Source organism: Diceros bicornis, chromosome 5 (genome assembly GCF_020826845.1).
Source record: "Diceros bicornis minor isolate mBicDic1 chromosome 5, mDicBic1.mat.cur, whole genome shotgun sequence".
Taxonomy (NCBI): Eukaryota; Metazoa; Chordata; class Mammalia; order Perissodactyla; family Rhinocerotidae; genus Diceros; species Diceros bicornis.
Window position 1 is genome coordinate 2,476,994 of NC_080744.1, and position 144,179 is coordinate 2,621,172.

Here is a 144,179-nt window from a genome sequence, read left to right on the forward strand (position 1 = left end):
GCGATGGCCTTGCTGAACTCAGAACTGCACTGCAGCCGCAGAACTTCGCTCCAGTCTTCTCTCCTTCATATGGTCCTCTGCCTGCTCTCCACTCTCCTCTGGACCCCTCCCCATTTTCCCTCATACATTTTGTGCATGCTCATCCTGTTCTGGCTTCTGCTTCCTAGAGAACACACCTTGTGATGCCCCACGTCCCACCCGGTCATCTCCCACCTGCTGTCTTCTGCCCCCTTCCCTTTCCACGGCTCCCTTCAAACCCACTCTCTGGGAAGATGGTCTGATATCAGCTATTTGGGGTTACTTCTGCCAGTCATATTTGCGTATGGAGAAATCTCTACTTGTGGAATACAAGTCTTTGTCCCTGATAAAGAAACTTTAGACTCTCAAAAGCCTTCCGGGCGCCCCGCAGACAAGGTCCTGCAAGTGACCGCCAAATCGGCTATAGGTGAGGCTGGCCCTGGAGGTGGCGCCTCTCAGAGGGCTGGGTGTGGTTTTACAAGCTTACTCCTTGCAAGATATTTATGGGAAAGAGTGTTATTGTTCTCTGTGCTGAACCCCAGGCTGCTTTATAACCCGAGTTGAGGGGGTGCCCTCATTTCCACCCAGGGGTCTGGCAGCTGCAATGGTACTAGTGAAACTGGCAAACAGCCGTTCATGATTAAGCAGCTGGTAACTACGGGGGAGTGGAATTTGCCAACTCAAAATATGCCTCTGCCTGAATGACATTTTGACCCCCACCCCCACACTGACCAAAGGAGTTTGGGACGGGAGGCCTGTCCCCAGAAAACGCCCTCACCATAGACATCTCTGGGTACCTAGGTGGGTCGTGCTAAGCCCATTCTTAGTTCTGGTTACACTTTATAGGAGACATTTACATTGTAAAGAAAATCTCCATTTGTAAAGGTATCTTCTTCCCTGCACCAGGGAGAAGGGGGGATGGCCTTACCTAGAAACTTATCAGAATGGAAGGCAAGGACTTAAATCTGCATGACAAATTTACTCATTGTTAACTGTGCTGTTTGGGCAATATGCTACCTGACTCCCACTAGGTTCCTATAGATGACATCTCCCTGGAGCCTGGGTTATCATGATAATGGGTGTTTGAGCTATTTTTTTGAGGAACTGAACTCCTTGTCCACTTCAGGCCAGAATGAGACCACCAACCCATCAACTGGGCCCTTTTGACGGCAAGGACATGCTAATGCCGTCATTCTGTGAACATTTGTCCTACGAAGACGCATGAAGGCTGACTACGCTTGCGCAGATCATCAATTACCTCATCTCTCCTCAGCTCCAATCATTTCAGACCACCTTGCCCCCTTCCCCATAAATACCCCTGAGTCCCTATCTTCAGGGAGGCGGATTTGAGACTTGTTCTCCCGTTTTCCTCACTTGGCTGCCTTGTGATTAAACCTTCTCCCTCTGCAATCTCGTCTTCACGGTGATTGGCTTTCTGGGCTGCGGGCAAAAATGGACCTGGTGCGGTAACACTAGCTGTAGGTCTTCCATGCCCAGAGCTCTCCTCTAACTGTGGTCTGCCTTAACCCAGACCCCATTTGACTCCGGGGTGGTGTTCAGCAAAGTGGCGTGATTGCCTCCAAAGATGCTGATAGGGTTATGTGAAGCAGAGGACCAGGGGGGTCTGGACCCGCACTCCCAGACGGGTGGTTGTTCCCCACCAGAGGGCTAACTGAGACACACAGCTCCTGCAGGCCACCCAGTCACGCACTTACGATAAAAATATGAACAGCTAACAGCTCTTGAGCTCAGGCGCTAGGCAGGTATTGTTTAGTGTTTTATCCATAGAGCCTCACTGAAATCTCCTTATGGCGTGGAGAGATGGGGTCTAGCCTATCATCCCATTTTATAGCTGAGAACCTGAAGCGTGCAGAGAGTATGTCACTTGCTGAGGGTCACAATCCTGAGAAATGGCTAAGCCAGGGTTCAAAGCCGGGCTGTCTAGGCTGAACTATACTGCCTCTACTTCTGGCCAAATGTATGGAGCATTGATGTGTGTCACCCTCTGAGTGGTATTTGCTTGGAGCTAAACAAGAGTAGCACACACAGCAGAGGGGCTTTTGATCTCTTTGATATCTATTTCCCTCCCTCCTCCCCCTTCCCTTGCACTCTCCTCCCTCCCTCATTCTCTCCCACCTTTCCTCGCCTCTTCCTTCCCTCCTTTCTTTATTTTCTTCATTTTGTTTTTAAAGTCTGAAGTGCCAATGTCCACGCACAGGAAACACTGAGGGGGCTGCCTCCTCAGGAGCTGGTACCTAGGCTGGAGCGCAAGCCCTCAGGACCTTGACCTGTGGCCGCCCTGACGGGTGATCTGGAGAGAGGCCCTGGCTGGTCTGGGGTGGCCAGTCCCCTGGAGATGAGGGACACTGGCCTGAGTCCTTCCAAGAACAATGTGTAGGAGAGGAAACATTCGTTGAGCTGCAGGCAGACTCTCAGGCCCTCTTAAGAGTGAAACAGCCGTAAAGCGTAAATCAGAGGAAAGAGCCTGTTCTGTTCCTGGCCAAGAGGCAGTTCCTGAGATGAGCCTTCCTAAACAATTGCTGCTCCTCTGTGCCGTCTGCCGGTGCTGTCATTCTGGTGGCGTCGGTGCTCCTTCCTTATTCGTGAGTCTAGGGGTTGATCTGTGCTGTTCATGACGAGACAGAACACACAGAACAGGCAGGCCTCAGGAATATTTATGTGTGTCCTGTTAGCTAAAATCTCAGTTTTGTGCTGCCAATAAAATCCGGTGACAACTTTCTTCCAAGAATTTGTTTTCTTCGCCTGTTATTTGAAAATGTTGCTGTGTCTCAGCTGCACTTGGAAGGCAACAAATAGGACAAAACATAAATATGGCATGGTGTCATATTCTGAAGACACCATGATAACAGCATGACTTGTGTTTGAATGACAAACAAAATCCTTTCCAGAGTGAAGAGGAGAGTGGGTGGGGAAGCCTGTTTCCCTAAACGAGTTGAGTCGACAGACTGAATGTACCCTCCTGTTTCAAAACTTCCCCCAAGATCCAGGCATGTCATTGAAGAAAAAGCATGACCTCTTCAGAGTGGGTGCTGTACACACATATGCATGCCACACGTGTATATCACACGCAGGGTAGGTGCCCAATAAATTTTCATTGATAATGGTGACTATTAGTTATCTATTGTTGTATAACAAATTACACCAAAACTTTGTGGTTTAAAAGAATAAACATTTATTATCTCACACAGTTTCTGTGGTTCAGGAATCCAGGATGGGGTTTGCTAGGTGGTTCTGGCTCAGGGTCTCTCCTGAGGTAATAGTCAAGATGATGGCCAGGGCTGCAGGGCTCTGAAGGCTTGACTGGAGCTCAGGACCTACTTCTAAGGTGGCTTGCTCACGTGCCTGGAACATTAATGCAGGTCGTTGGAAGGATGCTCCAGCTCCTTGCCATGTGGACCTCTCCGCAGGGCTGGTTGAGCATCCTCACAACATGGCAGCTGGCTTCCCCAGAGCCGAGTGAGCCGAGAAGAGAGCAAGATGGAAGCTGCGGTGTATTTCTTGACTAACTTTTGAAGGTCACGTCCCACCATTTCTGCCAGGTTTTATTTGTTAAAAGAGAGTCACTAAGTACATAACATATGAGGAAAAGGAATTATGTTCCACTGAAGGGAGGAGTATCGAAGAATTTGCAGACATATTTGAAAACAACCACAGTGACTTTAAGATTTTTCCAAAACGAGAGACAAAATAAATTTCTCATAAGAGCAACTGCTTTCATCTGAAGATGAAAATGTCTCTGACATCAATCTGGAAAGACTGTCAGTGTCATAGAACAAGTGGACAAGAATGATGGTGGATAGTAAATCATCTTTTCATGAAACAGATAAGAAGAGAAGCCCACTTTCTGATGTTCAATGTGAGAAGGATTCACTCTTCAAGTTTTGGATGGTGATGAATTTTACGTTGAGTTGAGAAGAGACAAGTTTGAGGTATTTCATTCATAAAGGATGTTTGTGTGTGGGGTTTAGGCCTCTTTATTTGTTCCTCTTTATTTGCTTCAATATCAGGATCCTAATTTAAATGCTTTTTTCCCCTTGACTTACCTTAAACCTTGTTCTTTAAAAAAAACAGCCTCTGCTTTACTGTCGATTGTGAGGCCTCCTCTTCTCCAGAACTGAGGTGGGGATAGAAACGTGATTAGAAATATGAGACAAGGGGCCGGCCCGGTGGCGCAAGTGGTTAAGTGCACGTGTTCTGCTGCGGTGGCCTGGGGTTCGCCGGTTGGGATCCTGGGCGTGCACCGATGCACCACTTGGCAAGCCATGCTGTGGTGGCATCTCATATAAAGTGGAGGAAGATGAGGCATGGATGTTAGCCCAGGGCCAGTCTTCCTCAGCAAAAAAAAAAAAAAAAAAGAGGAGGATTGGCAGATGTTAGCACAGGGCTGATCTTCCTCGCAAAAAAAAAAAAAAGAAATATGAGACGAGGTTGGGTGAGAGAAAGACCCTAATTTGTTTACTCTGTGATGTGGATCTTCTTTGACTTTAAAATGTCTTTTTTTCCACTAATATGTCAAATCTGATTTGATCAAAGACTAATTCTGCACTTTGGGATCATGAGAGCTTTGCTCAAGCTATTTAGGACTCTGTTTCCTGAGCTCTAAAGAGAGATCTGATAGCACTTAGGACACATTAACATCCTTGGCAAAAATAACTAGCACAGCTTACAACCAAGCAGAAGATGGTAATTGTTCTAGAGAGTATTTTATGGGTGGTGAATTAGTCATGGTAGCAGACTTTTGGATGGAGAATTTCTAGGTGGTAGGATGAGATGAAATGGATCAACATGTATGAAAGCATCCTGTAAACGTACAGGGCCCTCACTCACCACTCCAAAATGCCTCAAAGTCTAGAAAAGATTTTCCAATAAAATAGCTCTCATTGATACAACTTGTTGGAAGAGAGACTTTTCTCCAAATGGGAAGGGGAGATGCTGATCCTTTTCTAATCCAGGTTTCATCTAACCTGGATCCCATTTGGGGCCTGTTTTCATTCCAGGGAAACCAGACTTGGCTGTGTCAGGGTAGCACACACCTGGCTGTTGCACACGTCTCTGTGGAGCTGTAGGGCTGGTGACGGCCCTGCAGTTAACCCAAGCTGGTGGTAACATTTTCTTCATACTGGTGTTTCGAATGGATCCTGGAGAGTTCCTGCCGAGGCCCCGTTCCTGGCCTGTCGTTGACTTCCCCAGTGTGGAGAAGATGCTCTTTTGCTGTTGACTGTGGAGCTCCATGTTGTCCTCATCAGCTGATGTCCCCAGACAGTGATGCTGTAGGTGCATAATCATAGTAAAAAGTCCGAGTTTTAACATCTCAGGGAAGCATCTGGGGAGAGCAAGCACAAACTTCATCCTCATGGAGAAGTCCTACGCCAATAGGAATCTACTCATGGGTTTTCGTCTGCTGTATGTTACCCGGGCATCTGAGTAATTATTCTACATATCACACATGCCCTTAGACTGATTTACCCTCAGACATGTTCCCCAGGTGCTTCTAGGACAAGATCCATGGAAAAGAATGAATGAGGATGTTGCTGTGGGTGCTGATGAACTCAATTCCAGGTAGACCATTAGATTTTTCATAGATGCCCCCACTGCATGATTAAGCTAATCAAGACTGAGATTTAGGGGGCTTAGCCAGAACCTGAAAGAACAGCTGTTCAATGATAAAACAAATTTGGGCAGTTTTTTGATGTAAAGGAATCTATGGTTTGCTTTTTTTTTTTTTTTTTAAAGCAAAGCACCTGTGAACTGGAATGGAAGGAGAACTTCAGTTTTTATGTTTATGATAATGCTTGCCACTCTGATCCACAAACTAAGCTGAAGTCTTTTTCTTTTTGCTGTCTTCTGCCTCCCTCTCTCTTTTAATCTTGGCTGTCTGTGCTTGTTGATTTGCGTGTATGAATAGTAACACCTCCTGACCGGCAGGGCGCAGGAGACGCAACTGGGTTGCCAGCTTTTCCTGCGCGGAGCCCTGTCAGCATCTTGCATTGATTTGGAGTGTGATCAATGTTTCTCGTTACCGCTGTGCCTGCCCCTCCCCGGCTGTGATCTTCCTCCTCCAGCTCCCTTCTCTGGCGTCAGGCGTTGCAGCCGAGTGCTTGGAAAAGCTCGATTTCACCCTACGTGGATACTGGAGGGATCATTCGGAGGGCTATTAACATGTTCTAGAGGGAAATAGCTCACACTGTCTTTTTTAATTGAATAATTTCTTGCCTGTTTTGTCATTTATCCTATCTTTTGTTTGCAATATGACCATGCGCCAGCTGGGAATTACAGGCCTCTGGAACAGTGCCCTTTGAACACTGGCCTGGTATTAGGAGAGCAATGATATGAGCTTCTAATCAAAATTCACTGCGTGAGGTTCTGTCTTTTCAATAGGGGACATTTAAAAACTCTGGGAGGGGGGAAAGCAATAAACATCACCATAACGGGAAGTCCATGATAACGATGTGGATGTCCACGGAGGAACGTTTTCTTTTCCTCGAGAAAGCAGCCAGTTTTTCCAATGCAAGGCCCCTTGTGGCCTTTCATGACTGAGGAGACGGCCAGTCTCTATTAGCTTTCCAAGGGGGACATGCATTTAAGCAGTTCCCAGTGACTGGTCACTAGGCTAACAGCGGCATCTCTCTGAGGAGGCTGAACCCCTGAAAATCTCCATCCCAGAGTTCCTTGCTCCACACTTCCCTTCCACACCATGGCTGCCAGCCAGAACTGCATCTAGCGTGACATGTCAGGGGGGGTCTGTGCCGTCTAGGGCAAGCTTCCTATGAACTTATAATACTTTTCCACCTTCACACACAGGGGAGAATGGGTTGGGTCATGAGAGCTCCCTGTGAGCTCTGGGGAAAGGGTATGAACATCGCCTCTTCCCATTAGCACGGTTTTTCATCTTTTTCTCACTTATTTTGCTTCTCACATAATGTTTTCAAAATAGCTATAGGAGCATTGTTTGACGTTGCAACAGCCACAGGATAATTCACGCAAAGCACCTTTTTTTTTCTTCCTAGATGTTCAAGGCTGTGTTTGCGTGTTTTCAAGACTATCCATAGTTATTTCAGGTGAATGGCTGTGTCTGTTTAGCCGCTCCCCCCCCCCCCCCCGCTCCCCCTTATTTTCTCTCTAAATAAGAGAAATACTATTATTTCTCTTGTTTGGCTGGTTCTGTGTATATGAGAACCTCTTTAAAGACACAATAGTGTCCTGTGAATGCTTTCTGCTGTGAAACCTTTTGTGCAGGCTTCAGGTCCCTTTGTTGTATGAACACCACAAGCTTAATATTCCTATGAAATAGGTCTTGGACTTAAAAAAGGCTAGTTTGTCAATCTATTGATTGCCCCAGGCTAAGCAAGCTAATTCCTCAGCACCACCACTGTACGTATTGAACAGGCTGATCCTTCTGGGTCAAATAACCCACATCGCTAAAATAATATTAAGGTTTATTGTGACACAAGCCAAATAGCTGAGAAAATCTATCATTATCACCTGACGCCTCTGCCCTTCAATTGTTATTACTATACAACGATGGCGGGAGGAGCAAAGAAAAGAACCAGGAAATGTGTTCCAAGTGATCCACGGTGGCGTAATGAAACGCCCTCCTCTGTGAGTGCCTGCCTGGGCTAGAAATACCCCGGAAATGGGGGTTTCCACCCCGGCTTTACAGTTGCTGCTTTTCAAGGCTCGGACTTCCTGACCCAGGGAACTCCCACCTGAGTCTGGGCTTCCCTCTTGTCTTAAGGACCCTTGTTCTGTTTTGGTGTCAGTCCTTTACCAGTTTAAGTTGGTCTCCCTTCATACTCTTCCAAAAGTGAATTTTTGTCTAAAAATGACTATTGTGAACATTTCTTAAAACTTCTGAGAATTACTCAGAAAATGAAAGCAGCAGATTGGACGTTATCTTACGGAGGGAAGTGCAGGGACGGTCCCTCACGTGCTGCTGTCAGGCGGCCGTGAGCCTGAGCTGCACGCGGGGCCTCACTGGCTGTGCTGGGTCATCCTCACACTCGCTCCTTTTACACAACTGAGAGTTCAACCAGGCGGCATGTCCACCACATTCACAGCGTCGATCAGTAAACGGCGCTGGGGGCTGTGAATCTGAAACGGGGCACGGTGGCAGAGGATCACAGTGTGACATTTCTCCTCTCAGGCTCCAACTGACTGAGTAAAGGGAGGAGACAAACGAGAAACCTCCAGGGAAAGAAAATGTCTAGGGAATTTGGAGATTTACCTTGTAACAGAGCCCAGTACTAAGCACTTTATAAAGGTGTCCAAGAAATAGTTATGAAAAGAAGCTATACACGTAGAAAGGAATGAAAAAATAAGAGGCGAGAGGAAAGAGACACGGCCGTGCGAGACAGAGGCAAGCAGTTGGGGAGAATTTCCAGAGGAGTTGCTGTCTCCTCTCCTTCCCAATCTACCAGAGACCTCAGCCTGAGAAACTGAGCGGTGTCCATCCCCAGATTTCTTTGTTCTGTCTGAGCAGGTAATTGGGCGACCCCGCCACCACTCAGCCTACTCTCTGGCTTCAGAACCTACCCCAGACTGAGATGTCACAACGGCAGATCCATCTTTTAACATGTTAGAAAGGTATTTCACATCAAAAAAGAGTGGAGTAAATCCTGCAGGCACCAGGAACATTTCCCATTCCGAGTGGTGTGGTGCTCAGAACGTGTAGGCTTCTGCATCTAGACTTTCCTTCTAGCTTAGTGCTTCTCAAAGTTAAATCTGCATAAGAATTGTGACCACAGAATTGAATACACAAAATCATAAACCCTGTACTTCAGGGGTGATTTTAGGGTAATTTTATTTATATATTATTTATTTATATATATATAATTCATATATTTTTCATTTATATATAACTTATATGTTATAGTTACTTACATATATTATATGTTTTTTAAGGGTGATTTTATTTATTGTATTTTGCATCTTCATAGTGATCTGTGACAGGAGGGATCTAGGACGTGGTAGGGGAGGCATCTCTGTGAGAGGATTTCCCAGGTTAGAGGCAATTTACCAAAGTAGTTAAGAATTCTGATTCCAGAGACTGACAGACTGTGTTTACAGCCCAGCTCTGCCATTTAATAATTCTGAGTTCTTGGGTAAGATCGCTACTGATCTGCTATAAGTCTCAGCTTCCTGTATGTAAAGTGGATAATAAGTTTACCTGCCTTGCAAGGTAGTGGGAAAGATTAGAGATAATGTACTTAAAGCACCTGCCACACACGGTAGTTATTACTATTATTTCTCTGGTTTGGGGCACCTTTCATAAGGAGACACGAATTATGATTTTGAAGTGTTCATCTATCCACCCATAATTTATTGCCTACGTACTGTGAGTTGAGCACCAGGCCAGGCTCTGGGCATGTAAGAAGGCAGTGAGCTGGAAAGTAGGTACGGCTGTAGACAAGCTACTTCATGGAGGATGTGGACTCAGGATACTTGAATTAGATTGGGTTGTGACTGTGATTTGGGATAAAAAATTGCCACTATAAAATTGGACCTCAGTGTTTAAGTGAATAATACATTTGAGCAAGATTCAGCGACATTAAACCTTCTGTCATAAAGACAGAGGTAATGCCTTTTTGTGGGCAGAGCAGTAGAAATGCTTCAAATGTTAAGTATTTATATAACCCTTTATATTTGCAATGTATGCACTTTATCATTTCTCAGAAGTTAATGCCTAGAAATACTTCCTAGTGGGAAGACAATGTTCCCTACAGGCTCTGGGCTCTGCCTAGCACTTCCTGAGTTCTTGGCCAACATTAAAGGACACTCCAGAAGACTCGATTAAAGAAAGGAGGCAAAGCCAGCTGTAAAGTAAAGTGAGGGAGCTGACAGTCTCTCCCTGCTTCTCTGAATTACCTTCCTCCAGCCCCCACTCTGAGGGTGTCCCGGAGAGTAACACAGTCCCCTGCAGGTGCATTCAACTCCTCTTGGTGCACTGGCCATGACTTGTTCCTGAGGTGTGCGGGGCTCAGCCCCATTCCTCCTCTTCCCTAGGTGATGCCTCTTCCAAGTCTTGCTTCACTGCTGGGCCCGGGGTGTGGGGCTATGGAGGGCCAATAGGGCTTGTAATGTTACATGAACAGGGACGGGAGATTAGGACTCATGGTATTCTACAAGGAGGCAGAGGTTAAGAATAATGAGACTGCTTATTTTCCCATGTGAAATGACTATTGAATGAAAACCATGGCTATATTTTTCAACTAAGAGTAGGGTTGATTATATTCCATCAGTCCTCCATTTGAATCATAATTTCTACCCAGGAATATGGTTTGCTGTCTAGGTATTACTTCTCCCTACTTCTCTACTGTATGTGAAGAGTAATTGTTACTCTGGTGTCTCTACTTTCCAGTTTGAGGTACTCAAACGTGCCCACTTTAGCCCTCCCGATAGAGTAAAAGTGTGGTAGTGCCTCTAGGTTTCTAATGGTGAGATAAAAGAATAAAGAAAGTCGCCTGCCAAAGAACATGCAGGACCATGTAATGTGTGACTGATGATAAAGATAAAAAGGAAAAAGAGTTACCGTTTATCGACTAGTTATCACACTGCAGGCACGGAGCTAAACATTTTACATATATTATCCTTGTTTCAATCTCAAGACAATACCATGAGAAGATTTTCACTTTTTATGTTGCAGATTATGGTGAGAGACTGAGGCATGGAGAGAGGAAATAAGTTGCTCCAGGTCACATGGCTGGGAAATGTTGGAGACAGGATTTGAACCCACAAGTGACTCCCAGATAAGTGTTTTCACCACTCGGTGATGTGACATCCCATAACATAACAAGATTTTAAAACAAATGTGCCAGAGTGTATACCTCCAAATAAGAGTTGTGTCCTTCTCAATCATCATCTCGGAAAGTCACACCATTATTTCAGTGAAGCAGCTACTGCTCAAAACATTTTTGAAACTTCTTTTAGGGAGTCCTTTTGAATGTTGACAAATCTTGATCCTTCAAAGGTGGATTTGATCTTGGGAAATGTCTACAAGTCACTTGGAGTTGAGTCTGATGAATAAGGTGGGTCATCAAGTGGGTAGGCTGTGTGGTTCTAGTTTTTCATCTAAATAAGGTGTGATTATAATGGTGTGTATCTACCTAATTTTCCTGTGTGACTTACACACTGCTCTGAAGCCAGGTCTTGGGACTTCTTGGATGATGGGAGCATGATTGAACTTGTCCATTCTTCTGAGGTGACCACTTTGAAGGATGTTTTCGAGAAGTCCATGTAGGGTTTTATTGCTGGATAGTCACACCTTGCACATACACATTTACATGTGTAGGGACTGAGTTGATGAGCATGTTAAATCATCTTTAAACATTTTTGTGGTTGAAAAAAATCATCTTTTCAAGAGCAATATGTTGACTCAACAGCTACTTGAGCAGATTCTCTGCAAGATGTCCCATCTATCAAGATGTCCTGAATTGCTATGTATTGAATCCCCTTTTGACTCCTTTGTTTGCATTACTTGGAACTTTTTCATTATGTAAATATAGAAAAGTGATCTTGTACATGCTTCCTGCTCTCTTCCCATTTCATATTTATGAGATAGAGAAAAAGTTAGAAAGGAAGTGCTGAATGAGTGAACATTAATAGACTCACACATCAACCTGTGTAAAAAATATATTTTTATGAAGATTGAGGTTACATGCTTTGAAGCACAGCACATTGAGGATAATGAAGCTTAAAGAAAAGCTTGAGTTCAGACATGTATGAAATAAGAACACAGCGATCCACGGTAGTACAAAAGTCGGAGGTGAAGTGTATTGAAGCCCAGAAAATGTGAGTTCTTTTCTTCAGATAAAGATTCTATGCTCTAACACATTCAGAAAGCTCTGTAGTCGCCGTGCAGTGGTGTGCTGGAGCCCAGGCATTCTGAAAATTGTTAGATTTTCAGGAATTCTGTGAGCCGGTTGATGTCATGTAGGTGGTTTGAGCTCAGCAGTGGTAGGAGCATTTACACTACAGGTATCAGTAAATGCTACAAAGAGTGCTTTTTCCCTCCCTGAGAGTCGGTTGTTAAACATTACCAGTTGTATGTCTAAGTTTTACTTATCTTCCCCTTCTATTTGGCGGAATTTTAGTTAATTATAATGTAATTAGCATATGCATCATTCTCAGAAATATGATTCATCTTTCTACCAAGGACCCTTGGAAACATAACGGAACCTAAGGGTTTGTTAGGTCAACAGAAAAGCACACTGATTACCTCCCAGGTGACACACCGTGTTGTGTGGCATTGTGAGTGAGTGCTGTTGTGAGTGTGTCCCTGAGATTCTCTGCAGTTTTCACGTCCAGCAGAGATGAAATACCACTTGCTATCTCCAACCCGGGGAAGTTGTGAGGACTCATAAGGATAAAAGAGTAAAAACTGGCTGTAAAGTAGTGATGCTGATTTGCATAAGCCAAACCCCAGGAAGCCCCCTTGCTTGATCTTCACACCTCACGTGCAGTGTGACTGTGATGCAGTAGGAGTTGTTGACTCTGTAGACCAGGTTTTCCGCCTCTGACTGAGCACCATCTCCTTCAGCAGAATCCTGTTGGGAGGCAGTGCGCTGATCTGAATGATGCTACTGTTGCCCCAAATATGTTTGGTCTCCTTTTGGAGCTAACTTCAGAATCACTTTACAAACCAAACAAGAAAACTCATTTAATTCTTTTCGAGTCACAGCTCATCCTGTGCTCAGAATAGTGTTACCTAACAAGAGCAGCTTATTTATCAGGGTTGGCCTCAGATGACTCTCGGGCAGTTTTCAGAAGTTAAACCTATTCTCCAAAGATGGTTAAAAAAAAAAGGCGGGGGGTGGGGAGAGGGGAGAAGAGAGGGACCAGACACTCTCATGCATTGTTTAAGAATGCATAAATTTACACAGTCTCTTTGGAGGGCAATTTGGAAGTACTCATCAATTATAAATGAACTTAACTTTTGACCCAGCAATTACACTTCTTGGAATTTATCCGACAGGTACACCCATTAAAGTACAGAAAGAATCTTGTACAGAATATTTATGGCAACAGGAAAAGATTGGAGGAGGCATAAATATCCAACAATGGGAGACAGGTTAAGTAATTATGGAGTGTCCATAAATTAGAACAGTATTCCATCATTGGGAAGAATGAGGCAGAGCTATACGTACTGATAAGAAACAATCTCCAAGATATTAAGTGAAAAAAAGTGGGTACAGAACAGTGTACTACCGCCTTTGTTAAAAAAGGATATACATATTAATTTATAAGCATATGAAGCATATAATTTATAAGCGTATGTATCTATATATCTCTCTCTCTCTGTTTCTGTATTATCTCATCTCCAGAAGGACTTGAGGAAACAGGTAACACATTAATTCTACGAGGGGGTCTAGGAAACCCAGGGGAAAAGTTGAGAAGGAGATAATCTTTCATTTTGTAATATTTGAATTTTTAAACACATATTTTCAAAAAACAAATGAAAAAGAATAAAAGTCGGGCACAGGGTGATTCTCAAGCAATTCCTAAAAGTTTTAAACTGTGGCAGTACCACTGTTTAGACAAATAAATAATAAGGGCACTGTGAGCAAAGACTTGCCTCTTGGAGGGGCCTAAGATGTGCAGGTTGCTTGGATATAGGTGTTCTGACATATTTGTTAAAGAAACGTTTCATTACTTTGATCTCATCTTGCAGAGAGATTGATTCCACATTGGGAGGAAGGTGCTGAGGAAAATCCCGGTGATCTCGACCCAGAGACTCCCCAAGGGCTGGAACCACGCATGTTTAGTCACACGAAATCCTTGACGGGTGTCTGAGCCTCAGTCAGAGTTCTCAGTCGCAAGCAGTGTAAACCAACTCTAGCTAATTTAAGCAGAAAAGAGCTTATAAGAAGGATGTCAGAGAGCTCACAGAATTCTGGGAGGGATAGAGAACCAGGCTCAGCCCTGTGTATTCAGGACAACGCCCCAATCACTGTAGGGTGAAAACAACACTACGGATGTTACCGAATTCAAGATGCCCGAGTTGGGACCACTGACAGACTCACACTGGACCCTGGATGAGGCTGTAGGCACACATCACTTTGCCTCCATCCTACTGATCAGAAGTTAGTGACATGACCAACAGGGAAATTAATTACTTATGCTGGATGGCCAGGTCCCCAGCTGAAACTTTGGTGCTCTATTACAAGAAGAATGGAGGGGAGGATGGAGACTGTGGGACAACTAGCAGTCTGTCCCACAGACAATGACTCCATGCTGACCTCAAATATGAGTTGGAAAAAGGTAGGTAAGAGTCATCTCCATTTGGATCTTGATGGGAAGTCAGTAGACTTGAGTCTGCTTGGATCTATGTTCCTAAAAAGTATTTTTATGCTGAAAATATACAAATATACATTGAAAATAAGAAAACCATTATTATTTACAAATTTTTGTTGTTGGTTATCTTCTGTGGTTTATGCCAAAGCACTGAGCATGGATCCACACTTAGGCATCTATGAGTCTGCTGGCAGCTGGAATAAGGGAAGTACCATTTTAGTTCTGTCCTTCTAGAATGAGTATTTTTAGGTCTGAGAGTTGATCAGGTTAGAATTTTACCAGATTTGAGCAAGTGAGGTTTCTTTTTTGGAGAACATTGGAACCCACCAGAGAGAGTCTCCCACACTGCAAGACTATTAGTGGAGGAGAGAGGCATCAACTGTCAAACTCCTTGATCAGGGAAGGTTAATGTTCTTCATTAGCAGGAATCTGCCAACTTTCAGAATATGATAAACAGCCAGGTGAGGTTCTGGTTCATGGGAGACTCAGAGTAGCTGTGTGAGTGTGTTTTCTCTTCTGAGTATTTGCATTTTCCCCTTTTCTTTTTCCTTGAAGAAAATGACTGCTGGATAATCTCCAGGTTGTCCAAGAATTTAATAATATTTTTATTGTTTGAGTGTGAGAATATTTTTATGTGTGAAAGCCTGTGTAAATTGAGAAATGGGGAGTGGTAATCCAGGAAGATACTGGAACCCCAACAAAGAGAGACTCTAGCCTCTCTGATGCTGAGCAGTTTAGTTGTAGAGTGGGCTGTGCCTGGAGGATGGAGAGGGATATATCAAGGACCAAATTGGAAGGTGCCTTTAAATCAGATAGTTCACCTCCAGGAGGAATGAAATGTAAAAGTTGTAGCTTCTCTCAAATTCAATGGCACACCTGTTTTGTTTGGTTTCAAGAAGCTATTAAACATTTATGCAAATCTAAAAGCGGGGGTCTCAAAAATTCCCATAATAAAAGAATTAAGAAATTAAGCCAATACTTTTAATATTTTAATATGCTAGCCTTTTAAGAGACGCTCTCCAAGTATTTACAATGAGAGCTAAGCTATAAATCATGTTCTTTAGCTGCAAAAATACACTAAATAGGTTAAACAAAATGGTCTGCAGTTGGGAAAAGTGCTTTTGATCATTTCTAGCAGAGGCTGAGATTTGCAAGTGTTCATGTTCTATTTTAAATGTTCACATCCCAAAGGGTCTTGTCTGACTCATGCTTGTTTTATTTCTTAATTTTTCCCAAAGTGCTCACAAAAATTCTGGTTTTCAATAGATACTGTTCAAGGAACAGCTATAGCCACTGGGTCTTCCTTATTTACCACTTTGTCTTAACTCTTTGCTCCCCTTGGTTTGTTTATTGGGAATGCTGTCTTTTGTATCTTTTCTCTGAAAAGGCTCATTTCTTGCCTTTTCTGCTACTTATTCCCTGAGACTGTGGGGGCTTAAGGGATTTGCTTCTGTATCCGGTTGTCCAGTCTCCCCTTCCAAGGGTGTCCCTATGATAATTGTGTTACCTGGTTTGGGTAAATGGATTTTTCTTTGTTTTGGGGGAAGGCATTGCACTTACTCTGTCAATCTCCGTGTCTGTGTATACCTTTGTGTAGTACAGAAGTGTGATGAAAACAATGGCATGTGTGCTGCAGTTAGACTTCTCTCTTTGTAAGAGTGACCTTGTACAGTATCTACAATTAACTGTAGCAAGGAGGCAATTGAGGCTGTAAACGACCAGGCTGAAGGTTAATTTAAATATACGAGCAGCTAAAAATTGTTTGTCTTTTAGCCAACCTAAGTCATTTCATGATTCGTAAATGGTTCTGAAAATAAAGATGTGCCGTAGGTAGAAACCAACTGTAAGACCAGCCCCTCACTGCACATCACCTGAAGCTCGGCATCATCCAGACAAGCCTATCATCTGTCCATATGCACATGTTCCTTCTCCCAACTTGTTTGTTTCTGTAAATAACCCCACTCATACCCAGCTTACCCGGCCTGGAGATCTCTGAGTCACTTTGGATCCTCTGTTGTGTGTGGTGTAATTCTGGTCACTTCTAGGTCTTGTCCATTCTTCAGTTCAAAATCCATCTCGTCTTGGCAGAGGACTTGTGCCTTCCTTCCAGGTTCCCTCCACACCCTGGGTCAGGCCCCATGATTATTGCCGTAAGCTTCTGCCTCGTCTCCTTGCTTCAATCCATCCTGTGTTCAACATTATTAATAGGCTCAGTCCTCCAGATACTGTATTGTTTTCATCCAAGTCTATGATTCTAGCTGGAAACAAAACAAAACAGAACACAACAAAACAAAAAAAACCTTTATTGCTTCCTCATAAGAAAATTTCCAAATTCTTGATCTAGCTTTTAAGGTCTTTTTAAATCTGACCCCAATTTATCTCTTTTTACTCCCTGCACAGATGCACTCTCTAGGAAGGTGACTTCTTGACTTTCCTCTTCTTTCCCTGCTGCCTACACTGTCCCCTCCCTGCCCTCCACGCTCTTATTCAAGTCCTACCTGTTCCTCAGGCACAAGTCAAGTCTCGTCCCTCGATGGAGTCCTCCTTGTGCATTTCAGCCGTATAGACGGGGCCCTTCTCTGCGCTCAGAGGCTCTGCAGGATGTTGGACCTGCCGGAGGCCTGAGCGGGTGCTGAGCCCATCTGCTCTTCTGTAGCGCATGTGCTTCATACTCCTGTTATGGTCTCCTCCACGAGACTTGGGGCCAGCTGCTATTTCCCATAGCAGCACAGTGCCTGGTACATGGTGCGTGGTGCAATGATGAGACGAGGAGAAATCGAGGCTCAGATCTTTGGCAGCAGACGTGGGCTAGGTCTTCAGGATGTTCCCAGCCCATGGTTTCTCAGTGTAGCTCTTGTCTACAGGTCTGACTAAATTTCCCTTGTATGGTTATTTAATAATTCTCAAGTTATCTCCTCAGTGACCTTGAACTGTCTCTTAAATGCCCCTTCCTTTCCATTTCCACTTTTCAAGGATAAGGATCTTTTTTCTTTTCATTTGTATCCCCTCAACTCTAAGTCTTGGCAGACCACCTGTGGTGAGCCAAGCTGGCGCAGGGTTTTTGGAAGGCGTCTGGCTTAGGTGGTATCTCCGGGTGAGAGCGCAGCTTCGAGGACGGGCCAGCCTCTGCCGAGTGCCCACCGTGGCTGAGCGCGGGCTCTGAAAATGGCTTTTTCTCCAGTTCCCATTTCTGGTGCACTTTTTTCTCAAATTTCCAGTTAAAATTGATTTTTGAGTGTTGTTCTACTGAGAGGACTAGCACCCTCCCTCCTCCTCCTCCAAAGTGGTACAATTTCGTCTTTGTCTGCCTTCTCGTCTGGATAAATATCCCAGGTGGTGATCAGACTGGGATCCCATACGTCCTCTGACATTTGGACTTTACGAATTAAAAGTCACCTAAGATTTTGGAAATGTGTCATGTTTCAGCTGTCATGTCTATGGAGTACACATTTTATATATTTTCCTGTAGAAAACTCATTTTTTTTTTCTTGTTGAGCCAGGAGGCAAATGTGTGGGACTCAAATTTAAAACTTTTAATAGGCAATCACTACCATTGCATATTCAATGTACAAGCACAGGGTGCCTGGCTACCAGCACTGCTGTCAATAATGGACCCTTTACAATTGTACCTAGAACGTACTTAGCTAATTTACTGGAGTGACAACTCCCGTCTGTGTGGTATGAGAGCACTTTGAAGTGGCCAAAGTTCTAATTTGTTTGACTTGGTAAAATGCACAGAATAGTTTTTACCCTGAGAAGGTGAAGGGGGCAGGATTTGAGTCACTCACAGGTTATTTCAAGAATCCATTTTGGAAGGGAAGTCAGTCTGGATCTCATACCCTGAATTAACTCCCTGAGACCTGTGCATTTCCGCCATCCTTGGAAACGTCTCTTTCATGCCCCTTCCTCTCTGTTCCTGCTGCTTTCCCACTTCTAAGCCTCCTTACCAAAAGTGCTGCAAAATCCCTCCGGTTGCCTTTTCTGACGCTAGCCCTGCACTCTCCATTCTGTGTCGTGTCTCCCTGTCACATTTGTCTTTCTTAAACCCCTCATTCATCATGTCAGTGACAGTGGTTTCTTACGGAGACTCAGAATTTTTGGGCTGTGAAAACAGGGACAAGTCTGGCTGCTTTCTGCACTCTCAGAGGCAGGTCTGCGAGTGGGCGGGTCTCCCTTCCTTCCCAGTGGCTCTTGCAGCCTGGGGCTGGGACACCTAGGAACTGTGAAGGGACCATAAAACAAGAGGTTGAGTCAATGACCTTTCCCTAAAATCCATCTGACCTCTCTGCACGGTCTCCATAAGGGAGTTTGGAAATCTTCTCTTGCCCATGCCTTCCCGTTTCGTGCATGAGTGAGTTCAACTCCAGAGCCCAGAGACGCTTGCCCAAGTTCACCTAGCTATTCTGGCCTGATGTCTCAGCCCCAAACCCTCATTTGTCCTCTTATCACTCTTCTGGGCTGTCAAGGTCCTTCATGACCTGATCGCTCCTGCTGATCTTTAGTTCTTACAACTCGCCAACTCAGCATGCCACTCTGATCAGGGCAGATTTTTACATTTGTGAGAAAATGAAAATCTCTGTGATTTTCTCCGCCTCTGTGGCTCTGTTCTTAGCTTTTCTTTTGCCTATGATGTTATCCCCTCCTCCTTTCAGCTGTCTTAAGTTTTACTCACGTGTGCCATGTATTGGAAAGAATGTGGATTTTAGAACCAGGGAATTAATCATCTGTGATTTGAATGATCATGGGCAGGGTTGTGAGTTTGATTCCTTGTAGGGTGGTTGGATTAACTGAGGTGACATGAGAAGCAGAGTGTTCAGTTCCTGGCACAAAGTAGGCTGTCACATGAGGTCATTTCCTGTCTTTTTTCCCATCGCAATGTCCACATGGTGCCTTTCCTGACCATCCCATCTCTCACCTTCTCAGTGTTCCCACAGCCTCTCAATTCAGCCCATAGTTTTGTTACATTTCCTGATATTTGCTCCTTGGGGTAATTATTTGTATTGTCTATCATTCGTTCCCCTTCCCCATAGGAGGGATATCCATCTCCACCTCACTGATGTTGGGCTTGCGCATGTGACTTGCTTTGGCCAATGGAATGTGAATAAATGTGGCATGTATTGCGTTCTTCTCAGAGACATTGTGAGTTTCTGCCAGCCTCTCACCCTTTCTGCCACAGGAATGGCTTGTTGCACATAGGAGCTGCTCCTTCAGTTTGAGTCCTAGAATGAGAAAACGTGGTGTTCAGATAGTTGACCTAAAACATGAATGTGAAATAAATGTGGGTTTTTGCAAGTCTGAGATTGTGGGGATTGTCACCTCTGAAGACTCACGAATCAACTCCTGTTTTCTCTGGTTGAGTCTTGTTTCCCAAAGTAGTAAACTTCTTTAGTTCGTAAACTCAGGTGTTCAAGAAATTTGACAGGCTTTATTTCTACAACTCTGCCTCCAAGCCTCTATTTTGCTGGAAAAGGTAAAAAAACACACACACACAACAACTTCAGCCTTTCTTGGAATCCCTTCCCTATAAATACCTCTCTAGGTATTGCTGCAGTTATTTTGGGGGCCCAATGCCCTTGGGTGGTGGGTTTTGTTCAGACGGCCGTCATCCCTGTGGAGGTGACCTCTTCAGGTCTGGCTGCTCTCTATGGCCGTGCTTGGGGCTTGAGAATCTTCAGCAGGGCTGCCTATGGTCCACACGCAGGCCACAGCCACTCCTCTCTGCCCAGCTCCCCGAGAGTGTCACTAGTAAGTGAGGCCTGGGCTCGCTCTGTACCGAGACACACAGCCCGTCTTCTCTGTTCTCTCCCCCCCTCATCCAGAGGCACCTCTTTCCAGTCTTGGGGAAATCCTTCCTCTTTCAAGTTTCTACAAGGAACTCTGTTTTTGCTCTCAAATCCTCTTCCTACAAAAGTTGGAAATCTTTGTAAGCTTCTGTTTTCCTGCCATGCACCTGTTTGCCCCTAGGCAAGGAGCATAGAGCTGACTGTACCTATTTGGCTGTGGCAGAAGGGAAAGGGAAAAGTCAGGGAACAAAAATAAGTTAGTATTTCAAATGATTATCTAACCACATTTCTAATTCAGGGCAGGGTTTCTCAACCTTGGTCCTATTGGTATATGGAGTGCGATAAATCTTTGTTGTGGGGGACGGTCCTGGGCACTGTAGGGTGTTGAGCAGCATCCCTGGCCTCCACTCACTAGATGCCAGGGGCAACCCCCCTTCCAGTTCGTGACATCCCAAATATCTCCAGACATTGCCAAATGCCCTGGGGGCGCAAATCATACTCAGTTGAGAACCACTGATTCAGTGCATGGACTGGGTTGTCTGACCTTTGCTTTCCCCAAGACTTAGCAGGGTATTTAACTCTTAGGAGGTACTTGATAGATATGTTCTGAATGAGGGAATTAAAGTGGTGAATTTTCTGTGTATTTGGCTGGGGGCTGCAGTTCATCTTAAATGGGAATTGAAGGGAAATGAATGAGTTTGTCTCAAAAACATTTCTCCTTCTCTGCCCTTTTGCAGGTATATCCATCTATATGGGTGAATGCTCAAATTAGTTATTGTTACTGAGGGATTATAATGAAATTCTGGATTCAGTCTCTTACCAGTGTGGTGATTAACAAAAAGTTGGTTGGGGAAAAACACTTATGAAAAGGAACAACAAAATAAATAATTTACATGCCAAAGACTATAATTCCTGGGAGGGCATAAATCAGCCGTAGAGTTCTGCCAGCGTCACAGTCCCGGAGTTTGCTGCTTGAGGGATCTGCGAGAGCGAAGGATGAAAAGGTGGACTGCAGTCCCACATGCTCACAAAGGTGCCTGTGCTGTCCTGGTTCCCGCACTTCTGGAGGCCTTTCCACAGTGAGCAGAGCGTTCCTCTTGACAGGCGAGGGCCTTGATGTGAAGTCTCCTTAGTGGGGAGGGTTCCACAAGGGGCGAGAGAGGAGATGGTCTATTCTCTGAGCAGGAGCGCTGAGCCTTATGTGTGTGTCTGTGAGAGCTGAGGAAGGCCTTATGGAAAAATGGTGATCCGTGTTTTCTTGGACACAACAGCAACCCATCATGGAGGCAAAGAGCCTAGCTGGAGATTAGCCTCAGTCATGTTGCATGCTGCTCATCTGCTTACAGCGAACGTAGGTGCTTTTATCTTCTGATGCACAACAGATAGGCTGTCATCTCGGGCTTTTAGAAATTTATATATGCAAACACTTGGCAGAGCAGGTATCTTTGCAACCTTTCTTAGTAATAACAGGCTGCTGTTCAGCGCCTGGGGTACAATTTAGTGGGTACATCTGATTTTGGCATATGTGTGAAAAGGAAAACCTTGTGTGGTAGGATTACTTTACCAACATGATATTTCAGAAAGAGCTGAGATTTAAATTACCGTGGGGCTGTTTTACTGAAGTGAGAGATTTATTCAGTTTACACTGCAGATCCCTGGAGAGATAAATGTGCTTATATTATAGGTAAAATCAGCAAGGTAAATAGCACGTCTGGACACCATCTTCTTTTAAGTAGTGTTTTAGCTGTGTGATGATTTTTGAAGGACGAGAGCACAGAGAGGAGTGTTGAATCAGAATGTGAAAAATTAGGATCAGAGGGAGCCAAGAATTTAAAAGGAAGTTTATTTTTTAGACAATATGCTGTGGCTGCTGACCTTAGCATGGCCTATTTTTTACCTAAAACGTTTTTTTTAAAGACTCTACCGGGTGTGGTATGCTGCTCATTTGGTGACTCACTGGTTCCTCTCCTTCCTGATCATTCTCAAGGTTGGGGGGATCCCACCCCTGAGAGTCTTCACCTTACAAAATTCCTTTTAGATACAACCCATCCCCTAATAGTCTCCTCCTTTCCAGCTTCAACTCCGAAGCTTCCAGACTCACACTTCCTGCATCCCACCGCCCTGGAAGATCCCCTTGCTTTCTCTTTCCCAGTTGTACCCATCACTTTCTCTAGATCAAGCCCCAGACTCCACTTGTTCCCAGTCTTCCTTAACTTACACTCATCAGTATATTGATGGCTTTCTTGCCTGTGTGGCCTCCACACTGAATTTCAGAATTTGCTCCCAGAATGGCGTTCTATCAGTGTATTCCAAAATATGTTGGAGGATAAAGCTCCGTGGGACATTGATAGGCATCACATGACTCACATGACAAAAGGGGCCTGGTTGAAATAAGTTTGGAATCCTGTGTAGACAAAGTTTTGCCCCCTGACTCCCCCGACTCCCCTCGCCAGAACTTCTCAATGATGTGAATCTCCAAGATGGGAAAATAATACATGGTGTTTCTACATGTTGCTGACAGATTTTTTTTCTTATAACATCTGTTAACATCCCACAGAAGTAGCATTCCACAGAACAGAGCAGACGTTGGGAATGCTAAGTTAGGCTATACGACTGGATGATGCTGGCTGTGCACGTGCTGGGAGTGAAGGGGGTGACTGAGCTCAGAGGTGGAGAATAGATGCGTTCATAGGAGGTTAGTAAGGGAGCATTACCAGGAAGGTACCAGCCGCTGGAGATCCAGACCAAGTGGGCAGTAAATCTAATGCAGTTCCAGATAGGCATTAAGAGTCTAGTGGACAGAGTCTAGTGACGGATCCAGGAGCTCGTGGAACAGAGAAATGGCTTTGAAAGTGCTGTGCTAAAATTGTCAGAAAACCAGGATGGGAAAGAGAGGGAAATGGGCATAATTATTCATAAATTCAACAGATATTTATGGAGCATTTCCTATGAATTAGAGATTGGGTTTGCAGGAATGAAGTCACGAAGGAGGACCCACCAGCTAGCTGAAGTTCGGAGTTTGGAGTGGAGAGGAAGGGGAATGGAGAAAACCTGCTACTCAAGACACCTGTGCAGGTGTTGAAGAGCATGGGTAGGGGGTGGCCTGTCAGAGTGGTGCTGCTCAGTAGCAGCGTGCGCGTCTGTCCTGGGGCTAGGGGCATTCTCTGTGATATCCACACCCCGTCGCTTAGCCGGATGTGGGCTGTTGACATACAGCTTACTGACTTAGTAAGAGCACAAACAGCTGGCAGGCGGAGTTGGCCAGGGAACTGTATCGCTGTCCGGGCCATGATGGAAACCAAGGGCAAACTCCTTGATGCTAAATGGCTTCTTGAGTTTCCAGAGCAGAGAGCCCCATCGTAGTCAATGAACTCCCCATCCAATTTCTTCTCATTTGAGAAGGACTCATCACATTTCTACAGCCATTTGTCTTCTTTATCTCCTTCTTGAATTAACTCCCACTCACATTCTTTTATTTCCAATCAGTGTTCAAAGACAGGCATATTGAAGTATTTAAAAATAAGGCAATTTGAGCCCTCTGGAACAGTTCCTTATTCTTCCTGCCAAGAATGTCCTCTGTCCACAGCAGGGAGTTCAATGAGCAAATCTATGAATCAGGATTTTAATTATACATTTATCCGGAAGGAAAATGCTAGCTTCACTTCTATCCTGCACCTTACTTGTGGGAATCACAGCGCAACATTGACTGAACCTGGGCCCCTGTGGAGCAATGTGAGATGGTGGAATGCAAACACGTTGGTGGAAATTCATTCACATTTGTTCGTGGGTGTTTCTGTATTTAGCAAGTAGCTAGAATTCTTACTTGTATGAAAAAAATTAGAATTGACTCTAGAAGGTTAAGAAATATCCTAATTAAGAAATTTACTAATTATCATTCCCTGCTGTATCTATAGATTGTATTTAGTTTTAAGTCATGGCTAAATCTGAATGGTATCTTTTACTTGAACATGTTCTCTGTTGTTATCCTGTCTTTCCAGCTAGATGATGTGCTTTTTGTGGCTGGGACATCCCTCCTCCTTCTCCTCCTCCTCCTTTTCTTTCCCCTCTCCCTCTCTCTCCCCATGCCCCTTCCCCCTCCCCACTTCTTCTTCTTTCCACTGCAGCTCTTGAACCTAGAGGCCCCAAAAGGCTCATTGAATGTCTTCCCTCCATTAACATCTTTAAAAGAAAATTGCTTTCAGTGCCTCTGTGGTTAGCTGTACTGTAACCTGAGTGGGAGGGATGGTAAAAGGACTAGGTATTGGGGTAACCAGACCCATCCTCTCTGTAGGCTGTGACCCACACGGTCCGGGGTGAGACAAGAGAAACAACGTTTGTCAGACAGAATCTTAGGAGATTTTGTTGACCACATGAGCTCAACCAACTCTCAAAGGGTGGAGGAGGTTTAGAGAGAGAGGAACCGAGACAGAGCTCAGATTTGAGGAGATCTAAGCTCCGGACTCACAGTAATTCCCCCAATCCTCTCCAAAAGCCAACAGGTCCATCTTTCTCATGAAATTGCTGGAATATAGTCATCGTCCACACCTTTGTGATGGTATATATGGCAACTTTGACCCTTGGTCCTTTGAGGTCTAATCTTGTTTTTAAAGAGTCCAAAACCATGACCAGACTCCTTGGCTCCCAGTAGCCTAAGAAGTATTAAATCCTTGATTTTATATATCAGATTTGGGAAATCAACATTCTTTTCCTCTCCCCCTTATCCCTGTTTACAGAGGGATTTAACTGGGCTCAAGGTTTGCAGGCATATTTGTTTGACCCAGGGAAGAAAAGGGACAAAGGAAAGCCATTAAGGGATGTCTGGTCACTCCAAGTCCTCCTGCCTTCCTTGTCCCTAGAGAGTGAGGAGAGGACCAAAGAGTGAACGTTTTGTGCTTCCTCTGGGTTCACACTAGTTTTATCTTAATATGACACATAACCTCACACTTCCGCACTGGTTAAGCACACCTGTGGTAGAAAACAAATTTGTGGGCCAGTGAGGCATTAGAACTCTCTCTTAAAAGGTGTGAGTCTGAGATGTTCAAACAGGAAGTGAAAAAAGCTGTAGGATTCACAAAGTAATTCTCCTGCATGCAGCACTGGGCTGAGATTTAATCAAAACATCGTCAATTTTTGGAAGATTTCTCCTAAAGACCGTTCAATCTAGGCTGTAGGAGTAAATACCAAGAAGGATCAAAAGGGCTTTGGAGTGGGTTCAGAGACCTTATCTTCAAATGGTTTCCTTTTGTGCCTCTAAAGAATTTTGGAAAACAAAATATTCCTTCTCACACTTTTAAGTTAATTAAAAGAAATTAGCATAAGTTAACGTAAATTTATGTAAGGTAAACTTAACGTAAGGTAAGTTTAATGTAAGTTTAAGTAAATGCAAAAGATGTAACTTACCACAGGTAGCTACATACATTTCAAAATAAAACTGCTGTATTCCTCTTATTTTGTCTTATTGCATTCCTCTTAAATGTATCCAGTATATTTAAGAGTCTAAAGACCACAGCAAGTTACATTGAAGCAGGATTTATCTTAATCTGTTTCTCTCGCCATGAGTTTCAAAGTGTTACATATTTTTCTGTATAGAGTTATTATTATAGCAGGTTTAAGTAATAAATTTACTTATTACAGATTTGGGTAATAAGTAAATTTAAAAAGTAAAATTAATTGGAAAAGCATCATGTAATGAGACAGAAGTTTTAAAAATTAGTTCTTATGTTTGTAGATGAATTTTGCTAGGATGAAACAGAGTTAGCATCAATATTAAATGTTTTTCATTTTTTATATTTGTAAGCATTTGAAACTTTGTTCATAAGTGAATAAATGGACAGTTTTATGATTTCAACTCTCTGGACTCCTTTCAAGTTAAATGCCAAAAAAATCACCTAGTGATCTTTCATTAGAATAGGGGAAAATGTTTTTATCGGTGAATTGTTTGACTCAGTCTTTATTTAACTAGGTTAACGGCAGTAAATTGGAAACCATCTGACTTATAAAAGGATGCACAGCCTGGTTAGAGAGCCACGGATTTTCTCAGCAGCATGGTTTTGACTTGTCCTCTTGTTGCCTGAGGTTTCTGTGTTGCAGGGCAGGGCATGGGCTGTGAGAGTTGGCACGGGCGTGGGTGAGGTTGGCCTTTCTTTCATAAAATCGGGAAAGGACTCTTGTGAAGGGGGGGAGGGAACAGAGAATCAGCGTGAGAGCCCTGAGTGCATTTGTTCTCAGGAAGATCACTTTTAGGAAAGAGAGTCTAGGGCATTGCCTCCTTGAGGACGGCCCGGGAGCCTGGGAAAGCTGCTGCACACACCTACCCAGGTGAGAAGCCCGCTCATCTAGGAACGGTGCGTGGATGTGCTTACACCATTGGAAATGGGCCCTTTGATAAACTCCAAGGGTTTGGAGCTATTTAACCTGTGAGAAAAGCAGAAGAGAAAGGAATACAGAAGGACATAGTCTGCTGGGTGGTGAGCAGGTCCTCTCTATCTTATTGAAAACAACATAAGAATCAATATAGTGAGGGGCTGGCCCCTGGCGTAGTGGTTAAGTGCGGGGGCACTGCTGCTGGTGACCTGGGTTCGGATCCCAGGTGCGCACCGACAAACCAGGCCATGCTGTGGCGGCGGCCCATATAAAGTGGAGGAAGGTGGGCATGGATGTTAGCCCAGGGCCAGTCTTCCTCAGCAAAAAGAGGAGGATTGGCAGATGTCAGCTCAGGGCCGATCTTCCTCACACACACAAAAAAGAATCAATATGTGAGGAAGACTGGCCCTGGGCTAACATCCATGCCCATCTGCCTCTACTTTACGTGGGACGCCACCACAGCATGGCTTGACAAGCAGTGCAACGGTGCGCGCCCGGGATCCGAACCGGCGAACCCTGGGCTGCCGCAGCAGAGTGCAAGCACTTAATTGCTTGCACCACCGGGCTGGCCCTCAATATAATGAATTGAGACCAGAATCCAAAAGGGTTCTACCCTTGGGATGTAGCATCTGTCCTTTTTTTGAGGGATTTTGAGGAAAGTTGTAACCTGGTTTGAAAATAACCTTTTCAAGTTTTGGGAGTTTTCTTTGTTCCATCAAGGCCAGGCCAGGCCAGGATAAAAACACAAATAGGGTGAAAATTATTTTTGGTACATTTTACTTGACTTGATTGTATGGGAGAGGAGTTACTAACTGGTTGTAGTGGCATAGCGGGCTCTCTTTTCAAATAAAGTTCTGCTTCGGTCACTTACTGGCTGTGTAACTCGAGGAGATTTACTAACAGTCTCCAGCCTCAGTTTCCTTATCTGTATAGTAAGACCTACTTCATAGAAGAGTCAGGAGTAAATGAGATGAAATGAAATGATTAAATGTAAACTGTTTTGCATGCTGCTGGCACATACTAATTGCTCAAATAAATAATAACTATTAGCCAAAAACTGGAGGGAATTTTAGTAAAAGAGCTTCACTCATTAGAGCTTATATGAAGAAGTCTTTGACTCTCGACAGCCTCTAAATTGTCCAGTTTTTATTCAGCTGTCAATCATCTGGCACCACTTTGAGTACGGGAGTGGGTGTCAGGGTCCCTGATGTGAGAAGCAGGGCTGAAATGCACCGTAACGACTCAGTGCATCTTTTGGTCCCTTCAATGTGGCTAAGGATGTAGCAGAGTGGAGAGGACAGTGGATTGGTGGCCGAGGCTCCCTGCTCGTATCCCCTGATACTGCCACTAACCAGCGACGGATCAGGGTAGATTATTGGACTTCAGTGCCATTTGCTAAGAAATGAGGTTGTTGGTCAAACCCCCCTGCGTGCAGGGCCGTGTGGCTAGTGTAAATGGGTGAGCCTGCAGGAGTGTAATACAGTAGTGCAAAATTGCCTGGATTGTGGTCAAGGACGACGCCTGCCCTGTTACACAGCCTTCCAAAAGCCTGTGCTGGCGTTGCAAGGAGCCCATCCAAAGTCCCTGTGGGGATGCGTAGTGAGCGGGGCTTCCATGTGCTCTCAGGTGTGGAAGGAACTTAACGCTCTTCTTCAGCTCTGTAAATCTTGTTCCTTGGATGCATTTCATCCCTTAAAAAAAAAAAATAAAACAAAGTGAATTTGATGTCCTCCTGAATTTTCTATCATCAGTTCTTGAAAGGAGATCCTTTCATATAATGGACCAAACAATGCAAAAAAGAAAATTGCAAATATAAAAACATAAAAAGATGTGTCAGAAAAGACTTAAAATTACGTGGACAGCTTTCTTTTTCCTTTTAGGAACAGATGAAACTTTTCTAAAAGATGAAAACATTTAATAAAACAAATATAGGCAGAAGGCACTTGCAGTACTGTCAGCTTCTGATGAAAATATATTTAGGAATAGATGTGATTTTTCAGCTAGCAAATTTACATTTGTCGGAGAAGCACTTCTCTAAGGATTCCGGCGGTACTCTGGTCCTCTCGGCCTCCTTTGTCTTTTTATAGCGGAAGCCTCAAACTGAAGTGGAACCGCTAATTAGCGGAGGCACAAACCTTCACCTTGTAACTCTGCTGAAACCTTCAGAAGAATAAACTCAAGTTTGTGAAGCTGCAGAGCAAAGGTAATTGCCCATTTTTCTTAAAGAAAAAAAGTGAAAAGTGACTGAAGGTTAACTTTCTGTTTCTTGGGAAAGCCCACAGGAGGAGCCTCGAGGCAGCCACATTCCCTTTGAACGGAGAGTTGGATCAGATCGATGGTCCAGTCCTTTTCAAGATGTTCCAGATTATAATTTGGAACACCAAAAAAGCATCTTAGTCATCTAAACACCACTTTAGAAATTTCCAGTATCCCTCATGAGGGCAAGTGAGGCAAAGATGTGCTCATTATCACTACACACGGCTTCTGACAATTAGCCGTATTCCAGAAGCATCACAGAAGTCAGGGTAAGCCTTTCCGCAGGGCAAGTGGGGGTTCCACACACCCAATTAGCCAGGATTAAATTATTCAGCATTAAATGGGAAACCAGTCAGGACTTCCAATTATAATTCAAAAATGTGTTCTATTTTACATTGCAATAAAAATAACACTCTGGAGTGGAGTCAGATAAGGCACAGTTACAGGAAATGCTGGGGGAACAATTACCAAGGAGTGAAATTAGAAAGCTTGAAATAGATGGGCGAAACCTGACTGGAATAAATATAGCTTTCCTTTCAATAAATTGCCGGGGAAATGGTCCTCATGAAGACAGTGACATCTTCAGCCTTGTAGGTCGTGAGCATTCCAGGAATGGCCCAGTTTTTGTAAGACTGGTGTAATCATGACTGGGGTGGGGTCAGGCGTTAATTTTCAGTTGATATTACAGTTTGAAGCTCCAGTGAGACTGAGCCAGGGGTGCAGGTGGAAGGGCGTTCCTGGCAAAGCGTATCATATTTTAATGAATGGCAGTGATGAGTTTGTTAAACGGAAAAGATTTCAGTTTAAACCAACTAATGATTGTGGTTGATAATGAAAGTGTATCCTTCCTTAATTAGTGGAAATATTTACCATTCTCTTCGCATTGGCTCAGGTTATTCATTAATGACAGAGATGCTTAACAATGAATATAAAACCCTCCTTCCTAGGTGATGGGAAAGAGGAGGTGAGGAATCCCACTTCAGTTCGGAGTTTCAGAACTGGCATCTGGAATTATCAGACTCTGTCTGCAGAGTCAATTCAATTGTGTTCTATCCAGATAGAGCAACTTGGTGAGAGAGAAATGATGTTAGGACTTTGAAAATGCTTAAGAATGTTGTCCGTATCTCAAGCCACAATGTCTAAAATTGTGTATTGAAGGCTTCTATTTACATAACTGTGTTTGAATATATTTATCATAATTTATGTAACTGTGTAATGAAGTATGCTATCCCGAGTGGACTGTGCAGCCAGGGACACTGAACTGGTCAGGCCTCCTTCTCACACAGGATGATGGGTGACGCTTATAGGAGCCTGGTCTGAGTCAAGAACATTCTCATGCATACTGGCGCATTTAATCCTCATAGTACCTCTAAAGGGTAATAGTGCTTTAGCTTTGTATTTCTGCTGTAACAGATTACTACAAATTTAGTGGCTTAAAACAACACACACATATTGCCTTACAGTTCTGGAAGCCAGAAGTTCAAAATGGGTCTCCCTGGGTTAAAAATCAAGGTGTCACCAGGGCTGTGATCTTCTGGAGGCTCTGGAGGAGAACCCACTTCCTTGCCTTTCTCGGCTTCTAGAGGCTGCCTGCGTTCATTGGCTCATGGCCTCCTTCATCTTCAAAGCCAGCAGTTCGTAGTCTTTTCATGCTGTATCCCTTGGAGAATGACTCTTCTACTTCTCTTGTCCAAATTTAAGGACTCTTGTTACCTAGGGCCCACCCAGAGAATCCTGGATTATCTCCCTGTTTTAATGTCAGTTGATTAGCAACCTTAATTCCATCTGCAACTTTAATTCCCCCTTGCCATGTAAAATAACATATTTACAGGTTCCAGCAGTCAGGATGTTTTCGGGGGGCATTGTTCTGCCTACCACGGTAAGCATAATTACCCATTTTACAGGTGATAAAACACAGAGATGTTAAGTAACTTGCAAAAGTCACACAGCTAGGAAGGATCAGGGGTAGGATTTGAACCTGACGCTAAAGCCCATTCTTTTCTTTTCTTTTTTTTTTTTTTGTGAGGAAGATCAGCCTGGAGTTAACATCCATGCCAATCCTCCTCTTTTTGCTGAGGAAGACTGGCCCTGGACTAACATCTGTGCCCTTCTTCCTCCACTTTATATAGGACGCCACCACAGCATGGCCTGACAAGCGGTGTGTTGGTGCGCGCCTGGGATCCGAACCCCGGCCGCCAGTAGAGGAGCGCGGGCACTTAGCCGCTATGCCATGGGGCTGGCCCCTAAAGCCCATTCTTTTAATCACTACACTATACACCTCTTCTGATATTTTAGCAGCGGGGGATTGGATCATCCAAGCTCAACAGTGTCAACATACTCCTTAGCTAGAATCTACCCACACTCTACGTGGCTGTCCTGGGTCCCCTGATCTAGAGGAGTAACTAGGATGACTCTGTGTCTTTTAGGATAGTTCTTGCTGGCTTTGCTCTTTCACAGTCCTAACTTAGGTGAGACAACCCAGAACAGAGAGTTTATCCCTCCAGAGGTAGGTGCATCTTTCCTACCTCATTGACATGTATTTATCAAATCCTTATCAGACATTGCGGTTGGCTCTGAGGAACCACAGATTAGTGAAATATTGCTCTTGCATTTGAAGAGGTCACTGTCACTGGCAGAAAAATACAAAGAAACAGTTACAAGAAAATGTGGTAGGTGGTGTTATAGAATTGTGTAGGTTGAGTCCTATTAATTCTGCCTCCAAAATGTATAGACTGTATTTCTTCTCCATGGCCATCCCATAGCTCAAGCCACCACTGTTTCTGTTACCTGGACAATAGTTTCCTCATTTGTCTCCCCGCTTCCCCTCTTGAATTCCTACAATCTACTCTCCAAAGATCAATTAGAGTGATTTTTTAGAAAATGCAAATCAGATCTGATCACCCCTCTCTACAACCTTTCAGGAGCTTCCACTGGACTTAGCATACACTCAAGTTCTGAACCTTCTACAGGGTCTGGCCCTTGTTCATCTCTGCAAACTCATCTTGTGCCCCCTCTCTCTTGCTCACTGTTGTCTCACCAATCCCTCTTCTTCTTAACCTGCAAATACCCCTGGTCCTTCCTGGCCCCGAGCCCTTGTCCTCTGCCTGGCGTTCTCTTTTTCCTCTTCACATGACTGGTTTCTTCTCATCTTTCAGGTCTCAGCTGACCTGGCCACTTAAATAGGTTCCTCCGTCCCTCATTGTTTCTGCCACAGCCCTCTGGTTTTTTCCCCATAATTCATACTGTCTGAAAGTTTCTTGAAGGCAGCAACCATACCTGGAGCCCAGCGCAGTGCCTGGTGCACAGGAGTTACACAGTGAGCGTTTGGAATGTCCTAAGTAGCAGAAAAGAGACCAATCAATTCAGTCAAAAGAGATAACACAGTCCTTTCCTCCAGGGTCATAGTGAGGACTACAGGAGAGTGGGACTAAAGGAGAGAATTCACACGCACTTAGTGTGGCACCTGGTGTAGACGAAGTGTTGGCTATTGTGACTTTCATAAATGGAGCTGGTAGCGTTTGCACGTGAAATTCCATGTTATTTACCTCTTCCAAATACATTCTAATTTCTTAAAAGGGAGAGCCAATGGAGAGTTTGTCTCAAGTACAGCTGGGTTGCATCTACCTTTGGGTCCTGGCATCCAGAGCTCTGCCAGAGACTCTCTCCTCGTTTTTTGAGGCTAGCTCGCATTCTGCTTCCTGGCTCTGTCTTTCCCCCCAGAGTTGTCTGCCCTAATTGGACACAGACCACTGCTTACTTAGCTTTAATAACAATTCTGCTTGTTAATAAGCAGAATTAATCTTGATTAAGCCAATTTACTCAAATAATATTCTATGCTGATTCCTCAGGGGTCTGTTTCCTTAGGACTTTATGCTTCTGTTGTAAATTCACAATTTTTTTTCCCTCTCAGACGGCATTTCCTTCCTTCCTTCCTCCTCAAAGCAAACATGTTTAGAGTATGAAAAAGAGCTTATGGACAGAAATAAACGGAAGATGAAATCTCCCTAACTTGGTTCCCTTGAATGAGGCTTTGGCTTTTTATTTTAACTAAGGGATGTGTTAATGTCAAAGGCAGATTTGTTTCTTTGGCTTGGAGGTGGTTTGTCAGCTCAGAACAGGCCCAGCTGGTTTGTTTTTACTGCCAGATGGCCCTGGCTCACCAATCTACAGTCAAAACCGGCCTTGTAAGTCAACGTTTCCATGCTGGAGTCAACGGAGATCAATTTTCCAGCCTCTAGAAACATCCTCTACAAATCTCTGAAAGTATTTTTCATAAAAATACTCTCCAGCCTGATTCAATCAGCCTGCTTCCAAAATTTATCATCTGTCTTGACACCTGAAGTTACTCTTGTTCATAGACTGAGCGCTCTGGCTGGCCCATTGCCTGGAGAACATTCTCTGGAGGTGTTCTCCCACCTGGGAGGGCTGGAAGGTACTGATCTGTTCACATTCTGTCCCCTGGTCCCCATATAATAAAACACGTGGCTTCAACAGCCATATAGTCTGAGATTATTAGTAGGCTTTTTCTTTTGATACATTGATACACATAGGACTTAACATTAAGGCATTGCCCTTGTTAAGATTGACTCCCAGAATAGAGGGTGACTGCTGGGTAAGTGACTGTAACTAAGCATGGGTCCAGAGGAATCTTTTATCAGCTCTGATATTTTGTTTTAATACATAAGAGGAAGCACTTATTGCAGGTGGAGTTTGTTCTACATAATGAGTCTATTGTAAACTCTCTCATACTCATTTACTCTGCTCAACCAAGACTCCACCAAGGAATTAAGTCTTAAGACATCCAACGAATATAATGAATTCACTTCTAGCCTCTGCATCTAGAGTGGAACTAGCTTTGTACCATTCTTGGAAGAAATTGAGAAAAAAATCACGCCAATCATTTTCTGTAGGACTGAGTTCTCTAGTGGAGCCCTGACTGAGGAAGGCTCTAGGGAATCCAGTGTCTACTTGAGCATCAGAGTTTCGTGGAATCTGCTCTTTGCGAGGTTCTCAGAGGCCTGTGTTAGAGATGGAGATTCCAGGGTTCATATTCAAGGTTCTTCCTGATCTATTAAGAGATCCATCCACTACACCAACCAGGTGAGGTGGGCTGCTCTTGCCTTCAGTTTGTTTCTCTGGCCTTTATTTCCCCTTTGTTAGTGTCAATACAACACACCCACACTGTGAATCCTTGTTCTAGTCTCAGTTCTGATAGTTACTACCTCTCTGACCTTTTCTAGTCTCTCCTGGTCCACATTAGGAATAATATGAATCCTTCCCTAGCCACATGAGGATCAAATAAGAAAATGTTCTTGAAAGAACTTTATAAAATATAAAGCCATATAACTATTGTAATGACTCAGGCAATTATAATGGTAGGAATGCATAATGGATCTAGATGGATCCACATAAACAAGTCCAGATGGACACACACCCAATTCAGGCAGCCAGGAAAGTGGGCATGAGGACTTTTTTTTTTTTGTTTTTTCTTTTCTTTTCTTTCTTTCTTTTTTTTTGTGAGGAAGATTGGCCCTGGGCTAACACTTGTGCCCATCTTCATCTACTTTATATGGGACGCCGCCACAGCGTGTCTTGACAAGCAGCGCGTCATCCGCACCTGGGATCCAAACCTGTGAACCCCAGGATGCCGAACTGGAGTGCAGGCACTTAACCACTACGCCACTGGGCCGCCCCTAGCATGAGGACTTTTGATACTGAAGAATGGGGCTCCATCAGCACTTCAAAGAGGAAGTGTGCAGAGCAGAGGGACTGCATCTGGGAGAAGGCGGGTGACAGCTGGGGTGGAGAGTTAGAGAGCCGCAGTGAGGAGAGATCTGTCAGCCTGAGGGAAACAACAGGGGGAACTCCTTTTGGCCATTATGTGTTATGTTAGTAAAAGTCACTAGTGCAGAAGTCGAGCACTGACACTGTTTAAATGAGCATTCACTCACGTATACTCGGAGCCAAGGAACCACGCCATGTGCTCAGTTCCACTCGTATTTACGGGCCGTACGTGGAAAACACCTCAAAGAGATGAACTCGTTTTGGATCCCGACATACAGGAATTCACTGTCAAGGAGGACAAGTTGCAAATGTATATAAAAAGCTATATATTACAAGTTGGAAATAATAATAATAATAATAATAACAATAATAATAATAGCTTAAAATCATTGAGCACATGTTATGTGCCAGGCAGCGTTTTAGGCATATTTCTTATTTAATCCTTGCAACAACTCCATAAGATAGGCACTATTATCATCTTCTCCATATTACAGTGAGGAAATTCAGCCCTAGAAAGTATGAGTGACTTGCTCAAGGAGACACAATGACTGTCATAGCCATATTTTGACCCCAGAGTGAACACTCCTCTCCTCTGGTCTAGCTGCTTTAAGGCGGATACTGATAAAGTGCTTGTCAGTAGAATGACCTTAAAAGCTGGGATGGCAAAGCCAGATAAGGCCATGAGAAATAACCAGAATTTAATTGAATATCATTTTAATGTATTTATGAATTATAAGGTCCTATCAGATATGAAGAATATGAAAAAATGCAGCATTCTGTCATATTCAAAGATATTAGAGCTAGATGAAATGATACTTAAAATCTTGAGTCAAAGAAATTAAAAATTCAAACAGGTAATATAGTAGCCTGAGTGGGTTATGAGGAACTCAAAATCCACTTCTCTTTTGCTATGAAACTCCCATTGTGGACTGTAATTAAGACAGGGGAGGCCCCATCAGGAATTCAGTGGGGACTGGAAAAAAATAAAATTGAAGATAAAGGGGGGCCAGCCCAGTGGCGCAGTGGTTAAGTGCGTGTGCTCCGCTGCGGTGGCCAGGGGTTCGCCGGTTCGGATCCCGGGCGTGCGCTGACGCACCACTTGTCAAGCCATGCTGTGGCGGCGTCCCATATAAGGAAGGGAAGATGGGCATGGATATTAGCCCAGGGCCAGTCTTCCTCAGCAAAAAGAGGAGGATTGGCAGATGTTAGCTCAGGGCCAATCTTCCCCACCAAAAAAAAAAAAAATTGAAGATAAAGGAGAAGGAAAGGGATAGAGAATGTGAGATGAGTTGAATAAATGTTGGGAAAGGTTATGAGTTTGAGATAAATGGTGATTTTAACATTTTAGCTCAGGAAACAGAATGTAATTAAAATAAATACTTTGAGGGATCTGAATAGTTTTTGCTAATCCTAATTTAACCACATATTCTTCCTGGATGATCAAAGGGACTAATGTACACATTAAAGATTGATATTAAATTCAGCAGATTAAATGTGTGGTAAATATGCAGGTCAGATGGTGTGAACAGAACCTACTATTTATTGAGCCATACAGATCAGATATTTTTGTGAGTAGTGGTGCGTTTCTCATTTAATACAACAACTCTGTGTCCTATGTCCTATGTCCTATGTCCTACTAGTGTTTCTATTTTACACATGATAAAATGGAGTTCACAGAGGTTAAGTCATTTACTCAAGGTTACGTGCCCCTTGTTAGTAAGTGACAGAGTTTGAGTTGAACTGAAGTCCATCTGGTGCCAAGGCCATCATGGGCATGTCGAACCCTTTTAGCATGCCATGGTGGGGGGGCCTGTGGGAGTGGTTCGCCCCAACAGGGAGGAGCATTTTATCACTGACATTATTTAGAGTTATCAGTGGTGTCAATAGAAAGCAGACTGACTTTAAGTTGGTTTTGTTATTGTTTTAAAATTCTCTGCACACAATGTACCATTTTATTGTCTGCACCCAGGTCAGAGAGGAAGTGGGAAAAGTGAGGAAAGGTAGAGAGAGAGAAGCTAATCAATGGTTACTACTCTGGGCAACTGGGGCTCATTCCCACTGGGGAGCTGAGAAACTGTGGACACACCTCAGAACTGTCCCAGCAGGGAACAGGGAGGCTGGGATGGTTATCTACCAACTTCTGTCCCCTATTGGTTAGAGATTTCAGGGTCCTCTCCACGAATTTCCAGGTTGAGCCTGCTTGCTGTCAAGCAAGTTCCCCTCTGGGTAGCGAGGCACAGAGGTGCCTGAGGTGGGAAGCTGTTAGCTTCTTGAGAACCATTAACTTCAAGTGACCTTAAAGAGTGCAAGGGGTTCTGGGGCTAGGCATCAACAATATCTACTACACCACCGTTTGGTTTAAGGAACATATTGTGGATATCTGTCCACTCAAGGTATCCTATTGAATGGTTAAGTAGCTTGGTTCTGTTTTAATTAAAGGAGTAGGCTGCTTGGATTTATATTGGCACCCTGGTATAGCCATTTTGAAGCTGACTTAGGCAGGTCAGTCTTTCATGCTTGGGTTATTGATGGAAAGGGAGAGATATTTTCTGAGCAGTGCTGTTTATCCCTTCTACTATTGAATTTTTTTCAAAGAACAGCAGTGACTTGCTGATCATTAGTTCAGTGGCATTTTCTCAGTTCTCAATCTCTTTTACCTCTTCATGGATGCTGGCACTGTTGCCTGTGCCTTGTTCTCCTCCACCTTTTCCTCCTCCTTCCTTTCCTCCTCCTCAACTTCCTCTTCCTTCTTCTCTTCCTCTTCCTCCTCCCTTTCCTCCTCCTCCCTCTTCAATAGCTTTTACTATGTTCTTTTTGGGTAAAGGATGATGAGATTGAAGTGAGATGGGATTTCAGTCAGCAGATAAGCTTCTGGGTGGATCTTGTATTCTATCTGAGTTCATTTTGGTTAGCACATATGACAAACCCTGGACAACTTTAAACAGAAAGAAGGGTTGTTTTATCAACATCTGACTCCTTTCCCTAAGAAAATCCATTGCAGATAATGCAGCTTGGATGGGCACTGCTTTCTGCAGAGTGTGGTTGGTGGTGTTCATGGGACCAAGATGAAATTTCACCTGCTCCTGCAGCTAATGGTTTCACTGGATCAAAAAGCTGGACCCCAGAAGCAGTGTAACCCCATTTGGCAGTGGAGAGCAGACACGAGCTGAATGCAGCAGTCTTCCGTGGCTATCTTAATAAGATCATAGGGACACGGCAGGAACGGCTATATCCAAAGGAGTAGAAGCTTTTATTCAGAAACAGCAAGGGATTTGAGTATCAAATCAGAAGCTATAAAAATCTTATCAGAGGAAATCTGAATTTGCACCAAATCATATTTCCCAAGAAAAGAAACTTTTAAAAAGAAACTTGAACTTTACAGTTTGACAGACTATTTGCTACCAGAAATTGTTCTGTAGAATTTTAGCTGCAACATGAATTTTAGCTGATAATATTTTATTTTTATCATTGAGCTTTGATATTTAGTTTTTTCTCTGAAAGAGGAATACAGAATACCATGAAAAATGCATTTTAGGTCTATATTATGTTAGAGGGGCTGATTGGTGGAAGAGACCACGCATACAGATGCCTGCTGAGGTTCCTGATTTATTTATGCAAGGAGTAAGGAAATTCACGGAAGCGTCATGGGCGCACAGACGAGGAGCTGAGGCAACCTGTTCTGCTCAGCTTTCCTGGGACTCTAAAGTCCCAAAGTGAGAGAGAGTGGTTGGTTGGCCTGCAGTGGTGGCAGTAGGGAGGGAGGGAACAATAGTTTGGGAATATAATTTGGAGGCAGAATAAGTGGAACTTGTTGATAGATAGATGTGGGGGTTGAGGGAAAGAGAAATCAAGGATGGCTTTTGGTTTTTGACTTGGGCAGCGGAGACTGGGATGACTAGAAGAGGAGGAGTTTCCCTACTTCCTACCTGATTGAGTCTGTGCCCACCATCTAGACAGGCAAGCTTCCAGGATAGATCCCCAACCAAGTTTTCTAGTCTGAATGCCTAGTCCCAGCCACACGATTTGTTATCTATTCACTGAACATGCTTCCAGCATACTTCAGGGTCTTCAGTTACGCCCTTTCCTTGGCCTAGAATGCCTTTTTTTTTCATCTTTACTGAAATCCTGCCTGTCCTTCAAATGATGTGTCTTATGCTAAATAACTTTGTAAGCAGTAAAAGTTCTACAAATCTTAACTATTACTGCAGATGACTCACTTCTTGGACTACTTCCTTTGTTAAGCTGTCTCTTGTACTCAGCTTGATTTCTCTCTCCCTGCCTGAAGCACTGTAGCACTTTTTAGGATCATGTATCTGACAGTTATCGCAAAGGTATTACTTATTTGTGTATGTAGTTTTACTCTAGTATTATAAGTTCCTTGAAGGCATGACTTCATGCCTTTTTAAAAAAACAAAGAAGCAAAATAACAGGAAAGTGCATACAGTGTAAACGCGTGGCTTAACAAATTGTTGTAAAATGAACACCTGTATAACTCCCACACAGATCAGGAAATAAACGAATGAGATTGATGATATCATTAAGTGGCTTTTACAGATGCTTTGAATCAGTGTATTATATCAAACCCACATCTTAAATTTTCATGTTTTCCTCATGTTTTATGTCCTCAACGTGTTCCTTCTATACCAAACCTGTGTTCTTCAAGATTTCTCTTCTGAATAATTTTTATCACATATTTTAATGAAAAATCTTTGAAATATTGTTAAATTAAAGAGAATTCTGCTTCTGACCAAGATGGAGTTACAGGAACTGGAGGTACCTACCCACTGAAACAACTAAAATCAAACTCCAGACAGGTGAAATAGAAGAAAAGAAAATTATAACAGTTATTATAACTGCATTTCATATGTTCAAAAAGTTAGAGGTAAGATTGAGCTTGTTAAATCGACACATGGAAGGTATAAAAAAGACCTAAGTTGGACTCTTAGGGATGAAAACTTGATGGGACTTACAGCAGAATAAACATTGTAGTAGAAAAGATTAGTGAACTTAAAGACATAGCAATATAAACTATCCAAAATGAAATAAAAAAGGCTAAAAAAAAATGAACATAGCATTAGCAAACTAGCAGGACAACTTCAATCGGCCAAATATTTGTGTGACTGAAGTCCTTGCAAAACAAATGGACAGAAAAATATTTGAAGAAATAATGACTGAAAAAATTTCAGACTTATGACAGCTATAAATCCATAGGTCTAAGAAGCTCAATAAACCCTAAACACAAGAAGCACAAAGAAAATGACTCCAAAGCATATCAAAACAGATGTCTTAAAACCAGTGATAAAGAGAAAATCATAAAAGCAGCTAGAGGGAAAAAACTGCATTTCATGACAAGGACCAAAGACAAGAATGACAGCAGACTTCCTGTAGGAAACAATGCTGCCAGAAGACAGAGGAGCATCTTTGAACCATGGAAAGACAAACAAGAACAAGAAAAAACAAAGTAAACAAAAAACAATCAAACTAGAATTCTGTAACAACCACATCTTTTAAAAACAAAAGTGAAATAAAGATTTTTCCGTCACACAAAAGCTGAAAGAAAGACTTACTCACCAGCAGACCCGCAGTGAAGAAAGGTTAAAGGAAGTTATGCAGACAGAGGGAAAATGATACTGGATGGAAATCTGGATCTACATAAAGACACAAAGAGCACCAGAAATGGTAACCACGGTTAGAAATAAAAGACATTTACAAATATTATTTAATTCTCTGTAAAAGATAATTGACTGTTTAAAGCAAAACATATAAATATACTCTGGGGATCATAACATATGTAAAGTGAAGTGTGCATAACACAGAGCTTTCCTCACCTACCGGTTTCCATACTTGCCCATGGAATTTAGAGAAATGCAACGTGACTATTGGACCTTTTTGACAATACTTTTGAATAACTGAACACTACACAACATTTTATAAAACTGAAAATGCCGCTTATTTATGAGACTATTTGCTGTAAGCAGTAATAGATGATAGGTAAGAATTTTGTCATCATAAGATATGTTGTATTTGAAAATAGCAAGAAGTGGAAATAGTTTGGGTTTCGGAATTAGCTTTGGGTTTGAGTCTCAAATGCCACTGAGTCGATCGTGCAATTTGTACCAGTAATTTAAGAAGTTATGTTCTGAGCCAAAGAATTATTTGACCTAATATATAATTATATATTTATTGTCTCTTCCTCTAAAATACAAATTTCCATGAGGGCAGGGGCTGTATTTTGTCCATGGATATTCTCCAACTTTGGAAGTGTATTTGGCATGTGCTCAAATATTTGGTGAATGAAGGAATACACGTGGGTGAACATTGTTGAGGGAATGTATAATGCTGGGAGAATTTTATTCTAACCGGTCCTTCTTAATGTGTTTTTATGTCAGAGAACTTTTTGAGGAAATGATGAATTTTTCATACACACACATGCACACACACACGCACATACACACACACACATGCACGCAATGTTGCCTACGACAGGAAGAGACTGATGGACTCCTAAGCTTGATCATGGGCTCCCAGGCTAATAATCTTTATTGCAAAGGTGATTTAGGGCTTATGGTTTGTTAAGGAATAGTTCTTAAGTAGAGGTGGTCACCAGAATCATAATCAAGCATTTGGTACAGTGCTTGGCACTTGATAACCACTCAATGATTCTAATTCTTGTTACACCTATGGAGCTTCTGAAGGAAAATGCCAGGTTTCACCTTGTCTAGATCCACAATCCACAGGGTAGTGTCACAGGCATATGTCTATTTTTGCAGAGATCTGCAGAGGATTCTGATATGTGACTTGGAGACACTGGTCCAGGTGAACGCTGAATGGGGTCACTTGATTGTTCTCAAAGGTCGTGTTGAAGAACGGAAAGAATTACTGAACTTATCTAAATTTGAATATTTAACTGAGAGTCTTAGAGCTTTAGGAGTAGTAGATGTGACTTTGATGACAATTAAGGTAAATTGTCAGATGGACAATTAGACAAAAAGGCTGAAGTTCCGTAGAGAAAGTGGAGAGGCAGTAGAAGTGGAGGGCCACACGCCGTCTGGATGGAAGACCAGGGTGAGAGCAGCACCAGAGCAGTGGTGCTGAGTGGCTTTTCATGGCAGTGGTTTTGTCTTTCCAGACTGACCTCTGCTGTTCCTGTGAACACTGGTGAGCGATGTGCATGTGCTGGGGCATTTTAATCTTGAAGAGAGACTAGACATGTGGATGAGATGCTCTAAAAGTTAGTCAAGAGCCTGATACACTGGTTTCTCGGAAAGTTAGAGCCTGTGAGTAAATGTGTAGACGTTTAAATCATTAAAGATGAGAAACAGTCTGTTCTCTATCTTCTAAGCCTATAACAAAATTGCTGTATGAGGAATTTAGGGTAGACGTAGGAAGAAACTTCTGATAGTTTTAAAACCCTCGATTAAGATTTACAGGTAGATTAGATAAAGTTCACTTATTCTGCCAGTAAAATAAAAGTAGTGTCCTCCACAGTCAGAGGTTCCAATTTTGTTTTAGATGGATTCAAATCCCCTGTGAGGTCCTCAGGTGGGCAGGTGAAGCTCTTTGACTGACTGCTTATTTCACAGGTTGAGTGAGAAGGGTTTTGGTCTGTAATTTTCCCATGAGAAGGCTGGGGATAGGGCCTGCCTTCAGGGATCAGAGATGCTGTGTCAGCATACCTCATCTCCTAGTGAGGCTATCTTAGCTACAAGTTTAAATGCCCCTGTAACACTGGCCATACAACATGATTAGAGAAAGAGCAGATCACCCTAATGTTTTATTCACGCTTTGAGTAAGCCACTTGGAAAAATAATTTCAGTGGATACACCCTCCTAGACTCAGTTTAGAGACTGTGCTGTTTCTTATTAAATATTTAATGTTTTCTATTTTTTTAAACATTTATTTATTTATTTATTTATTTTATGAGGAAGATCGGCCCTGAGCTAACATCTGCCAATCCTCCTCTTTTTGCTGAGGAAGACTGGCCCTGGGCTAACATCCACGTCCATCTTCCTCCACTTTATATGGGATGCTGCCACAGCATGGCTTGACAAGCGGTGCGTCGATGCGTGCCCAGGGTCCGAACTGGCGAACCCCGGGCCGCTGCAGCGGAGCGTGCGCACTTAACCGCTTGCACCACCAGGCCGGCCCCTATTTATTTATTTTTTGGTGAGAAAGATTAACCCTGAGCTAACATCAGCTGCCAATCCTCCTCTTTTTTCTGAGGAAGATTAGCCCTGAGCTAACAGCTGTGCCCATCTCCCTCTGTTTTACATGTGGACGTCTGCCATGGCTTGATAAGCCGTGCATATGTCCATGCCTGGGATCTGAACCTGTGAAGCCCAGGCCACCGAAGCGGAGCACATGAACCTAATCACTACGCCACCGGCCGGCCCCTGTTTTCTATTTTTATTAGTTAGGAAAAAATACAATGTAAGCTGTGAAACAGTAGTAAGTGAATGTGATTTTTTGCAGAATCAATTAAGTATGGTGGTTTCTAGATTGGGTTCTCTAAAAGTAGGACTTGAGATGAGGCCTTAGTAAATCCAATGGTTTATTGGATTTGGATTGGCGGAAGGTGCTAGAAGCACCTCTCTAGAAAGGGGGGCTGAGAAGCAGGATAAGGCAGGGAAAAGATAAGCGAGAATGTGCTCTCAGCTGTAGACCAGCTCACTCTGAACCCTCAGGGGGGCCCAACAGTGGGATTGTATTGCAGAGTCCATCCCATCTGGAGGCACATTCTATCCAGCCATTGGCCAACGTCGGCTTCCTGGTGGCGGCAGGTGAGGCTTCCTGGACAAGGCAATTCCCATTTGACAGAGGGCAATTCTCCTAGAAGGGGACAGAGCTGTCATCAGTCAATATTCATAGTCAGGGGTGATGTGCTGGCTTGTAAAGGGCATTGGGCAGAGTGCCAACAGCATCTCCTAAAGGGCACCCCTGCACTGCTCAGATCATTTTGCTTCTCACGTGAAGTTCACTCCATTCAGACACATCTTCAGGATTCTGTGGTCACAATTTCTAGGAAAACTTGCAAGAGAAAGGTTAGTGGATGAACTCCACCCTCCACTACCGCATTTTGTCTCAATGTCACAGCTGATGCTCACAATTTCCTCCCCTCCCACTCTCACTAGACTCCCCTTCCCTTTGGTGGACACTTCTGCCAGTCTAGGTGGCTTGCTTGCTGAATTAACCCAGACCCCGTTTCCTGAGAGGTCTGAGCCCTTGGCTTCACATCCTGATTAGTCCATGGCTGCTGTGACCTGCCCATTTACAGCTATGACTGGGTGTGGGAGTGGCCGGATGTGTCCATCGGATCACTGCAATGCCGAATACATTTCTTCCAGCCCTATTATGTTGTTGCAGCAGCCCTACCACCCGATGATGATTATTGCAATTTCTCTGCAAGTATGGTAACTCTTTTCTTTGCTGCTGGTCTATTCTGTGAGGAGCCCACAGTGACCAGGCAGCAGCTGTAGCTTTCGGTTTAGTGGGACTCTCACTTTATCCCCCGGTGGAGGGTTTCCCCTCTGGAAACCAGGACATCTTGACCCACAAAGCCTAAGGTCGTGGGTAGAGAAACAAACATCCCTAGGTGGGTCACCAGGAGTGTTTGTGAGCAGGGTCTCTCCTAGTCTGTCGCTGGGTTCCTGAACCCAGCGTTCTGGCTGCTGAGACACAGCACCATACACTGGCCATTAGTTTAATGTGTGCCGTATCTTGAAGAATAGTGCACCAACCCTCCAGGGAGTCATCTCCCAGCTGGCACATCAGCTATGCCTTCAAAATGTTGTTTTATCACTCTGTCAGGTTGGCCACTTATGAATGGTGGGACATATGACGGCCTGTAGGTCCCATGGTCATCTGCTTACCACCTCAGCTCCTTTGCAGCGAAGTGCATACCTTAGTCGGAGGTGATGGTGTGTAGGATCCCATGTCGGTGTACGGGACACTTGCTGAGTCCTTGGACAGTGGTACTGGCTGAGGAGTTGTGGGTAGTAATGGCAAGCCCATCCCTAGTCAGCATGAAACATTGCCCTTTCCAGGATGGAAGGCTCTGATGTAATCAGTTTGCCACCAAGTGGCTCATTGGTGTGAAGGATGGTACCATCTTAGGGGCTCAGTGTTGGTTTCTACGGCTGGTAGGTCAGACATTTTTCAGCAGCAGGAGCTGGATAAGCCTTGGTGAGGGGAAACTCCATGTGTGGGTCCAAGAACAGCCTTCAGCTCTGCCAAGGGGATTGCTCTGCTCATGAGAATGTTGTGTACATGCGAGGGTGGCTGAGGACGGAGTCTGGCTGACATCCATTGGCTGAGTCACCCTATTTGCTTGGTTGTTTGGTGCATTTTCTGAAGAGTGTTCTCTCAGGTGGGCATTAATGTGTGATTCAAAGATCCTCACATCTCTGCCTGCTCCCACATGTCCACTGACTTACCTCTTCCCCAGACCTCCAGTAGAAAATGGAATTGCACCTGTAAAAAGGCAATGAAGAGCCTCTTTATATTGATGCTGCAAAGATCTGCAAAGATCTTAGTTATGTAAAAAAAAAGCAAGGAGTAAATAGAAACTGTTTAAAACTGATAAATGAGGAAATAGGCAGATTTACCATTTAGACATATGGTAGTAATCACCAAGGGAACTAAAAGCAGAAACCGGCAAAAATGCGTTTATCTGAGAAGATGGATTGGTAGGTCAGAAAAGGGCTCAGAACTGCTGTTTTTCATCTAATAACTTTCTGTACTGTGTGGTTTTTCTCTCTTTTTTTTTGGTGAGGAAGATTAGCCCCGAGCTAACATCCGTTGCCAATCCTCCTCTTTTTGCTGAGGAAGATTGGCGCTGGGCTAACATCTGTGCCCAACTTCCTCTACTTTATATGTGGGACACCGCCACAGCATGGCTTGATGAGCGGTGCATAGGTCTGTGCCCCTGATCCAACCTGTGAACCCCGGGCCACCGAAGCGGAGTGCTCCAACTTAACTGCTACACCACTGGGCTGGCCCGTTTTTTTCCTCTTTTTATTGTAGACATGAGCAAGAGGAAAGTGTAATAGGGGCTGAGGGAAGGAGCAGCAGGAGATGAGATAGGCTTGGAGAATGTTCCTGGTGAGAAGCCTGGTGGGCTTTTCTGAGGCTCATGCTAGAGTTACTGGTCTCAACCCTTTATTTCAGATCGGCTATTCTTCCTTGGTGCCTCCGTCCAGCCCGCACCACACAGTAGAGTGGGTGTTGGCAGGTTCCCGTCTCAGTGCCAGTGCTCCCATTGGTTCGCTTGGTTGGGAGAATGAGCGATCGAGCATTTACAATCCTCTTTTGGTACCTGGGGGAGGGCGGAAGATCACACAGAACAGAATCCTGCAGCCATGTGACGAGGCACCTCCACTTACTCAGATGTGAGGCCTTGTCCACGGGAGGGTGTTTGGAGCTGCTCTGCCTGGGATGCCCTTTCCTGCAGACTTGCTGGGCTAGCTCCGCCTCACCCTTTGGGCCTCAGCCTTCCCTGACGCTGATGGACACTCCTTCTGCCTGCGGGCTCTGTCTCCGCCCCTTACTGCCTTCACTGTGACTCCAATCATACTTATTTATCTGTTTACTCATTTTTTGTCCATCTCCCCCAATAGAGTCTCAGCTTCACTTCAAGTTTATTATTTACTTAATATTTGTTGAATGTTGAATGTGCACTTGAACACATTAATTGTTTTTTTTGGTGACTTCCTTTACTCATTAGTGAAATGCAAAAATTATTAAAGCATTGGAAACGTTTGTATGAAATGATTAAATGCTGAACTCTGAAAGTGATTCTGGAAGAACACTGAGATTCCCACGTGTCCCTCGTGGGGAGGGGACACTGAGATTCCCACGTGTCCCTCACGGTGCTGCTTTCCCACATTTCCTGGTTTGTGATTTGGTTGTACATCCTATTCCACGTTGTGTTTGCCACTGCTCCCCTAGATGTGCAGATCTGTCAAAGTATAGTTGAACCATTCTTAGTCTTGGCATTTAACATTGTGTAAAAGATTATTTTTCTGCATATTTGCAAGGCTAGGAATGCTAATCAGAGTCGGCTTACATTCCCTCCATACCAATTGTTTTGTTTTTATCGTAAAAATCATATTACTACCTCACATTCTGTTATAAATTACAGAGTTGCTATGTTACCTCAAACTCACTCTTCTCCTGTTATTAAAATGAGAATAAAAGTAACTTAGTTTAATTGTATTTCTCTACAATTTGTCTTTATTGTAGCAAGTTAACTATGGTTTCTAACAGTGCTTTTCACTATCATTGGGAAAATTTAAACAGTCTGAAGTAATTATAGTGTGCCTTGTAAGGAGTAACGAATGATGCCTTGGGTGCTGAGAGCAGCTTCTATCTTTCATGAGGATAATGTAAGGTAGACTGTCGTTCCCAACTCTTGGTTCATGACTCCCTAAGGGGTGGGTCCTAGGAAATCTCCGAAAATGGGAATGGAGTTTGTAAAAGCATATTTACCAGAATACAGTTTTTCAAATGTCTGTGTGAGGAACCCTATTTTTAAAACACAAACCATGAAAGATAAAGCACAACAACATATTTCTTTGGTTGGTGAGGCTATTGGAGATGATATCTCTTTTCTCTATTAGTGGTTCTCCCTGGGGAGCTGGAGATTTTCCATTAGGTAAAGGAGGAAGGACCCAAGGGTTTAGAAGGGACTATGCTAGTCTTTGGTTATCTTGGTGTTGATTCAGAACATTGCTCATCTCTGTTAGAGTTTTTCTGTACTATCCAAAAACCAAATGTTTTTTTCAATTTTTATCCTTACCTATGCTTTCTCGAGTGATATTCTTGGTGGCTGCCTACTTACACGTTGTTAGCTTTCAGGATTGACAGTGGTGAAGTGTGAGCTATCTACTCTCTGTGGAGGAGGGGTCACCTCTATAGAGGAATTTTCCTCAGCACAGTGTCTTGAAAACGAGTCTTTCATGCCATCTTCATGATTTTCCTGTCATCTGTACTATTATTTACTTACTATTTTTCTTTAAATACACTCCCTTTTTTAAAATTTTAAATTCATTTAAAAAAGAAACATTATATTATTACTACAAGTAAAAGCCAGTTTCAATTGTCACAAATAGAAGATAACTATAATAATAAATAAAATGAAAAAAGAAACACCCCATACTGCTATTAAATAAAGAACAAAGAAAAACAATAATATCATGTTACTGATTTACAAAATGTACACCTAAAAGTCAGTTCCTTGAGGAGAAGAGTGGAATTTTTTGAGCAGTCAATAGTAAGAGGATTGGGCTGGCCCCGTGGCTTAGCGGTTAAGCGAGCGTGCTCCGCTACTGGTGGCCCAGGTTTGGATCCCGGGCGCGCACTGACGCACCGCTTCTCCGGCCATGCTGAGGCCATGTCCCACATACAATAACTAGAAGGATGTGCAACAATGACATACAACTATCTACTGGGGCTTTTGGGGAAAAAAAAAATGAGGAAGATTGGCAATAGATGTTAGCTCAAAGCGGTCTTCCTCAGCAAAAAGAGGAGGATTAGCACAGATGTTAGCTCAGGGCTGATCTCCCCCACAAAAAAAAAAAAAAAAAAAAAAAAAGATTGAATAGCAAGAGGGTAGTAGGTTTCATATCACCTAGTTTACAACAAAGCTGAAGTTCTAGTTTAGCTGTATTCTTTTTTTATTTTGGTGTCACTTGGCAGTGAGAGTGTCACTCACAGGCCCATATAGTTGGAAAGAGCCAAGGATAATCAGTTGTGTTTCCTGATAAAATTGTGGGTGCTTACACATACAGGAGCTCAGTGACGTGTGTGTAAACATGGTGTGTGCAGATCCACGTTGGAGGTCTAGGCTGTCATCAACAGCACCGCTTCCCCGAAGTTTAGAGAGTCAGCTACGACAGACCTGACATGTTCCTGCCCCCGCCAGGCACACCGCCTCCTTCAGTCTGAATCAGATGCGTTACTGCAGTCATGACAACCATTGTGTCATTCTAAGCTACAAGACCCTTGGGTGTGTTGTGCTAGTTATACTTTTTTCCTAAGATACATTAAAATAAATACACAATTATTAAAAATGTTTTCTGGTGTAACTGAGGACTCAGCTGTTGCCCACCTTTCACACTGCCTCTGAGGGAAGAGGTCCACGTACATTCGGCTCAGGTAACTGTTTGTAGAAGAGGGTTGATTTAAGGAACTGTTAGGAAAATTTCATCTGCACCAAGGTCTTTACTTGCATTTTTGTGTATGAGACATTTCAGAGAACGGTATGTGTTTTGGGATATTTCAGAAAAAAAAAATTCTGGGCCCTATCCCTGATGCATTTCTCCTAAGCCGCACGTATCCTAAATGCAGAGGCAGATACCATGCTGACATCTGACAAGGCAGTTGTTCCTGAAGTGTTTGGGAGACTCTGTCACTGGACATCACTCTTTATACAAATAAGCCATTCCTAACCCAGAATTAGGGATCTAGTAGATCTCTTGGAGTAGTGTGAGTCTTCTGAGGGCACAAAAAAGGCTCAAAACTCTCCAATTTGCAGCTCATAACAGCTCTTAGTATAAAAGCAGGGGCTTTGAAACTCTGCTGTAGAGGTTAGAAATGAGAAACTCTCCTTGAACTTTCTTAAGGTTTTATAAGAAGTCACTTGGCTTTGTCATTTCTATCAATAGATGACCTTCCAGTCAGCATGGTTAAACTACAGAATCAAGATCTAAAAGCTAGAAGGCACTGACTTAATAGATTTCATATGTGGAAGTATTTTCGTCTGGAAAGAGTCTCAAATTTTTTTCCACCACTAAAATGTACGTCGGATCCAGTCTCCAAAGATTTTTTTGAGCTCTACAGTTTTTATAATGTTAAGACTTGGAGATCTAAGCTATTTCCACTGCCAATTCCCCCAGTGGGTAAGGGGACAGAAATGATTAAAGATGCTTACCTTAAATTTACCAGTTGGGGATTTAAAAACCCTTTCTCACATGAATTCAACAGTCACTTATTGGGGATGGGGCTTACTATCTCACTGGCCTCTGCGCTAGAGATGGTCACTGTCCGCTGAGGCAGGAACTGACACAATGCAAACCCAATTGTGATCAGTGACCCACAGCTATTTAAAATGGGAAAATGTGGGAAAGAGGAGGGAGTGGTTAATTCTCAGTGGGGCACAGCTTTAGAGAAGTAATACTCTAGCAGAATTTTTAAAAATAAGGAATTTGCCTGATGGAAAACCAGAGTAAGGCATTTCAGGTAGAAGGAGCTGCTCAGACAAAAGCGTGTGGTTTCGTCAGAGCCGAACGAGTCACCTCTGGGGTTGGAGGTGGGTGCAGTAGGAGTGAGAGGAATCTGATGTGTGTTGGAGACACCTGAGAACGTCTTTGAATTCCACATTGGGGAGTTTGGATATGACTCTGTAGAAGGTGATGAGCCATCAGGAACTTGAATAGTGGAATGATACCATTCAATTTTTAAAGGTAAGTGGGAGCAATTTAGAGGGGGGCCAGATTGGAAGCAGAAGTAGTAAGGAGCTTATGCAGTCACCTGAGTGAGAGATGATGATGAGCTAGCGTGGGGAAAAGAGGAGAGACAGACTTCAGAGACAGATTGAACACAGAGCAGTAGAATTAGCTGTTGATAGATATGTAAATAAATGATTGTAATTCAGTATTATTAGTCCTGTAATAAAGGCATGAACAGGGTACTGTAAAAGGTCGGAAAATCTTCACAGGTGAGAGGACGTTTAAGAAAAGTAGAGGTTCACTGGGTGTTAAGACCTTAGAAGCAGAAATACCAGAATAACATGATATGGTTGATCTGGCAACCACATGTCAGGGTTCTCAGTTGGGTTCCACATTAGTGTTACCTGGGGAGCTTTTAAAATCTATCAATGCTAAGACCCACTCCCAGAGGGGCAGATTCAAGTAGGCTGATATTGAGCCTAAACACAGATGCTTTTACAAAGCTTTCCAGGCGATTTTGATGCGCAGCTGTAACTGAGCGAAAAGGGGCTTGTTCCACTTGCTGCAATGCAGTGCTAATCAATTGCAAATGAGTCAGTGGCTGAGAAAGGAAAATTTATACGATTAGCTACCATAATCGGAAGATGGCAGACTAGTGTCCTAAAGAACCATCTTAAAGTCATACATAATCTTGAGGCAGTTATATAGGGGAAATGGGCAGGGAAGGAGGGGTTTAGGGATGTTGATCATCTGGTGTGACAAACTTCAAGGCGCCTCATTGTCTCTTTCTTCTGTCATTTGTGATGGATACCAACAAAGAATTTTTCTTTCTGGAGGTCATCATCTTCCTCAGGAACTCAGAGAACAACGTTATCCTTATCACAGCTGGGAGATACATGCAAGCAAGAGTCGTAGATCTAGCAGATCAAGTATTTTGCAAAAGCGAGAGATGCTTAATCATCTGGGCTATGTGCAGGCTAGAGTGCATTCTCAGAGACTGGTGAGCCAGGGTCATAGTTACGATGTTGTCTCCTTTCCCTAAGATAGCTTCCCTCATGCTAACCTAAGATCTAGCTGTTACACAGCCACCACTGAGGTCTGCGGTCCTAAGCAGTTTGCTGTGGTTGGAGTGTGGTGTGTGTAGAGGAGCGGAGGCAGATGAGTTGAGGTCGGCCCTTAGGTTCCATACTAAGGTGTCATCATCTTCTAAACTGGGACACTTTGGAGAGTAAAGGCAGCAGTTAACAGTAATTAATCTGTGACAACAGGTATAAACTAGGCCGTCTTGGGGGAAATGTGGATGTATAGCCACACCATCATATGACTATGGGGAACCTTTGAAGCTTTTTAGGTAGGGCTAGTATGTGATTAAACCTTGTTTTCTGAACTATTTTGGCTATAGCAGTATAAGGAAGGGATGGGAAAGGAGGCTGAATTCAGGGAGCCAGGTTGGGAAATGATTGTAATCACCCACATGAGTGAGATGACAGCCCTAATTAAAGATATGGCCATGGGATGGGAGGGGAAGGAAAGACAATGAGAGGTGTGAAGGAGTTAGGCTGGCTGGTGTCGTAGGGAGAACTGCACGAGATGAAGTTAAACAGGCAAGGAAGACTTTATTCCCAGCTATCGCAATAGGGGAGGGAGGGCAGAAGTCACTCTGAACTCAACTCCCTGAAACAAAGGATGGGATGGTTAAGAGCTGGGGTGAGAGGGAGAATGCAGGTCATCTGGATTTGCTAATTGGCTTTACCCACAGGAAAAGTGAGTTTTCTCATATCTGTGTGAGAGGAGGCAGTTTTACAGCCTGCAGCCAGGCACTAGGTGAAGTTAGGATTCCACCCTCCCCCAGACACTGGGAGCTATGTCCTCCTGATGGTGACATTTCAGAGAGATGGCTAAATCTGGCAAGAGGCTTTTAAAAAATTTACATGCATCTCAAAGGGGCAGAGGAAGTATTTGCAATTATAAGTTTTCTAAAGGAAATGTTCTAAGAAAAGGGAGATGGGGGACTAGAGTTAGGAAGAAGTCTGCTTGAGGTTTGGTCTAGCAGAGGGAGTGATAAGCCTGGCTTGGTCAGGGGACTTGGACGTGGGGGCTGAGGGTAAAAGGAGGAGTTTTGGGTGATTCTTTGGTTTTTGGCTTTGGTCCCCAGTGGACGTTGAGGCCATTTACTACCATGGAGAACGGAGGAGGAACAGAAGGTTGGTAAAAAAGACAAATTAAGTTTTGGAGAAAGTGAGTTTCCAGTGCTTGTGCAACAGTAAGATGCACCTAGTAAGTGCCCAGTACCTTTGGTGAGTTCTGTTATTATGGTTAGCAAGAAGCTAAGGGAGGTCAGAATAGGAGAACCATGTGGTCGTCTGGTGAGAGTTGCTTAAACCTTTAATTTTTGTTGTATTCTAGTGGCTGTGATATCTCAGGGACAGTGGTTATTTACTAGAAATTCATTTTCCTCAGAATTAGCAAGCAAATAAAACAAACAAAAAAGCAAAGAGACAGAGTTGTCAGAGTTCCCTTTCTGAATTTTTGCAACACAATATTGCAGTTAATAGAGGATATGGAATCTTCCTGAAAGGACAAAAGAAAAGAAAAACCCCAAATAAAACCCCAACCAAAAGTGGTTTGTTTTTGGACCCAATGGTGAAAAGTGAAAAGCACACCGATCAGTGGTCTGTTCTCTGTGACCCAGTTCGTACCCACTTTTCCTAGGGCTTTACGGTCTGTTTCTTTGCTGGAAAAAATCTAAAGACGCAGACGAGGAGGAGAATGTAAGCCTTACTGACATGTCCCCCTGTGCGTTCACGGAGCTTCAGATGCATAGAGGGAACCGGGGCATTAGTAGGAATTTTTTGAAAAACGGTGACCATGGATATTTTTGCGCCTTTTGTGTTATGATTGGACAAGAGGAACAGAGAGTTAGCTGCGATGGCTGCCAGTACCCTTTGTCCAGTAGTAGCTGTTTCTGATGCTTAAATGGTGAGGGACGGAAGCACGAGAAAGGTCAAACTCTGACCTGCCCTTGACCTCAGGGGCTGGTGATGGTGCCGTGAGTCCTCCCTACTTGGAATTTGGCACTGGAGTTTGTTTACAGCTAACGAAACTTTCCTGCTAGTTGGATCGGTGCTCCAAGGACCCTCCAAAGGCTGTTCCTGTGCGTTTTGAAGAGCCCTTTGAGCATCAAATGGCTCTCAGAAAGGAAGGCTTTTTATCAACTGAACGTGAAGGGGAACATGATTCAAAGGGAAAAATGCCACCACAGGCTTTCTCTGAGGTAAACCATGAAAAGAGAGCTCTGGGTTGGAGAACTGCTTTCACTTAAGCGTATTATCGCACAGACTGGGGTTCTTATCTTCTCCCTCTTGTGGACTGGGATCCTGAAAAAGCTAGTTTTTTTCCTGGAACTGAAAAATTCTTAATGTCTTTCAGATTTTTGGTGTCTTTTAGTGCCTGTGTCCTTTCTGAAACAAATGGTTATTGACTAGAAGTTCGTTTTCCTTAGTTAGTCAACAAACAGCAGAGAGCCAGAGGCCCCTCCAGAGGCCCTCGTCTGAAGTGTGCAGGCCAATGCTGAGCCAGCCGGTAAAGCCAAAAACAGGAAAAACCAAAGATAAAATCCCAAACAGTAAAAAGAAATTCTGCCATCTGGAGGATGCTGCCCATTTTCAGTGGGAGAGGGTTGACAGCTGGTGGTTACCCAGAGGGCAAGGCTAGCTGGATCCCTGCCGGGGTCTGGGAGAAGGAAGCTGTCGGACGGCCACATGATATGCAGACAACACTATACATGTGAAAATAAATACTGCCAACGTTACGATCCCACAATGCAAGCTGACACACGCAAGTACAACCTCACAAACAGGTTAGTCTGCCATGTTCCCCTGTCTCAAGTAATGAGGGAGCCAGCATAATACAGAAAGGGGGAGGGGGAAGAGGAGAGAGGAAAGGGGGAGGGAGGACAGGGGGAGGGGGAGGGGGTGAAGAGAGGGGGAAGGAGGGGGCAGAGGGATGGGGAGGGGAAAGCTGGGGGTGGGGAGAGGGTTGAAGAGATGTTGCTCTCTGGTCACCCTAGGTGCTCTCGGTGCAGCTGTGGTGGGTGGAGGCACTCATAGTCCAGTATCAGGCGTTTTTGGACAGGAGAGTCTGTTTTAAAACAATTGACTCAGGGTTATGGCTCTGGAGTTGTGCTAGGTGCCCGAGACTGAGCTGGGGCTTCAGTTGTTGTTTTCTCTTAAAGTAAAATGCTGCTGCTGATTTTCACCGCCGCACCGAGCAGAAGTCTTGTTAACTGGGGAAAGCCATTTTGAGGCAGTCTTCACTTCTGCCCCACGGCTGACCCCGCTGATGTTTAGTTCAGCGTCATTTTGTTATCAGGCTCCAGAGTCTGACCCCCGGGACCCACTAATGTGTGGCTTTTTGAGACGCACCTCACTGTAAAGGTGATTAATCTCCCCAGTGGTGAGAGCCAGCTCCTCGTCCCTTGAGTTTCTAAATACCAGAGTTCTGTCTTCCTCTTTAAAAAAGGTTGACTCTGTAATTTCGAAATTCAGTACAAATGATCAATTATACAGAATGGATTTCTGAGGGAATTTTTTTCTTCTGTTCCTGACTCATTCTATATTTTCTGATCTGTGTCCTGATAAATAAATGAAAAGCAATAGGATATATTGGAGTATATGAGGAAGCCATTTGGTGTAAAACTAATTTGGCCCAACTTTGTTTTTTCAACAGGCCTGACATGGCCTCTTGAGCATGCATTGAACATCTGCTTTAAAGATTTACTTTGTCCCAGAGACAAGGATGATGCCCTTAAAGATAGGGATGTGACTTCCCCCCATATTGGCATTTCCTTAAGGATGAGCATCTGTTCTTGGGGACTAAGGATTAATTACAGAACTGCTGTGCTCACCTTGTGACCACTGACCTGCTGACCACTGACCTGCTGTGCCAGCTATGCACCTTGTAACAGCAGTAAAAGACATATTCCTGTCATATGTGATGTATGCTCTTTGTCCCAAGAGGGTATATAACCATTCTGTACAGCCCACTTCTTTGGTGCCCTTCCTTCCTTGGGGAAGGCAGGCCCTGGGCTTAGTCCTCAAACCTGGCTCTTAATAAACTCACTCCAATTTTGATTTATGGATCGATTATGGATTATTGGCTTTGACAGTCCGAAAGAATATGAGCGTGTATGGGATGGTAATAGATGCTCCATAAAAAAGAGTTCTGTAGACAAATCAGTTTGAGACTCTCTGCTAAACAAAGCCACCTGGTTGTGTGTGTGTGTGCGCACACGTGTGTGGGTGTGCACATGTGTATGTACCTGTGTGTGTGCTTAAACTGCAGGACAGTTCAGAGCCTTGTCCTGTCAATATGCATCGGACTCTCGAGGAAGATAGCAATGAAGTGCTTTCCAAATCCATTTGACCACGGAATGTCCAAGGAACACAGTTTGGGAAACAGTATTCTGGATAGATGGATCTATTTTCCTTACGGTTTTTACAGAATAAAGTAAAAGGAAAGAATCTGTAAAAATGTCAGAAAAGATTTTTTTTTCTGGAAAGCTCCAAGGCCAGGAAGGAAGTATGCTAATTTTCTAACACTTGTGTAAATGTTATGCTTCAGTTTGTGCCACTATATAGGTTGGTTTATACTTTGTCTTTATTTCTAGCCTAAATTCTTAAATTCAACTTTCCTCTTATTTTATTTTCAGTGGCAATAAATAACAATCGAACTTTTAAAAATTCAAACAAAATGTATTTTTTCATTAAAAATGATTTATTTTTCACTGTAGAAAATATAGAAAAAGCATAACAAACAAAATGGAAGAAACGAAAATCATCTGAAATCCTGACACCCAGAGATAACCACTGTTGACATTCTGCAAAAATCAGAGCTGCCACTGGTGTTTTATTTTTATTTGGTGTTTACATTGTTTGCGTTAGAGTGCCAACATATAAAAATTGAGTGGTTTCTCACAAACACACATATTTCTAGCTTTTTCTGAAATATTGAAGATTGGCATCATGTGACCTGCATTCTGAGCGTCAGGGCTCAGAGCTGAGTGGGAGCTGTTTTCTTTGGGAAAGAACCCCCTATCCTAGTTTATCTGCCTGAACCCTGAGGATTTGGGTTTGAAACTCCAGTTATAAGACCTTCTGGTCTTTTCCCCCTTGAGTAATATTTAACTTTAAATAGGGAGTTATCCTTTCATCTTCAGGTATAAGCTTTTTCCTCTTAATATTTTATTAACATTTGTCCATGCCATCAAATGTTCCGTATCCTTGCTTCTGTGTACGTGATATTCTGTTGTATGGGTCTGCCCTACTGTACATAACCAGCCCCCTACTGTATTGGACTTTTATGTAATTCCTTATTTAATCAATTAAATATACAACACATCCTTGTAGCAAAATCTGTGCACATGTCCATGATTGTTTCTTTAGGACCAATTCTATACTAGGAATTGCTGAGTCAACGAATATAAATATTTAAAGACTTTTGAGATGCATTGCTAAATATACTCAAATATACTTTCACATCCTTGACAATGAAGTCATCTCCTCAGGGCTCTTAATAGGTCTCTCTAGGAGTGTGGCTACAGCGGGCAGTATTTCCCACACACACTTTAACACAGAACCATCACATCCTTCATGACACAGCAGTCTTCTGTGGAGGAGAGTGAGGAATTTCAAGCTGAGTTGGTGGTTGTAGGAAGGGCTCAAGGTGGAGCCCGTTCAAAGGAGCTGTGTTTCCATCACTGTTCTGCTCAGCTGTCAATAGGCTGAGTGCTCAACTGTACTGTATGATGACTTCCTATCCAAGGAGTAGTCCTCTTGAAGAGCCTTCTCAGGGGGGGACCATTCTCATCCATTCTCAGTCTCACTGGTGTCCTCCGCCCCTTCCTTCCTCCTGCCTCCTCACCAGTGCTGCCCTCATCGCTCTGATTGTTTTTCTGCCTACGTGTGAAGAGAAAAGCAGCCACCTTAAACTCTCTTTAGAACACAAACTAAGACAAACTGACCAATAAACGACTCATTGTGGAAATTGGGGGGAAACAGCATGTTTTGCAGAGTGGAGCCAGAGCAGCTTCGAGTGTAGAGAGCGTTGAGGGCGAAGTTGGAGAGGAGGGCGGGGAGTGGGTGAGGGGTCATCTGAGGATCCCGCAGAGGAGTGGCCTGTGGCCTTGTGGAGAATGGATTTGAGGGGGCCAGCCTGAAGAAGAAGAGCTTGAAGTCGTGTTGGAGTGATTCAGGGGAAAGAGGATGTGAGTCCGAGGGGGGAGGGCCTTGAACTCAAGCTGTGATGGTGCGGATGGAGAGGGATGTGTGGTAAAACTGGAGAGGGAGGAGGGAGCCCCGAGGATGACTTCTCAAGGATCTCAGTCATCAGGAAGATATGAATTCATGTCTGTGTAGACCTTTTGTATCCAAATACATTTTACATAAAGAGTCAAGCAATTTTTTTGTGTGTGTGTGAGGAAGACTAGCCCTGAGCTAACATCCATGCCAATCCTCCTCTTTTTGCTGAGGAAGACTGGCCCTGGGCTAACATCCGTGCCCATCTTCCTTTACTTTATATGGGATGCTGCCACAGCATGGCTTGACAAGCGGTGCCTCGGTGCACGCCCGGGATCCGAACCTGCGGACCCCAGGCCACTGCAGCGGAGCACGTGCACTTTACCAAAGTGCCACTGGGCCAGCCCCCAACAGTCAAACAATTTTAAGTAACATGTTTAGGGTTAAGAGGCTCTTCTGTTTATAGTGGTCTTAAACTGTTTTCAAAGTTAGAATAGCTTCATTTTTTTTTAAATTAAGGTATAATTGACGTACAACATTATATGTATTAGTTTAATGTGTACAACATAATGATTTGATATTTGCATATATTGCAAAATGATCACTGTAATAAGTCTAGTTAACATCCATCACCACACATAGTTACAGAATTTTTTTTCTTGTGATGACAACTTTTTTTTTTTGGTGAGGAAGATTGTCCCTGAGCTAACATCTGTGCCCATCTTCCTCTATTTTGTATGTGGGACACCGCCACAGCATAGCTTGATGAGCAGTGTGTAGGTTTGCACCCGGGATCAGAACCTGCAAACCCCAGGCCGCCGAAGCAGAGGGCACGAACTTAACCACTATGCCACCAGGCGGGCCTGTGATGAGAACTTTTAAGATCTATTCTCTTAGCAACTTTCAAATATGCAATACAGTATTGTTAACTGTAGTCACCATGCTGTACATTACATCCCCAGGACTTATTTATTTTATAACTGGAAGTTTGTACCTTTTGACCCCTTTCACACATTTCGCCCATTCCCCACCCCCGACCTCTGGCAACCACCAATCTAAAACAGCTTCACTTTTTATTTAAAAATTTAGTGGGGCCGGCCCCGTGGCTTAGCGGTTAAGTGCACGCGCTCCGCTATTGGCGACCTGGGTTCGGATCCTGGGCGTGCACCGACCACTTCTCCGGCCATGCTGAGCCTGCATGCCACATACAACAACTAGAAGGATGTGCAACTGTGACATACAACTATCTACTGGGGCTTTGGGGAAAAAAAAATAGGAGGATTGGCAATAGATGTTAGCTCAGAGCCGGTCTTCCTCAGCAAAAACGAGGAGGATTAGCACGGATGTTAGCTCAGGGCTGATCTTCCTCAAAAAAAAAAAAAAAAAATGGTTCCTTTAGAAAACCCTAAAGAATCCACCAGAAAACTTTTAGAAGTAATAAATGAACATGGTAAAGTTGCAGGATACAAAATCAACATACAAAAATCAGTTGCATTTCTGTACACTAACAACGAAGTAGCAGAAAGAGAAATTAAGAATACCATCCCATTTACAATTGCAACAAAAAGAATTAAATATCTAGGAATAAACTTAACCAAAGAGGTGAAAGATCTGTACACCGAAAACTATAAAACATTTCTGAAAGAAATTGAAGAAGACACAAATAAATGTAAAGATATTCCGTGCTCTTGGATTGGAAGAATTAACATAGTTAAGATGTCCATACTTCCTAAAGCCATCTATAGATTCAATGCAATCCCTATCAAAGTTCCAACAACATTTTTCACAGAAATAGAACAAAGAATTCTAAAATTTACATGGAACAGCAAAAGACCCCGAATAGCTAAAGGAATCCTGAGAAAAAAGAACAAAGCTGGAGGTATCACACTCCCTGATTTCAAAATATACTACAAAGCTATAGTAACCAAAAGAGCATGGTACTGGCACAAAAACAGACACACAGATCAATGGAATAGAATCGAAAGCTCAGAAATAAACCCACACATCTATGGACAGCTAATCTTTGACAAAGGAGCCAAGAACATACAATGGGGAAAAGAAAGTCTCTTCAACAAATGGTGTTGGGAAAACTGGATAGCCATATGCAAAAAAATGAAAGTAGATCCTTACCTTACACCATACACAAAAATTAACTCCAAATGGATTAAAGACTTGAATGTAAGACCTGAAACTGTGAAAGTTCTAGAAGAAAACATAGGCAGTACGCTCTTCGACATCGGTCTTAGCAACATCTTTTCAAACACCACATCTGACCGGGCAAGAGAAACAATAGAAAAAATAAACAAATGGGACTACATCAAACTAAAAAGCTTCTGCACAGCAAAGGAAACCATCAACAAAACGAAAAGACAACCTAACAATTGGGAGAAGATATTTGCAAACCATACATCTGATAAGGGCTTAATCTCCAAAATATATAAAGAACTCATGCATCTCAACAACAAAAAAAACTACCAACCCAATTAAAAAATGGGCAAAAGACCTGAACAGACATTTCTCCAAAGAAGATATACAGATGGCCAACAGACACATGAAAAGATGTTCAAAATCACTAATTATCAGGGAAATGCAAATCAAAACTACAATGAGATATCACCTCACGCCCGTCAGAATGGCTATAATTAACAAGACAGGAAACAACAAGTGTTGGAGAGGATGTGGAGAGAAGGGAACTCTCATACACTGCTGGTGGGAGTGCAAACTGGTGCAGCCACTATGGAAAACAGTATGGAGATTCCTCAAAAAATCAACGATAGAACTACCATATGATCCAGCTATTCCACTGTTGGGTATTTATCCAAAGAACTTGAAAACACCAATTTGCAAAGGTACATGCACCCCTGTGTTCATTGCAGCCTTATTCACGATAGCCAAGACTTGGAAGCAACCTAAATGCCCATCAAGGGATGAATGGATAAAGAAGCTGTGGTATATATACACAATGGAATACTACTCAGCCATAAGAAACGACGAAATCCAACCATTTGTGACAACATGGATGGACATTGAGGGTATAATGCAAAGTGAAATAAGTCAGAGGGAGAAGGTCAAATACCGTATGATTTCCTTCATTAAGTAGTAGATAATAACAACAATAAACAAATACATAGGGACGGAGATTGGATTGGTGGTTACCAGAGGGGAAGGAGGGAGGGAGGAGGGTGAAAGGGATAATTTGGTACATGTGTGTGGTGATGGGTTGTAATTAGTATTTTGGTGGTGAACATGATGTAGTCCATGCAGAAATAGAAGTACAATGATGTACACCTGAAATTTTTACAATGTTATAAACCAATGTTACTGCAATAAACAAAAAATTAAAAATGGTTCCTTTAAAAAAAAAAAATTTAACTAATATGGGGCTGGTCCAGTGGCGTAGTGGTTAAGTTCACATGCTCTGCTTCAGTGGCCCAGGGTTCGTGGGTTTGGATCCTGGGCGTGGACCTATGCACCACTTATCAAGCCATGCTGTGGCAGGCGTCCCAGAATATAAAGTGGAGGAGGATGGGCACGGATCTTCGCCCACGGCCAATTTTCCTCAACAAAAAGAGGAGGATTGGCAACAGATGTTATAGCTCAGGGCTAATCTTCCTCATACACACACACACACAAAATTAGCTAATATAGAAAAATATAAAAAATATTAAAAAATCACTTTTAATCTCAACATGCAAACTATTTTTAATATTTTGTGTATATTCTTTTAGAAATTCTGAGCTAATTTCTCATTAAACTATTAATGAGTCCTTATTTAATTCTCTCTTTTGTTTTTTTACACAATTGGAAATTTCTTTGCATTCTTACTGTTTTCTCTTGGGATTGAAAGTTCTTTCCAGGAAGAGGGACAAGAGATTGGCTGCCCCTCGCCTTTGTGTGTACATACATAGTGCTGACTCGGGCGTCACTAGTTTTAACACACTTCCCGCTAACTTATTCGCTAAAAATGGATACTTCTCTCTTTCTTTCTGTAGTCTTATTTAAAGTAATTAAGGACTAGCGCCATTTCTTCCTCCAGTTTATTTATTAGTATTCAGGTTTAAAAGTTAGGTTTTGCAACTTCAAACCTGAACACGTGAGCTGGTGTTTCTCGAGGGAGGGGGAGGGAGAAGAGGAGTGGCAGGAGGAAGAGGGAGGAGGACTCCCTGGGAGACAAACTCTGAAATGGAGATTTGCGAGCAGAAAGTGGGCTGAGGAGTGTTCCTGGGGATAACTCTGTGCGGGAGTGGGGAAAGCAGACCTGGGCAGGAGGAAAAGTGAAGCGTCAGTTGCAACAAGAGCCTCAGCCAGTCTCCAGAGCTGAGAGGGTCCTCCAGAAATCTGGGCCTTTGTATCCCTGCACTGACCAGTCATTACACGGGAAGAGGGAACACCTGGGCTCCAGGCAGCTCCCTTTAGCTGAGGGCAATTCCTGAGGACTAGGCTGTGAGCAGCCCAAGTGCCTGTCACCTGGGAAAAATGAGTGCTTTGGTCCAGGGGGGTGGGCCCGGGTGGCGCACCAGGGAGCCCACTGAATTCCGCATCTCGTGCCACTTGGATCCGCTTGCTTCACATGATAAATTTAGCCCTTCTGGGACCAGCTCTTCTGAGAGTCTCCGTGGTTCCCTTTTCCTGGGGAGACTTACAAGGGAAACGTCAGCCACATAAACTTCTACCTCTACTGCTGCGGCTGGTCTCAGGCTGCTTCTGGCACCCCCATCTCCCTGCTCTAGGTGCCCCTCACCCTCAGCACTTTGGCTGGGCTAGGTGCCTTACTGGTGGGGTGACTCAGATCTTTGTCCCTCAGGGCCTGAGTGCCTGGTCACCAGGCCCTTCTCAGGTCATGGTGGCTGTGCTGGTCCATTTACCGTCAAAACTGAGCAGAAGAGCACCATGGCACCCCAGTGGGTCGCCGGGTGTAAACATACTCTCCCCGGTCCCCACTGTCCTGCAGCACCCCCTACCTCATCCTGCTGATCCGGGTCAAGCAGGATGACCACTGGTTTCCTTGCCTGCTGGTGTTTTGGCGTGAAGAACCTAAAGAAACTGAGTGGCAGCTGTAGCTTAAATGTTAATGTAAATTTGCTGTGTCTCCTGATGGAAATAGTCTCATCAAACCTGTGGGAGCCAGAGTTCCAGGGATGGGAGGCACAAATCTCACAAGGGGCTACTGGGAGTGGAGGTGAGAGGGGCCATTCCTACTTCTGCCCTTGAGTCCCAAACTCTTGTATTCTACCTGTTGGAAAACAGCACCATATCATTGTGGTTGATTTAGGGTAAACAGTGCTTCCTTGAGGATGGACCCCATCTTCACCAGGGATCGTCTCAAAGCTGGCCCCTCAGCTGTGTTTTCAAAGGCCATTCCATTGTTCTGTAATCCAGCAGCTTCTAGACCCTGCAGTGTGTGACATACGGTAAAGAGGCTCTTTGGCCCAATGAGATATAATGGGCTCCCATGTTGGTGAATCAAACACTCTGTGAGTCCCATACACATGCTCCCACAGTGGTGCTGGTTAAAGTCCTGCAGGTGGGGGTGGCAAGCCCACACTTAGAACTGTTGACTCCAGTCAAGATGATTCACTGCCTCTTGTAGCACGGATGGGGTCCAAATTCATGAACTAGTCATTTCTTGCTCATCTGATAAAATTAACATGCTATCACTGATGGAGGACAGATGTGATGTTTGGAAGCATGTCTGGATGGTAAAGGCTTTTTGACTCTGTCATGTCTGAGGGAAGAGTTGGCTTAGCCCTGAGGCAAGATGATAAATGCATACTATTTTCCCTCCCATGTAAATACAAACTATTTCTCATCCTTCTTAGTAGGGATGGAAAAGAATTGCATTTGCCAGATATGGTACCTGAGGTCTTCATTTCACCATCTTAGCTAAGTTGGGGAGCGGTACTCAGAGGCTCCCACTTGGCCTCCCACATTATGACAGCTCTTACCCTGGAGGCCAAAAAAACCAATGTACTTGAGGATTCTGCCAACTATTATGTTTGTATTTTGGGGGGACCAGAGAAATGACCTGGATCTAGTGGACTCGTTGTGAGGTGGACCTGGAGTAGAACTATTTATTATCTGACCCCCTCTCATCCCTGCTCTAATAGTGGGGCCATTACGACGTTTCAGGTCTCCAAGTGTCAATATCAACTTGGAGCCTGTGTCCAGCAATCCTCAAAATGTCTTGATATTTCCCTTACCCAATGTGTGGTCACCTGAGTCAATGACATAGATCCATTTGGGAAAGGACTGGGTAACCATCACCATAGACACCTGCCTTGGTGTTTCAGGGCCTGTCGTCCTGGGGACCCAGACTCTCCTTCAGTCAACGGGTTCTGGGTTTGTAAAACAGGCTCAGGTCCAGAAATTGAACACGGGATCATAACTTTTGAACATGGCAGTTTCTCTCATCGTCCTGATTATCTGTTCTTGATTTGAAAAAAAAAAAAACTCATAAATTGAGAAATACCCTTGCTGACTCTTATCTATCTGTCTGGTGCCTGTGGACGCCGGGTTCTCTTAACCCGGGGCTCCATTGTTCTTTGCACATCAGGATCCCACGCTGACTATGCCATCTCTCTTGCTTCGAACGGTTAAGTATGGCCCCTGGCCTGGATGATTTTGGGCTTCTGTCATCCTCTTTGCTATCAGGGAGCCAGGTTCCATAATGTAGCTCTTTCCGTTAGCCCCGGCTTATGGAGGACCACCATTCCTGACCTTCCCAACAATGCTGGCCCTCCTCGCATCAGCATTTTTACTGCTTCCCTTATTGCTCTAAGTGGAGGGTCCTTCCGGGCCTCCTGCAGAACGTAGTTGGCTGACGGGTTCCCTGGCCTTAATAGCATATTCACCCTTGAGCGTCCACTTCTCTGAGTCTTCTGATCCCTTTCCTGTCACCTGCCATGGCAATTCTGACATTTCTATGTTGCTTGGTGGAGGCCATCAATTTTCTCAAGCCTCCAAGAGCTAGATCAGCAGCATGTTTGTCCCGTCTCCCGGAGTCCCTGCAAGGGGGTTAAATCCTATATTCCTTTCACAAATGTATGTTTCATCCCCCAATCTCTCCCAACCAGGTTGCCTCTGGATGTAGCCCCGTACATGTGCTCCGGGCTCCTGCTGTGAATGTGGACTAGGTCCTGTAGCTTCTTTGGGGTATGGTGCCTCCTTCTGACAGGCCTGGTACTTTCTGGCTGGGTTCTATTTTGACTTGATCTTAGTTACTGGTCTTGGTTACTGACTAGGAAGGGAGGTGCTGGGGGTAGATCATGGGGGGAGGGTGGGTGTTGCTCATGTTGTCCTGCAAGGTAGAGAGCTCTGCATTAATTGCAAGCAAGGTGGGAGTTCTAGCCTTCAACATAGGGGAATGGGACACTTCCATAGGGGGATCTGGGGTTTAAAGGTTTTAAAGTGCATCAGCCCAGATGTCTACATCCCAATTCATAGGAATCTTCCCAGCCAGAACTCTGACCTTGGCACAGTCGGCGTGTCATGGTTGAGCATTCAACCCTCTCTTGAGCTCTGCTCTCCTTATAATTAGGACCTGAGACTAATTCTTAGCTTTTTCTATCTTTTGGCTACAGGAGATGAAAATGTTTTTATATGTTATCAACCAGGACCTTTGAGTTTCATAATTCACTTTGAATTAGTGATTAATCACCCTCAGCTTTTCGTTGTCTTTCTCTAATACATTGCTAGCAAGCAGCAATAACCATCTGATTCCACTGCCCTTATAATTGCTACCTCTCAAGTGCCTGAGATAGACACCTTCTGCCAGTGTCCCATCCCGGGATAACAATTAACAGCGGCACTCCCACCAAACGCCAGGGACTTCTGTATTGTGCCTACCACCAGTGATGGCGTCTTTCTTGACAGCCAGCCAGCAGGTGGACATGCTTCACAATGCCATTTTAGATTCTGCTTTCTCAGTTGCTCCTGGCACCAAGAGTCTTAGGTCAGGTTTCCTGGGAAACAGATTCTGAGACAGAGATTTATATGCAGGAAGTTCACTGGGGAGTGGTCTTGGGGACAATACTTAGGAGGAAGTGGAGGAAGCAGGTTTGGGCAGGAGATGAACTAATTCAGTCAGAGCAGAGGCCTCAGCCGATCCCATGGGGACCCTGGTACGAGAAGCCTCTTCATGTAGTTTCAGCTGAAGCGAGGGGCCAGGCCATTGCACCCTCGCATTGACCAGTCAATGGATGCCGGTCACCCTCAAGGAGAGGGTCTAACCTTGGACAGTGCAGTTTCTTTGGGCCAGGGGCACTGTCCAGGGAGGAACTCAGCATGAGCCGTCAGCAGCCCTCTCTCCTGGCAGCTGAGGGAATTAGCACTTTGACCTCAGAGTGAACTGGGCAGCACGGCAGCCTCCATGGCGGTGTGGTCTGAGATTGCTCCTGGGGCGTCTACAGACACCGCAGGCTTCACATGTTAAAGCAGAGCCCTCGTGTTCTTTCTCTCTCTGAGCCTGCTTTTCAGTGGCTTCTTTGTAAATGCTATTATAATGGATCTATGAGGCTCAGACCATAGCTTTTGGTTTATGTCTTTCCTGTCTCAACCCCCATCTATATGCCCGCAAGTCCTCCCAGCAATACCTCCAAAAATATGTTTGAAGTCCATTCACCTCTCGCCGTCTTTACTGTGCCCTCCTGGTCAAGCCACTACCATCTCTTGCCTGTTCCCCTGCAACTGCCTGCTAAGGAAAGTCCTTGTTGATACTCTTGTCTTCCACTATTCATTTTTCACGTGGCAACCACGATAATCTCTTAAATGTGTAAATAAGGCCGTGTCACACTGTCACTTCCTGACTTCATGACTTCCACTGTGTGGGGGATCAGAATTGGCCACCTCAAAATATGTCTTTTTACTTTGATTATTTTCTCTGAAAAAAACTTTGACCTCCCGCCCCCACCACTAATTGCCTTAAAGAATTTAACTCTAGGTATGGACAGACTGGGAGGGTCCTTGCTAAGCCCATTCTTATCAAAGCTCTGAAAATCAAGTAAAAGTAGAAGTTACTCTTCATAAGAGACATTTACATTTATAGGGGAAATATCTATTTGTACATGTGTCTCCCTCTCTGTGCCAGGAAGAAGGGGATGACCTTACCTCTAGAAACTCTTATCAGTGTGGAAGACAAGGCCTTAAATCTGCATACTCTTGTTTACTGTGCTTTTCTGGTAATCTCCCGTAGCTGTCTCCCCCCACCCCTAACATCCTCCTTTGTCTACCTGAATATTTTTAAGGTTAAAACCTCTGCCATTTGTCAAGTTACCCAGCTTTGCCTGGGTCTCTCCCATGTATACATGTTATAAAGCTTCGTTTGATTTTCTCTTGCTGTTCAGTCTCATGTCAATTTAATCTGTAGCCCAGCCAGAGAGACCCAGAGTGGGTAGAGGATAGTCTTCCTCCCCTTCAACTGCATTTAGAAACAATCTAACTCTTTACCGTGGTATACAAGGCCCAATATTATCTGGTCCCTCAGTTTCTCTGATCTCATTTTTACTTCTCCCCTCCATCATGACGGTCACTGTTATGGCCCACCTAATTGCCATTTCCTCCCCTTCTTACCAACAGAATTTTGATTTTTCTTCAGGTGTCAATATTCCCAGGTGATGGAACAAGACTAATCCAAGCCAATTATGACAAACCCCTGCTTTCCCAGCCTGCTTCCCTGCTGGGTGAGTGGGTGGGGATTTTAAGGAACCACTTCAGGACAGTAATACCAAACTGTATTTTGCTAGAGGGTTTCTGAGAAGGTTTTTTGTCTTTCTTGTTGAAAGGAGATGATGCACTAGAACACTGGCCCTTCCCCATTCTTGCTGCCATGGATATAGAAATGTCTGGAGGCACCACAGCCATCTTGTGACCATGAGGAAAAGCGTCACAGAGATGTTGACTCAGATCTCTGAACCAGTCTCTTGTCGCCATCACTCAAACTCTCATGGCCAGGCCTGCTCTTGTTCTCCCGTGCCTGAAACTCTTCCTCCCCCATCTGTACATGGCTGCTCCTTCTCCTCCAGGTCTCAGCTCGCCTCCTCAACGGGGTCCTCTCTGACCTCCAACCTCAAGCAGCACCACTCCTCTGACGCCTGCCCAGGCCCTCTAGCGTGGTATATATATTCAAGGATAGCACTTAGAACGTGGTGAAGATGTCTTATTGATCTATTGACTAGTCTTCGATCATCTGTCTCTCTCCACTAGAATGTCAGTGTCACGAGAGGGGGATGGCATTTCCCTGTTCAGTGCTCTTCTCTCCAGTGCCTAGACCAGAGCCTGGCACACAGTAGGAGCTGATGAATATTTGTGGAATAAATGCCACCAAATACTAGCCATATTTGGCCATTCCCTTAACCTCTCTGAGCTTTGCAGTTTTTCAACTTAAATTGATATCATGAGCAATACCATTTAGAGGCACCACACGGTGCCATGAAAGTCAAATGAGATAACATGTGGAGGTCCGGGGGGACAGAGAGCGCTGGACAGGGGACAGAGAGCACCGGACAGGGTGGGATCTGAGATTGCAGCGTGGCACCTGCCCTGTCTCTTGTCTGAGTGTCTGTGCCGTAGGTGTTGCACAGTTTCCTTTTATTGGACTCTTGTCCGTGCAGAGGAGAGTTATGAGCTTAGGAACCTGGGAAATTACAATCAACTGACTTGATTGTAGTGTTTACTGCAGAGGAACTGCGGCATCTGGCTGCTGTGTCTGAACACGGCATTATTCGGTCTGGGGCCCAGGGAGTGAGTGAGTGAGATTGGACTGAGCACAGCAAGGGTAAAGTCAACACGTAGGCCGCTGCTGGCAGAGCAGGATGATAAAGGCGTGATTATCTGAGGAGAGTGATGGGGGATTGAAAATCAGACTAATCATGATAATAAAGTCAGAAATTGGGCTTTATCAAATGAAGGGAACAAAACAGAAGGAGGCATTAGGGAAAGACGTCACTGAGTTGGTAGACACAAGTATATGGAGTTATTTTTGGCTGCTGTTTACAGAGGTGATAATAGGGGAAAATTAAGAAAACTTAGGGAGAGTATTTCTTGATAATTTAAAAATGGAAGTAGACTGGGCAACATCCCTCTCTCCGTTGTTTCCAATACAATATAAAAGCTTAATAAGGAGAACAAAAGTTTAATTATTAGCCAGATATGAACTGATGGAAATTCTAAGATGGAAGAAGCAAACATAAAAACAAAAAAGCGTTCTACTCCAATGACAGTCCTCATGTATTGGAGAGGTGATACGTCACAGTGGAAAGGGGATGGGGCTTGTAATTGGAAGGGTAATGATTAGTTCATTCACTAGTGATGTTGACTAGTTATCTTCTGTGTCTAGACACTGCTGGGTGCTGAGAATACACATGGTCACTGCCGTTAGAGAGTGACTCCAGAGGAGGCTACGGGCAGGTTGACAACAATTTTAACAGAGTGTGATAATGCTGTATAGGGAGAACAGTGCTTTGAGAACACACTGAATCTGCCCGTGTGTGTGTGTGTGTGTGTGTGTGTGTATGTATGCGTGTGGGTTGAGAGTGTGCACTAGAGGACAGGATGTCTAAGTTGAGACAGCAAACCTGCCACCCTGGTTTGTGCCGCAGGGCCTTTGCACAACCTGTTTGCTCTGCCTGGAAAGCTATCCCCCTGACCTCCGCATAGCTGACTCCACCATATTCAGTTTAAAGATCACTTCCTCAGAGAGGTCTTCCCTGACAGCCAATCTAAGGAAGTCTCACAGATAATCTCTACCAAATCACTCTTATTTTTTCAGAGCATTTATCATTATCTGGTGTTTTCTGGTATTTTTATTGTTTGTCTCCCTATTAGAGTATGTGGTCCCTGAGAGCCTGAACCTGTCTGCCTTGTTGATGACCGTGTTCTCACTGCCTGGCTCAGAAGAGGTGCTCAACAAATATTTGTTGAATAAACAAACAAATAATTAAATAAATGATAAAGCAGGTGGAGGTGAGAAAGGGGGACAGAGGGAGGAAGAGAGTGTCTGTTAGAGGACCCCCCAGTTGTAAGTTCTGCTCGCGTCCCATCAGCGTGTGTTGGAGAAGCGGGCCCGGTTCTCCTCAGGGCTCCTTTGCCTGGGCGAGGGGTGGCTCTTGCACACGGACGCCTCGGTTCAGTCTGATCCCCTTCTGCAGCGTATTTCAGGAACCCCACTCACCTCTGTGTTGCCCCCCGCTCCCGTATTCCCGCCCTGTCGCAGGTCTGAGTTGTCAGGTCCTTGGCCCTTTGGTGGAACTTGGGGAACAAGAGGTGAGTCTGTGAGCTCAGGCGCCTTCTTGGAGCTGAACGTCCGAAGGGAAATTTCCTCTTGGGTAGATTTGAGCCCAGGTTGCTTTCCCCATAGACATCTTGGGATATGTTCAGAGAAGGAAACATACTTCAAATTACCCTGAGAAGTGCAGAATCAGGAAGAAAAAATCGCTGTAAAGGCAGTTACAGTGCATCCAACACAAGATCAGATGATCTGGACTGAGCCCGTTTGCACTCCCTCCTGTGCCTGTGGGCGAGCGGGTCCACAACGCGCTCCAGCGCGTCCACTAATGCTGCCGCCTCCACGGAGCTCCTGGTGGTGACCCGAAGGAGCTCCCCTTCAGACTCACTGTCTCCGAGGAATTTAGTTCTAAGTGCTAGGAACTGCAGTAAAGTGAGGCGAGGGAGAAGCTCTTCACGGAAGGATCTTAATGGGGCTGCTGCTCCTCAGTGGGCGCACCAGGCTCTAGAATTGGACAAAAAAGTGATTTTGTTGCTCCTTTTTTGGGTGGTGGCCAAGGATCCATGGTTCTGAGGTATCCCCCTGAATGTGCTGGTTGACGTTGCTCTGCCAGGGCACTCCCCTATGGAAAGAAGGTGCACGTAGGAGACCACGTGCTTAACAGACAAGAGTAGAGCAGAACGTAGACTCAATTTTAGAGTAAATTTGTCTGGAAGAAGGAATAAAAGTCCAAGAAAAGCTAAGTCAACTTTGAAAAGAGGAGCAAAGTTTGCCCCATTAGAAATTAAAGAATCTGAAAACGCCACAACAACAAAAAGTCAGGTTCTGGTGCCAGAACAGAGGAGTAGACCTAATGGAACAGGACAGAGAATTCCGAGAAGATCGGGTGCATACGGAGGCTAGGTTTTTGATGAAGGTGGCACCCCGAATAAGTGGGGAAAGGAGGGCGTGAAAGCATTTAAAGTTCTCCTTCCGTCCCATCTTTCTTCCGTCCACTTTCTATTTGAATTGCTCTATTTGCTCCTGTCACCCTTCCCTCTCACGCGGGGAGAAAGGTGCGTCGCCGCCCTGGAGGGGGACCCGGTGGGAGTGAAGCGTAGGAGATAGTGTTGAGATGGCTGAGATCCATTTCTGAGCTGGGTCTAATCCAGAGTTCCAGGAGACTAGGCAGGGATCTGCGGGTGAGGCCCTAATTAGTACAGCCCACATCTAACTGAGCTGCTTTGGGGAGCATCTGCCCTGGCTCCACACCCTGTTTGAGGCATTTCAACCAAAAAACCGAAATCCACTACTCAGAGCATCAGGTAGTAACGTGGGTTGACTGAGGGCTTTAAGGAGAGACGGGAAGAGGATTCACATGGCCTTAAAATTCCCCCTTAGACACCTCTGTTCTCAGTTCTGCCTTGTCGCGCCTCTCTTCTTGGTCCCGCTCCATATCCAGAATCTTTCTGTTACAGTAACTACTTCAGCTCCCCCTCTCAGCTTGCACACTTTTCTCAGAAAATCCAAAGACAGCTCCCTCCTTGGAAGGCAGAAGGGAGTTGCCCATAGCCAGTAATTTATTTTCCCTTTGCCTAGAATTTACTCTGTGGGTGGACATCCTTTCTTGCTTTAGGGAACTTGTGGGAGGCTCATCTCAGACTTCTGGTCTCCAGGTCCTGGCTAGCACTTCCTGGGAGGCACAGCTACAGTCAATTTTGGTTATGAAGAGTGATGTTGGTCCCTTCCTAGAGTTTGGGGTATGGCTCCTATTTTGATCTTTTATCTTACCCTGCACGTTTTTCATGGACTATTTCTAGTGCTAATTATCTTCAGTAGTAGGTCCTCTGTCACTTCTGGGGAGAATGGGCTTATTGTTTGAAACCCAGGTATAAGAATAGACTAGGATAATGACTTTTTCTTGCTTCATGGACTTTTAAATATTCATTTCGTATTCGTTTGATGGAAATGGCAGATACTCTCCTTTTTGTGTGCTTATGATAGAGAACAAAGTTTCAACAGAGAACAGAAAGAAACTTTCTTTGGAAAGTAAAGGATGGGTGGGAACAAGTTTTTGATTCCAAGTCTTGCTACCTGGCAAAAGCAATGTCTGTATCTTTTATGTGCGTCAAATGGATGTTCTTCTATGGAGAAGTCTTCACTCTAGTCCTGTCCTTTCTTGCTTGGCCGTCACTGACATGGGGTCATTGTCCTTACACTAGTGCTTGAAAATAACTTGTGGGTCCAGAACTGGGGTGAGACGGGGAAGAAGCTGTGAAACTCAGGAGCACCTTAGAGGGAGTGATCACTCTTTCCCCAACCCACACCAGCTCCCAGGGCGGACTGTTCTAGTTAATGTTGACCCTGCAGCCCCATTATTTCACCTTGTAATTCAGCCCGAAGTCCTGCCAGTTGGCAACTTATTTGGGTAAATAAATATCCGTTAAAAACATGCAATTATCTGCAGAAAACATGAGTAATGTTCTCACAGGTAGAATTAATCTTTTCCTCCTCTATGCTTCTGTATTAGTTACCTCTTGCTGTATAACAAACCACCCAATATTTAGTGGTTTAAAAACAACAATCATTTTATTTGCTCATATAGGGGAGGAAGACAATTCCTCTACCTTCTGGGTCCTTCTGGCTGGGCTATGAATTAAATTCACATGAGACAGAATAACAGGAGAAAATCAAACAAAGCTTTATAACATGTATACATGGGAGAGACCCAGGAAAAACTGGGTAACTCAGCCATCTGGCTGAGGTTGTCATCTTAAATAGCATCTTCAGCTAAAGACAAAGGAGGGTGTTGTGGGTAGTGGCTTGAGGCTTCAAAGGGGAGGAAGGCAATTCACATGGAGAACAAAAAGCAGATGTTTGGTAAACAGAACTTTGATAAGATGGGCTTAGGAAGGACCCTCACAGGTTACCAATACCCAGAGTTATCTATGGTGATGCCCTGTCCTGGGGACAGGCTTTCTAACTTATATTCTTTTATATAGTTAGGGGGAAGGCCAAAGTTTCTTTCAGAGTCTTTTGTTCTTAAAAATAATCAAGCCAAGGCAAAGAAAAGTTTGGGGGTGGCCAATTCTGATCCCCCACACTCATGATTCTGTGTGTCAGCGGCTTGGGCTGGTATCAGCTGAGTGAGTCTCCTGTTGGTCTCTCTTGTGGTTGCCCATGTCTCTGCAGGTATCTGGGGGCTTAAGTTGGAATGGCTCATCTCTGCTGCACGTGGACCTCTCTCCCCGAGGGCTAGCCTGAGCTTCCTCGCGTGGCAGCACTGCCTTCGAAGAGCGAGAGCGGAATCTGCAGGGCCTCCTGACGCTGTGGCTCAGACATCACACAGTGCCATTTCTGCTGCATTCTACTGGTCAGCGTAAGTCACAGGTCAGCCAGAATTCAAGGGGTGGGATAATAGACTCCACGTCTTGAGGAGAGGACCTACTAGTTCTCATTCCCAAAGAGGCATGCCCACGGGATGGGAGGAATTGCAAATAATCTACCACAGCTGCTATGGCACATGTGTGGCTTCATCTCTAAGCTGCCAGACAGCGGGGCCTCTTACTCGATCATCCTGCACCGCAGAGAGTAGGACCCTTCACAGAGCACAGAGCAGGTGCTTGATAGTCATTGTTGAACTGAATTCACATGTAGGGGAAGGGATAGGGTTATCATGAGGCCTATGGGAAGCCAAAATCTGGACATTAGGCCAAATCGAGGGACTTGGGATAGGTTCAAAGGCTAGAAGCCTAAACCATACTGGGGCATCTGCTGAGACGACAACCTCTGGATGTCTGTGGAGCGCAGAGAAGATCAGGCAGGAGTGAGGGTCAGGGCTGAAGCCGGGCACCAGGAAATGGGTAGCAGTGGAGTTCAGTGAAGAAGCCTCAGAAGAGGTCTCAGGATCTGGGATAACTGGTGGGTGGTCCCACCCAGTGGTGCCATCTGTGCCTGTGGAACTCAGGACCATGGATCCCAGGGGCCTCAGCCAGGCTTGAGGAGTGGGTACGGAGACAAAACCTGACTGTGTTTATTATTCCCCAGAATGGGGCGGGGTCCTGCTGACTGTTGCAGCAGAAGCTAGAACCACCATTCTGCCACTCACCTGCTTTGTATGTTCCTCCTTCCTCACTCACTTCCACACTTCACCAAACCTTCTGGTCTAAACAGTTAAAATTCCACTTCCTCTATAACCTCTCTCATGTCCTCCCTTCTGCCCACAATGACAGCTTCTATTTTCTTAAAGCATCCAATGCCTATTCAACTAAGGCCCTCTATTTCTGCCATGAATTGTTAAGTTTTTGAGTGTTTTTTCTATATCTAAATTACTAGCTTCTTGAGATTAGGGATTGTATCTTATATTTTCCTTTGTTCTTTCCTTGAAACAGTGACCTCCACATAGTAAAGGCTCAATAAGCATTTCTTGTTTGGTGTATAAATTAGTCTTTGTTGTAGAAAAACCCTCCAAATTTAGCAGTTTGTAACAACATTTATTAGCTTACACTGCAGTGGATCGACGTGTGGATGAGCTCAGCCAGGCAGGTCTGCTGCAGTCAGTGGAGGGAGTGGCTGCGGCTGGATGCTCTAAGATAGCTTCTCCCATATGTGAGGTAGTTGGCAGGTTGGCAGCTGGGTATAGCTGACTGCAGTTCTCTGCTACATGGCCCCCAGTCCTCCAGCAGGCTAGCTTGGGTTTGTTCACACGGTGGACGCAGGGTTCGGAGCACAGCAAGAAAGAGGGAAAGCCCCAGTGCACAAGTGTTTTAGTCTCTACTGGGTGACATTTGCTCATTTCCTATTTGCCAAAGCAAGTCTCATGGCCAAGCCCAGATCTGAGGAGTGGAGAAGTGGAGTCTGCCTCTCTGTGGGAGTACCTGCACAGTCACGTGGCAAAGGCACGTACTGAGATGGAAAGAATTTGTGGCCATTATTACAGTCAACCCATACCCTGTCTTTTGGTCACCAATTATTCACATTTATCTCAAATGCAAAATATTCCCAACTCAGGACCCCAAAGTCTCATCCTGATTATGGCACCAAGCTTGGTCTGGAGTCCTGTGATCCACATCAGGTCCAGATGAGGCTCCTCGAGTGGGGAGCCTCTTCATCTAAGAGCTTATGAACTAAAAAGACAAGTTATATGGCCCCCTCGTGAGATAGGGCCGGAATAACCACAGCACAAGTGTCTGTTCAAAAGGCAACAAATAGGAATCGTATAGAATTTGCTGTCCATAGCAATCTGAAATCCAGCCGAGCACAGGCTGCCAGGGCATGTTCCCTTTAGGATCAGGGAGTGGTCCTGATTAGGGCTGGGTTCTGCAACCTTGGACTGGCTCCCGAGTCCGTGTCCTTCGTGGATCCTGGCTCCACCCTCTAAAACACCTTCCATTTCCACAAGCAATGGCTGGCGTTTGCAGCTGTGTAACTCGCAGTCTGCTGCTTTCTCTCAGACGGCTGGAGGCCCAGAGGCTTCTCGTGATTTTTAAGTGTCTTAGTCATTTTAGTCTGAGCTGGCCTTACCTTCATCAGGGTCACTTTAATTTAATCTTTGTCCCGAGGCTGTTTCTTACTTTGAGCATCTTTTACTGCCTCGAGAGACTGGAAATGGGAAAGAATGTTATTGTCCAATCCAGCAAGTTCTGGCTCCTGCTTGTAGCCTCTGACCTCTCCTTGAACCTGAACCCATCTCTCTTCCCACACCTTATCCTCATCCTGACCAGCTAAAATAAGTCCGTTGACATTTCAGCATTCAGCCTGGAAATCGTCTTGCAAGGTCTCCAATTGCATGAGGCTTTTTCCTGTCTTCTAATTACCATGGGCGACAGTTTTGCCAGTTGTTTCTCTATCACTAACACGGTGTCATTTTTCCAGCCCGCCATCATAGGCTCTTCCTCTCTCGTCAGCCTCTCCTCACAGTTTGCTTGCCATTTTCCAGAGCTGCCTAAATTTTTTCTGTTGCTTTTCTAGGCTCTGCCTGCTACCTGGTCTCAACACCAAGGCTTCCTACTTCAGATTTTGTTTCATTAACACTCTAATTCTGGAACCAATTTCTCTCTCAGATTTTGTTTTGTAACAAATCACCCCCAAACTTAATGGCTTAAACCAAGAAACGTGGGTTATTTCTCCCAATCTGTGGGTAAGTTGGGTGGTTCTTCTGATTAGGGCGGGCGAGGCGAGGCTGGGCAGCCTAGGATGACCTCTCTCACGTGCCTGGCGTTGCCTAGATGTCTGTGGAGGGATGGAGCTGACTCGGCTAAGTGTCCTCATCATGGGCAGGCTGGCCTGACTTTCTTATGTTGTGGTGGTTGCAGTTTCCTAAAAATAGCACAAAAAGGCGAGCACTTTCTTGGTCTCTGCTTGTGTCATGCTTGCTGTTATCTTATTGGCCAGAGCAAGCCCAATGGCCAAGCCCAGAGTCAGTGCAGGTGGGACAGCCGAAGGGCACAGATGGGGATGGGACTATTGCTGCCATTTTTGCAAACAACCCACTACATTTTGTGTGGCCAGTATTCCTTTTAGGATTTTAATTTTGGTTCAGCATTTGCTGCATTCCACAGAAGGAAGTTCCCAAGAGGTAGCACATGAAGTTTGGTGTTTGTATTTTCTAGTACTGCCAAATCAATGTGGGTATACAATATACACGAACAATAAAGGAAAATTTCTTATCTGTACAGGTGATGAAGTGAACATTACGAGATTAAAAGAATGTTTCCCCAGTTTTTGTAAAGATCTTATTTGTGAGGAATCGCACATATTTTTATATATTCCTTTTCCAAAAAGACTAGTCTTTCAATTCTTTGAAAGCATTGCCAGCGATATTTCGTTAACATGAATACCTTTTCTTATTTTTTGTCTAAGAAGCAAAAAAAGTTCTAAAGATGCTTTCACATTTACTGCTTTGTGGTATTCACCATAAGAGCTCTGACTACTTGATAAACCAAAACAACCTGAGATCTTCCAAGTGTTATATTGACAGTGCCCTGTTGAGAATCTGCAGAGGAGAAACTCAGAGTGGTGACATCTTAAAAACAAAACAAAACAAAACCTGGCAGGGCAAGGTGGTTGAAGAGAAATGGAAAGCAGTAAGCAAGCAGTTTTGCAAAAAAAAAAAATGTAGTCTAGCGAGGAGGAGGTAAATTCAAACTTATTTTGAAAAATCAGCCTTGAGCTATGTGAGGTTAATTTTATGTGTCAAATTGACTGGGCCACGGGGTACCCAGCTATTTGGTTACACATTATTCTGGGTGTGTCTGTGAGGGTGTTTCTGGGTGAGATAACATTTGAATCAGTAAACTGAGTAAAGCAGATTGCCCTCCTTATGTGGGTGGCCTCATCCCGTCAAGTGGAGGCCCAAATAGAACCAGAACGCAGACGCTCTCCTTGGTGAGAGGGAGCTCCTCCTCCCTGACTGCCTAGAGCGGGATGCCAGTTCTCCCTGCCTCTGGCCTCTAACTGAAGCATCGGCAGCTGCTGGGGCTCAAGCCTGCCGGCGTTCAGACTGGAACACACCATCGGCTCTCCTGGGTCTCCAGACTGCTGACTGCAGATCCTGGGTGGTGTCAGCCTCCACAATCACGTGAGCCAATTCCTTATAATAAACTCTTTACACACACACACATACACACCCTATTGGTTCTGTTTCTCTGGAGAACCCTGACTAATACAGGTTAGGTTAATTGGAAAGATGACAAAAAGCATAATTAGAAAAAGATTTCAGTTTATGAGGACGTCTTTTAAGCAGGTGTTAGCAAGTGCTCTGCTAGAGAGGAGGCGTCTGCACCGCCTCTCCCGAGGCTCCTCTTCCAGACTGTAGAGAAGAGGATGAGGATGACCATGCTGGGGCTGCCATTCGGCTCACTATTTTCTAGGCCAGTAAATTACACAGAAGAAAAGAAACTACAGGCTGATTTGAAGACGCTTGGCAGTACCCAAAACCCGCCAGGGAGAAGGCACGTGATCCAGCAGTGGGCACAGGCGACACCCAACAGGATGGATGGCAGGGAGGTGGCTGCAGGGCAGGAGGGTACATTATATTCAGGACCAGCATCTGCATAGATGGGAGTTGGCGTAATGGTGAAAACCTCTAAATATTTTAAACACACTATTAACTACTCTGGAAGCCAGGCTAACTCTTGGGCTTAAAGAAATTAGGAGATGAAGGGAGAGTAGAATTAGGAGTTCCCTTTTAAAGATGCTTTAGGGGTAGATGTTGTCTCAAAAATAGTAGCTTAAATGTTTCAGTGTCACTAATGTACAAATTAGAAAGTGCCTTGAAAAATAGGAAATAATTACAAAGCCCATTAGAGTTTTACAGTGGTTGTGGGAAAAACAGTAGAAATAACCTCTCCAGATTTAATGAGGGAGGGCAATTTAAAGCCAAGTTTTGGTACAGTGAGCATGCATTTATGACAGAGGGACATTTTGTTTAATTATCCTGTTCATGCAGAGTATTTGTGCTTCGTATGTAAGATGAATACTGGTAGACTGTACAGATTATTTCCTTTTATAGGATGTTCAAATAAATGATGAGAATTGTGAAAGAATTTGTAAAATAGAATGGAATTTGGAATTCCAAAAGAAATTTGTTCATATTGTAGGAGATTTGAAAATTAGGGGAAAAATAACTGACAGTCCCAAGACCTCAACTACAATCACTATTATTATTTTGGTGTGTTTTCTTTCTTGCATTAAAATGTAATTTTAAACATACTTTAAATGTAGTCAATGCATATTTTCAACTGGCTTTTGTCATTCAACGTTCTATTATAAACATGCAACAAGGGTTGTAATTATAAAAAGTTTAATATCCTTTTTTCTTTTTGCTTTAATGGGTACCCAACCTTGGTGCCTATCTTCCTGAGACTCACGAGAGTGAGGTTGCTGCGGAATAAAGGACCAGCCCCCCGGCCAGCAGGCCAGACCCTGGCGGTTGTTTCCTCCTTGTCTGGGTCCCCAGTCCTCTTTGCTGCCAGAACCCTGATTTTGTCCAGGTGTTTTCCTGCCTGAGGTGATTCAGGGAAGTGGGACCCAATCTGTGGCTTGAGAGTCAACCTTGGTCTGGCCCATGAGATGTGAGGGTGAGGAGGCTTTCCTCACTCTGCAGAAGACAGCAGAAGAGATGGTCCTTTGACGCCATGTCCAGGGCTGTGCCTGTGGATGGCAGAACCGAGTGATGAAAGGACCCTGCGAAGATATTGAGGAGCAGTTAAATCAATCAACTCTGAAACCTCCAGGCTCCTCTCCTGGTGAAGCACGTTTGAGTTGGGTTTTCTGTATTCAAGGATCAAGGTTCCTAACTGAAAGACCAAGGTCATATTTTGGTTTAATGTTCAAAATAGGGTTATGCAGTAGGTCAAGAACATCACAGGCGAGGCTTGAGAGATTTACTAAATTCTCTAGCTCCCCTCACTCTTTGTCCACCCAGCCTCCCCGCCCCCACCAGCGTGCTGACAACTGAATCTAGAAGATTTGGCTGCAGTGTTCTCCAGTTGTGTAGTGGAGAGTCTCCTGCAAACCCTTACGCTTAACCGGGAATTTGAAGAAAGAAAGTATGTCCTACGGACAGTAAAGGAAAAGCTCACCCTTTCTGGGCTCAGGGGATTGTGAGATTGTGGGATTGTGGGACGGCTGAGGAGAGGAGAGAGGAGGACAGAGGAGAGAGAGGCAGAAAGAGAGAGAGAGACGGAGAGGGAGAGAGTGACAGAGAGATGGAGAGAGAGAGGAAGAGGGAAGAAGAGGGAGGGAGGGAGAAAGGGAAGGGGAGAACAAGCATTCAGATATGAGTTTCCTGAGTCCTTTTTCTGGTTTAAACTCAGAGTAGTGGAGGTCTATTCCTCAGGGTAATCCTGAGCAGAAAGAACGGGACTATTGACTCCTCTCCCCTTGGCCACAGCCAGAGAGAAAAGTAGGGCGAGATGTTCAAGCAAAGGACAGGGAGCTGAGGTTAGTTTTTTGGGAGCAGTTCCTATGCAGCACAGGTGCTAAAACAAGAGACAGTGGGCCTGCCACAGGCCCCCTTAAGGCAGAGGCAGAGATGCAAGATGGGCCAACGGGCTGGGTGGAGACCTGGCTAAGGCTCAGAGTTCAGCAGTGAGCTCCAAGGTGAGGCCAAGTTACCCAGGGAGTCCTAATGCACCCACACGAGAGAGACCAGGCCATATGTTACAACGGTGGCAGATCTCATCTGTGAGTGCAAGCGGGCACTGTAGAGATCAGAGGATGCCAGCCAGCCAGCAGTCAAGGGCCAGCCAAGGCTGGGGGCCTGCTTCTCCTCAGTGCCACCGCATTCCCCATCCATCCTCTTACAAGGAGAAACAGGCTAGCTGAGAGAACCAACAATTTTATCCAAGAAACTGAATAAAATCTGAAGGGATTATTATTATTATTATTATTAAATTATTAGATTGGACAAAACGTCAAACTGGACAGAATTGAAGAAAGTTATTTTTTCCCCATTTAGTCAATGAGTGGGGGCTCAGTAGGATAGCCAAATTAATTATAGACAAAATAAGGATATTGCATTTTCTCCATATTTCAAAACTAAAGTGTGAGTGAAATTATATTTTTTCTGTTCTTCAACATGGTTTTTGTAGCTACAGTTTTTAACAGTGGCACAATAGTCCAATGATGTTGTATTTTATGATTTATTTTAATGACTTCCATGCATTGTACATTGAGGTTAATATACATAATACTATGATAAGCATCGTTGAGCATACAGACTTTTCTGCATTTTGGATTATTTCTTGAATTATATTTCTGCAATGGGTTTGTAATTCCAACAGAATGATCATTCTGTTTTTATGCCAAATTATTCTCCAAAAAGGCAAGTCTAATTGATATGGCTACTAGCATCAGAGTATCAATTACAGTTTCATTTCTTCTCTGGCATTTAATATTGTTAAATATATTTTCTAATATAGTAAGTAGAAAACATTTGTGTTGTTTTAATTGTATTTCTTTAGTAGGTCCATGGAATATATATATTTTTAAATTCATTTTTGGGACCAGCCCCATGGCATAGAGGTTAAGTTCGGCATGCTCCACTTCAGCGGCCTGGGTTTGCAGATTCGGATCCCTGGCGTGGACATACGCCTCTTGTCAGCAATGCTGAGGCGGCGACCCATGTACAAAATAGAGGAAGATGGGCACAGATGTTAGTTCAGGGCTAATCTTCCTCAGCAAATAAGTAAATAAATAAATAAAATTCATTTTCATCTGTAATGATTAATGTTTATAATGTACTGTTTCCTTATATACAATATCAAACATTTCTTACCCTTAGAAAGCCAGAATGAAAATATTTGTTTGCTACGAGGTAAACTAGTCCGGCAGACTCAGTCCTCAGGGCTTTGCGTCTGTTGGAGGACAGGGAGAAGAAGGCAGATGTGGAGAGTTGAGAAGCCCGTGGCACAGCCCCGTTTCGGGAGTGCCCCCTGGGGGTTAGCCCCATCCGTAAGCCTTGGGAAACTGCTCCCCAGTGCTGTCTCGGTGGCCTGGCACCGTGTTCTTGTTTACAAGTTTCCTGGCCACGACCTGTAAGAAGGAAGTTTTATAAAACCAGCAGTGTAACCTCCCACTCTTGAAAATCATCCAGCAGCCAATACTGTCAAGTTCCACGGCTTTGCTCTCTTTTCCTCCGCCTGTTGGCCCCGGATGAGTGTGTCCCAGCAGGCGTGGCTGCTGTCTGACCGACTCTGTGGGGGCGCGGGTTCCTGCTCTTCTCTTCACACCACACCACACCGCCTGTGAGGTTGCTGTGTCATCTTACAGTGTTGCCACCTCCGTTGGAAGTCTGCGTCTGAAGAGACTAGCGAAGAGTTGGAGGGGTGACCGAGCCCTCTCCCTAACCTTGCCGTCCTTCTCAACTTTCCTCAAATAGTGTGATGTGACCTGTCCCTGCTTTTCTCAGCGACCCTCAGTTCACTCTCGTCGGACATTGTCGAGAAAAGTAAAATTGCTGTCATCGCTCGCTGTCCCAGTGGGGGATCCTGCCTCCAGCTGCTCCTGGAGCAGACCTGCTGGGAGGGCATCCATTTCCCCAGGTAGCCAGTCCTGAAGGGTCAAAGTCAGAGGTCAAAGGTTTTTGTCCAATTAAGCTGGGCTACGTGGGTGAATATTAAAGTTCATCTGATTTGTAAAAAAATTCTGGAACAATCTTAAGGAAGAAATTGACAACAGAAAGAAAACAAAGCTATTTTATCCCACCAAACAAAGCTATTTTAATTTGTGTATTCCAGGTCCTTTTTTTTTGTTTTTGCCAACATCTACAAAGCTGAATTGCAATGTACACACAGCATTTGCATTTTTGTTTACACGTCTATACCAACAAGCTTCCAGGTTGTTACAGTGTTACGTAGATGTGGGTGACTTCACAAGACAGAACATGGTGACTGGATGCCCCTTGCCAGTGGTTGGTCCAGAGGTGCTCAGGTGACCCAGCCGTGGCCGATGTCATGTGACAGGGCTCTGCTGGGTGTGCTCCTAGGACAGCTGAGATGCACAGAAAGGACGAGTCCTTCTGCTGGACACTGTTGTGTTGTAAGCGGTACTAATAAATAGCAACCATCTCGTTACCATGAAGCCAATGACAAAGTGAGCAAATGCACCGAGGATGGCAACGATTTATTAAGTGCTGCATGTGCAATATGTGCAGCTGTGAGTAAAACGAATGCACCACAGTCCCTACTCTCCAGACTGTGACAATGGCCTGAGGAAGACAGAGGCCCACATAATTGGATGCAAAGCCAGTGTGATTGACCTGTGCACGTCAATAAAAATCTCCAGTGCTTTACCAGTTAGCAGTGCTGGGTTCAGGCCGTCTCCCCGTGTGATGCGATCAGGTTACAGTCACCACTGGGCTTGCTTCGGTCGTCATTTGAGAATGAGGAGGTTGGACTGTTTGAGCTCTGAGTCTCTCCTAATTATTAAATATAAAATTATACTTTATGTCTCTCCCAGACCAAGTAATAATAATCTGGCATGTGAACAATTGAATGAGTGGCTCCCTTGAGGATGTTTTTTTTTGTTTGTGTTTTGAGAGTGTCAGAAAATTATATAAATGTAGAACAATACAGTGAGACAAAAACGTGAAGTGCTCAGATGTTTGGTAGGCAGGAGAGAGGTGGAAATGAATAGCAGCAGATTAGGTATACTTTACAAATTGATAAAACAAAGAGCAGCCAATTCTGTTTTGGATTGTAAAAACAAAATAGAGAATATGTTCTGGAACAGAAAAATTATGTATCCAGGAATAGATATGAATTGGAGGGTGGTCTGGCAGACAGATTTAGGACCGTGAAGGGCACAGAGCTGACAGATCATCTTCTTCTTTGTGTTGGGTTCCCTCCCGTCGGTTCAGGAGGCCACCGGCGCTGGTTGGATCGTGACTCAGAACTACATGGATTTACTGTCCCTGTGTTTCAGCAACAGATATGGAACTCAGACTCAAATGACAAGTTTACAGGCAAGGCAGGATCTGTAGTTGAATGCGTACCCCAGAATAATGAAATGTCCTTGCTTGGAAACCAGCTATTACTGTGGAGGTTGGGGAAGAAAACTCTCCCTGTCAGCCCTGCCTGGCTGGCTAATCGAGGCCGCTGTGGCCGCCCACACACCAGAGCTTCAGGTCTTCTGATGCATCTGTGGTTGTGGGACGCCCCCCACACTGTCTGACCCTGCTTTGAAAACGTGGTATTCCTCTAATTTCCTGTTGGTAATTTATTAGAAAAAGAAAGTAAACTAATCAAACACTCACCCTAAAAGCAGACCCAGAAGGAAGATAATGTAAACTCCTGTCTGAGGGCAAGTCTTTCACGCGTGGCTCCTCTCAGGTCAGACCCTCCTCTGCCCTGAAGTGTGTTTCTTTGGTGGAAAGTTTGGAAGTTGATAACAACTTTTGGAAGGTTTCCCTTCCGGACTGTTTTGTGATGAACCCTGACTAAGACCCTGTGGCTCTCTGGCAAAGCGGAGGGTACTTCCACCGGCAGAGATGTGACAAGGTTTAAGCCCTTTTAGGCCACACCTTATCGACCTATTAAATTTGAGCTTCTGCCATGATGGGGTTGAGAGCAAGCCCCAGTGCTCACCTGGCCGGGAAACATTAAGATTGAGTGAATTTAAGTCATTGGACGTTGATTAGAGATGAAGAAAATGACAACATCCCGAGTGCCCTGGAGAAAGTATCTCCATGTATTACAAGTGCCACACGTTGTCACACTGCCTGGAGAAAGTCATTCCTTTTTTCATTAAAGACAGAAAATCCAAAGGCCTGAGAAACAAAACAAAACAGTGAAAATAATTACTCATCAGAAAAATCATGTTTCAAGGCCCAAAAAAGCCCTCTAAATTACAGCCACTTTTTTTTGGCACAGTGTTTTTGTTTGGTCCTTGTATTTGCTAAAAAACAAAACAAAACTTATTTTTTTCTAATTATAAAAATAATTCATGCCTGTATAAAACTTGTATTATGCGTATGCGTAATGGAAGAATGAAAATGCTTCACAATCCCACCCTCAGAGAGAATCGCTATTGTCAATTTCCTTCATAACTTATTATTATGTATTTCTTTAACACTGTGTTTTTCAACGTATATTTTTATTTTCTTGTTTTATCTTTTTTTCAACTTTTTTCCATTCAGTGTTCTTTTTAATGGCTGAACTATTTTACAGTAAGTGGCCTGTACATTTTTGTAGCATATATGAAAATGTTGTTTTTGTTGTTGTTTGTTTCTTAGGATAAAATGGATGAAAGAATTTGGAAATAATGAAGGTAAATTCATACGTCTTGGAAGTGTAGTCTACAAGCAACCTCCACGTCCTCACTGCCCTGGTGTTTCAATCTGGTTTCTGCTAGGATTGCTGTCCAAGTCAATAATAACCGTTGGCAAAGCCAATGAAGATTTTCTATCTTCTTCTCACTTTCCCTCCATCTGGTTGTTTGCTCCTTCCTTCTTATAACATTGTCCTCCTTGGCTTCTGTGACACCACTATCCTCTTCTGATTTTCCTCCTTCCTGACTGGCCTCTCTGCTCCAGCTAGCGCCTACTGGACTTCCTCAGGGCTGGATCCTGGACCCTCTTCATGTCTATACTCTCTCCCTCGATGATCCGATCCTTTCCATGACTTTACGTACCATTTCTGTGCTTTTTATCTTTAGTTGGACATTTCTTCTGGGCTCAGGACTCATATGTAGCTCCCTTCTTGATATCTTTCTTCAGATGTCTCACATGCATCTTAAACTTAGCATCAGAACTGAGCTCCACACCTGGCCCTATTCACTCCTCTCCATCCTGGCAAATGGTTCCCCTATCCACCTGGATCACTAGACCAGAAACCTGGTGGTCATCCTTGACTCTGCCCTCTAAAATGTCTTGGATCCATTTACTTTGTCCTTTGCCAACCCCACCCTGGTCCGAGCCTCCACCACCTCTCTCCTGGACTATTGTTATTGCACTAACTCATCCTTATAGTCCGTTCTAGCTATAGTAGTCAGAGTTAAAGCACAAATCAAGTCACTGTGCTGCTAAAAATCCATCAGAAGCTTCTCAGTGTTAACCCAGAATGCAGCCTAACTCCTTATCACAGCACACAGGATGCTGGGCTACCTGGTGCTTGTTTTCATCTTCATCCCGACTCACGGTATCTCTCCCTGCTCGCTCTACTTGGTGGAAAGGAGCCTCGAATGCTCCTTCCATTCAGGGGGGCCTTGCGACCATTCATTTACTTATTCACTCAAGTCATCGATTCACTCAACAAATATTTACTAAGTCTCTCTGAAGAGTGCCAACCACTGTGTTAGGTGTGGTCACACAGGTTATTACGTGTGTGAGCTGGCATTTGTGTCCGCTGAGATGAGTTTGCCTATGAAGATTGTACAGAGGTCTTGTAGCACTCCAAGTTTAAATTCATTTTAAGACAAGAAAGAATTAGTATATTCTCTCATACTTGAATTGCGGTGTTAGAGTCATAACTTTACATTGTGTAAAACACTGCTTTAGCCCAAACTGCAATGTCGGGAGGTAACCTGTTTCCATGCCAGTTTTCTGTGCTTCACATGTCATATATATGTCATGACAGATCATGTTTTTGCTGTTTGCATTTTTAGGAAGTTTGCATTGGAGGAGGTTCGTCTTCTCTTAATCTTCAAGGGCGAGGGCTTCGCAATCACCAACTTAGAGTCATTATCACCCCAGAAAAGCGGGTGGACTGGGCCTCAGGAGCACATCAGACATCACAGGGAAAATGACAATATTTTACACTGTCGAACTTCGGCAGAACAGAAATACAATAATTATGCATTCAAACCTCATCGGCTGCTGAGGTATCATCTAATAACGTCCGACAATTGGCTCCCCAGCAGGTGCACTCCAAATGTAATGATGATCTTGAAGCTTTTCTTTACAGAATCGTTTCTCAAATGTGTACAAACTGCCTTGTGCCAGCATGGAGAGCCCTTTTTGCATCTCAACTCAGACTTCAGAGGAAGATTCATTAATTAGGACTTTTTTAGACAGATTCTCTCGCTGACAGGGAAAACTGCTGATGCGTTACTGAGATGACACTGAAGTTCAAACCTCGTGTGTGAATGTGTGTGTGTGTGTGGTCCCTTTGAAGCCAAATTTTCATTCCCAAGTTTATGAAGTTTCACTTTGTTGTTTTACATCTTGTGTCTCCGACTAGACTGAAAAAATCCTGAGGACAGGACAGCATCATGGTGTATTATTTTTTCCTTCCTTCCTTTCCGTATCTCCCCAACAAACACACCCACAGTTTTTAGCATATAAGAGCACATAATAGATACTCAGTGTCATTTTTCCTGCTAGACTATGACCTTGAGAGAAGTGACTGTCTATCTTGCTCGTCATTATCACCTCAGCGTCCAGTGCTTAGATGTAATAGGTGCTCACTAAATTTTCTGAATAAATAAGTGAATTTTGTTGTTTAGTTGATTGATTCACTCATTATCATCAATACTGTTTCAAAGACACTACCCTCCCTAGAAACCCTGGAGAAACCCCAAAACAGTGGATACTAAATACATAAATGGTTGGTTCTATTTTGAGTGAAGACAGATTTCCAGCTCAGTTGAAGAATTAAATGAAGACGTTGGGGTATGACTCTATGTTCTGGCCCAACGATTGTACAGAGGTTTCCTAGAGAAAGCCAAGAGCATCGTCATATAGGACATGGCTCAGACTGGAAAACTGTTTTTTCCCTGAAGTCCCTTTAGGCTCTAGCCTTGAACCCACCTATGCTGAGACGCTCCCTTATTGTGCCCTTTTGCTTGGCAATGAGCGTGCCACGCTGGCCTCCACATTCCCTCACCACCTAGATTTGGCATAAAACTGTGCATGGTCTTAACTTGGGTGGAACCTACATCAAAGTGAGCTGTCCTATAAGATCCAGACGGGGTTGTCTTCTGACACCATCACTTATGTGTCAAGTTAATACATTTCTGGTTATTTTCCTGACGTAACAGAATTTATAGCAAAAGTTAGCTGAGCTTATATGTCAAACTATTTAAGAAATATATAATATGGTGAACTCAATGAGACTCTGGTACTATAACCATCTCTCGTGTGGATTGTAAAGGCCATTCAGCGTGAGTTTATGTTTAGTTCATCAGGGTTTTGAAGGGCTTTTTGGAGGTTTATTTACATATTTATTTATTTATATGTGTTTATATATTTATCTACCTTATAAACAGTGTTTGGGAAGAGCAAAAACAAAACAAAACAAAACAAAACAAAAACCTGGAAAACAATCTAAGGATCTCATGGGGGTAAACCCTAGGTCATTCATGTAAATTTGACTGAATTTGACTTGAATTTTATTACTTGGTATTGGATCCCTTTTTTTTTTTAATTTAACATATATAGGATGTGGTTAGGGGCATAGAAGGCCAGGATCCTCATGTTATAATGTTGAATTCCTTAGCCGTGGCTCATAGAACGATGTCTAAATTCCTCACTTTTTGCATCTGGGCTCTTTAAGATTGCGCCCAAACCCATCTTTAGAAACTTACTTCTCTTGACTCTTACTCGTGTACTTTTCATTTTAGCCAAAACCTACCTCTCATAAACATGCCTCGATCGCACCGTTTCCCCTGGAGCTGTGTCCTTCTCTTCTTTCCTTGTCCTCTTTCCTGGATCTGGGAACAGTCTTACCTCTTCCAGCCTCTCCTGCTGTCATGTCTCGTCACCTTCGTTCACGTGCTTGTATCCGTCTTATCATCTCTCCTAGACTGTAACGAGCCTCGTCAGAGAAGACGTGTGTCTGGTTCTTATCCAGGTACCTCAGAACCCAGCTCAGCATCCTGCCTTTGGCAGGTTCTCAATTAATGTTTGTCTGTAGATTAAACTTCCAAACAGCTGGAATTGTGTCACGTGTGGGAAGCTCCGGGGAGCTGCCTGAGCCTGTGGAATCTGCGCCGGAAATAACAGTACAAACTCGTATCCTCCCGACATCTGAATCCCAGAGCACAGTCGGGTCTTCATTAGTGAGATAGTTTCATGACTGGCCATGTCACCTTAGGAAGAGGTATCTGTGTAGAGTTTGGAGTCAGAAAGACCTGGCTTAGCCTCATGGCCTCGTGAAAATTACTGAAACCTCAGGCTTCTCCTCTGTAAACTGGGGGAATAGCAGTTCCCACCTGACAGAGTTGTGAGGACTAAGTGAATGTGTAACGACTTTATAGTGGCTGGCATTGTAAACTCTCAATAAATGTTGACAGTCAAGACTTGAATGACAGTTCAGTCTGGTCCCTGGAGATACCAGTGTCTGGGGCTTCCATCAGACTCTGGGCTCTGACTGAAGTTGTCGTGGGTAAAATCCAGAACTTCACGGGGACTTTTACCCTGCTTTGGATTGGGGACCAGTCTGATGACCAGCTCTGATGTTGCCTTTTATCCCCCCTTTAGGATCCTCGTCCCAGGACATGCGGTGTTCTTCCTTAACAAGCACACAGACCTCTCTGGTCTGGGCTTCTGTCAGGTGGGATCGTGGGACTTGGACCCACTCTACCCCATTTGCTGTCCCCACCCTGCTCAGGAGAACTTGAGGGTTGTGGAGAACACTTCCAGACAAAGGCCACACTCTGCTTCTCCAGGGGATGCTGACATGTGTGGATGGTGCCCATTCTCATGAGACACTGTCACGTGACAATCACATACACGTGAGAAATAATCGTAAGGTCTGATGTGTGCATCATATGGGCAAATACCCTCATTTTGTATGTAATTTCCCATTCTGTAATATTATTTGTTATGCTAATGAAATGTACTTTATTATAGTTTATATATATTCTAGATAAATTGTGTAATTGATTATCATTATTCATCCTTATATTTGTGAGAGATAGGTGAGCATTCCACTCATTTTTAAAAGGAGAAACAGATTCACAGTAGTGAGATAACTTGTGTGAGAATAACTTCTTGTGGAAGGATTACAACCATGAGTCTTCTCGGTTAGAGGACCAAGCAGCCACCCAAATCCTCAAGCCAACTTTTTTTTGATAAACTAGGTCTGGAACAGGGACAAGAGGCTGTCACCACTGCAGTGTGGCAGCCAGAGAGCATTCTAACTGTAAGTGACATTCACTTCTTATACACTTAACATTTTCATAATAATTTCTCCACACTCTACAGAAAAAAATTCTGAAATGTGAATGCTCTGAATGAGGCATGCTGCACTCAAGGGAATTAAGTTGTCCTCATTTCTGTGGGTTATTGAACCCGGGCCTTTGATTTATCTCCATCTGTTTTGTAGACTGTGTATTGTGGTGAGTGAATTTTCACACTTCAAGTTGGAAAGAACATTTGGGATCGTCCCCAGTTCAAGGAGCCCCACTATACCATTCCCAACAGGTGGACCTGAGCTGTGTTTTGCACCTTTTCAACGATGGACTAACTCACCACTTTGGCCTGTTCAGTTTTCAAAAGGTTTGAGTTGTTAGAAGGTTCTTTTACTCCTTCCATTTCTCTATGTTTTCCTTCTGTTGTAAGTGAAAATCCAACTTATTTATACTTCCACCCACTGGTCCTCCAAAGCTGGATAGAATGATCCAGATCTTCCTTCCACCATTAGCCCTTTTCATGACTGACTCTAACTCCTGTGCTAGCCCTAGGTCATCGGTGACAGGGATAAATACCTCAGTTCCAACAGTCATTCCTCAAGGACAGGTTTCCTGGCCATTCACTCTCCTGGGAACATCTCAGGATGAGCTTTAGTTTATGAGAGTCACTCTCAGAACTTGGAATCCAGACTGGAAGGGAATGTGTGGACAATGAACTATGCCTTCCAAGTCGTAAGTGCTATAATCTACTTTCTAGTAATAGACCTATTAACACGGTACTTCTACCCAGTTTACATTTGCATCGCTTACATCATGTTATTGGTTCATATTGTGAGGGCAACTGGAACCCATGGGTCTTTGTCTTTAAAAAATAACTTTATTCTTATAACAGATATAGAATATTGTTATTGTGGAAACTTTAGAACATACAGACAAGAAAATAGAGAAAAAATCATCTAAGTAAACGCTTTATACTTTAAAAATATATATACTTAAATATATACACACATATTTGTATGTTTTACAAACGTGAATAAATTTAGACATATCAATTTATAATCTGCTTTTTCAATTTTTTTATGTCATAAAAAACCTTTCCATGCGGTAAATATGAACTTCCTCTGTTGTATCTAATGCCTTTACAGTATTCCATGTGCAGATAGATGTATCAAGATTTATTTAATCATATCCCTACTGATGATTGTTGAAGTTGTTAAAAATTCTCTTTTCCATTATGAACAATGCTGTGATGGATATTCTTGTACATACACATTTGGGTATTTATTTGATAAATTCCTGGCAGGGGAAATGCTAAATCAGAATACGCACAACTCCAGAGAGTGTCGACCAGTTCACACCTCCTCGAGCAGCACATGGGAGCGTCTCCTCCTGACTGACTCTGGTGATGACGAGGGTGCTGGGAGCCAGCTGTACTGCAGGAGATTGGAGATGTGGAAGTGGGGACGACATGCTTGACAGATGCTTAGGCACGCTGTTGTTGGGGAGTGTGTGTGTGTCTGTAGATTTCCATGCACATGGAAACAGGCAAACACCTAACTGAGCATGTGCAACTGAGAGAAGGTCATGTGCAGGGCTTAGGGGAGGACGGGAGAAGGGACTGCGTGGGTGACACCATGTGAGGAGCACGGATAAAACCACTCAGAGGGGATTCTTTTAGGTGCTGGCAGGAGTCCCACAGCAGCTGGTTTGTGATCGGGGTTCCTTGCTTGGTCCTAGACCGTAGGGAAAAGAGCTGTTCTGACACAACACCTCCACTCGGTCCTTTATGTTGTCCCCATGGCTCTGGTGGCCACAGCCACTGGGGACCCCCCTGCTACCCCTCTCGAGGCCCTTTCCCCGCCCGCCCAGCTGGACTTCTCATGCAGCTGGTGTCCCACCTGCAATGCCAGGTCCTGGCCCCTGGATCTGCAGTGACCTTCACTTCTCATGTGAAGTTCTCCTCCCATGTCCTGTTAGAAATTAGATTTGTGTCTCTGGGAACAAGAAGTATCTTTCTATTTTCATGTTCCAGAAGTTAATACGGTGTCTATATCATGGATTTTCTGCCGTATTCCTAAAGATTTGAGAAACAAATGATTAAATGTGGCTTGTTTTAAAAAATCTCTGTAAATACTTTTGTACCAATCAATTAAAAAATAGGAAAGATGCTGTGTTAGGCTTTCCTACAGGCAATCCTTTGTCAGGGTAAGTAAAGCACAAATCAAAGCCTGCCATTCTTTAGTTTAAACACTGCTCAGCGCCCTCTTCAGTTCTGTGCCCCAGCAAGCCCTGCCATCACACCACAGTCCCTTTATCTCAGACACTCATCTTGTCATCTGTCCCTTTGGACTTCTGCTGCTTTCCTCTGGATGCTCTTCTCCCCTTTCTCTACCTGCAAACTCTTATTTAATCTTCCAGAGTGTGTTCAGGCATCACCTCTTCCAGGAAGGCTTCCGTGGTTTTCCCTTTACTGCAGGCCAAATGAACTAAATGGACCAAGGTGTCTAGAAAGACTGAATCGAGCACACACTCCCTTGGGTGGCCTTGGCTGCGTGGTCTCCCTCTCTCCACCACGATAATGAAATCACGGGGAGAAAGCCACAAGTCAGTAAAGTGAATATTGATTAGACGGAGAGCAGCCCATGCTTTAGTGAGCTCCAACCCAAGGAAAAGTCTGGGCGGACTTCTGGAGAGGTTTGAGCAGCAGTCAAATGAAACCTCGAGGGAAGGAATATTGATGGTATGTGTGAAAAACGGTAAAGCGGTCCTCCAGATTGAGCTGTGGTGCGTGTGGCCAATAAACTCAATACGTGTGTCCACATTGCCTCACACACGCTGCCTGAGGCCACTGCCCCGGCGGGGAGTCTGGAGGGAGGGTGGGAGTGGATGAGCAACACTAGGCCTGGAGTGAGGTCCAGCCCCCTCTCCTGAAGGGCTGGGGGTCCCAGAGCCCGGCTCGGGACAGGATGGGAAGCCACCACAGGCGGGTCTCCAATGTCTCTGTTCCTCCGACGTCGCCATGGCTCTCCACAGCAGGCATTGTTCCTCGCAGGTCCTTTCCTGGGCTCGGCCGTGTTGCCACCCCCTTCTCTCATCCACCGCCAATTTCCCTCCTCTTACCCCTTAAGCGGGACACTTCACCCCTTCACTCCCCTCTCACCCTTGGAGCTCGCTAGGGCGTAGCTCGTAGTTCCTCTCAGTCTGTGCCCTGGACTAGGGTCCTGCCTGCATAACCAGAAGAGACCATTGGTGAGCTCTCCCAACACGGAGTTGGTTTCCCTGCTGACCTAATTCTGCTACCGCAGAAGCAACTATAGTGATTTATTTCTAAAAGCCAACTTTCTTTCCTGGGCCCACTGGTGTGTTTCTAGGGGTGGGGTGTAGAGAGAAATGGGGGAGACTCTGGCGTAGGAGGAAGAGCCTTGGTCTCTGAGTCAGAAAACATTGGTTTCAATGCCATTTAACTGTTTGCAGCTGTGTGGCCTGAGGCACGCCCCTTAACCGCTCTAGGCTTTAGTTGCCTTATACTGGTTATAAAGTGGGGGTAAAAATAGTGGTTGTTACAAGGATTAAAGACGGTAATGCATGTGAAGGTGACTAGTACAGGGACTGGCTCAGAGCAGGTACTCAAAAATGTAGTTTTTTATTTTTAAAGATGCCTCTAATTTCTACGGCATTATTAGTCATTATGGTGGTGATGGTCTTGTTTACCTTCTTTCTCCTTTGGGTCTCAGAGCCTCACACCCCAGCCAAGACTTGGCATTATCCAGCTTTCTAAATTTTGGCAGTCTAATCGTTGTGAAGTTACATTCCGTCGTGGTTTTAGTTTTCGTTTCTCTGACTGCTCACGGATTTGGTGTCTATTCACACGCCTGTCAGTCTCCCGGGCTTTCCTTTTCTGTAAATTGCGTTTTGTGATCGTCTGCCTATTTCTCCTCTGAGCCTGCTGTCTTTTTATCTTGGATTTAGGAGTTCCTTAGACATTCTAGATATTAATCTAGATTAATCTAGAATGTGTAAAGCTTTGTGAATATCTTCTCCCCCTCCGTCAGTGCTCTGTTAGTTTCGTGCGTGCTCTTTGCGGAATGGAAAAGCTGAATTTTGACGAAGCCTCCTCAGTCGACGTGTTGCCTCTTGCCCTGTGCTTTTGCAGTTTGTTGAAGTCCTTTCTCACCCTTAGGTCGTGTAGGTATTCTACATTTTCTTCTGCTAGGCTTTATAGCGTTTAGGTAATTGTTACGGAACGAATATTTGTGTCCCCCCAAATTCGTATGCTGAAATCCTAACCCACAGTGTGATGGTCTTAGGAGGTGGGGCTCTGGGAGGTGATTAGGTCATGAGGGTAGAGCCTCACGAATGGGATTCTTATAAGAAGATACACGAGAGAGCTCACGTCCTCTCTGCTCTCCACCGTGTGAAGATACAATGAGAAGAGGGCATGCAAAACCAGGAAGTGGCCCTCACCCTGACACGGAATCTGCCGGGACCTTGATCTTGGACTTCCCAGCCTCCAGAACTGTGAGAAGTCAATATTTGTTGTTCAAGCCACGCAGTCTATGATATTCTGTTATAGTAGCTTGAACTGGGATGATAATTGACCCAGTTAGAGTTCTTGTGGGGCTTTCCTGTGGTACTGGGCAGAGATCCATTTTATTTTCCTCCTTATTATCTTTCTGGCATTTCTAGAACTTAATTGGTACACAGTAGTGTTCAGTAAAGTCTGTGAATGAAGGAATTGAGGTTTCCTCGAGGTAGGACAGAGAAATGTGTGTGAGTGTGTATGGTGTGTGTGTGTAAATCCTGTGAAGGGTATTTCCTCCGACTGAGGGGGAGCATGGTTAGAACTGGTGGGCAGAATCCCTCCCCTGACCCCAGCTCAAATATTGACCTAGGGAGTGTATGTGGGAGGGTGGAGGGGATTATCTATTGATTGAAATTTACTCCAATTTTCTCTTTTCAATTCAGTTTTATTTGAATCAGGATGTGATAGAGTCAAGGGTCATTAAAAATATCTAACAGGTGGTACCGCACAGACGCTGAGCAATCAGAATGAAGGCCTTTAATATGTCATTCTGGTGTGTTCTGGCTGGATATAACCATGGGAACGGTAGTTGCTACATATTATTAAATGGTAATATATATAAAAGGACTTTGTGAACTAAAGAGTTACATGAATGCTAGGTGATACTATTATTAGCTCTACTTGGCCACTTAGAAATGCAATTAAAAAAACCCCTATTTTTCTATGTAATATCGATTCTGGTTGCTAAAATACAACTCTATTTGTGGTTGAAAGAAGTCAATTAATTAAAAAAATTTTTCTTTGACTTTCCTGAAAAATTCCCTGCACCTTGGTGTGCCCTGACATCAAGCTCAACCAGCTCCAAAGAATGTTACCTGTGCTTTGACCTATGACCTGCTGAAGGTTTAGTGCAGGAAAGGTCGAGGGCACCTTTGTGTGCTGCAGTCTGATTTATGAGTGTTTTCGTTTTCAGCTGGAGTTTGGGAAACCAATTCCAGGAGGTGGCGCTCTTTCTCAACGTTTGTTTAGTTTGCACTGAGGTGGGGACTGGCTTCTTTCTCCCTCTTTTCTACACTGGCTTAGTCATAACTTGTCGCAGATACTGACAACGGCCTTTGAAATTAGCATTAAATGTAGCTTATGTGTTTCTGTAAAATGAAGTTTTCCCTGAGATGTTTAATGGAACAACCGTGGTTAATTTCCTTCTGAGATCAGATGAAACACCATAGGTTTTTCTTTTTTTTGCCTGTGATTATCTGCATCAAAGACTCAAAATACCTGTGTTTTACTATGAAGTTAGGTCCAGGTCCAAGATCAAATACTGCGTCTTTGGCTCTGAATTCTCGTCGTGCATGTCGATGACCTGGCTCTTGTTTTGTGTGGTCTGTGTTGCCTCGCAGCTCCTGTATAGTGACGACGGTGAGGGTGGGGCTTGGCAGCTGCAAGTGGATTTGATCATAAACATGCAGATAGCAAGAGAGTTCTCTCTGGTCTGGATAATCCATTTAGTGCCACGTCTACAGGCCTCTGTCAACTTGGAATTATGTGTGGGAAACAGAATTAAAAAAAACAAATGTCTAGAGATTGTCACTTTAGGGGCAATAGGCTGAATTGTAAAATGGACATCCATGAAATAATGAGCCAATTCTAGGGCTCAGCAGGACTTTAATCTTTCGAAAAAGTTAGTAATGTATTTACTTTAGGGAATTTCATCTGATCTCTAAACTTTGGAGTATAGCTTGGACCAATTCATTAGTAAACATTAAAAAATTCAAAACCTACATATGGAAATCTATAGGAAAGTTACGATATTGTTCCTTCAGTGAACCTTCAGGAGTTCTGTGCAGGAATAAAAAAAAATTGTAGATAAAGTGTCCAGCAGCTGTGCCCACAGGTGTGATAGCAGAAAATATAACACATTCTTTCTTCATTTGTCCTGTTTTCTTTTTCCCTCCTTTCTGCTGTCTGACTTGTGGGCAGTACTTACAGCACAGCTCAAGTATATGGTATTTTTCGACTATTAGCCTCAAAGCATGATGAGTAGACAGTAACAATGCAATCGGGGGGCGTAGTGGACCAGGTACATTTGGCTGTCTGCTAAGATGCAGGAGAGATGTTGAAGGAGATTAGAGATAAGGAGGAGTAGCTGCTGTTATAATCAGCTGAAGTTTCTCGGTATTAGGCAAGAAGACTGCAGACCACCCCAATAATTTCATCTCTACTCTTCATGCTTGAAGGCTAATAGTAGGACATAGGAGTAAACTTAATTCAACAGATGGTTATTAAGCACTGAAAAAACAATGTAGTGGCAGGACACAGGGATCCGCATAAACAAGGATTTTGTCTTTATGAAGGACACATATGAAAGAATAATTATAATATAGTTGTAACTATTATGATAAGTGTTACAGTAAAGATACGTATATAGTGTGAATCATTCATTCCCTGACTCTCTGTTTCCTCACAGCCGCTCCCCCACTTAATAAGTACTTAATGTTCCAACCAGGACGCCAGAGACTTTTCACATACTTTTCAGATAATTTAATTTAACCTTCACAACAAATTATGAGGAGGATCTTATCCGTAGTTTACAGATGATGTTTGGAGCAGTTAGAAATGCAACATCCCTTTGACCACATTTTATTATCTATTCCAGTGTCACCTACTGGGACCTAGCGAGTCAGAGGCTTGAGTTAATATACTCAAGATACAGCAGGAACTGCCCAAAATTTCACGTCTCTAATCCCTATGAAATTGTTTAATGTAAAATTGTCCTTTTCCTTCAGTGAACTTATCAGAAGGCCTTCAATAAATATGTCAAAAGACTAGTGATCTCCCATTTCTTTTTTTTTTTTTTACTTGAAATAGATTAGACATGTAACATTGTGTAAATTTAAGGTGAACAATCCCATTTCCTTTTGGATATTGCAAGGATGTCGTTGCGTTGGGGTGGCAGGGAGAGCTGCAAATATCCCTCAGGAAAGTTTCCCCTCCTTTCATACTTAGCCTGACCTGCTGTGTCCAGGGGCAATCCTGTCTGTGGGAGTCCCAGCCGAGGGTCCTGTCTGGTGATTCGGTGGCATTTATTCTCAGTGACAGTAGCTCACTGGTGAGTGGTGGTGGCACTCTTTGATCATGGCTCCTTTTGGAAACCTCTGTGGATGACAACAGAAGCTGCTCCTGATGATCTCCCATCTCTTTCCTCATTGACTTCGTGCTGGCGGGCAGCCCTCACATTTCAGCACCATGAGTGAGGGACAGCTCACAGCACCTTCAGTGTTGAGTTCTTCAGGGGCAGACCTGGGAAGGAAGGTGGGCTTCCATCTACTGTGAGGTGTCCTTTTAGCAGGTTTAAACCTCTGAGGCAAGGCATAGGTGTTCAGATTTTCTCAGTTCAGAGTGAGCTCATATGCTCCTTCTGTGTTACTAGGAAATCCCTAGGATTTCCTCCAGGCAATACCAGAACTAAAATTCCTCTCCATATGCCTCCCTAGTAGGTCGTGAAACCTGGGGGCAGCCTTAGGGAATCTCCCCACTGGGTGCGTAGAGCTAAGTTTCAGTAGGGTCCCTGGGTAAGTACAGGGAAACGGTCACCCTTGAATCTTGGTGTGTGACTTCCGAGGTGTCTGCTCTCACCGACTTGGAGAACGAGAACAGACCCTGGCTTTCTTCTGGCACAGCTCGGGTTTTCCTGCCTGTCTCTTCTCGCCCTCACCCACCAGCTCAAAGGTTCGAAAGAGATGGCTTTTTCTTAGGAGTTTATCTTCTTCAGGCCGTTAATGCCTGAGACTCTTCATGAGGCAGAGGAGAGTCCTCACAAACACAGCCTTTAGCAGAGCCTCTTGAGCCTGAGGCTCTGTGGCTCCAGAACCTGCTATCCAAATTTGGTTTTAAATTAACATTCAAATCGAAGAGGTATGTGCATCTGTCACGAGGCAGGAAATAGACCACAGGAGATGAAGTGTTGTTTGTTGAGTCTTGTTTGTCTGAGAAATGGTGACCCAATGGGTTCAACCATATGCACACATTTGGACAATCTTACACTTAAGTTCCCTTATTGGTGAAGTAGGGAGAATTAGCGCTCCCAGGGAGCTCTGGGAAAGCACCCAGCGCAGACCTCCCCTCTGTTAATGGTACAATTTTTTTTTTTAATGGTGAGAAGATTGACCCTAAGCTAACATCTGTTGAAGATTGTCCCTGAGCTAACATGTGTGCCAATCTTCCTCTACTTTGTATGTGGGACGCCGCCACAGCATGGCTTGACGAGTGGTGTGTAGGTCCACATCTGGGATCCAAACCTGTGAATCCCGGGCTGCCCAAGTGAAGCCTACAAAGTTAACCACTATGCCACCAGGCTGGCCCAGTGCCACAGTTTTTAAAGCTTCTTACTTTATTAAAAATTAATGAGTTTTGAGTTCCACTGCGTAATACATCCTGGATTGTTTGAAAGTAAAAATAGTGTTTAAGTTACCCACCCAGATCAACTGACATTCCATGTGTCGTGTTTATCCTTGAGGTCCACGTTATGACCTCGAGGGCATTATGCTAAGTGAAATAAGTCAGACAGAGAAAGACAAATACCGTATGATCTCACTTATATGTGGAATCTAAAAAAAGAAAAAACCAAGCCCATAGATACAGAGAACAGATTGGTGGTTGTCAGAGGCAGGGGGTTGGTGAAATGAGTGAAGGGAGTCAAAAGGTACTAACTTTCAGTAATAAAATAAATAAGTCGTGGGGATGTAATGCACATCATGGAGACTATAGTTAATACTACTGTACTGCATATCTGAAAGTTGCTCAGAGACTAAATCTTAAAAGTTCTTATCACAAGAGAGAAATTCTTTTGTAACTATGTATGTTGACGGACGTTAACTAGACTTAGTGTGGTGATCATTTCTCAATATATACAAACATTGAATCATTACATTGTACACTTGAAACTAATATAATGTTGTATGTCAATTATATTTTAATATAAAAAAAAGAGTGGACAGGGCTGAGCAGAGAGGCAGAGCCAGGCAGCGGTCTGAGCTCCCTCTGTGGTTATCTTGCTTTATTCGTTCACATGATTTGCATGCAGCACTAGCCCCATATAAGACATAACATAGACACAGATACAGTCAGCTTTGCTTGCAAGATCCTAGAACAGTGGATTTTGGGATTAGTTTCTAGTTGGTACATTTCTTGGGGCACAAATCAGAAACACAATGAATAAACATTTTCTGGTGACTGCTGAGACTTAGGTCATACCACAGATTGAATATATTTTATAAAAAATGGGTGGCTTCTCACACATCCCGTCTTGGTCACCAATGAGCAAGTGACACTTAGTGGCTTTCTCTGAGGGCTCGTGTTCCCTAATTATGGTAAAAATCATTCTGTCATCTGATGCAAGTCAAAGATGAAGATGAACATAAGAGTAGGAAAATTTTAAAATTTTCCTATGTTCATTTCCACAATTAAACCACTAATATGTATCAAAAGTCTTTAATGAAAGAAACAATCCATTGTTGTTAAAAGTCAGTGAAAACTAAAAAAAATTAATAGGAATTTTGAGTTCTGCTGCATAACATATTCTGGATTGTCTTACAATAAAAATAGTGTTAAGTTCTCACCCAGGACGGCTGATGCTCCACATGTCGTGTTTATCCTGGGGTTCTCGGCATTCCTTGCCACACCAGGCACACAAACACAGTTTGAGAGTGTAGCCCTGGGCCACTCCTGGCTGCACCCCTTGATCTAAGCCTCTGGGGTGAGTACTCAACCTGCATGGTCCCTATGAGTTGTCAGCTCACTGTCTCACCCACAGGTGGACCACGTGAAAACAGCGCTTCTGTGGTTCCTGACCCAGTGATGAATCACTTACTCCGGCGCATCCCACATTTTCCTCACTGACTTGCTCTCATTGCTCCTGGCTTTTGTTGAGTTTTTTGTCTTCCTGGTTAGGTCCTTGCCTCTGTCTTCTCTCCTGCGGTTAGGACTGCTTCTCAAACTTGGACTTTCCACCTCTCTCCTTGACCTGTTTCAGTCTTTCCTTTGCACACCATCCCTTGGCCATCTGGGCAGTCCATCCCTGCCCCTAGGACACTTTATTTCAATATGGCTCACTCCCAATAGTGTCTCCTCCAGATTGACTAATGCCCCACGAAGAGGGCGAAGGGTGGGTCCCACTCTCTCCACAAGGAAGTAGACACAGAGGACAAGAATGCGTAATTGGGTGATGCTTCTTAGCCAGTTTCTTTCAGTTTGTCTTGGAGCATTGAACTGGACTAACTGTTCTATAATTTTTCCGATTAGGATACTGTTCTCAACCAAACATTAGTCTGCAGTAGTTTTAAATTGCCATGCATGATTCACAGTGACTTAATATTCACAGAATTCCTGCGATCTTCGTATGCTCTGGAATAGGAGGTTGATTGGGAGTCATTTCACGAGTGGAGGAGAGCAATTTAAAATTGTTAGAACATTTCACTTAGTTAGAACTCAGCATTTGGTTTGGAATGGTTTGGTGCCTGCTTAATATAGAAGAATCTGAAATTGCTGGGCAATGAAACTTCAATCAGGGGCTCTGTGTCGAGAGGAACTCTCCAACAGATGGGCAGTGAGTTCCCTTACCTCTCTCTCCTTCTGGGGGATCTCCGGCCCTCCCTCTCACCTTGTTTGGGTGTTCCGTGCACATTTCCAGCTGACACTTAACTAGGCTAAGAGCTGCAACAAACTCCACAGTAATCTAGTCTCTCACTTTCATACCTCAATTCTCTCTATATTTTAAGTTCTTTCAGAAACAGTAAAGGTCGCAACCTACAACAGTTGACAAAGACAAACTCCATTTCCCAAACTACTGAATAATTATTTCTCTGAAAATTTAAGCCTTTTTTTTTGGTGGTATGTTGAGCATGGGTAGTGTAAATTTGTTTACACGACACCTGGGGATCAAAGTGTGGGCAGGCAGGTGAGATTTTCCCCAGCTTGCTCATTACTAAATATTTTGATCTCAGGTTTATTTTAAATTTATCTCAGTGAGTTTAGGATTTCCACTTTGCTCTAAAGTGCGTGGAAGGTGGATTCCTATGGACTTGAAAACTAAGGGGCGTGTTTCTCAGTGGCCTTTGAGAAATAAATTCCTAACTTAAAAAGTGAAAAGTTATCCCCTTGGCAACTTCTCTGTGTCTGGTATGTTAAGACACAGCTGGGTTCCTGGAGGAGGTGTTACTACCTTTGGTAAAACTGTAAAATAGATGAGGATACTTTTAAGGTGTCTCATCCCCTCTCCCTTTTCTTCCTCTCCAATCTTGATGATCCCTTTCAAAAAGTCCCCAGCACTCCAACACGGCATCCTTGTTGTCCACATCACACCCTCTCCATCTTCTCTGCCCTTTGAAATGTCATCTCAGTCTTTCCTTTTTTAACTCAGGGTAGTCCTCTTCCCTCTCTGTCAAAATATTTTGGTTCAACACTCCTCTTCTGGGGATTTAAATTCCTGTTAATGCAGTGATAGGTACTAATGCGTTAATCTATAGCCTGTTCCAGCCCACGTGATTATTTTATCTTTAAAAGATTTTTTTAAATTTATTTTTTAAAAGTTGTACAAGGGGATGATTTGATATACATATACATTATGAAATGATTACCACAATCAAGGCATTAACACATCCATCACCTCACATAGTTACCATTTTTTTGTGTGTAGTGAAAACACTTAAGATCTCCTTTCTTACCGAGTTTCAAGTATACAATACAGTATTATTACCTATAGTCACCATGCTGTGCATTCGATCCCCGGAACTTGTTAATCTCATAACTGGGAGTTTTTACCCTTTGATCAACATCTCCCCAATTCCCCCACCCTGCAGCCACTGCTCTACTCCCTGGTTCTATGAGTTTGACTTTTTTAGATTCCACATGTAAGTGAGATCATGCAGTATTTGTCTTTCTGTGTCTGGCTTATTTCGCTTAGCATAACGTCCTCCAGCTTCATCCGTGTTGGTATAGCCATTATGAGAACTAGTATGGAGGTTCCTCAACAAACTAATAATAGAACTACCATATGATTCAGCCACCCTACTTCTGGGTATTTATCCAAAGGGAGTGAAATCAGTATCTCAAAGAGATATCAAGGCATCTGCACTCTCACGTTCATTGAAGCATTATTCACAAGAGTTGAGACGTGGAAACTACCTCAATGTCCGTCCACAGAGGAATACATCGTGAAGATGTGATACATATAGTGGATAATATTCAGCCATAAAAACGGAAATCCTGTTGTTTGCCACATGTTTATTTTTCACAGCCCTTTGGAGAAATGGGATTAACGCGCAGGAGTGACGTTGCCCCTGGCGGTGGATATTTCACCCCGCAGAAGTTAGACGAGAGATACTGTGAGTAGGTAGTCCTCTCCTGTGTCTTCCAAAGCCTTTGAGAACGCTTTTATCCTTCACTGTTGACCTCAGATAAAGCCGGCAGGGACTGCTGGTGTTTCTCCTGTGCTTACTGAAGGACGAATCTCAGAGTACATTCTACTTGTAAGAAACGCATAACAGGGCGGGCATGCATTGTTTATTAACTTGTTTCAAAGGCAATTTAAGAAAGCTCAAGTCTGATGAAATGATACAGAAATGATGCTTTTGGAGAAAAGATCTCAGTTCATTAATTTTTAAAACCTTCGTCCCCTCCCCCATCTTTTAAGCTGCAATGCTTTTTGTTATTCTATTATTTATTTATTTTTCCAAAAAGCTGTTTTGAAATCTCTGAATTTTCCTCTTGGGTACATTTCACTCTTATTTGGGTGTCTCAACACTGTTATTCAAATGTTCAGCACTTAGAAGCGCTAAATATCTTTCCTGGGGTTATAACTTTCATTCCCAATTATCTGATGAAAACAAATCAAATGTGTATCATGTGATTGTGATTAAAATATATAAAACCCCTCCCAAAGGTGTTTATATTAAAGCAACTCTTTCTGAAAAACATTCTTGTGTTTTTCTCACTGTTACTGGACAATTGTGAAGTGCTTTAACTTTTGCAGTACATGTATATATAATTTTTTCGTGATTTCTTGTTAAATCTCAGGAAGCTATCTCTGTATATCAAGATTTCCTCGTTTTAGTGTTAAAGACATCTTTAAGTGACTTGAGGCAAAGTAACCTGCCTGGGGCCTCACTGGGAGTCAGGAAGCACACACGGCCCCCGATGACACTCCCCATTCTGAGCCATGTGCAGAAACGAGACCTAATGCTCCTCGAATGAGCTCGCGTGGGCACAAGCAGGGGCTACACAGTTAAAATGAAGAGAAATGTTTGTCTTATTCAAGTTAAAAGACATCATGTCAATGGAAAATGGTTTCAGGGATGTGTTTGTCCAGATTAGTTACAGCATGTTTATCTGGTGTTCGAGAAGCTGCTCCGGGAGGTGGGGACCTAGAGGGTCAGATGCCTAGAGTGCGAGGCCGGGAGCTGCCTTGGCTTCCTGTGGGCGCGGTGGGCTCCTGGGGGCTCCCGGGGGCAACAAAGGTGAGTGCCTTCCAGTTTAGGTGAATCCTGGAGAAAACCAAGGACAAGAATGGATATTAAAAGGAAGGGAGATTTGCTTGAAAGAAGGGACGGGAAGTGAGCTGCAGGGGTCAAGGAGGAGGGGGAGGCTCTGAGGCCCGGGAAGGGCTGATTTCTGGGCACATCAGGCCACCATCCACCCTCACAGCATCCCCGCGAGGCAGGCGTTATCCCCCCAGTTGACATGTGGGGAAACTGGGACACAAGGAGACGCTACAAGCCGCTTGGGGGCACACAGTGAGGGTGTTTCAGAGCTAGAATTCTGGTCCAGGTTTGAAAGGCCCCACTCTGTAGCCCACGATTTTAGATCCACGGTTCTGCTGATTCCTAACGCCAAGGTCCCAGAGAGGTTTCCTTTCCTTAACTCCTTAACCCTCCGAGGGATGCTTTTCTCCCTCTCCTGTCCATCCCTTGAGATGCTCACACAGTGACCAGATCTCCGTATCTACAGGCTGTTTGTGGGCACTTTCCTTGTTTCCCTTCATCATGGTGCAGATCTCAGCCCACCTGGCCTGGGTGGCTCCTCATTTAGATTCCAGGGAGAGGAGCCTTCTGGCTCTTGGCAGCCCCAGCTTGGCAGAGCCTCTGAGTGGCTTCCAGAGAATGGTGGCCTCAGGAACATCAGCCGTCTTCCCAGAAGTGCAGGGAGGGTGGAATGAGGGGGTCCAGCGTATGTCACCCTGTGACTAGCTGTGACTGCTCCTGCAGCTGTGGCCAGGAGCCACGGAGAGCCAGCTTGCACCTGCAGCTCTGGACAGGATGAGTCTCTCCGTTCAGTGGGGCAGCCAGGGCAGGCTTGGCCAATCTGGCTCCAGATCCACCACGCTGCAGGCAGCTGCGGGCTCTACTGCTGCGGGCTCTACTGCTGCTGGCGCCCTGCTGTCAGAGCTCCCCAGGGAGGCAAGGCTGGAGAGAGAGCAGCTGATGTGCTAACCAGTCCTAGCCTTGCAATTTCTCTGTTTGGGACAGCACTGGAAAAGGCCACTTGGGGATGAGCATGTTGAGAGCTGCACATGTTCTCCCAGGCGGGACGGTTTCAGTGCTGCGGTTGCCACCACGTCACCATGGGCTTCTGCTCTCTCCAAGAGCTAGCTTTGTGGACTTTGGTCTCTGTTGTTGTAGGACTCTCAGGGGGACCGAGGACTCAGGGACCGAGTCTTGTTCCTGTATCTGTAGTGTCTGGGTTGTTGTCAGGCACATGCAGGAGTCAGGGAGAACAGTAAGTATTTGTTGAATAAAAACGACATTCCTTGGGATTTATTAAGAAGTGTCCTTAAAAACAAATCTGGGAAGAGAATCGTGGGGAATCTGGACGGGAACAAGAAGGAAACCCAGCACATGTTCAGAGGCAAGCATGTCCACAGAGCGACTGTGGCTCAGTCCCACAGAAGAGCTCTTGAGGTAGCAGTGGTCACATCCCAGAGCTTGCCCAGGCCAGGGGTGAGGTCACTGAGGAATTTATACCCTGTGTCATTGAGTGAGAGCTGCCCCAGGGCATCAGTGCACCTGCTCTCCAGCTCTCAGTGGGTGGTAGCTGCTCCTGCAGCCCGAGGGCAGCCCGCTGATAGTCACAGGTGCCGCCATGGGGAGCGAGGGCACTCGGGTTTGGTGCACAATGGCCTCGGCACTTCGGGTGTCAGGCGGACCAGCAGCAGCAGCACCATCTGGGAGTGTGTCGGAAATGCAGAGCTTCAGGACCCCTGGGGTTATGAACTCATGCAATACGATGTAACAAGACCCCCAGGTGCTTTGTTTGAGAAGTGCTGTGGTAAAGGGGTCCAGAGACTCGGTGGAGTGCAGCCCTTACGTGCTACAGGGCAAGGCCTCACAGTTCTCCTGGCTTCCAGAAATTCCCTACCAACTCCTTCCTATTGGGAGAATACGTGCTCCCCACGGGCCTCCTCCCAGGGGACCCGCAGAAGAGGGGTCGATGGCTTAGAAACAAACAACACAATTCTTATCCTTGAATCACAGCCAGCAGGAAATCAGTGTTCGGGTTTTTAGGCAACAGAGTGCTAATACAGCAAGTTGTGCTTGTGCAAAGACCATCTGTTCTACCAAGTCTCACCCACTCGGTCCTCCCAATAACCTCAAGGTGGCTGCTTTCATAATGACTGCTCTGTTTTACAGATAAGAAAATAAAAATTCAGAGAAGCAACTTGCTCTGTCACCTAGCGTGGTGGAACATAGAATGAAATGTAGGTCCTCTGGCCCTGGAGTCAGGTTCTTGGTCATTATTCTGTACTGCCTCTGGGAGGAGGGTGGGGCTGGCAGGGACCTTTCCTCGGATCCTCATAGTCACTGCACTAGTGACCTTGACTGCTTCTGCACAAGCCCGTCCTGAATTTTACTGTACGTTCCCTCCAGATGGCTTAATTTCAGAAGATATTTCTCCACCTTTAAATATTCTCAGAAGTTTCTGAGATGGAAAATCATTCAAGGCTAAGGCGACACTGATGCGGTTGCTGCTGGAGCCTCTTCGTGCTGGACCTGGAGGTCAGGTTCCCAGTCCGTCTGGCCGGATGCTTGCGGCGGCTGGTGCGGCAGAAATGACCTGGCTCCAGCCTGGGAGGCTGCAGGGGAAGCTGTCAGCTGAGAGCTGCAATTGATTGCAGAGATGGGCTCCCTCACCCTCACCCTGCTTCCAGGGCTCAGACACAGATCTCCCCGCATCCCCCAGAGGCAGATGTTCTTCAAGACACTGCAGAAAGGGTCCCTGAGTTGCTGGCCTGAGTGCTTTCCACATGGGCCCACCTGGCTCGCTGCTGGCCCATGTGGCGGTGTGCCCACTGTGAGAGAGAAGGATAAAGTGAGGAAGCACTCACTCCTGGGGCACAGGCCCAAGTGGGTGGGGAGGGAGCCTCTCCTGTCACCTGGTTTAATTAGGGGTGGCTAGAGGAGGGCTTTCCTCAAGAAAATGCCATGAGTGTCCGAGGAATTTTTGAAGTAGACAGCTCATTTGCAGCATGAGGAGAATGACTTCATTCCACTGAGCAAACAGGCAGGGAGAGAAGAGTGGTGGGGACTTAATTTCGCTGTCAGGAGCTTGCAGAAAGCAGCATGGCGGTGGTTCCTGAGAGGCAGCAGGAGCCGCAGACGCACTGCTAATGTCGGGGAGTGCGGCTTATTCTGAATCTTGTGATTTGTCTCCGTCCTTCCACTGACTGGTTGGGTGGTCTCCATCCCATTCCATTGTCTCGGTTCTTCCCTGGGGAAGGTGGAATTCTTTCAGTTCTTGGTGATCTGTGAATCCATGGGGTTCACCCGAGGAAGAAACTGGTGCGCATCCTCCGTAAGCATTTCCCGGGGCCTTGCCAAGGTGCTGGGGCGTGGCCTCTGGTCTCACAGGCTTGCCTACTCTTTTGATTTTGGAGACAGAGAGCAGCTAATTTCAATTAGCATTTTCTTCCAATTAAGATTTTGCTGTTTGCCTGAAGGGTGCACACTGTTGCTGGAAATTTCTGCTTTCTTCTGTTGTGCTGGGTGTTCATCTCGTTGCGATTCTGTGGAAATCCTGTGATGCCACGGCCTCCTCTCTGAATGGGGGGAGACGTTCTACACCTGCAGTCCGGTAGCTCCCTCTCCATCTTCTCAAGTCTCCTCTGGAGGGAGGGCAAAGAGGAAGGGCTTCGATTTACACCCGTTTTCTTCCCCAAGGGCCTGCCTGGGAAGGGTGTTGCTCCTGGTTTTCCTCAATTCCTAGGCTACCTGATGGAGAACAAGGCTGTGAATTCATGTGAACCTGGGCACCTGGCTCTGTAGGCACTTTCTCATAATGGATTTCCTCCCCAGCCCCAGTGCGTTGTAAGAGAGACGTGGCCTGTCACACAGATTCCTGAGGTCTTTTGCTGGTGGCCTCTCCGTCTCTTATTTCCTGTATCACTCCAAGTCCCACCAGGAAAACAGAAACCACTCTAAGTGTTTAAAATAAAGTGAGTTTCATACAAGGGCTTGGTTACCATGGGTTAAGGAAGAGATGGGAGTCACGTGGAGGACAGCAGGTATTACAGAGATTAGAAACAAGAGGCTGCACCCCGCCTATCTGGAGGGGCAGAGGGGGAAGGTGGTGTTATTGGAGCCCATGGTTTGGGGTCGCCCATAGCTGTCTGTCCAGCGTGAGCTGGGGCCAAGGAAGAAGCACATTCTCTGCTGGAGATGCTACTGAAAACGGACGGGGAATGGGAGAAACACTCTGGCTTCTCCTTCCTCTGGCCTTCCCACCTCTTATTAGTGCCCTGTTGGTAAATCCAGTTGGAAGCCAGTTGTTGGGGAAGTGTGGGAAACAGCCTGCCGACACTGGTCCCTCTGCATGAGAGTTGAGCAGGGCAAGGCTGGGAAGGATCGAGGAGTAAAGGGGCCCAGGGCTGGCACGCCTGGGCATAGCACCAACATGAGTCTCCCCAGAGGGTCTCCCCGAGTCCCTAAGCAGTTCCAGCCCTCTGGGTTGTTGCACGCTTGGCTGTATGTGTTTGGGAACCTGACATCAGTGTCTGTGTGAGATCCTCCTGGTTACTTGTCTCGAGAAGTTGCAGGGTCTGCCACCTCCCCTGGTCACCTTTCGTGACCTTCATGTCCTATTTCCTATTCAATCTTGTTTTCCATGCCACCTCCACGTCTTCCTGCTGGCTCTGGCCACACATTTCCTCTAACTAGCTCAGATCTCATCTGCCAAAATGCAGAAGGTTCAATTTCATCCCAACTCATTTGGCCCTGATTTCTCTCTGCACTCCCTGATCCTCTCCTTGGTCATTAGGAATCATTTACTTTGATAAGGTAATTGAGATGCTGGGCATAATTTATCCGCTAACATGGCTATATAAGGATTTCCTCTGAATGAAGACACAGCGGTAAGGCTGTGATTCCGGTTCCTGTTAGATGTAAACCCGTCCACTGCATTGACACCTGCTGGCAGTAAACTGCCACTCATTAAACTCACCAGGCTTGTATAATTCTCTGGAGAGACAGCTGGAAAATTATCCTTGGGTGCCACAACACTAATTTTAATTTTAAAGAAATGAGCCATGAACTGCTGAAAATAGTAATTCTCAATGATGTCACCTGAGAGGCTGCTGTGGTATCAACCAATATATTAATTTTATCTCTGGTTTCCAAGCTGCAGAAATCCCCTTGCTAGTTATGCAAGAAATGCAATGTGGCATGGCCCATACAGCTATAAACACAACAAGTTTTTTTAAAAAAATGGCTCACCACTCTGCTGAACAGGTCTCTGCTCATCCTTAATGGGGTCTTCCCACTAGGAATGGTAAGGAGTTGACTGGGTATCTGTCTTTCTGATAAGCGTGTCACAATAACAGTGCTAACATTCTTGTTTTAGGAGAATCGTATTTTAAAAAGATGCCATACCTATTTAGAAAACTGTGTTTCTTTTTTTGGTTGATTTGAACAGTTGCTCTTTGAGACTGAAAGAATCCGTTTTGCAACCGCAGCGAATATTCTACAAAACACTACTACCGAGTGATACCCACTGCTAGTCTCGGAAACCATTCGAGATACAAAAGCTAAAAAGAAAACCACTTCTGAATTCCAAGGGAAAATGAGTCAGCATTACATTTTAATTTAACTCATCATCACCATCACCATCAAGACCTGTTTGCCTCTCTGTTTATAAATTTTATTAGAATTTGCCTTTTCTCAGTTTCGCTTAACATATTGGAGTGGTTTCTTCAAATATCCTCATGGTTTGGGGCCGGCCTGGTGGCGTAGGGTTAAGTTCCTGTGCTCTGCTTCAGCGGCTCAGGGTTTGCGAGTTCAGATCCTGGGTGCAGACCTACGCACCGCTCATCAAGCCGTGCTGAGGCAGGGTCCCACATACAGCAACTAGAGGGATGTGCAACTATGACATACAACAACCTACTGGGGCTTTGGGGAGAAAAAAGGCAAAAAGGAGGAAGATTGGCAGCAGATGTCAGCTCAGGGCCAATTTTCCTCAAAAAAAAAATTAAAAGCTTAAAAAAAGACTAACGTTCCATTAAAAAAAAAAAAATATATATATCTTCTCGTGGTGATAAGCCCTGGTTCCAATTCCCTCAGCTCCCCGTTCAATTGCGCCGTCGGCTACGTGATGGATCCTGTCAGGGAGTCTGTGCATGGCCTGAGCAGCACGATCCAGGCCCTAAATGGTTGCAGTTTTGGTGCCCCATGCGGCTGCTTCGCAGACCAGAAGGTTGACAGTCTAATATGGAATTCCCTAGTGCTGAAGGAGAAGAGGCTGCAGTTGCTTATTCCTTTAATTATTTAAATTTCTGTCTTTTCGCATCTCAGAAGCACTCTCCATGGGACTAACAGTTGAATCACCAAGGAGAAGATTCATTTCTCTTCACAAAGATCAGGTGGTTTACTCAGAAGCAAGAGGGCCCTGGAGATCCGGGTGAGTCTGGTCAGAAGCTCCCTTTGAAACCAGTGCTGCTCCTCTTGCCTCCCGCAAGGCTGTACTGGAGAGATGGGATTTTGCATGGAGAGTCTGATTTGCTTCAGAAATCATGATCCGCACATGAAAACATGTTCAACATCATTAACTACCAGGGAAATGCAAATCAAAACTACAATGAGACATCACCTCACGCCTGTCAGAATGGCTATAATTAACAAGACGGGAAACAACATGTGTTGGAGAGGATGTGGAGAGAAGTGAACTCTCATACACTGCTGGTGGGAGTGCAAACTGGTGCAGCCACTATGGAAAACAGTATGGAGATTCCTCAAAAAATCAAGGATAGAACTACCATACGATCTAGCTATTCCACTGTTGGGTATTTATCCAAAGAACTTGAAAACACCAGTGCGTAAAAATACATGCACCCCTGTGTTCATTGCAGCGTTATTCATGATAGCCAAGACTTGGAAGGAACCTAAGCGCCCAGCAAGGGACGAAAGGATAAAGAAGATGTGGTATATATACACTATGCAATACTACTCAGCCATAAGAAACGATGAAATCCAGCCATTTGTGACAACATGGATGGACATTGAGGGTATTATGCAAAGTGAAATAAGTCAGAAGGAGAAGGTCAAATACCGTATGATCTCCCTCATTAAGTAGTAGATAATAACAACAACAAACAAACACATAGAGACAGAGATTGAATTGGTGGTTACCAGAGGGGAAGGGGGGAGGGAGGACGGCGAAAGGGATAATTCTGCACATGTGTGTGGTGATGGGTTGTAATTAGTATTTGGGTGGTGAAAAAGATGTAATCTATGCAGAAATAGAAGTATAATGATGTACACCTGAAATTTATACAATGTTATAAACCAATGTTACTGCAATAAACAAAAAATTAAAAAAAAAATAGAAATCATGACTCTGCAGCTGTAGATCATCTCCTGAGTTCCTTTGCTTGCCCTTTAGTCAGCCCTGCAAATAGTTCCAGAAACATTACCAGTTTTCTTCCCAGATCAGGAGGCCAAAATCTAAGCCAATGTCCAAGATAACATTCTTAAAAATTTCCCCCCAAAACCCAATTTCTATATATTTGTTTGAAAACCCGTCTTCTAAAAGACAGTAACCAGAAAAAAGGGAATATATTATTAGCATACTAGCTCAGTTCAGATCATGCTCTGTTTCTCTTAGATTTCATAGGTCAGAATTTTAAGAAATTATTTAATAAGCTTCTTGAGAACACAGGGAGTCTAATTATTCATACCTATAGCATTCAGGACAAGTCTGGGGATAGAGTGGACACTTGGAATATGTTGATTAACTAACTGGACATGATTTCATTGTGAAGATGCAAATTAGTGAGAGTGTTCCATTCTTGGAGATCAGGATTCTGTTCATTAGGGTACCACATTTTTTCAAGTAAGAAAAGGCCCAACACAAGTTAGCTTAAAGAATAAGGAGGCTTTTATTAGCTCCTGTACACGAGAAGGCCAGAGTCAGCAGGCAGGGGGGAGGCGGGTGCTCCAGCTCTGAGATTCTCTCAGCTCTTTCCAGTTGGTTCTGTAAGATGGCTGCCAAGCTCACCTGGGACTACAGGGAGAGAGAAAGCCCCGCTTCCTGTAATCGCTGAATGGAGTCCTGAGTTCACCCAAGTCTTCACCATCCGAGATTCAGTTTCAGTTGATCTTAGGTGAGGCTCAGGATTTGCTATGCTTGAAAAGCTCCCCAGGTGATTCTAATGTGTGGCCAGGACTGAAAACCACTGCTCTAGTAGAGGTACATACCCGAGCCAAGGTGGCCTAACAAGATTTTTGTCTCCTTGGGATTTGAAATCTGGCATGGAAATACCCATAAACTGAATGTTACTGGGGCTGAGTCATGTTGATGATAGTGATCTGTAGAGAAGACCTCTAAATTCTCCTATTGAGGTCTCTGGATTTACTGTGGTCCCTATTGTTCCTAGTTCTTGGCCATTCAATTCTCCCTTTGAATCTGTGAGATACCCTAGTTTTCTTCCAATCCATCATCTATCCATCCATCCATCCACCCATCTACCCATCCATCCACCCACCTATCCATCCATTATCTGTCTATCCATCCATCCACCCATCTATCCATCCATCCATTATCTATCTATCCATTCATCAAATGTTTATTCAGTACCTAGTTAGTTTCTCCCTCTTCCCTGGATTTCATGTAAGGAATCTATGAAAGAGACTTAAAAGTTTGATTTGGGTAAAATTTTAGTCTGCTGTTCCAACTCTTGTGTTGATTAACCCGAATACTTTTTCATTCCTTGGTCCTACTTTCTTCAGTTTTAAGAAAAGACATTGTTTTGTTTTGCACTATGTCCTACTGTTGTCCAATTTCTTGCCTGCCAGAGCATTAGCATTCCCAAATCTGGAGACAATTTGGAAAAGTGGTTACTAGTGTGAGCTCCTGAGCTAGTCTGTCTGGGTTTGACTCTGGCTTCCCTTACAAGATACCTAGTTTCTTCCTCTCTCTCTCTCTTTCTTTCACTTTATTGAGGTATAATTATATTGACATGTAAAATTGTAAGATATTTAAAGTGTACATCATGGTGATTTGATATATGTATACATTGTGCCTCGTTTCTTTCTTAGAATGGTGATAATAAAAGCGTCTAACTCATAAGGTTGTTGTGACAATTAAATGAGATAATCCATGTAAAACATCTACATGTTCTCATGGTAAATACTCAGTGAGTGATAGCCTTTGTTGGTATAATAAGTGGGCGTTCTGTTGCTTAGAGCAGGGCAGGTATATCTATTGTTTTTGTAAAGGGTCATACAGTCTCTACGGCAACTACTCAACTCTGCCATTGCAGCACAAAAGCAGCCACAGACGATATGTAAGGAAATGGGCATGGCTGTGTCCCATTAAACTTTTACAAAAAGTGATGGGGTGGATATGGCCCATGAGCCTCAGTGTGCCAGCTCCTGGTTTGGAGCAACAGGTTCTATGGGTGTGAAATAATATACTTGTGGAGGGAAGCTCTTATTCTTGACAGTGGTGGCTTATTGAAACCTCTAAGAAAACGTCTATTATTTTTGAGAGCTAATAAAATCCTGGGAAGAGAAAGGATGGGTCAGGAATCTAATGTTGGCAGGACTCTAGGCCCTAACACATAGGCCTCATCATTGCCAGTACACGTTTATTGCTAACACCATGGCAGCCAGCAGGGATGGAAGGGTCTGTAGGACTCAGTGCTCACGGGGAGGGGCTCCTCATCTTTTCCCGTCGATACACTTCTCATCACAGGTGGGGGTTCTAGTGTCAGTGGTGTAACTAGGATTCCTGGGACAGATAGTCATAGAACCGAAGTTTTCTTGTGGGAAATCATTTTATGACGATAAATATTTTTCCTGCGAAGTGCTTGTTTAGCATATGGAAGCTACTCCTGGGCCATGCCTAAAAAGGAATTCTGTAAGGACCTTCCAGCAGGTAGTTCCAGTTTCATTTTTCAGTGCAATGGAGCAAGGCTGTGAAAGTTTACTCTGCATTTGGAGGGGAAAAATGTGACACTTCGCTGTCCCATTTATCAGGAGCTCGGCCCTTTTGTGGGCAGCAAGGAGACCGTAAAGAAGACAAATGGAACCATTGGGACAATAGTGACTCACCCACAGGGAGCTGCTTGCCCAGCTGCATTCTCTCATTTCCTGGAGCATAAAATCAGTACTATTCCCACAAAACAAGAAAACTGGAATTGAAATACCGAAGTGAGAGAGGGAGAGAAGAGGAGAGTCTTAGGGATAGAAACAGGGGGAGAGACACTAGAGGAAGAAGACAGAAGGGGAGAGAGAGCCCTTCCCCTCACCCCAGCCTCGTCCTCCACAGAAGGAGGCAGAACGAGGGGCGGAGACACAGAGAAAAGTTACCCAGAAGGAAAGGCAAAAAAGAGAAGATGCTTTAGGTCCTCGGGGTGGGACAAAACAGGGCCTAGCTTATGGCGACACTTGAAATTAATTACTGTCATTTAAGGCCTCATCTTGCAGGCTGCAGTTTATTTTGCTGCCTGGCGTCTCAGAGGGAGCTGCACAGACAGTCAATGGCCGTAGGATGGCAGCTCTAATGTGCCGTGTGCTCATCCATCCTGCATAAAAGGCTAGCTCATTGGTAAAATAATGGTCCCCCTGGGGCCCTAAAGTTCATAAAATAATATTTATTGGCGATTCATGGCTAATTCTTCTCTCTGGTCAGCAGGTATCATTTCTTAAGGAAAATGCATAGGATTGGAACTTAAAATACCTTTGCCTCTCCAGCAGTGGGTGAAAACCTGGGTGTGCACTGCTTATAAATCATGGACTTTTTAACAAAAACCTTGACTGAGGGAGGGGAGGGCTATTTTGTTTGGTCCAAGTTTTCTTTCTTTTCCTGTGACTTCATTGACAGAAGAAAATTTTTGTGTTCTTTTGCTTTAATCAATAGAAAGTTACTGAGATTTTTTTCCCTTACAGATCTTAGAATTTACTATGAGCAGCCTTTTGGTTTTGCATTTGGAAAGGGCAGGGGATAAGGTGATGAGGGGGAAAATTTTCTCTGAGGGAAATGTGAAGAAGTCTGAGATAATAAGTATTGCACTGTTTTCCAGGTATACCTTGGGGGGTCCAAAAAATTTTTGATGAAAATTTTGGTTTGACAATTTTGAAGGTCAGACATTTTTGTTTTCTCGTGGAGTAGATCAGTCATAATAGTGGCACAGGTTCATAGGCCATAGGACTCGAAAGACGTTCATCTAACCCTAAAAGAAGTTAGACTAGCCAATAAAGGATTTCAGTAAAAATCGATGGTGGTATTTCCTTGGGAGCAGACTTTACTTCTGTTGGAACTCTACCCCACATTTAATTCTAAATGGTGCCTGAGGTCTGCTCTTCAGAAGAGAATGAATGACATAACGCACTACTGAATAACTCAGCTGGGTCTGTGCGTGGTGGTTTCTGTGGCTGGTGTCTTGGGATGGGTCAAGGCCATTTCTACCAGGTGGCAAGAGGCAAAGAGCCTAAGAGTGGACACAAGTTTTCACGGACCCAGATTGTGGACAGAAGCCACATTCAGGTGCTTGTTTGGGGCTGGCATGACTGTTCCCAGCTGAAATTGCTCCTATGCACCAAGTAACACACACAATCAAAAAGGAGTGTGAAGGCAGACACAAGGGGCATTTTTTTACATTTGGAGAAATGGTATAAAAGCTCTTGGAAATGAGTAAATAAACAAAGGCAGGTTGAATCTCCTCTTCTATAGCAACTCAGAGTATTTCCAATTTCCGCTGGGAGCTGTGTTTTCTCATTAGATAGCTGTGGAATATCCATTCAGGATATTCCCTTCATCAACAATGAAATGAAGATCAGATCTTTCTTCTGCCTTCCATCATCCCCGTAGACTGTTGGGGAGATGTCTATCTCCTCCTGGAAACGAAATGTACACTACCTGCTTAATAATTAACCTCTTGAGTGTCAGGTATAACATGAGAATTAACTCCTTGGCTCTGGAAATCAGATTTTGTCCAAAAGGACATCTTGAACTGAGCAATAAACCATTCATTGATTCTCAAACAACAAGAAAGTACAAATGTGAGCCTGGTTATGAAAGGAGTCAGCAAACTATGTGAGTTTCTTTTGAGCTTTGTGGTGGTCTGTCCAGCATCTATCCCTGCCCTTCTTCTGAAGGACACTTGTAGATAAGCGACATTCATGACTGCTGATACAGATCCTTGTCATATAATCAAAGCATTACCCCTAATACATTTTTCTTATTTATTTGCATATTCTAATTACTTACTAAAATAATTCCAGCAGAAGAGAGTATTTTATACTTGATTAAAAGCTGTGGATGTTTATTTATAATGGGAAGAGTTTCCTACCTTAAACAGCTTTGTGTTCATATGCTATTTCAAAGTTTTATTTATAAATAAAATATTTGTGTGGGGGTCTAATATTCATCTCTATCTCTTTAGTCAATGTAGAAATAATGCTGGAGTTCTCTGTTCTTAGAACCCACTCATCTTCAGATGACTGCTTGTGTTACTGAACCAAGTGGGCTTGCCTCCTGGTGAGTTAAATAAGACTCTACACCATTGGGCGTTGTCTCACAAAGTAAAATGTATTTGCAGCAAATAGGAGGCCATGAGGAATCATTTCCAAAGTCGTGGTGTCCCAGAACAAAGGGAAGCAGGAACTTTTATTTCAGATGGGGAATGAATATTCAAAAGGGAGAGGCAGGTATTAGCTTGCACAGGCTCAGTTGGAGAACATGCTTCCACATGATGAGGACGAAGCTCCTCCTGGAGAGATCTTAGCATTAAAGGTAAGGCAAAAGTCATGGGCGTAGCTCTTGCGTGAGGCTTGGTCAGTTTCAGGGTGGTTGGTGGTTACATCTCCTTAACATACAAAAGGAAAAAAACAACTTGAAAAAACAGTTAAATGCTTCCAAACCCACTCTCGAGTTTCTCGAGGAGCATAGTCAGTGACACTTGTGTTGTTGTAAAGAAAACGACCCCGTCAGGGCTCCTGGAAAGTCCTTTTTTGACGCCACGTGTGATGTAAACCATCCGCAGTGAAGAACACACTCCAGCGATAACCTCAAAAGCCTATGGGTTGCCATCCTGTCTACCATGGGCCCACCACCACCCTGTTGCTGGGAGGTTAGGCATTTTTTACAGCACGGGAGATATTTTTGCTCTTCTCTTTTAAAGAAAGAGAGCAGAAGTCTCCTCTGTCCAGACACCTGTTTCAGTTCAGTAACTAAATAGTTGCAGGAGCTCTTGGACCTAGTCTTCTAGGTGCTTCTGGCTGTGCAGGTGCTGTGGTCACAGATAATAATAGGAGAATGAGAGAAAAATGCCAGCAGGTGGAAATCTGGTCATCCCGGATTCATCTCTTCTCTTCCCATTTGACGTAAAAGGACTTGAGTACTTGGGGGAAAAACCTGAAGGATGTCGCATCTGAGGTCTTGATCCTTGAGGTGATGTTTGAATCAAAGATTAATAGAGATTCATGGGGCTCAGAATTTTCCATGTTCTCCTCTTTTAGTGGCAAAATGACATAATAAGAAACATAAACTGCCCATGAATGTGGCATTTGTTGAAAGAAACTATTGGTGTTAAAATCAACCACAGTCTTCCCCCATTCAGACCAGGCTGTGTCCCAGTCCCTTGAGCTCACACTTACTCTCCTCTCACGTGACAACGTCCCCTCACTATGGTGGGTCAAATTTCTCTGTTTCTAAATTAAAAAACTTTGTTAAAATTCTAATAATTCCTAGATTTATAAGAAGCTCCAGGTTCCTGAAGGGCAAACCCATTTATAAGTTCATTTGATTTACCTCTCTGAGAAATGCAAAGAGGGAAAAACAAAATAATCTTAGAGAAAAATGAATGATATTGTATAAGATGTGACTCATTTAAAGTTCTGAACACACTTTTACCTTCAAGAGTTGGTTAGCTCGTTTTTTCTCTGACGTCATTGCCAGTATCCCACGTCCCCGACCTTCCCTCTCCAGTCAGAAGTGGCTTCTCTCTCCCCCTACTCCCTCAGGCCAGCAGCTCTTTGTGGTCCTGCACATCTGTGGCACGTGGGATATTGTAATGATCTGTGTTTGTGTCTCATATTGAATTATAAACTCCTTGAGGGAGTTTTGTTTTGTTTATCTTTGTATTTCCTCAAACAATCAAAAACAGTGCCTTATCCATGCTAACTGCACAGTGAATGTGGAATCAGTTAGTGGAAGTGGTTTCTCCTTGTCCTTTCAAGCATTTTGAAACAACTCTTCAGTTTTCTTCTTAAGGTGTAAGCTTATGCAGAAGACGCTCACTGCCCTGTGTGCCAGGCAGTGTCCTAGGTGTGGGGATGCTGCAGTAAGTGAAACACAAAAGTCTTCCTTGTGGATAAATAAAGAAAAGAGGAAGAAAGATCTCCCTATTTGAGATGGTGGTAGAAGTTAAGGAGAAAAGTAAACCAGAGAGAGCCTGCAGGAGGGCTCTCGGGGAAGGCGACAGTTGAGGAGAGACCTGAGGTTGGTGAGCGAGGAGCCTACGGGGAGAGAGGTCTTCTAGGCGGAGGGAACGGCAAGTGCGGTCTGAGGAGGGAGTGGGCCTGGAATGTTCCGGAAAGGGCCGGGGACCCGTGTGTAGCTACAGCCCGGTGACTGAGGGTGGATGGATTAGGAGCTGAGGCCAGAGAAGGGGCGATGGAAGAGCTTGTAAGCTCTTCTGCCCTCTGGGCTTTTGCTCTGAGGTGGAAAGCCTACTGGAGGGTGTCGAATGTTGGGGTGACATGATTAGACGTATAAGGTTAAGGAAAATTTTGTCTCTGATGAAAGTTGTGTTTTCATCATCAGAACTTTTGATGTCATCTGTAAACACGGAATTTCACTCTGAGGTGGAAGGCAGTCAGATGGTTTAGCCACCTTTGAATTAAAAGCATACTCTAGTCATGTTGGGCATTTCTAAATGCATTTCATGGGCATCGGTTGTGATTCTGAGGTGAATATGAATACTTGAAGCCTATAGCTTGTGACTTTCATTTTAGTGTGTCTTCTTTTTCTTTTTTTCTTTTTTGCTGAGGAAGATTAGCCCTGAGCTAATATCTGTTGCCAATCCTCCTCTATTTTGTATGTGGGTCGCTGCCTCAACATGGCTGATGAGTGGTATAGCTCCGTCCCCAGGATCTGAACCTGCGAACCCAGGCTGCCAAAGTGGAGCACACAGAACTTTAACCACTCAGCCATGGGACCGGCCCCAGCATCTTATTTTTCTTAATCAAAGCTTTATTGAAGCACAACTGTGTATATGTTCTTATTGTTCCCTTACTTACCTACAAGGAGCTTCTATCTGGTGTACACAGTAGGCACCATCATACTTTGGAAGTAAATTCTCACCAGGCCAGAAACCAGTGTAGACCAGAGGTCACAAAACTTTTTGGACCTTGTGCCTCTATCAGCAAAATAATTTTGAACATTCACTCACAATCTACGTATATTTATCATTTATATACATGTACTGCAATAATATATGTTTATTAATAAAACACACACTTAAAGGAATTGGAAATGATGACATAGACATAAAATAAACACCTTAAAATGATATTTTATTATTTGTTTATAGCTGCAAAATATTTTTGCTCTCATGAAAGTATTATTGCCATTTTCAAACGAGAGCAGTGTACTTGAATGTGCTTCATTAGTTTTTAGACTATTAGTTTAAAACTTTGCAATGAAGCAAGTAGAAGATGTGTTTCAAATTCAAGTTTATTTTGAGACTTGGTTTTCGATTATTGTCATAGTTGAAAAAGAGTCCTCAAAATTATCCAAGTAGAAGAAATACACCATGGACTTGACTTACTTCATCATGTAAGTCAATTTTCAACCCAAAATTCATCTTGCAATGGTTTTCGTAGAAATATGGCTAGCAAATTTACATCTTCTGTGATCTCAATCAGACGTTTTTGCAAAACTAATTTGAAGGTAATGCATTTTAATGTTTTTAACAAAGGCATTCAAAACCCATTGAAACTCTCCACTTGGAAGATTTAAAAACAGTCTTCAGATAGGAGAGTGTTTATAGCGATACACTTACAGTGTTTTCTTCAACAAAATCATATAATGATGGAAAGATTTCCAAACATTCATTTTCACAATGTTCTTTCCATACACAAATTTCTCTTGAAAAGCAGTTGCTTTCTCACTTATTGTTAAAACATGTAATTTACCTTGAAGTGACGGATTAAGTATGTAGCTGACAAAGAGCTTGTTCTGGAAGTAGAAGTGTCAGCATTACCACTGCCATCCTCTTGTATTTTCACTTGCATTTGAATTATTAGTATGTTGGTTTCTTTGCAGAAATATTTCAAAGCCATGAGAGCATTTGGCGAATATTAGCTGGATTAAAACTAGGTAATACGGTCTATGTGCCCACTTAATTGGGCACACGTAAACTGCCCAATTAGGGCAAATGACAAAAATCTAAGAACAGGCCAGGCAGGGCTGTCAGCTCCTCCCACTCTCCTTTCAGTACATCTCCCGGGGAGGTGACATCTGACCCCTGGCACCCCGACATGTGCAGTGCGTAGGGGAGCTGTTGTTGATCCCTAGAGTAGATGTTAGCAGGCCTTGACTTCTTCCTCTGTTTAAGGATTAAAATATATTAAAAAAATAGAAGTCCTAATATCTTTTCAGCATTCCAGAGGATCATCTTGCTCACCCCTGAGGGCCTGTGCACCCACGTGGGAGACCACAGACGACTGTAGTTTCAATTGGGGTGCTGGAAAATCTTGATGGGCCACAAAGGGTTAAAAAGTCTTGCTGCTCCGTGGTTTATCAGATCCATCAACAAAAGATCAACCAAAAAAAATAATGGTTTTGTGGACAGAGAGAATTAATTATATCACAGTGGTAATGGAAAGCAAAGTTAATTAAACCTCCTTTGGCTGGTCATTGCTTACATTCAAATGCAAATGAGTGTCTGCGGCTCTCCAAAAGGTATTGTGTAACCTACGCTTTCTAACAGCTAGGCACAGTGGGATGGCTTCCAGTAAGGCTTCTTCCTCTCACTAGCTCCATTTTCCAGCTAGTTTCTGTCTTGCTTCTCCTTTTACTCTTCCCAGATGAGTCTGCCGTTGCTTGGGGAGAGGGTGGGTTCATTCATTCCTTCCTCGATTTTCGATTTTCGTACCAAGTTATCAATATCATCTCAGGAAGGAAAGAGGTTGGAGCCCAATGTCTCCCTCATCTTGAATTAATGAAATATTTTAGTGACATCTAATTCTGTGATGCTTTTGTTTTTTCTTTTTTAAGTTTTTTTTTTTTAATGGGCTCTGAGAAAACAAAGCTTTTCTTGTTTGTTTGCTAGCTTAATGGTGTGAATACACCTCTCAGAGTTGAAAATGTCCAAGGCTGCTGCAGAACAAAAATTTTTCTTAACCTTTTCTTTTTTCCCTTTCCTGCAAAATATCTTGGGAGAAGAATAAACTGTTAAGAGATAGAGGAATTGCAAATGCTGTGTGGCTGCAGTGTTGATGCGTGTTGCCGCAGCTGAGTAATGTTGGCTATCCAGAGACACAAAGAGAAAGTAGAAGAAAAAGGGTTTAGTTTTATGAGCGTGCAGAGGGATGTGGGCATAAAATGTCCCTAGACATTTCCTCCCTCCTTCCCTCTTTCCTTCCTCCCTCCCTTCCTTCCTTCCTTCCTTCCCTCCTCCTTTCTTTCCTTCCATCCTTCCTTCCCTCCTTATTTTCTTTCTATAGAGCATAGGAACATTTACAGCAAGTTCTGTGGGGAAAAAAAAGAGAAAGATAAACTATTTATTCCAGATGAGAGCAGTTTAAGGGAACCCAAGAACCCAAGAGCTTTCAGAGCCTCAGTGAGGAAGGAGGGGTTATCCCATGACAGGACAGCCCACTGTGGGGTTTGGAGCCCAGAGAAGGGTTGGGTGAGTGTCCGTACAGGTGGGGACAGGGGGGTCAGAGCCTGGAGGGTGTCCATGACTGCGGTGTGTGAGCAGTCAGCGCAGGGTGTCAGAACCCAAGCAAAGTAAGGAACGTATTCACACGGGCAGAGTGTGACAGCCTGTTACAAACCTTGATTTTCTACCTTTGTGCCTCTTGAGGGACAGGAAACATTCCTCCGCCTCCCCAAGCCCAGGGAAGCATTGCTAAATCGATGGAAGTTTGACTTGCTGCACTTTCACTTCAGACTGTCACATAAAGGGATGTGCAAGACCAGGAGGGAAGCACTGGACCCAGAAAGCATATTCTGGGGAAAGAAACAGGAAAGTGGTGTTTCAACATGTTTGGATAAAATCAGAAACAGAAACCTATTGGTCAGGACTGCCAGTAATTTTGTGTTCATGCTTACAAAGCACGAGCAAAAATAGAAAACCTCTTACCTTGAACATCACCTTCAGGATGGGGAACAAGGAGCTGCTTTCCCTCCTCAGCGTGACTTTGGTGTGACACAGAGGAAAGGCCTTGGAGTCAAATTTTGTATTTTTGTATTATCAATTTTTGTATTTCATGAAGGACATCACTGTGGGGCTGTGGGAAGGAAGGACGTTCTGGCCTGTGCAACTGGGTGGATTTCACACAGAAGGTGTCCGTCCTTCTTAGGGACCCCACATCTGGTCTTGCTGACCTGACGGACACACGGCCTGATGTGGACATGGTGCATTTAGAGAGGGCAGGGGGTCTGGGGCACCCTCACCGTCATTTCTCGTGTGCCTTCAGAGCGTCAGCCTCTTTCCATAGGCTGGCTTTCCTTGGGCACCTCCTCTTTAAAGGAGGATCTATCTTGAGCTGAGATACAGAGCAGTTTTTTTTCAGATTCTATCACTGTGGTAGGAAAAGTTTTGCATTCTCTGGGCTCTTTTGGCCATTTCATGGATGATTATCCTTGAGACTCTCATTTTTCTGATCCAGAGCGCACCTTTTATTTTTTAAAAAATTATATCTGACTCTTTTGACACACTCAAGACAGGTGGTGAGCTAGAATAAGTGGTTTGCTGGTAAATGTTTTAACAAGCAACTTTCAAAAAAAAAAAGCCCTGATTTCCAGCTCTTGTCAATTTCTGTGGTGTAAACACTCTCACTACCGCTGATTTCAAGCTACACAACAGTGACACAACCAGCTCACAACATTCTACAATCAGCCATTGAAGCTGGTCCAAGCCAGCTCCTGCACACCCCAGAACCCTTACCTAGAAATGCTTCTTGTTCAAACTGAGCTAATTTTAGAAATGACCCGATCATGTAGGAATTGCAACCTATGTGATTGGTCATTTGGAGTTGTAACATAAAGTGGTAAAAACTCTCATTTTTTTCCTTTACCTATTTCCCAGAGAAATAAAAGGAGAAATAGAACTTACATATTTTTAGATATCTTTAAGCCTGATGTGGTGGTGAGTTATTTATTTTTTTTCCAGAGTGAAATGAAAATAGAGAAAAGGGGAGAGCTCTTTAGAGTAGACTTTCTGATTAGATTTAAAAATAAAATGAAAGCTGAATGAGCCTATAATTACCTTTTCTGGAAAAATATAAAAATGACAGATTGAAACACATCCAAAATTGACCATATCAAGTGTGCCTGGTGGCTGAGAACATTCTAGAATGAATGCTGAAACTTTCTTCCAGTTCCTTTTGATGTTTGGTTTTATTAAAGGAGAGGACTGTATTTTATTTTCTTATGAAGTTCTGAGGTTACTTTTTCTCTTCACTGTTTGTTTCTGTGTCTTATTCAATGTGCCTTGAACTTTCAGTCCCCCATATGTGCTATTCTTATTTTTGGCTTTTCTTAAGTGAGTTACACAGAGATGGTTACTCCTAGTGAAACGAGCACAATTTCCAAAAGGGAGGCAAATTACCAAATAGCTTCCTTGAGCTCAGATGTACTCTGGGCTCTCCGCTGGTCATTTCTCCGTCTTTGTTTTCCTAGCATTACGTTTTCATTTTGAGCAGATATGTATCATACTTTCCTGTAAAGGTTAAAGTTCAAAGTTATAGTATGAAATCTACAAATGTATTCTCCTGACCTACTTCTGATCTACCCCTTCACTTTCTTTCTGCTCCCCTTGGCCCTCTCCTTTTGCCCCCTTGGCCGTTACAGTGCTGGCATACTGTGAACACCCTGAATGTAAGCCTCTCTTCTTATTCATCTTAGATCCACAACATTTGAGACTGTGCTTGGCATGTAATAGGCTTTTAATAAACGATCACTGAAATCCATTTTTAACTTTTCCAGGTAATTTCTGTGCTCATGAGTCAATATCCCTTGTGTCTTAGACATTTTTCCCTGAGTCCTTTGGATAGAGAATGAGATGAAGAATAAAGAGCATATATGGAGCAGGGGAGACATAGTGCATTTTAATTTGAGATGTTTCGTCAATGGCAAGTGTAGGAAGAATGAAAAGAGCCTCCTTTTTGATAGAGTTGAAACGTAATTATTGAAAAAATTGAGTTCAACACTAGACTGATCAAGTGTCCTAGTTTGTTTGGGACCGAAGGGGTTCTGGGATGTGGGACTTTCAGTGCTAAAACTGAGAAAGTCCTGAGCAAATGGGGATGAGTTGGTCATCCTAGAACTGAACTCTGGTCGTAGGAGGGAAAGATACTCTACAGTAGTGCTTCTCAACCTTGAGTGTACTTTGAAATCACCTAGGAAGACTTGAAAAGCAGTGATATACTCCCCAAATTCTGACTTAGTCAGGATGCTGCCTGGGCATCTGGATTTTAAGAGTTCCCCCGCCTACTCGTGTAGCCGGGGAGGAGAACCACTCGTGTCAGGCAATGCTTGGTGTAGGACAAAGTTGTTCTCATGGCTTTGGCAGTGCACACCTTGTCTTGACTGGTGAGCTAGATCTGATACAAACTTTGGTTTGGGTTGGAAAATTGGTGAGAATGATAACTTGGACTATGTTAAAGCTTGTGTTGACTTTTGCTGCTGTTTACTACTGAACTAACAAATAAACTGTCAAAAGCTATACTCCAGATCAAGAGACAGGAGAGTGGATATAGTGCACCAAACTCCTCACATGCTCCTCTTGGGAGGCATCTTGACTTGGTCCAAATGGCCCTGGTGGACTAGGAAATTCTCCTGATCAGAAGAGCTCCGAGCTGTGGCTTAACAACCTTGGGTACCATAAGAGTGGATGGACAGCCACACCGGCACTAAAAGTCCATGCACCATGTAAGGATATTATTGCTAACCCTCAGTGACAAACGTCTGTACTCTTTTTCTTACTGAATCATTGCCTTTACGAGGCTTGGCCATGGCCACAGTTAGAACAACAGAAAAATACAGCTGTGGATTCTATTTGTACATTTTTCTTGCAATACACATCAACATCGTTACCCCTGACAAAGACGCTGTTGAAGACGGGTTGTTAGGGAGAATGTTTCTGTTTTAAGTCTTCAGAAATGGACGTGTGTCAAAGTTCAATGTACCAAACTCAGTCGGTGAAGATGAGGTTGGAATCTGCTTTGCCTAATGCTCTGAGAAATTCTGCCAGCTCTTTCTTCACAAAAGTTCACTGCATTTGTAAAGGGGCCAGTCGCTTCCTAATGAGTGAAGGATGGAGGCAGCAAACTCATTATCCACAGACTAACAGAGAGTCATTATGCTGAAAAGACTCTCGCTTGCTTTTGATCTGGGTGGTACCGGGATACATAAACCTAGTAAATAAAAGGCCATTGCTCTGGTGGATAAGCCTGAGGTGTTCAGTCTCCTAACAGCTTACCTTTTAAATTAAATTAGAATGATCCCTTTATCATTAGCAACATTGCTTTCTGGTCAAGCTCTGTGAATTTTTCTAGAGGTTTGGGGCATAGAAGCTGGTCTAAACTCTGCTCTCTTTCAGTTCGTTGAAGAATAAGTGGCACCGCAAAAGTTGAAAGTGGGTGGTGGTGCTTTGTAACACTTTAAGTTGTGCTGCTCTGAGGATGGCTCCAGGAACAGCGGCAGGGAAGGGGGACGCCAGCCTCTCTGAGCAGTCTGCCTTCTCTCCCGTGCTCCGACTTCCACTCAATGCGGGTTTTGCTGCTTTGGCATCGGTGAGTGGGGCTGTTGCTAACACAGCCACGTGGACGCTGCTTCACCGCATACACAGTCATCCTGGATTCAGTACGTGATTAAAATGTGAACATGAAAGCTACTTATGCTTTGTCAATATTTTATGTCTTTTTAAGGACCTAGCTTTTTAGTCTATTTTTTTTTTTTAAATTGGAAACACACATTTCCCAAATTGTAGGATTTAATTGAAAATCAACCAGTTGTACCTGAATTTTGACCTCTCCAGGGCTGGCCACCTTTCCCCAGAATCTGTCCAGCAGCAGCAGCAGCTGGGTTTTTCCATAACAAAGCTCCTCCGCAGAGGCCCAAGCTGTCTCCTTCTGCATCTCATCTGCTTTTGCACAAGGCAGCGGGGGTTCTGCCTCTGTTGTGGAGGGTGAGCTGTCAGAAAAATCCTGGAAAATGATCACTGGCTTTAATTCTTCCAGAGAGGAGCACAGAGTCCTCTCCTCTCTTAAAACCATCAAAACTCCAAAAAAGATGCCTGAGAAGAGTGTTTTGCTTTAGTAATCTTCAAAAGTGATGGAGGAAAATGTGTCTTAGACAGGAAGAAAAATCTCCCACGTGGTGAGAGTGACGTAGGTGCCAACTGGGGAATGATTATAAACCGTGTCAGTCTTTAAGCTATTAAACTCCTGCCCTCCCCAGCGGGTGGTTTGTCACGAGCTCTCTTTAGATAGGGTCACAGAAAGCACCCACCGTCTGAAAAACGAAGTCCATCTTTCCAATGAGATGTCGGGTGGCAGGTGGGGGGCTCCGTGACTTTTATGTCTGTTGTGTAGGAGGAAAGATGTTTCCACACTTGATGAAAATGTTTGCTGTATTGTCACACCAGAAACGTCAAAACCTAAGGACCAGCCTATAGGCTGAAAAACAAACTTCTCTTCCATTCGTGAATCCTTACTATGAAGCATGGTCTCAAAGGAAGGTTGACTTTGTTGAGGGACTCACCTGGGTTTAGAAAGTGAATATATTCTGATGTCTGGAAGGAAAACTAGAATGTGGTAAGTGGTCAAAATTTGGAAATGAATTAAAAGGGCCTTGGCTTTGCCCATTGGTCCACACGGCCCTTGAGCGTTAGGCAAATTGGAAATGAGAAATATGTGATTAGTGATTTAGGGCATTTGTAAGACTTTTTCAAAGATGATTATTTATTGACCACTTATTATTTGTAAGGTGCTTATTATTGGTAAAGAACTATTATAACATTTATGCACGAGTTTTGCTATCAAGAACCTTACCGCCTGGTAGGCCAGATGGATCCTATCTCCACATAAGCACGTAGAGTTCAATCCGGTGTGTGTGGAGCACCGTGGGGCACTGTGGTCTCAGCGTCGTGGCCGTGCGATGGAGACAGCACTCACTCCTGGCTGTGCTGATGTGGACATGTTATAGAGGAGGGGGCACGGGAGCTGGACCTCGGGGGGCGGGGGGCGGGTTTGAATAGGTGGAGCTGGAGGGAAGCCAGTCCAGACAGAGGTGACAGTGTGAGTAAACGACAAGATGAGAAGGAGCGAGGGTCGGTTGGGAACTGGCTAGTAGATAAAGTCTGTCAGGTTGTAGTGTTGATATGGGGGGACGTGGGAGATGAGATGGACAGATGGTGGGAAGCCTTGACTTCAACATGTGAGAATTTGTTCTTCATTTGATAGTCATCATCCTGGGGTCCAGCTGGTGTGGATCATGACAAAAACGGCCCTTGAGAGGCAAGTCTCTACTCGCTCCTCGTCCTGCGTCTGGCTTGGTTGTGAGGAGAGTCAAAAGTAGTTTGGAAAGAATATAGAAAGACTAACTGATTTACTCTAAAAATGTACATGAGGTTTGATTAAACATTTAACTCTGAAACAATGTCCTTTTTACTCACAGCATTTTATATGCTTTCTGGAGGGGAAGGTGGAAGGGTTTCAGAATCTTGGATGAGCCCCGTGACTATCACTGATTCTGTGTGCCGGCAGAGCAAGGGAGATGAGCACTGGGGAACAGGGATAGCCTCCTCTGACGAGCTAAGGGATTGATTCCAGAGCATTCCAGCTGACCCTGAGATTTAGAGAAATGACTTGAAGTTCAAAATCTGGGATAATGGATAAGGAAGCAGAATGCACATCCACTTATCTCCAAATCATCGAAGGAAATGAAATTTGAAAAAATGTTTCCTATAATGTTAAATCATCTGTTTTAAACCCGTCGTTTGACTGCGATTCTGAAATTGGGCATGCAGAAGTGGGAAAGTCTCATTGTTCTTGTGTCAAGAAGGAGATTAACAACAAAATCTCCTAGTATGGGGAGGGAACTACGCTAACTGGAGCTCACTCGTTTCTGGAAAGACTGAAACGATGGCGTCCTGGGCTGCCTGTTTCACCCGTCCGTCAGATGATGACCTGGGGTGACGTCAGGGTTTCCCTGACTCCTTCACAACGTGTGGGCGTGTTAAGTTGCTTGGCTCCTGCCTGTCTCCTGATTCTCACGTGGCGTCTCCCTGTGGAGGTGCTGGTTGCCAGCGCACTGCTCCTGCTCCCCCCCCCCATTTAATGCGCCCTGGAGGGGCCTTTTGACCAAGGAGTCAGAAGGGTCAGAGGCCTCTTGTGGGAAGAAATGAACATTTATTAACTATCAGTAACCACCAAATGCCAGACAGCCCACCGAGCTCTTTCCATCCTGAGCATGTCCCATTTAATTTCCACCACAAAATTGCAGGGAAGATATTATTAGACCCTTTTTTTTTTTAGATGAGGAAACCGAGGCTCAGCCCGTGGAATTTATTTGCCCATGGACATGCAGCCATGAGTAAGGACACCAGAATTTAAATCCAGGCAGATCTGAGATCCAGCTTCTTTTTTCCGCCATGCTGTCTTTTGAGGTTTTGAAATCTGTGAAAACTGTATCTCTTCTGACCACAGACAATCTGCTGGGAATCTTGGAAATGAGTTGACACGTTGCCGTTTGGTTCTTAAACATGGTGATTCAGTTTTATCCCGTCTCTCTGTCTCCACCATCTGTATCTCACTGGCTTGCCCATGGACAGTTACCTCCCCAGTGGTTCTGAGTGTGGGAAACAGGAAATAATGCAGATCACCACAGGCCAGAGGAGTTACCGTGTGCCACTGTAGAGACCGGAAGTTCCTCAGCTACAGCGGGACGTGTTAGGAGACTCTCTGGACCACGGCACCGGTTCTTTTTCACTGGGGAGTTCCTGGAGAAGGAAGCAGCTTCTGATGACAAACAATCACCTCGTAACAGTGAGTCGCCCTCCCCACCGCGGGTTTTATGTTTGCTTGGCTCCAGCTGCAGACCTGTTATGTGTGGCTGGAACAGTGCGTAGTCAGAGCTGGGTTATGGCGGCTCAGACACTGACAGAAGCAGGGTAAGGAGAAGGGAGAACAGAGGTGAGGTTCCTGCCCTGATCTCACCCTCCTGTCATAACCGGATGTCAGAGTTGTCCATACATGCTGTCTGCATTTCCTATCCAGCTGCCCCCACGTGTCCATCACAACTGCTCTTACAAAGTCGTCTTAAGTCTAATGGACAATTCTTCTTATTTTACTTGACATTTTGTAGCTTTTCACACATTCACCATCACTGCTTCCTAGAACACACTCTTGTCTTGGCTTCCCTGTCCTGTCACTCTTCTGTATCTTTGTCCTGTGACTGCCCTGGCCGCTTCTCTGCCAGCTCGGGTTCTCCACTCTCAGCCTCCACGTGGTGAAGAGTCTCAGGGCTCAGCCTCTATTCTCTCACTGGACACTCGGGCCCCAGGCGATTTCATCTGTTCCTGCGGCTTCAGATCTTTCTGCCAACGACCCCTAGTGTTAAACTTCCAGCTCCAGCCTCTCTCCACGTTCAGGGCTGTGTCTCCGTCTAAACGACATTCCTTTTTGGTTGTATTACAGGCACCTCACAATAAGCATGTTCAAAATGGAACTCGTGTTCTTCTGCCTCAGACTCCCTCCTCCATTCTATGTCCCGTTCCTTAAGCGGCTCCACCATTTCCCTGGTGGCGCACATCAGAAAGCTGCTGGCATCCAGCTGAGTCATGGGCGTCATGTCCTACTGAATCTCCATCCTAGGTATTTCCTGCATCTCTCGCCACTGCCCTATTTTGAAGCACCAGCATCTTTTCCCATGGCTGCAGCCACATTTATCTTCTTAATATGCAATCTGATCATGTCACAGGTAATGTCTCTCTAACATTATCCCGAAACTGCCATTTGCTTTTATGATAAAAGCCCACATTCTTTTTTTTTTTTAAATTGAGATATAATTGACATATAACATTATATTAGTTTCAGGTATGTAACACAATGAATTGATATTTTATACATTGTGAAATGATCACAATAAGTCTAGTTAACAACCATCACCATACATAGGTACAAATTTTTTTCTTGTGATGAGAACTTTTAAGATATTTTCTCTTAGTAACTTTCAAATATGCAATACGGTATTATTAACCACAGTCACCACGCTGTACGTTACATTCCCATGACTTATTTAACTAGAAGTTTGTACCTTTGACCTCCTTCAGCCGTTTCACCACCCCCCACCTCTGGCCACCACCAGTCTGTTCTCAACAGCCCTCATCCTCGATGGGCTCTGATCCCTCCCTCCTCATGTTCTGCCTCACGCGTTATGCACTCGGCTCACGGGTTTTCATTCAGTTCCTCATCCTCATGGGTCCTCAGGGTCAGCTGGACCACTTTTCTCCCTGTCTCCACCCTGCTCCCAGCCCCCACGCTTGGTGAATTTCTCTTCATCCTTCCAACCTCAGGTTCCACGGCCCTTTCTTCCTAAATGTTCCCTGGCTCTCTCCCTCCCTCACTGTTGGGCCCACAGTATTATGTACTCCTGCGTCACTTTTTATATTTCCTTCATCACACTTTATTGTAAACATTTGGGTAACTATTTGCTTACATCTGTGTTTCTGCCAAGATGACAAGCTCCAACCTCTATCAGAGCAGAGAGGTGTTAATTCTTTTCACTCTGTGTCCTTCACGCCTTGGCACGGTGTTTGGCTCGGGAGCAGGTACTTGTTATATATTAAATGAATGAATGAATGAATGAATGAATGTTCTTGTGGTGCCTGTAGAGCTGTAATGTCCAATCCAGTAGCCACCAGCCACATGTGGCTGTTGAGCACTTGCAACGTGACTAGGCCAAACTGAGACGCACTGTGGGTGTAAATACATGCTAGATATCAGCCACTTAAGATGAAAAAAATGTAAAATACCTCATTAATAAATTTTTCTATCTACTACATGTTTAAATGATAATATGTTGGACATGTTGGGTTAAATAAAATATAGTATTAAAATTGACTTCATCTGTTTCTTTTTACCTTTTTTAACGTGGCTTCTACAAAATTTAAATTACGTGCGTGGCTTGCGTTACATTTCTGCGGGACAGCGCCCTTAGAGAGCGCCACTGGGAACTGAAATCGACGGGCAACGCTTTTAAGCTCCCGACATTAAAGTGTTAAAAGCCTCCATTTTAAAACTGTCTGCGTTGTTCACAGGGCAGCCTCGTCCTTCCTTTCTGGTGTGCTTGGTTCCCGGGCTGTGGGTCATCAATCTCCCGGCCTCGCCTCCCCGCTCCGTTGCTCATTTCTCCGCGGGCACAGGGGGGCTGAGGGAGCCTGTCACTGGCAGGCTCCGCATCAGTGACCGTGGCGAGACTTGCCGTCCTGCAGCGCTGGTGCCCGCTTGTCTACCCGTCGTCCAAAAACGACGTAATGGGTGTGTGAGTGAGAAGGAAGAGTTGCTGCTTGTCCCTGAAACAGTTCTTCTCTGAGTCCGTCTAAGCCGTGCAGGAACGTGTTAGCATCTGACAAGGAACGCTCCCTCCCCCACCCCTACCCAATTGCCTAGATTTTAAAAAGAGTTATTCGGAAATACCTGTTTCATTTTCTCTACTTTCCTTAAAAAATGAGAAGAATCTCTGTTGAGATGCTTTAAATTTATTGACCACATCCTGTTTTTGCTTTTGCTGCATTTGTGCTGTGATCTATTTTGAATATTTGCCATATATTTTCTCTTAATGAAAGAGTCCAATGAATTGATTTAATTTGAACATTGCAAGGAAAAAGCACAATTTTCCTGTTATTTGTTGCCTCAGTGTTATTTAGTATATTTGAATGCTATGTGTATTAGTCAGGGTTCTCCAGAAAAACAGAACCAATATATATAGATATAGAAATATAGATGTAGATATATAGGTATGGATATATAGGTATAGAGATACATAAGAGGAGATTTATTATAGGAATTGGCTCATGTGATTATGGAGGCTGAGAAGTCCCACAATGTGCCGTCTGCAAGCTGGAGACCCAGGAAAGCTGGTGGTGTAATTCAGTCTGAGTCCAAAGGCCCAAGAGCCAGGAGTGCTGATGCCCGAGGGCAAGAGATGGGTGTCCCAGCTCAAGCAGCGAGAGCAATTCTCCCGTCCTCTGCCTTTTTGTTCTGTTCAGGCCCCCAACAGACTGGATGATGTCCATCCACACTGGTGAGGGCCATCTTATTTTCTCAGTCTACCGAGTCGAGTGCTAGTCTCTTTCAGAAACGCCCTCACAGACACACCCAGAAATAATGTTGTACCAGCCATCTGAGTGTCCCTTAGCCCAGTCAAGCTGACACATAAAATGAACCATCACACTATGGATGTGACATACCATTCACCGAATAGGAAAGAAACGCTGTAGCTTCTGTCTTCCAGGAGTGTATACTCGGCTCGTGCCGCTTCCAGTCCTGGACGTCGTGGACGATCCTGGGCAGGCCTTGCCTGGGCTGGGAGACGTTACAAGGGAGAAGTGAATCCGAACGTGGTATCGGGGTGTCAGCTGACTCTGCGTTTGTGTCCAGTGGTTTCTGTCTTGGCTCGTCATGGATGTTTGCATTTGAACTCTGACTATGTTCAGAAAAGGTCATCCCTGATCCCTGTTAACTGCCCTGGTAGGAGGGCTGCTTTTTCAGTGGGCAGCTGATGGATATCCAGGGCATACTCCAGTGTCTCCTTTCTGTGACTGTTGGCAGCATGAGGCCACCAGAAGGGACAGGGGTTAGTGTGGAGTCTGAGCCCCAAATGAAGTAAAAGAGCCTCGTGCAGAGGTCCCCTGGGCCTCTGTGTGGTGCGTTTACAGAAATGTTTGAGTTGTTTTGACGCTATGGGTGCTGTTCTGGCTGAGTGGGCTGTCCACCTGAGGACGTAGTGTCCATGTCCCCCAAGCAGAGCCCAGGTGAGGCACCGGCCAGCGCCTTTCTTGTTGTCTCAAACTCATCTAGGTTGTCACCGTGTGAAGAGCCACCTGCAGACATACCACATATCCCACTTGTCTTTGGGGATGTCAGAGAAATAAATGCCGTGTGGGTACTCAGACTTCAGGGGTTGGGGCACCTGTGCAGGACTCACTGGGCCGTGGTGCCCCACCCGCCTGGGTGGAGAGGGAGCCCTGCAGCGGCTTTGTGTGGGTTGAGGTTTGGGAGGCGAGTAGCACTCAGCTCTTGAGGAGATAAGAATGACCTCAGAGAACAGAATTTCCTGAAAAGAAGTAAAAATTTATGGCTTGCCGTGAACTTCTAAAATACCTCAAAGACACAATATTCTAAGTCATACACACACACACACACACACGTGTATATATACATTTTAAAGCTTTGAAGTGTAGTATATGTCCTCTTTGAACGTCTATGCAGTGTTAAGTGAGTTTGGGGAGAATGTCTGTACTACCATCTAAATAGCATTAGTGATGGAGAATTGATTCTGCAAAAAAATATATATATATATACATGGAAATGTTTGTAATGAATGATTAAAAGTGAAGTTATAGAAAATCGATACGGGTATATTTAACAAGTGAATGAGGAGAGATTTTATTGATCCTAGTGTATCTTCTGAGTATTAACATTATTGTACTAGAGAGTATGTCAAGGTTTCTAGTTGCAGAGACTTTCCTGTGTGTGTGTTTACTTAGTTTGCCTCAGAAGAGAGAGCGAGAGAGCAAATGAGAGGCGGAGCAAGTCAGGCAAGCACATGAGTCCACGGGTCTGGGGCTGTTTGCCTGCGGATTTTAGAGCATCTGTTGACCCATTTTGCCTTACAACAATGTTCCACATAGAAATATGACTTATTTACCGTGTATTTTATTTTATTCAATTTATTTAAACTAAAAAAACAAAAACAGTTCACTCATTTCTCCCACCTCCCACCCCCTGCCTGTATTTTAATTGTCCTTTTCTCCCTCTGATGCTTTATTTAAAAAGAGTAAAACATGTCAATTTCTGGAAGTAACTTATTTGATTTTTTCCCCCTTGAAAAAGCAATTTTTCTAATATCCCAAACAAAGCAGGAGTTGTGATTTCAAGTAGGTAAGAATAGAATAAACTTTCTTTAAAAAATGTCAGTCATTAATTGGATTAAACCCATAAAACAAAGGACAAAGAGATAGCAAAGATTTGGAGTCAGGCCTGAGACAATGAAAACAAAGCAATTAAAAAATCAGGAGGTTGAGAAAAATGATCTGAACTTTCCCCTAAAAGCTCTGTGATCTTTACCCTACACTGGACACACTGTAGTGGACGTGTGTTTCTTTAATCTCCTCGCTTCCTCTGGGACTCCCCTTTTCTCAGGACAGGATCCTGTGTAGGTGGGACATGCTCTCAAAGTCCCTGTTGGAGTTGCCTCCTGACCTCAGCTTGGGCCTTCAGTCCTCCCGGGATTTTTAAATGTGCAGAGTGAGAGCTGGTGAGATGATCCCCCTCTGGTGGTGGAGGTCATGGGAAGTAGTGCAAGGTAAACCACGAATGCTGCCCGGAACTTGCTGTTTGAGAAGTCAGTTGGCTGTGAGAGGGGATTAAGTTGAGAGAGAGACAGAGTCAGTGAGAGAGAGAGAGAGAGAGAGAGAGAGAGAGAGAGAGAAAATTTACTCCCCGTTGTGACAGTGTCCTGGTTGGTTATAGCCCTGCATATCGCACTGTTTGGTCCGCTGATCTCCTTGGATCTCATGAGCTGGTCTACTTAACTTGGTTTGAATTTTTTTTTCTCCTGCAACCAAGAGAGGACTGAATCATACACAGTCTTTAAAGCTGTCTTGAGAAGACAGTAGGGATTTGACAACATATCTTTCAAATTGCTTATATATCAATGTAAAAGTCTTGCTAATTTAGCTTTCTTTGGGAATAATTTCCGGTTATAGGTACTCCTGTGTCTCGCTTTAACACAATACGTTATAGCAAATATTCTACGTGTGTGTTTTGGGATGGTGTTTAGTATACGTGCCAACTAGTGTAGACTGAAAATCTCTGTACTCTGAAGTCCAATTTTATGACTGGCCTTAGGCGTTAAATTAAATTCAGACATGAAATCATGAAATCATTAAATCACACTGATTCCCTCTTTTCTATTAAAATGAGGAATTTTTTTTCCTGAAGCTTTTTTATTTCCTGAAGCTGGTGCAGGCAGGGTGAAGAATGTTCTAGCACTGCTGTAGCTGAGGGTCGCTGGTGGAGAAAGATGCCCAAAGAAAGCCTCAGGAAGAGGAGGATCCCAGGGGAGGCTGTACTCCTGGTTCCAGGAGCCGTGGACTCACCATCTTGGTGACCTGCTGGTAAGCCTGGCCCTGCTCTCCTGACGGGGGTCTCCTGGTTTCGATGAATAACGACCTGCCGTAGACAGTGGAGAACCAACGTCTGGTTTGTTTCTCGATTTTATTCTTTGGAAAGAAAATCACTCTGATCCCAAATTAAGATGTCTTTATTTCAAGTGCAGCAAACGTGATCAGTTTGTGATCAGGATGGGCGATATATAATTTATATCTGAAGCAAATTTTTTCCTGCAGCTTCCTGTGGGTGGAGGACAGTTGCTACTTAAAGATAGATTTTTCATTAGCGTTCAGACGTTCTCCAGGACGTGAGTATAAGTGTAATAGTTCTGTCATCTGTCACCAGCACATTGAGCCAGTGTCAAAAGACTTTTCTTAGTGTTAAATATTCCTCTGCTAGTTTTTTATTTACACCTGCAGTTTATTTGCTGAAAGTTATTTTTCTAAGTGTAAGTTGTAGCATACTTAGACAAAATTCAGCCTGCCTAAGACATTGCTCTTGGAGGGTTCTGCTTAACTGGTCTTGCCTGTCCTGGAGAGACAATAGTGAGCAAGGTCCGTCCACCATAAGACTCTGGATCATTGTGTCTGGAAGGGTTCTTCAAATCAGATACTAAGACATTTGTAGAGATTGGCTGAATTAATATGATCTAAAACAGTCCACCACATACATTCATATATGACACGATAGAGGGTTAGATAGTGTTTTTGAAACAAATTTCCAGCCTCTTCTTCGCAAAGAGGAGGTGATAATCCAAACCACCTAGTTAAAAACCCAGTTTCTGTTCTGTGGTCTGGCTCCCTTCCTTTGGGCCCCACCGATCTTGGCCTGTGCTGGCGGCCCTTGCTGTCCACCTCTTGGGGCCTCATCACTATATCTTGGGATTTCCTTAAATGCTAATTAATCACTTATTAATCAATCGATTCCTGCAGAAGATTTTACTTCCCTCAAATAGGCCTCAGGAAGCAGTCACTGCTTTACTTGATGGAAAGAACTCACTGAGATTCAGCGCATTGTGACTGTATTCTCCCTGAGGTCTTTGTTTTCTTTGTGGAAAATAAGAGTTTTCTGTGCTAAGGGACTGAGAGGGACAGTTAAAAATCTTCATTGGTGAGAAAAATCATTTTTTTCCTTGAGTCCGGGCCAGCCATGGGTATGCCCACGTGGCACACCTCTCTGCTATGGTTTATAAAGCCCCAGAAAGCCTTCTCCAAACAGCAATGCCTCAAAACCATTGCTTACTGAATTCATGCCTCATATTGTGTAGGCTTTAAACATCAAGTTTTTTTTCCTATGAAAAAAAGGAGTTCCCAGTATTTTTTCTCTTTAGTGTATAATGACATTTGGTTTATGCTGGTTATTTTCAGCTATTTAAAGTAAAGTTAAACTTTGTTTTTTTTAATCATTAGGAGCCAAATATGCCTTTTAATAGAGTTTTGCTTTATTTATCTATAATTTTTTTTGAGGAGGAGAGTGCCTCAGGAAGCTTCCAGAAGGCTTGACAGTTATTATAGAAAACAATATGGAGGTTTCTCAAAAAATTAAAAATGCCACTGTCATATGATCCAGTAATCCCACTTCTGGGTATGTGAATCCAAAGGAAATGAAATCAGTACCTCAGATATCTGCACTCTCATGTTCATTGCAGTGTTATTCACAATAGCGGAGACATGGAAACAACCTAAGTGTCTATTGATGGATGAATGGGTCAAGAAAATGTGGTGTATATATACAATGGAATATTATTCAGCCATAAAAAAGAAGGAAATCCTGCCATTTGTGACAATAGGGATGAACCTGGAGGGTATTATGCTAAGGGAAATAATTCAATCATAGAGGGACAAATACTGTATCATCTCACTTATATGTGGAATCTAAAAAACCTGAACTCATAGAAGAAGAGAGTAGAATGGTGGTTGCCAGGGGCTAGGAGATGGGGGAAATGGGGAGATGTTGGTCAAAGGGTACAAACTTTCAGTTATGGGATGAATAAGTTCTGGGAATCTAATGCACAGCATAGTGACTATAGTTAACAACACTGTACTGTATACTTGAAATCTGCTAAGAGAGTAGATGTTAAGTGTTCCCACCACACACACAAAATGGTGACTATGTGAGGTGATGGATGTGTTAATTAACTTGATTGTGATAATCGTTTTGCATATACATGCATCAAATCATCCCATTGTGCACCTTAAATATATACACTTTTTATTTGTCCATCATACGTCAAATAAAGCCGGAGAAACAAAAGGAAACTGCGGTGACTGTGGTGAAGGTCCAGCTGTTGGAGTTAGCACCACAGGTGTGGCTGCGCTCTGACTGCGTGGGGGGTGCAGACAGTGGTGAGAGCAAATGGTCCTTGCTGAGGCCAGTGGCATGTGGTGATGCCCTCAGGGCACTGGAAGAGGCTGTGAAGGGAAGGCTGAGTGGCTTTCTGTGTCTTTTTGAATTTGTCTAAGCAATAAGATAGCCTGTCTGAAATGTCTTGTAGACTGAAGTGGATGAGGGACTGAGGGAAAAGGGAAAACTCAGAGGAGTTTGATGCGTCTAAATTTAGATGCTAATAGGTAGTGGCTTTGGACAGGGTGCTTGTATGAGAGCAGATGACCAAGGACTTAGTGGTTGGGTTGATGGGGAGCTTGATGGAGGGTCTAACAGAGTGATCTTGAAGAGTGCCCCCAGAGTACCAAGGTGAGATTCTGGTAGCTGAGAAATGGGTTTTCTAAATATTTTGTTGTTTAGGAAAAAGGGGGTACCAATGGGAAAGATAGAAAGTAATGAAGGAAAATAAGAAATATTGAGAAGTAACTGAGGACAGTACCACGGGGGGTCATTACTATGTTTTCTGTAGCATGGTTCTGGAAAGTGTAAAGATTAGATACCAGGATGAGGGGTCCCTCTGACTCACTTAGTGTAGAGGTTGGTTCTTCAGTACCTGAGTTTTTTTTGTTTTGTTGTTTGGTCTGAGGTAATCTAGTGACCTGCCCTTTCCTTATAATACTTACGTGGTCGCTCTTACATGGAACTCAATATTAATCAGTTAATATTAGTCATTAGCATATTGATTATTTCACTTCTCATGTTGACAATTACTCATGTGTCCATTGTGAAAGAGGAGGGTGGTTACACAAGACAATCTGTTAGGGTTTATGTAGAAAATATTAGAAGTTTCATTTAAATTTATTATATACATTATATATATGTGAGAGGGAAGTTAAGCTTTACGAATATTTAATACGCAGATTGGCACTGGCTTTGCCTCAGCGTATATATCGCATGTCGTATGTCACAGATGGATGAGATGAGCGATATGGGGGCTCCACAGTTCAGTGCCCCCACTCTCGTGTTCGCTCAGCATGTGGCAGTATTTTTCGGTTCAGATGCACCTGGTTGAGTGGATCTGTGGATTATAGTCTAGATGTAAATAAGGACCGTCACAAAATAGACAAGTGGTTTAAAAAGATTCTAACGAGAGGATTTTAGCTTGAAGATAAATTAGTAATGCTGGAACTACAAGGAGAGCACAGAGCTGACACGCCTGGTCCTGATTGTAACTCTTTATCAATCACATCATAAAACAATCACAAAGAGTTTGAAACCATCAAGAAGAATTTAAAAAATAAACTACTAATCTGCAATTGTTAATGATCAATCTCGTCCAAAGTACATATTATGCCACGTAATAGTAGCTAAGGACGGTAGTACGTGTGTATATTCATAAATACATAAATCAATATGCCTGTATTTGGAGTGAGTCCTCACAGTTTTTTCCTGAGGGGATGGATATGTGATTGAAAGGTTTGGAGGCGCTGATCTTGATTATTTCTGCAGCATTAATACTACATCATGCTTTTCAATCTTCTAACACTGTTTACAGTTATGAAGATAGTCAGACACACAACTCTCAATTCTGTAGAGAAAGGGACACGTGTGTTGTGAAGACTTGACAACAGCGAGGCTGGGGTGATTACTGCTCCTGTGAGCTACTAGGTGCTGGGTCACTTACATTTTACTTCTCTACCAGCTTTTACTGCTCAGCTGTGTGTTTCTGGTCTTCCCAAGTTGCTTCCTTGCCAGCAATAGCTCTCTCTTTTATGGTATCCCTAGGAAAACTGTATTTTTCAGTCCAAAAAGCAGGATAAAGTATGTAATAGTGGAACATAAAATCAGCCATGTTTGAAAATCTGGGATGTATGATATGGCCAAGGCTGAAGTGTTATGTATGATGAATGCTCTAGCAAATGGAAGCTCAACATGACTCTGCCCATTGTTTGAGACAGAGACTCTTTCCAAGTACCAGTCTGTGTGGAGGGTTGGGTATCCCGCTCCCTTTGTAAACCCCACACACACTCACACGTCAGTGCGGCAATCACTCAGCTTTCCAGGGCTTGTGTGCAGTTGGAGCATGACTCACACTATGTAAATGAGGCCGCAATCATGTCTGCACTTTAAAAGGTGCTGGATCTGAGATCAAGACAGATTTGGCATGTCTTATGTCCTGTGTTCTTAATTATCTGATTAGAGTTGATTACCCCCAGTTCCACTAGGAAATGTAATTGGGTAGCATCTGTGATTTGGTTTTGTGTGTTTGTTTTGGTGCATGTGTGTTTATGTAGATGTTTATGTGTTTTCGGTTTTCCTCCCAATACTTAGTGTGTAAGCAGACACTAAACAAGAAGATGACTTCCATTCTGCCAGGACGGCTCAGGCTGTGGATGTAAGCAGTTTCTACAACTAGGATTCCTCCTGTTTCTCAGCTGATTTATTATAGTTCTTTCAATAGCTTTTTGCCTGTGTATTTTATAACTAATCATCCACACTCACTTTTTAAGTCATACTTTGCTTTTAGGATGGCTTAGAAAGAACATTATTTTTAAAAAATATTTTCTCCAGATATTGTTTTATATAGTGGAAGTTATTTTTTGTTAAACAAAATTGTATAATTTAATAAATTCTACAGTGGAAAAATATAGTGAATTATACCACACAGGTAATAAGCCTGAGGCATATCTTTGAAAGAACTCAGAATTCATAGTTCGAAGAGGAGTGTCAATTTTAACTTAATGAGGACTTTCTATCTTAAAACTAACAGATTGTCTTTTTCATTTTATTTGTTATGAATGATATTACAGATTCACTAAATAGGTTTTCTTTTCTTTCTGACAAATGCAAATTAACTGAATTAACAAATGTCAGCTGTAGTAGATTCAGAGTGACCAGACGCAGATCGAATTTGGGTAAAGCAGACAGAGTTTATTTATCTAGAGGTTACAGACTACTAGGTGACTAGGATACTAGGAAGTAATTTGTTTTTACCGTAACTAAATACTATGGCTACCTTTTCAGAATAATAAATATTGATCTACAAGTATATAATTATTGTAATTATTTTAATAAATATACTACCATTTAGCCAGTCAGCTATTGATCGGCATTTATGTTGTTTTTATGTTTTTGTTATTATAAAAATGCTACCTTGAATCTCCTTGTAGTTACACCTGTTAGCTAGATATGTTGTCAAATTAATTTTTTTCCTCTGCTATCAAATTCTCTTACACATTTTGTGGGAAGACAGCTCATAATGTAATGGCATCATTAGATGCTCCATGAAGGATACATTTTAACTCTGGTTAGTCTGCTAAACAAATAGTGGTTAGAAAGTGGCTAAGGGTAGAGGAGAGTCTTACACTAAACTAATTTAACCAAGAAAAATGATGTTCAGAGCAGGAAGGATTTGTTTTCTTTTAGGTCAAGTTTGTTGAGGTATAATTTGCATACAGTAAAATTTACCCTTTTTAGATGTATGGTTCCATGAGGATCGATAAATGATCATAGTCAGGTAACCTCTTTTTTGAACCTTTCCCTCAACCCAAAATGTTCCCTCATGCCTCTTTGTAGCCATTCCTTTTCCCCAACCCCAGTCTCTGGCAACCACGGGTCTATTTTCTTATTATCCAGTTTTGCCTTTTCTGGAATGTCGTATGAATGGAATCACGTAGTGCTGAGCCTGGCTTCTTTTTTTTGTGTGTGTGGAAGATCAGTCCTGTGCTAACATCTGCCAATCCTCCTCTTTTTTTGCTGAGGAAGACTGGCCCTGGGCTAACATCCGTGCCCATCTTCCTCCACTTTATATGGGAGGCTGCCGCAGCATGGCTTACCAAGCGTCGGTGTGAGCCGGGATCCGAACTGGCAAACCCCGGGCCGAGCAGCGGAGCACGTGCACTTAACCGCTTGCGCCATCGGGCCAGCCCCTGAGCCTGGCTTCTTTTACGTGGCATGATGCATCTACTAGTTGTCCACAGCACTGCCGGCATTGCTCATCTCACTCACCAGGTGATGGGCATTGGATTGTTTCCAGTTTTTGGTGATTACGCATAAAACTGTTAAAAACATTTGCCTACAGGTTTTTAATGGACGTATGTTTTTATTTCTTTTGAGTAAAAACTTAGGAGTAGGATGGCTGGATTGTGTGGTAAGGGTGTTTTTAACTTCATAAGAAACTGCTGGACTTTCCCACAGTGGCTGTACCATTCTGCGCAACCACCAGCAACGTCTGAGGGTTCCAGGTGCTCTGCATCCTCACCAGCACTGAGCACTGCCACTTTTTCTTCCTTTCTTTTTAAATTTTAGATATTCTAGTAGGTGTATAGTGGTGTTTCATTGTGGTTTAACTTTGCGTTTCCCTGATGACTAAAGATGTTGGGAACCTTGTCATGTACTCTTTTGCTCTCCGTATCTTCCTTGATGAAGTGTCTTCAAATTTCTTCTCATTTTTGAAAATTGGATTTTTGTTGTTGTTGTTCGAGAGTTGTTTAATATATTCAAGACACAAGTCCTTTCAAATGCCACTTGTTGAGAAGGCTGTTGGAGAGAAGCACTTTGGGGATGGTGTAGTCAGACCTCCGAAATTCTTCTCTCTCATAAAAGCAACAAAAACACTGACAATAATTGTGAAAATCAACTTTTTTAGAACTCTGAAAATTAACCAAAGACTTGCAACAATCTGAGGGTGATTTATTCAGGAAAAATGGGTGAATCTTTGTAAGAACAGCATGTTTGTGGCATTTTAACCTGCTCTATTCCCATCTCCTTTTCTAGGCTCTGCAGTAGCCTTGAAACTAGCAGCCTGCAGATGTGGTAGTTGGAAGTTGGGGAAGCCAGTATCCCAGCAGCCCCTGAAGAGGAAGAATAGATTTGGAGCTCCCCCGAAAGCCCCATCCCTGGAGAACTGTCAATACTTGACCTGTCTGGCAGCTCCCTGGAAAAGACCACTTCACAGGGTTTTTTCTATTGGATTTAACTCAGAGATCACTTAGTGGAAAAAGCCCATTTCCTAGGATGTTTTTCAAGAACAAAATAATCAGGAGCAACTGTTTAACACCAGCTGCCTGAGACAATAACACCAATTGGGGCACACAAGAGGCTGGCCAAACAGCTTGATAGTAAAATATGGGGATTGAGACATACAGAACAGGTGGAAAGCTCTGACATTCCGAGGGTTACGGAGGCCGTGTGCATGTGAAGGGCTGTGCGGTGCCCAGGAAAGACCTGGGAACACCCTAATTCTCACCTCTGGCTGACCTTGAGACTCTACACAAGCATGAAGAAAGGAAGAGGCAGATTTTCCAACTGCCAGAGTGTTGAAGTCACACTCCCACACACACAGAGCTCCTCTGTAAAGGTCGGGGTCTTGTTAATTCAAAGCATTCAAGTATAATCATTGGGTGACCACTAGGCTAACCAAGCAGAGACTTCAGTGGAAAGTCACTAAGCAAAGAGCAGCACCAACGGCAAGAACAACCAGGAAAAACAAATACTCTGGCGGGAGTTGGGCATCTTATTTTCAGAGTTGCCACATTATATTATTTAAAATGTCCAGTTTTCAACAAAAAAATTATGAGACATGCAGGAAACAGGAAACTATGGCCCATTCCTAGAAAAAAAGCAGTCAATAGCTGTATATAAACCAACTAGACCTAACAGACATACATGGACACTCCACCCCCAAATAGCAGAATACAAATTCTTCTTAAGTGCACAAGGAACATTTCCTGATAGACCATATGTTAGGCCATAAAACACATCTCAATAAGACCCAGAAGTTTTCACTGGTGAATTCTATGAATGTTAAAGAAGAATTAATCAAATTCTTCATAATCTCTTTCAAAAAAAATAGAAGATTACTTCCCAATTCATTCTCTGACGCCAGTGTTACTTTGGTACCAAAATTAGACAGAGACATCACAAGAAAAGAAAACTACAGGTCAACATCCCTTATGAATATAGATGCAAAAATCTTCAACAAAATACAAGCAAGCCAAATCCAATAAAATATAAGAAGAATAACATACCATGACCAAGAGGGATTTATCCCAGGATTGCAAAGCTATTCAACAAATGGAAATCACTCAAAGGAAACAGTCAACAGAGTAAGAAGGCAACCTACAGAATGGGAGAAAATATTTGCAAACCACATATCTGATAAGGAGTTAACTTCCAAAATGCATAAAGAACTCCTACAACTCATTAGCAAAAAACCCAAATAACCTGATTGAAAATGGGCAAAGGACTTGAATAGACATTTCTCCAAAGAAGACACACAAATGGCTGAGAGGTATATGAAAAGGTGCTCAACATCGCTAATCATCCAGGAAATGCAAATCAAAACTAGAATGAGATATCACCTCACACCTTTTAGGATGGCTATCATAAAAAAATGGCGACTAGTGTTGGCAAGATTGTGGAGAAATTGGAACACTTGTGCACTGTTGGTAGGAATGTAAAATGGTGCAGCCTTTATGGAAAACAGTATGGAGGTTCCTCAAAAAATTAAAAATAGAACTACCATGTGATCCAGCAATCCCACTTCTGGATATATATCTAAAAGAATGGAAATTAGGATGTCAAAGAGATAGCTGCACTTCTATGTTTATTGCAGCATTATTCACAATAGCTAAGATATGGAAACAACCCCAAATGTCCATCGACAGATGAATGAATAAAGAAAATGTGGTATATATGTACAATGGAATATTATTCAGCCTTAAAAAAGAAGGAAATATTACCATTTGCAACAACATGGATGGACCTGGAACACATTATGCTAAGTGAATTGTCAGTCACAGAAGGACAAATACTGCAGATACATACACTTATATGAGGCATCTAAAATAGTCAAGCTTATAGAAGCAGAAAATAGAATAGCAGTTTCCAGGAGATGGAGGGAGAGGGAAATGGGGAGTTCTTCAATGAGTATAAAGTATAGTTATACAAGATGAATAAGTTCTAGAGATGTGCTGTGCAACTTAGTGCTTATAGCTAACAACGTGGTACAGTATACTTAAAAATTTGTTAAGAGGGTAGATCTCATGTTAAATGTTCTTACCACAAAAAACAACAATACCTTCTCCCCAAAAAACAACCCCCCCCACAAATACAGCAAAGAGACACAAGGAAATGATGATGGATGAGTTTATTACTTTGATTGTGGTGATAGTATCACTGGTGTATG

General features: G+C 43.8%; 1 long non-coding RNA gene across 2 annotated transcripts; it reads left to right on the forward strand.

The window, feature by feature from the left end:
* Nucleotides 1–8,976: 8,976 nt before the first annotated feature.
* LOC131405630 (uncharacterized) lies at nt 8,977–85,533 on the forward strand. Of its 2 annotated transcripts, XR_009219981.1 has the most exons (5): nt 8,977–9,039; nt 10,682–11,063; nt 13,706–14,295; nt 72,647–72,844; nt 84,192–85,533. It is a non-coding gene; the product is annotated as an uncharacterized LOC131405630 (long non-coding RNA). The 2 variants fall into 2 exon arrangements; XR_009219980.1 differs by lacking the exons at nt 72,647–72,844; nt 84,192–85,533 and having other exon boundaries at nt 13,706–14,379.
* The last annotated feature ends 58,646 nt before the right edge of the window (nt 85,534–144,179 follow it).